The sequence below is a fragment of the Megascapheus bottae genome, chromosome 9 (genome assembly GCF_031878675.1).
Source record: "Megascapheus bottae isolate mThoBot1 chromosome 9, mThoBot2.hap1, whole genome shotgun sequence".
Taxonomy (NCBI): domain Eukaryota; kingdom Metazoa; phylum Chordata; class Mammalia; order Rodentia; family Geomyidae; genus Megascapheus; species Megascapheus bottae.
The window spans coordinates 58,774,699-58,918,877 of record NC_143517.1 but is presented as its reverse complement, the minus strand read 5'-3'; the positions used below and the strand labels follow the sequence as shown (position 1 = coordinate 58,918,877).

Here is a 144,179-nt window from a genome sequence, read left to right as displayed (position 1 = left end):
TCTGGAATGGTGGTGTGCCCTTGTCTGCCCAGCTACACAAGAGGCTTGGGCAGGAGAATCAGCATCTGAGGTTGCCTTGCATAAAAGAACTGCAAGATCCTACCTTAAAAAGAACTAAAGCAAAAAGGCCTACGGGCACAGCTGTCATTCTATTGCATTTGTCTAACAATCACAAGACCCTGAAGCCAAATCCAAGTGTCTTCCCCCTTCTCCTCCCAAAAAGCTTCTGGATTCGATTCCGGTACCAATAGAACCATGTGATGGGTAGCTTAGTATATATAATGTGATATCACCTTATATATCACTTAATTCTAATCTCTGTATGTGCCACTAGAATATAAGTTCCCTGAAGTCAGCAGCATTCCTTGGCCTTCACATTGATTTGACTTACTTAGAATGATGCCTGCTAAGCACTCCACCAATTGCAATTGAGTAGGTAATGGCTGACTGCAGAAGCATATAGCTAGTTGCAAGTGCTACTGTGGGGCCACACAGAAGTAGGACTTCCCTCACAATTTCAGAGGTATGTGGGGAAAAAAGAATCTAAGAAAGATTCAGAACCGATGCCATCCAAAAAGTACAAGAAAATTCAGAACACTGTGCTGTCCTCAAAGCAATATGAAGAAGAATTTTCAAGAGAAAAGATGGCTGATAAGCCTGCCTCAAGAACAATTTGTTGTTCGATCCTAAATGTAGCTCTGGCATCACACAAACTTGAGTGAAGATTCATTCTCGGGGTCAAGTAAACATAGAGTTGCCCCTGAGATCTTTTTAACTTGCATGTCCTTGATGCAACTTTGGCCCTATTGCAACTGTGTTAGGTCCAGCCCTCTGCTGGTATATGCTCCAGTATGGGCCGTACACCATAATAAGGCATTGTCATTGGCCTTCTTATTATCAGGATTTCAAGATCCCCAGTGGTTACAACATACAAAACGATTGAAGCCGAAGAAGGCAGAAAAGACACAAGAAAATCAGATCTGGCATATATCCACAAGTTCTTGTGCTATAAAAAAAAATGAGATGTTGCTTAGCTGAGACAAACTCATAGAAAAGGGGCAGGAAACGCATTCCAACTAAGTGAATACCATCTGTAAAGACCAAAGCCTTGGAAGAACATGAAGGAGAATTCCCCAGAAGGGAAAACAATGATTGACAGGAAATAAAGAAGGTGTACACCCATTGTTCATCCTTTCCATGGGCAGTCCCACATTTCTTCTTCCTGTCTACTCCATGGCTGGGGCTCTTTTCCTCTGGAACTGATGTGTTGAATCAGTTAATTGGGAAGCCCATCAATCTGCTGATTTTGCCTGGTCTTGGCTGCCAAGAAAGCAGGAGGAGACCTCAGCTGAGACTTGCTGCTCAGTCAGATGTATTTTTAGCCCCAGCAGAAAATAACAGCAGTGTGCATTTAATAAAAGAAAAAGAAAAAAAGAAAGAAGAAAGGAAAGAAAAAGAATCAACCCTGGGAATGATCTAGCGCTGATGCTAGAGCAATCAAGGACTTGACTCAGGGATAGAATGTGTTTCCAATTGAATTACTATTGTGGTCATAGTTATAAAAAGAGGTTGGGAGGAGAAAATTGTGAGGCTGGTCAGCTTCTTGGGGAGCATTTAATCTTGCTATGCTCTAATTTTAACATTCAACTCTGCCTTTAGGAGTTATTTCAGGGGACTGGTCAGTACCCACAAGTTAACAGTCAACACTGAGAGGCTGTACTACCCAAAGTCCTCTCTTTTCTTCTTCCACTCCTCCCATCCTCCTCTCTTTCCTCTACTTCTGTCTGCTCCTCTCTCCTCTCCTCTCCTCCACTCCTCTTTCTTTTCCTCTCATCCTCTCCTCTCTTCTCTTCTTTTAGTATCTTTTTCTTCCTTTTCCATTTCTTTCCCTTCTCTTCTTACTTTCCTTCCCTTTCCTTCTTTTTCCTTCCCTTCCCTTTTATTTCATTTTTTTCCCTTTCACTCAGTTTTGGTCTCCACTAGTTCTTCTGTTCACAAGCTGATGAGACACTACAAAATTTCATGAGAGTGAATCTTGCTTCTCACAGCACTGAGGCATGTGAGATACAGCAGAGATGGTCTTGCATGTAGAATGAGCTCCCCCATTCCCTTCAGGTAAAAGCTATACATATTTGAAATTGTCCCCAAAAAAGAAAAAAAAAACCCTGCCACTCCCAATCTGATTACAATTTGCCTTCATGGTACAGTTGTTCTCCTTTGCCCATTCTTTATCCTGTCCCCTAATAAAACAAAATCACCATAATCACTAGCTACCTATGGAGAGCTTCCCTTGTACCAGGCTCAGGCTTAGCAATTAGGAGCATATCATTTCATCCTCAGATTGACACCAAGGAGTAGAAACTGTTAGCTATCTACTACTGGCAAGTAGGCTGGGAAGGGTTGTCACTCTCCAAAGGTCACCCAGCTAATTAGTAGCAAATGCTGGATTCTGACTCACTGTAAAGCCCATCCACCCATTATGTGAGCCTGAGCTATCAATGTGAGCTAGTTCTTTGGAATGCTGTGCATCTTCACAGATAAGGGTATCTCATACACACAGCCCTTGCAATGCCCTCTCAGCCCTTTTCCTCTAATTCAGTCCTGGAATAACTTTGCTTTGGATCACCTCTTGGGTAACACAAATTCCCAGTATTGATGAGGTTGATATTGGTAACTATTACAGATTCAGTACTATATATCCTGCATGGCATAAGTACTTTACATATATGCTCTGACCTTGTTTCTCTCAAGGAATGGAGGAGGGAGTTGGTATTCAAAAGCCCATTTTACAGAAGAAAGACTGATGCATGGGGAGTCACTGACTTCTCCAACCACTGAATTACCTAATGATAGAACTGGAAAAAAAAACCTACCGTTCATTGAGTATTTACTATGAAACAGGCGCTGGACTTAGTAAAGGCATGTCATTATTCTTGATCCTGGGCACAGTTGTGAGGCAGGATTGTTTACCTTATTTTTCAGATCCAAATACTGAGCCTCAGAAAAGGTGTGGAGTCACCTCAGCCAAGCTTACATAGCCAGATTGAGAATGCTATAAAAACTTGCCAGCCATTGCTGTGTGTAGCTTGCTGTCTTCTCAATACATTTTGACTCTCTTCTGGAAAAACCATGCATTCCTCATCTCCATGCGTTTTCATCAGGCAGATGGTGGGTGAAGAAAAATCATCCTGCCTCACCAATCCTGGGAAGGTGTCTCTGCTGAGGAGCAGTCATAGGCGACCATCTTGTCCTGAGAACGTGCATGGCCTTAGGCATCCACGTGGAGCAAATTTTCCATGATAGATAGCTAAATTTCAACTGATTTCCCTCATCTGCTTCATGCCAGTCATGCGCCTGGCAGCTAGAGGCTGAGAGCAAGCCAAAGCAGATCACTTTTTTGATGAAATGATGTAATTCAGAGCCTGAAAGAATGTAGGGATAAATAAAATTCTTATAGCAAGCAACACAGGAAGTGCAACCGTAGCTTCTTGAATTGTTTATGAGAAGAGTGTGTGATGGCCTTGCATCATCTGCAAGGACATCTTTCCTCACAAAGTCAACTTGCATGGTCAGTCACCTTGCCCAGTACCTAGCACACACACACACACACACACACACACACACACACACACACACACACACACACACACAGCACTCACATACACCAAATGTTCAGTGTAAATGTGTCCATTTAGGAACACATAGATCCTTGCTATTCATAGCACACAGCTCCAAAAAGGACTATCATTGAGGAAAATCTAAAAATTCTCAAGAGAGACATTGTTCACTACTGGATGTGGATGCTTGATTCGATTTTCTCATAATGCCCCCAACAATTGCTAAATATAAGTCACCTATCAACAAACCTAAGATGTTTAGTGCATTACTTAAACTAAATACAATAACTTTTAGATTGCTCTAGGAAAATTTTTTTTTCACAAAATAAAGGCAGGGAAACACTCAACAAATCATACAGTGATCTGATTAAGCTCAACTAACATGAAACCAACTAAGTTTTTCTCTGCGTCAACTGAGTTTCTCAGGAGTTAAATATATTTGGTTCCAAAACTTCTTTTGATTGCTCAGCTTATTTATTTTTATTTATTTGTGTATGTATATATGCATTCTGATTGTGTTTGCCTGGTCAAGACCAGGTGTAAGAAATCCATGAATAAGGCATACTTGCAGTCTTTTCACAGCCTCATTTGCAAGGCTAATGATTAAATGTGTTCTTATTTCAAATACATTTGTTTCCAGGTGTTTGTCCATGCATCTTCCTTCCAAAGGGTAAGAGAGCAACCTAAAAAGTTTGACTTTGAAATGAGAGATCTGTCATTCAATCCCTTCCTCCCTTCACCTCCACTAACCACCCTGTAACCACCCTGTTTGTGGCTTTGTGTAAGTCACTTTCTGACCCACAGATTTTTTTTAACTTATAAAGTTGCATCAACAATCTTTGTCTACCATTTAATAGAGCTGCATTAGGGACAAAAGAAATATTCAGTCTGAAATTGCTAGATGCATGTCCATTGTGTCAGTCTTACTAGTTAAAGCAATTTATCATTAGTTTCCTAGAATTTTCCTAATAAATAATAAAAATTAATATATAAAATAAATGCTCACTAAAGCTGAGACTAACTTTGGGGACAAGAGTTATTAATTAATAGACATCATCAAAATGAATACCAGGGGCTGGGAGTTTGGCCTAGTGGTAGAGTGCTTGCCTAGCATGCACAAAGACCCAGGTTCGATTCCTTGGTACCACATACATAGAAAAAAGCCAGAAGTGGTGCTGAAGCTCAAGTGGTAGAGCTCTAGCCTTGAGAAAGTCCAAGGACAGTGCTCATGCCCTGAGCTCAAGCCCAGAATTGGCAACCACAACAACTACAAAAATGAATACCAGGAAGCTGAAACATGTCTTGACTGAAGGGGTAAAGACTAACAGAGGGGTTAGAGAAGTGGAAAAGGATGGAAAGCAAATACAGACACAGTTCTCGATGTATATTCATGAAAGCTGGACTCAGAAACTTGATGCAAAGAGTGAGGCAGGATGGGGGTGGGCAGTGATGGAAGAAGTAACTCTGACCAAAATGCATTGTATACATAAACTGCTATGTTAAATTGAACCTCTTTGTACAACTATTTGAAGAGAAAAATATTTTGTTAAAATAATATTTTTTTACTTTGATAGTGGGATCCTGCTATAGCCTATACAAACAAACAATGACATAAAATGGTGAAATAAGAATAAATAATCACTGTGCCAGTAGCTGACATCCGTGACATGGTCACTGTGTGACAGGCCATGTATTGAAAACATTTAAGTTATGATCTTTTAAGCCTGACAAGAATGTTTATGCTCACAGCAATTAAAATGTAGGAATTGGATCTTAAAGTTTGTCCTTATGAAAGAACCTTATAAAAAGAGAGAGCATAGAGCATGATTCATTTTTATATAAAGTTCTAGAACAGCAAAATTAATCTATGTGATAGAAAACAATATGTGTCACCAGTGGGGGATGAATATGGGGCAGAGGATGACCGGCTTGAGTAATGTGCTGAGTATTTCAGAAAGAGATTGCACTACACAAGTATAAGCCTTGACCAAAATGTGTCAATGGTGGACTCAAGATTTGTTCATTTCTCTGTCTATTCAAAGGAATAAAACAATGTGAACAAAACTTCAGGTTGTAGCCAGGGATAAAAGAACTCTGTGTGAAGGAAAAGATGTGCGGATATTGGCAATGTAGAATTTACATTGGAAAAACTAAGATGGCTGGATGAATAGAGAAATGGGCAGACGGGTGGACAACTTGTGATTGGGCAAGGTAGCAAGCTGGTAACGGCAGAACCTTAGCAGAGACGCGTGTGAATGCTTTCAACTTGTCTATGCTTGAAATCTTTCCTGACAAAATTTAGAAAGGAAGCGACTAAGTGAATGGAAGTAGACCTAACCCAGTCTTCTCCTGGTTTTCTCAAGGAAAGCTCACAAACACAGGGAGCTGCCCTCCTGCCCCTCAAGCATCATTGCAGTTGGACTGGGTCTGACATAGCTGCAAGTGGTGACTTCACACAGCAGGCTGCCCAAGGGGAATGCAACCCAGCATCTGCCCTGAGCAAAACGAAATACTTCTTTGAAGGAGGCCCAGAGGCTCAGCCTTTCTGAGTCATGGAGTGTTGAGATCCCAGCTATCCAGGAGTGAAGGTCAAGATGCCATTGTGGGCCCTAGTGGCCAAGGTACATCATTGATGGACTGCTCCTGGAGCATCAGAATACCTTGTGTGTAGCCTGTAGGATGAGGAGGAGGTGACTAATGCTTCCTGGAGTCAGCCAATGAGAGGCTCAGCCGTGGCAAGAGATGACTGCACACTCCGGGGTCATCCCATTTCTGCTTTTAGTGAGCTGTTATTTGGTTATCTGTATTCAATATATTGTAGCCCGCTGTAGTGAGGCCTTTCTTTTAAATGATGTAATGACTCTTCTCTTTAAAAAAAGAAAAAGAGAGTTGTCAGCCAGTGGAGAAAAGTCCTGGATGTAAATAACATCAGGAGGCCTGGAGATCATTCCAGAAAGACGTTAGCCCTAGGATCTTAAGTGAGTCCCTGAATTGACATGGCCTGTGGATTCTTCCACAGGAATACGATACTCTGTTACCCTGCATTCTAGGCCCAGTCTTTACCAAATCTTTGTCCTCCCACACTACCCTGATGCTCCAAAGCTTGGCAGGTTTTTGGTAAACGCCAGGTGGGCACAAAGGGATGAATGGCCCTGGCCCTTTCCGGAAGCGAACTGACACCTTACTACACAGCAGGCATTTGTCCTTCTGTGGTTGGCATGCTGCCCCCTCATCTTACAGTTCCGATAGACTGAGGCAGTGAATCACTTATAAGAGTCAAGGAAAGAATCTCAGTCCCCCCCCCCCCAGGCCATCTTCCTGGCCTAGCCTCTGATTTCACACCATCACAATGACAATGGGTCAGATCTCCAGGCAGCATTGTATGTCAGTGCTGTCACACTGTGTCCTTTCCTCAGAGTAGTGGCTTCCTCCACACTTGACCGCACAAGCAACACTGCAAATGCAGGTAAAGGAGTTATTCTGCAAAGCTCCGATCACCCTCTATCACCCGCCACTGAGAAGGAACAAAGAAACAAGTAAATCTTCTCTTCATTGTGGGCCAGGCTCTGCTGGAGGCCACATCACACTTCTAGATCACCCAAGCAGATGAGAAGTCCCTCACTGGTGACACAAAAGGGCTGCAAGTCACTCAAAAGTGATAGCTGAGGGCCTTCCTTACCAGCGCCTGATTGATGGAAGGGCTGGGAGAATGCACTCTTTGCGGACTGTGACAAAGGAGCCTGGGTCCATTCATCTTGCCTGACCGCAGTCTTTGTCCTTCCCACTGGGGAAAATGAGCCTCTAATCCAGGGCACAGCTACACCTGCCACATTCTGTTTCCATGGTTGTGGCTGCCTTGAGATTACTCTTTGAAGAACAGATAGAAAACGTTCCAGCTGGAAGGATGGCTCTAATATCTTAATCCTTCAATGTCGCCTCTGACCCACAGGAAAAAGGGTAAATTGTGCTTTGATGCCAGAAAGTGTATTCTGGCAATGAAATCTCATCACTCCTCTAAAAGCCACAAGATTTTCAACCCATATGTGGGTGTACATATATATATATATATGTATATATATATATATGTATGTATGTATGTATCGGAAGAGGTTTTGTACAGATTTCCAGGCAAATGATATCCAGACAGCATGACCATTAAATCACCCAAATTAGACCAGACCTCTCCATCTGTCACAGTACCCTGGAGCCCAGACTTCAGCCAGCCCACCCAAATCCATCTTTCCATCTCAGCTCATGTGATGATGCTGGACTGCAGTCTTGATGGAAGACTGTGACTGAATCAGCTTCCCATAATTGGTACAGCATCCTCTAAGGAGCAGTGATGCTGAGCTCATCACTGAGGTCTATTTACACACTGCATGACTCTGGGAAAGTCATAGAAACTCTTGCCAGCAGAAAGGAGGAGGAGGAGGAGGAGGAGGGTGACAATGGTGATGATGGAATTGATGATCAGCAGCGACAACACCTTTGTACAGAGTACAAAGCGTAGGCCAAGCAACAGAATATCACCGGCAGAAGTGAAGCCCTCAGGAGGCAGCTGGGAGGGAAGTTGGGGTGGAAACAGCAGGAGCGTTCAGTTTGTTCTTTGGGACCTGATTTTGGAAGCACCACTGCATGGGTCAGGACTGGAGGACAGGGAGCAGGAAGGGCTGGGCGTGGGCTGACAGGAGAATGTGTTCAGATGCAATCTAGATGAGGGCGTTGGGGCTCCTGTGAGTTCTTGAGCCAAGGATCCATGGGGAAAGGAGGGCTTTGGAGATGTTCCTGGGAACTTTGGCATCACCTCCGTTACCAGACATGTTTCTTTCTTGCCCAGTGCTTACAAGTCCACAGTAAATTTTCTCAAAGCAGGAACTGCCCAGCAGCCAAATCCCCTGGAGAGTCTGAGAAAATTACATAGTCCCTGGCCCTACCCACATCTAGGAATCCAGAAACTCAGCAGATGACACCCGGGAATTCTCTTGCTTCCAAACGCAGGGGATAATTTTTACCCGGAAATTTGAAAGCCATGCGCCCGAAACAAGATGATTCAAGAAGCATCCTCCTGAGAACAGCTTCTGTTTCAGTCAGTGAACGTGTTCTCCATGGACCATGCATTAATATCGTCAGCCCAAGGCAGCGGTTGCCTTCTGAAGATGCCGTCAGCCAGAGCGTGCACGTTCAGCCTTAGACAGACCAGAGAAGGAATTGCAAGGTATTCCTTGTTTCAGGGGGGACCGTGTTTTTTGTTTTTGTTTTGTCGGAGCACTAGAGGCCACACCCCAACTCAAGTGCATCCTGTTCAGCAAGCTAAAGAGAGCCCAGGAAAATGGTCTGGCTCCCCAATACCAGGAGTGGAGGGGAAGTGAAGGAGGTTTTTAAAAAAAAAAAAAAAAAAGGAAAAGAAAAAAGCACATCTGCGCTATTGTCAGCACAGTCTCAAGGGGGCGTCCCAGGTCTTGATGGATGCAACCCTCAAGGGACAACTGGAGATTATAGGAATTTTAGAGTAGAAGCCTAGGAACACAAAGAAAGGGAAGAGATGAGTTCTGAGTAGGTTTGGAAGACAATGAAACAGGCTCTTTTAGCCTGTGTGGGATTTCAACAATCAGAGATGTGAAATGAAAAGGTACATATGTTGGGGGGGGCAGTAGAAAATGTACTTACAAAGAAATGCTTACAGATAGAAACTGTAAGAAACAGATCCCAGTGGATTATTTCCTATGAGGAAAGACCGAGAATCTAGAAAGAGATATCAGAAGGAATTGTAAGACCCTTAAACATCAGGTTAGAAAATGGGTTATGTTATTTTGTAAATAACATTAAAGCAGAAAATGCCTTGTAACCAGAAGCATTCATCACTCTACTTTGCAGATAGCAGTATGTAGATATGCATAGGTAAAGCCAAGAGTCAGGGTCTTTAGTCTTAAAACTTCCTTATTCTGTCTGACTTCAGCACAGAACTGGAAAAAGGGGTAGCTGCTAAATAAGCACCTTCAAATTGGTTTGCTAGGGAGACAGGTCTGTTTCAAGCTCCCCTAACTATCTACATAGCAGAGATTGTGCAAGGTTTCCTGGTGCAGTGGCAGGAACAAAAAGAGAAGAGATCAGATAGAGAGGTAAGAGAGAAGAGGATGTGCATTTTTTCTTGGCCTTTTATGAGTTCATAGCATTTAATCACATCCCCACATAAGTTCAAGGGCTATTTGATAGATGCTCCAATTCCTATCCTCCTTCTGGCAATGTGGCCTTGAAGCTCTGCCCATTTCAAAGGTGATGTCCAAATTCCCACTTGTGCATCAGGTCTAGCCTTACATCTTGCTTTGGGAAGTAAAATACGGAGGAAGTTGACAGTTCTGCACTGCAGCCCTAATGGGCCTTAAGCAATTCTGCGGTCATTTAGAAGCAAACAGTACCATGAATGCAAGCTCAGGCTAGCCCAGGGAAGCATGGAAAATCCCAACTGAATCCATCCAAAACCTACCTTGCCCTTCCTTGGTCGATAACCTGACACTTCACACACACACACACACACACACACAGACCAGACCAGCCATATCCCACCAGGATTAGTAGAACTGTCCAGCTATCCCATAGACTCGAGGAAAATAATCATTATTTTTTAAACATTAGTGTCATGGGTGTTGGTAGTGAAGTAGTGGTTAATCGATACAATAGGACTAAAAATTCTTCAGCTCTCTTCTGATAAAGAAAGTTAAATTTTACTTCGTTAGTCATCTTAGGCTAGATTGTTAATAGTAAAGGAGGAAGAATAAACCAGGAGACATCCTGGTAGAGCTCATAAGAGTGGACCCTTTCCTTTAGCAAAGTGCCTTCCTATATTCCCCCATTCACAAATGTGGAAACTGGGAAGGCAATGCACATCCCTAGTTTTTATGTTGTCAAGTAGTAAGCTCACATGGCCTGCTAAGAACCAGAGGTTGGTCTTGTCCCAACCTCTGCATCTGGATGGATAGAATCCAGGCTCAGATTTTAAAGGCACCAACTTCAGGACTGGAATAAAATTCTACAGCTCAGATAGGGGAAAAAACAGAAAGGGGAAGTGGAAGAGAAAAGGAAGGGGAGGGGGAAGGAAAAGGAAAGGAGGGGAAGGGAAGGAAAAGAGGAAGAGGAAAGAAAGAGAGAGAGAGAGAGAGAGAGAGAGAGAGAGAGAGAGAGAGAGAGAGAGAGAGAGAGAGAGAGAGAGAGGAGGGGAAAAAGAATGGGAAGGGAATTCTGTTTCTCATATTTTCTGCCATAACTGCAGAAATCTAAGAATCAAGAAAACACGGAATCAGGTGCTAGAATGTTTTTCTCTCCCATCTCAGCTCCTCATCAATTACTCTTTATTGGTGTTCTTTCTGGAAAAAAAAGAAAAAGAAACCTGACTTCAGCATAAGAGAGCCAATGAGCCCAGAAATTCTACTTATTAAGGTCATTTCAGCTCAGAATGTAAGAGACCTCGTCTGAATGACCACCATAACTTCCTGTATCACACCATTTCCCAGATTAGGTGTGCACTAATCTCTGAGTTGGCTATGTGCTGGGGAATGGTGAGCACTGGCTTGCCATCTTTCTGTGAAGATGAGCAATTAATGAATGCCATCAGAACTTACAGTTTGAATAAATGAATGAATGAATGAATGAATGGTGGTCCCTAATGATTCAAATCCATCCCCCTGGCTAAGGGACAAGCCAACATCTATTTTCTTTCCTTCTTCCTTCCTCCCTGCATTCCATGAGCTGGCTGTCATCTAACCAATAACCCTTCCTGAGAAGCAAGATGTGGCCTGCAATTCCAGAGGCATCTGTACGCTGAGCACATAATTAAATCAGGGCAAGTACAGCTGGTGGAGGCAGGAAGACATGCACACACTCTTCAATCTGGGGATGCTCCTGGACCCTGTCATTACATCCCCCGCATGCTAATCTAACCCACTGGCATGCCACAAACTCTGTGACTCAAACTACTCCAGCTGAAAGGCATACAAGTCCTCTCCCAGCCTATGGCTCGCCTCCGTGCTTCTTTCATTGGGAACCATTTTAAACCATCACAAAATCAAAAAAGATTTCAACAAGTCACTGACAAAAGGCAGATCCAGGTAATATCCGAGGTAGAATGCTACCATGGAGAAGGAGGAAAAGAACGGGTTGTGAAAACGTAAGAAGACACATGTACGTACTATGTAATCTTGGACAGATTACTTAACCTCTCTGAGCCCTATCTATCCTTACACAGATAGATGACCTAGCCACTGGGAAGATGAAATGTCATTAGTTAATGTACGATGGCAGTTCCTATGTCTGATGTACCATGTATGCAGGCCTGGGACATAAAGTCTTCCAGACCTCATCTTAAGGCTGGAGATGATGCCTGTTAACCCAGAAAGCATAAAATACAATGGGGTGCTAGAAGTTTTTCCTAGTGGTAGAGTGCTCACCTAGCATGCATGAAGATCCAGGTTCGATTCCTTGATACCACATACATAGAAAAAGCCAGAAGTGGTGCCGTGGCTCTGGTGGTAGAGCTCTAGCCTTGAGAAAGCCCAAGGACAATGCTTAGGCCCTGAGATTAAGCCCCAGGACTGGCTAAAAAAAAAAAAAAAAGATAGGATGGTAGTCCAGACTGGCCAAGAAGTCAGACCCTATGCAAAATAATAACCAGAGCACAAAGGTCTGTCCTGTGGCTTAAGTGGTAGAAAATCTATCTTGCTGAATTACTTAATAGTACCAAGAAATAGATTGGGAAAGGCACTCTGGCAAACAGGTCCAGATCAATACACTGAAGGAGATGAAGACAGAAAATGGGCATTCTGATTCAGCCTGACTGAAAGAAGAACTACACCATTTTAAGGGTCTGTGTTGACATACAGTGTGGCGGCTCATTTGCATTTGTGATTGGGAGATGCCGCAATGTAATTGAGCTCAGTGCAGAATGTCAGGTTGGAGGATGAACGGGGGGATGGAGCCTTAGAAGGGATGGACACAGAAAGGCAGTGGGCCAGGACAGGGCAGTCAGTGGGCAGCCTGCAATCCCAACACCCTTCTTCCAGTTCTGTCCTGTTTTCTTTCAAGAACGACTTGGAGCCACACTCTTGTGGCTCACGCCTGTAATCATAACTATTCAGGAAGCTGAGATCTGAGGATCACGATTCAAAGCCAGCCCAGGGAAGCAAAGTCCATGAACCTAATATCTCCAGCTAACCACACACACACAAAACAAACCTGGATATGGAACTGTAGCTGTAGTCAAGCACCAGCCTTGAGTGGCAGAGCTAAAGGACCAGAAGTGGGCCCTGAATTCATGCCTCGGTACTGGCACACACATGCAAGCACGCGCACACACACACACACCCCACACACACAATTTACTGGGTACTCCTGAGATAGAACCAAAGTCCCTTCTACCTCCTGAGACAGGTGACAAAGTAATTGGGAATCCTCATCCAGTAGAGGATACCATGCCATGCTTCTAATGTATAAGCAAGGGGGGACATGCTACTGAAACTCGTTGAAGATCACGGACAGATCGTATTCAAACCATTAAGTGGGCAGGTAGTACAATGTTCAGATGTAACTGGCTTTCTTAGCCTCAATCTCTGAAATCTGTGCTGGGGGTGGGAGGAGGGAGAAACTGTTATTTTCTTCGTCTTCTTCTTCTTATCTTTTCCCATGTCTGGGTTGTCAGTTAGCAGCAGTGCTTGGCAGCCTGGAATATGTTCTCCATTGTGTTCTTTCTGTGAAGAAAATTACAACGTGAAAAGGAAGGGGTTGGAGAGGAACATTACATTCTAAACAGTCTCGGGAAGATAATTGCAAAGTCTCCTTTGCGCCCTCATTCCCCCTCCCGTCCTGCCTCCTCTGACTGTTCTTCTTCTAGGCCCAGCACAGGGCTTTCTGTACCCTCGTTGCTGCAGAGGGCCCTGGGATTCTGTGGCTGGCACTTCCCTGCTGTGAGCTGCCAGCTTCCTCTTCATGGGTGTCAGGACACCCACACTCTGGACAACAGGAGAAACAAGGAGGGTTTACTGAGGGCTGTTTTGTTCTTTAATCTTGGTTGGTTGGTTTATTCCTTGAGGACCTTTACTGCCCATTCAGGTATGAGGCAACTTAAAAGTTGCTTTGGCTAGACCCTATGAACAAATTTAAGTCTCTCAACTTGGTTATCTGTGCCCTCTGACAGAGGCTATGCTCTCTTTACGGTAGCCTTGGGCGTTGAGAAAGACAGGATTGTCTGCCAAGTGTCTTGTATGGCAGGCAATGCCTTCTTCTTTTCCTCTTAAAGAAAATAGCCAAAAATTAAAATTTAAAAAAAAAAAAAAACAAACTCAGATCACTGGTCAGGCAACTAGTCCTAATGGTAAAATCTCTATGTCTTTGGAACTCATCAAAAACAAAGACTGAGCTAATGGTCAACCAACGAGGCCATACTTCTGACTTAAGACGATTTTAATTCTGTGTGCCTTCTCATCTCCCCCTCACAGCCCCAATTCTTTCTATTTGACCTGAAGCCAGTGTCTGTAACCCTGAAGATAGCTGAAAATATACTAAAAAGCTGACTTCCTATGGCTGCTATATAATAAACTTCCTTTCCCTGCCATGTCTCTTTGGCATGGGGAAGGTAAGTGGTTAAACGTACGTTGGGACTCCTGGACTTTGGGACTTAGGGGTCTAAGAACACAGTTTCAAGTCCAGGTGAGCTCCAGAACTTAGAAGTCACGACCTGCATGCTTCAGGCATTCCTGGGTACACAATACCACTACTTATTGATGCTTAATGTGTGGTAAGCATCTCTAGCTCTGGAATAGATAAACCCTGAAAGGTGTCTTATTCTAATTTCCACATTAAATGTAAGACATTGAAGCTCAGTGAGGAAAGGGAAGAAGATCAAAGAACGATGAAGAAGAGGAGATGAGGAAAGAAAAGAATATTTTCTTCTTTTAGTTTTTTAAATGTAAACATTGTGTTGGGTCAGTATGTTCTCATTTAATGGACTGTAACACTAAGGCTCAGTGATATTAAGTATAAGCCACCTGAAATCTGAAGCCCTGTAGCTTTACCTTTATACAAGTGGTTTTCAAGGAGCGAAAGATCTAGTAACATGCAGGTGTTTAGACTCTATCTCACATCTATTCATACCACAAGTCTCAACTTGTCTTCCTGATTTTGATCCAAATAAAGATTAGGAACTACTCTTCTCCAGTGATCTGTGTACTCCACAGTGAGTGAATAACCAAACCCAGTTGTGAATTCATACCGCTTACCCATTTGTCCCACTAACTAGAGACTCCTCTGAAGGAACATTTATTTTGACCTTGGACAAATCAATTGGAAAAGGGAGGTGCCAACCAGCTTCTAGAAATCTAATCAGCCATGCAACTTATGATACAGTGGCATTTGGTACCTGGCACAAAACAGCAGGTTGCTGCTCGAAACACAAAGGTGTATTTGAGAGAGCATTTCCCAAGTTCTCCTGGCTTCCTTACTGCACTGTATCCTGCTGAGTCTAAGGAAATGAAGGCCACACCAGCTGTCAAGAAACAATCGGCCACATTACCAATGTCCTTGCCCAAGGGCTCAGATTCTTCTAAGGTGAAAGTGACTCACACAGTAACCCAGAACAGTGCAAGGTGGAGGGAGAAATTCAGGCACCTTACATCCTGGTCAATATGTAATAGATCTGGTGACCAGATGACACTGGCAGATGTTTAAAGTGGTACTTTAAATGGCTGTTACTGGGTCATTTCAATAATCGTCACTCAACGGGGGGGAAAAAAAGCACTGCAAAAATAAAACTAAAAACAAATAACCATAGAGAGGAGGCTTTTTCTTTTCTGTTGTTTTAAGCTTTGGGTTCATTGGATGTTTTTTAATGTTTTCTATTTTTTTAGTGGGAAATTTAGGGTCCGATGAAAGCATTTATATAATTCCTTGAGTTTTCAGAATACAAATGGAACCATGCTTGGTTAATGCAGCCTAAATCATCTGGTGGGTGTCTCCTCTCACTCTGTCCATCTGCATTGGAATTTGTTGATAGAAACCATGCTGTGTCCCTAATATCACCTCCTTCTACCCTCTCCATTCCTGTTTCGGCTCCAGGTACCAGTGATTTCTCCCCAGCAGTCAGCCTCACTCACAGTCTGACATTCCACTGGTTTTAAAATTCTCTGACCTTTACTCTGCTCCATTTTCCTTCATCCATCCCATCACTAATGGCCTTTATTGCTTCTTTTCCTAGAACTCACATCTTCTGCGTGGCTCTCAGACAGTTGTGAGCTGCAACCTCTTTGGAGTTGTCTCTAGTGGTACAAATTCTCTGCCCTTCCAGTGTCACATAACTACCCAAGTGGCAGAGAGAAGAGAACACATGTAGCCAGAAGAGTCAGAAGATTGTTCATGGACTAGCAAGAATCCATGGTTACTTATGAAACAAGAGCCTATTGATTAAAAAGAAAGAGAGAGATCTGTCAATCTTTACATATAGGATTACATTATATAATTAAAACATCATTCCACATGCCTTAGGGATAATAGATCAGATGAAGGGCGAGAGTCAAAACAGAATGCCAGTTACAGAGCAGGAGACCAGCCCAGACAAAGCTGGTCTATTAGAAGCAGTAGGGAAGGAAAGGGGAGACCCAACCCCCCCCCCCCACCTGCAAAACGCAGCTCTATGTGAAATGCAATAAGCTGGTTGTTTTGATTTTACACACATGCAGGGACCACCTACTGTGTTCTTGGAAGTTTCACCAAATCCTGAAGATTAAACATGGACTAAACATGCAGCTGGCCTCTTCCCTTATGCAGAGTTCACACTACAGATAAAAGGATGGGTGTTACAGAAGAAGCCCATGTGACCTAAGATGGAGTTAGAGCTGGGAAGAGGTGTTGCACTCAACAGAGAAAGATCAGTTCTCCCTCCTGGGCATCAGTGTTCTGGATAGCAGCAGCAGGAGTAGCATCTGATCCCTGTTGTGGATACCCAGGCTCACACCTCACCGATGCCCTCCAGAAGAAGCTCAGGTCCTGGCAGCCCTACAGGTAAATTCACAAGCTCCTTAGGAAGGGGGTCTTTGTACAGCTGCAGTTTGGAAGTTACTATTAAAACTCAAAAGATACAGAAGCAGCTTCACCTGGCTGAAACTGGTTTAGAAAGGCTTAAGACAGGATGCAACCTTGGTGCCTAATCTTCAAAGGAAACAGTTCCCTCAGGAAGACAAGAAGAGCTGGCAGGAACATTCCAGGAATTCCAGGTGTTTGTTCTCCTGAGCCAACTCACAATGCCTCCAAACCCTCAGATTTTCTCAATAGAGTTAAAACTAAAGCAAAGGAAATGATGCAGGCACAAAGTTATGCATTGCATTCTTGCAAACAATCTTCCCTGATGTCTCATTGAATAAACTCTAGTTTGTGTATATAAGTCAGTATTATCTCTGGTCTCTGAAAGTCAGGATTATGTAATCTAGTGATAGGGAGATGAGCTCCAGGATGACATGCCTAGTTCAAAGAGCAAGGGGTGACATCATGCCACCTTTGGAGGGGTGTGTGTGTGCGGGGGGGGGGGGGGGGGCATGTTCCTGTATGTATTAAGGAAGTCCTTACCAGGATGGGTACCAGTGGAAGAGAGGAGTGTCAATAGAAAGGGTGAAGGAGAGTGAAAATGGTCCAAATATTTTGCGTACATGTACCCAAATGGAAGCGTGAAACTTGTTGAGCTTGGTTTGGGAAGTGGAAGGAGGAGAGGAAGAGCGATGGAGAGGGTGTTCCTGCCCACAGCACATCATACGGATATCTGGATATGTCAAAGTTTAAACTCCCCCTCCCCTTTTTAAATGGTAATTGAAAAATCACCGAAAGGACAGGGTTAAGAATGTTGCAGACCAAAGTGGGAAGAAGATTGTACTGTTTTAATTTAGGATGATGGGTTCCAAGAAATATGAGTAGTTTCCCAATACATGACCACATAGAGTAGAGTTCCTACCTGGGGCTTTCATCCAGGGCCCTAGGGCTTCCCAGAGCACTTTGGGAAGTGGGGGGCTGTGACACTGAGGGGTGTCCATTATCACTAGGCCACTTTCAGGACCTATTTTCTTTTAACCGGATGTGCATTAGGTGTGTGTGTGGGGGGGTGGTGTCAAAAGGCCTGGACCAAAAGTGAGAAAATCTGCTTTTCGTGGTACAACCCTTGAGTTCCTGGTATTTGGGAAATGGTTACCAAATTGTCACAGCAGTGGGAGGGACCAGGCCAGGGTGCAAGGGCTGGAGGTGGGGCCAGCAACCACTGTGGTGGAAAGAAGGCCCCAGTGCAGTTCCATTCAGAAAAAGAACAGTGAGTGGTTTCAGAAGACTGAGAGAGAAGGGAAATGAAAGGGGCCACAGAGAGCGGGGACACACTGACCCCTGCTTCCTTCCAAAAAAGGGAAAAATATGTAGGTGCAGAAGAAGTGGCCTCTTTCTTTAGCAGCTTTGAGCCTCTTCAGTAAACACTGCCTTACTATCCTTTGCTGACCTCCACACTTCCCTGGAGAAAAAGAGTTGGGGCCCCAAGTTCTAAAGTATTGATGATGTGGTATTTGCTGTTCATTAACTCTCTTTCTTGCCACATTTAATCCTTTCCAAAACATCTCCAGGAAAACAGATTAATATGGGTGTAGAAACTGAGGCTCAAGGAAACTGATGAAAAGCTGCAATGACAGAATCAAGATTTGAACTCAGTTTTAGCAATTCCCAAAGTCTCCTTCATGCTGATTTTATGCTAATACTGAACTAAGGAAAAACTGGTCCTCGGGCTTTGAAATCACTCACAGTTGAACTTGCCTCCTGGGCCCAGTGTCAGAGTCTAGATCTGAAAATTGCAACTGAAGGCAGCCGCAAGCAAGGGGGTAGTTACAAGAAGACAAAAGAATTCACCAAGGAAATCCCATTTAAGACAGAGGGAGGATTCCTAGGGTTTATCTGCTTGAATAACCACCACTTGTATTGGCTTCTGTAAGAAATACTGGTTTATCAAGTGCACATACTTGATGGCAATCTCATGCCCATCCATCACAAGAACTTTCTGTTTGCACATTGTCCAATAGGCAGGCCCATGCGATTATCCAGCTCCCAGAATACTGTCAAGATAAAAGCCTATTTGAAAAGGATATGACCTTCTCTGAGGTTTCAAAAAGAAACTTGCAGCTGGCTTTAAACTGAAAGGCACCTTAACTCAAAGAAGATATGATGTCTCTGGGATTTGTTTGGTGAGTCATTCAGTATGTTTGGGGATATAGAGATGACTGAGAAAGAGCTCTAGCCTTTGTGTGACTTATAAAGGGTAGGCGAGACCAATATATATGAGTTTAATGCTAAGAGGCAACCTGTAAATCTGAGGTCTTAGCAAATTCTCCAGAGCTCAGAGGGCAAGCAGGTAAGGCTTTGGGGGGAATGAGGACTTGTGAGGAACCTTTAGAGGGAGTGATCATTTCCATGAGCCTGGAAGAATACAGAGAAGGTACTCCAGGTAGAGAGAAAAGCAGGGCAAAGTTTAGAAGACCCCGAGAGAGGGAGAGAGGGAGAGAGGGAGAGAGAGGGAGAGAGGGACTGAGATCTCCATATAAGGTAAGAAGAGTTGTAGGTCACTGAGTCCTGACTGTACTCATATGCTTTAGGCATCTGTCTCAAAGAGATCACATGACTGGAAGTTTTGGAGAAAAGATTGAAAAGTTTGCTGACAGCTATCATCACATTGCCTCATGACTGAGGCTTACAGACAAGTCCTAAAGAAAAGAATCCAAAAGGAAAGAGGACAAAATAGCAGAGGAAAGCCAATCTTGGAAGCAGATTGCCAATATGTAAGGAAACCCAAGGGATTCCTTCCTTGCTTTTTGCTGATCCCTGTAGCTAGCTGACTCACAGACTCCCCCCTACTAACTGGCCAAACTTTCCACCTCAGTTCTTTCTTCTTCTCTACCAAGACAGGGCCGACACACTAGTCCCTGCGTCCTTCCCCGCCCCAGGTGATTTCTTCACTGGGATCCTCTCCATATGCAATTGCTAGAGACTATTCAGTTTTCAGCATTTCCCACTGGACAGTATGACTTGCTCAGACAGCCCAAAATCAGTGCATAAGGATGGGAGTAAACCGTCACGTACTTGGGTATTAGAGTTCTGGGGTTTGAAAATCTCGGTTTGTCTAGCTATGTGACCTTGGACAAGCCATTTAACCTCTCTGAGCCTTACATTCCTCTTCTGCAAACTGAAAGGGCACAGAGATTAGGTAAGATCATGTATAAAAAGCATCTAGCATGTATTAAGAACTCCATCATTTGGAGTCAAATCTCATGCAACAAATAAAAATTGCAAATAGCTGAAATCACCCTTGGTAATCCTCAAATTGCTCACAAAGAGCAAAGCACACGGTTTGCAGCTCCAATCTACTATAATACTATAAGTAATGTATGTGTATAAATGTAAGATGTATACAGTAGTTAAATTTTGAAACACAAATGTAATTCTAAAATACTGTAATTATATACAAAAGAGTATGTAATCGAATTTGCATAAATAAAATAAACCTATGAAGAAATTCCTCTCTAAATAAGAGCTCAGCCTTTACCACATTACTACTATTCTGGAGGTAGCAGATAAAAAGAAACATTGTAAAAAAAATTTAAAAAAAGAAACATATTTTCTATCCAAGGCTCTCTCCTATTACTGTATGTGTATTTCCTCATTGGATCTTCACAACCAGCCCACAGTGTAGGAACAATTACAGTCCTCTCCTTACAGATAAGGAAACTTTATAAAGCATAGTGGAAATGAGGTCAGCACACAGAAATCTAGCAGAGTCTAACTGTCTATAGAGATGGAGATTTAGTGATAAAGATGAAGGAAGTAAAATGCAGGCTACATAAATATTTTAAGATGGACAATCTGGGACACTGTGTGTGAGGGACTGTGGACTGATACCAATGGTCCGACTTAAACTTAGAATTTCAGAGTTGGAGGCTCCTAAGTACATCTAGCCATGGTAATGAAAAGGGAGCTTTCTGAAAGGTCAGAAGTTCAGAAAGGACAATTTTCTAAATTAGTTTTTAAATTTGTCTTCAAGTAGTTGCACAAAGGAGTTGCCACTTACCAAAGCAATTTTCGAATACAATATATTGCAATCTCACTCCCTTCCAACTATACCTCAAGGAGTAGAAGGGGATAGCTCAAGAAATGCAAAGTATCAGAGAGAGTCCACCCTGATCAGAGTGGCTATTAAAAACAAGCCACATCAAATGCGGTGAAGCTGTGTTGAAAGGGGACCCTCCAACACTGTTGGTGGCGATTAAAAAAAATTACTGTGGAAGATTGTTTTTAAAAAAACATATAGAAGATGAGGGGAGGAGGTGGGGGGGGAAATGGGGACAAAAACATGAGAAGGAATATCAATGTTTGTGAAGTAATGCACCTTCTATCTGGCGAATATAATGTTACCCTTCTATTAATTACAATAAAAATGTAAAAAAGAATAGAAAACATAAGAAAGAAAGGGAAAAAGTATTTAAAATAAATAAGAACTCAGGGCCAGGAGTTTGGCCTAGTGGTAGAATGCTTGCCTAGCATGCACGAAGACCCGGGTTCAATTCCTCGGTACCACATATATAGAAAAAAGCCGGAAGTGGTGCTGAGGCTCAAGTGGTAGAGTTCTAGCCTTGAGAAAGCCCAAGGAAAGTGCTCAGGCCCTGAGCGCAAACCCAGGACTGGCAAAAATAAATAAAAGATAAATAAAAGAACTCAATGGAAAACACATATAGAACTATCACATGACCCTAGTAACCACTGCTAGCTTACCAGGAGTATTCATTAGAGACACTTGCATACCCCCCCCCCGTGTTTAAAGCAGCAATATTTACAATATTTCCTCTTTACATAGTAAACATTTACTATGGAATCATCTAGGTGTCTGTCAATTGACAAAGGAGTACAGAAAATAATACATCTACCAATAGTATATTATTCATCCAAAACTGAGACTAAAGTTATATCATTGCAGGGGGAAAAAGGGATGGCATTGGAGATGAGCATGGTAAGTAAAATAGGCCAGACTGAGAAAAAATGACCTTACGGGATGACAGGACTATAAAACAGGATCTGTTTGGGTGTGGATGTCATCCATGGGGGAGGGGAAGGAAGAGGTATGGGATGAAACATGTCAAAGTATTTTATACCTATTTATGAAAATAAAACAATGAAACCTATTGAATTTGTGCTAAGAATGGGCGAGGGGAATGAGGGAGAAAGGGAGAGAAATGCCTTTGTCTAGCATATATATATATATATATATATATATATATATATATATATATATATATATGGCTTGGAGAAAATAGTAAAAATGTTGTAACTCAGAATACAAATCTCAGTATTCCTGAAGTATAAAAACGTGCATAAAGATGAAAACAAACACATCTGTGTTGATTACAGGGTCTAAAGGTGGTGAATTGTTTAGTGGTTTGGTTGAAAAGCATAAGGAACACAAAGCATGGCCATCTCATGACAGTCCTGTAATGTGACATGGGCCTTGGTGAGCCACTGGAGAGTCTTGGGCCATAAGATGGAGGGGGGGAGAGAGAGAAAGAGAGGAAGAGAGAGAAGGATGGAAGAGAGAGAGAGAGCGCGCATTTGGGGAGATCTAATTTTGTTCCAAGATTGGGCCACTGGAGCAGCTGGACGGCTCCTCTGTGAAAATCAACTAAAACTAATAAAGTAATCCTGCCAGGCTGCCTCTACCCAACAGCCAAATTTCTAAACAAACGTGTCTGCTTTCAGGATGAATCTGGACTTTGTAGCCCTTTTACAACGTCTTCACGTACAACCCGCTCGACCTCTGCTCATCATCCCTGGTGACCTAATGAGAAAGGCATTCCTGTCACTCAGTGGTGGGGCCTCCTTTCAGCTTGAGCTTCCTGTAGGACGCCTTTCCCTGAGCCTTTCCCTCCCTATTCTCAATTCTGTCCGTGATCACTGCTCCCCCAAATCAAACATGCATGTGCACTTGTGACCTGTTGCCAAGGATTCAAACCTTCAATAATATCAGGTAAACTGGTGTTGACCAGTCTTGATCAAATGGAGTCTTCGTTTTAAGAAACTTCAATGTAACCCAAGGATGGGCAGCTCATGTGCCAGTTGGTGGCAGACAATGATGAGGTGGGGTTTGTGTTTCCCCTGCTCTGTTAGGCATCATACATACCAGACACAGGCATGGGTTGAAAGGAGGGTGGGGGTGGTTATAGGGGAAACTAACAGGGCATAGAGGAATTGTCAATAAAAGCTCATTCAGGAAGCTAAGATCTGAGGACAGAGGTTCAAAGCCAATCCCAGGCAGAAAAGTTGGTAAGACTTTTACCTTCCATAAACTACTCAGAAAAAGGCAAAAATAGGGCTGTGGGCTCAAGCATTAGGGTGTTAGCTCTAACACAAAGAGGCTCAGGGTCTGCAATCAGATGCCGAGTTCAAGCCCTAGGACCTAAAAAAAAAAATCTCATATTCTCAGGCCTGGAAGGAAACCAATGAGTAGAAAGGACTAAAATGAAAATAAATAACAAAACAAAGACAGCAAAAAAGAAAAAGAAAGAAAAGAAAAATAGAGAATACCTTACCTTCTAAGAAATCCGAAACCCTTCACAACCTTTGCCACTTTCTTTACAATTTTGAGTTCAGTTAACGGCTTATTTTGATTTACATGAACACATTATTTATTGGAAAGTTGCTCTGGAAATATATCTATTTTATATTTAACTTTATCTTGGAAAATAAAAAAAATTCATTCTTTTTATCCAAGAGAAAACAATAGTAATTTTATCCCTGGACTATTATATTTATTTCTTCATTGTCTGATAGAGATGCAAAACTAATTCCTGTCATGTCAGTCATAATTTTTCTTGCACCCCTCATGCTTCAAGCTCCTCTCCTCATATTCATTCATGGCCTATTCCATATGCTCATAGAAAGGTCAAGAGCATGGTCAAGACTGTAGTTACAACTTAGCCACCTCACAGACCTCTGTCCTGAAACATGGAAGGAAGCTGATTTCCCGATCTGTGAAACAGTCATTAAATCCAGTATGTACATTTCCTGATCCAAAGCACAGGCTCAGTGAACTACAGAGGGTCTGTCTATAGCTTCTGAGTTTCTGAAGTGTCTAGTTCTATGTTATGTTGTATACTTCCTTTGGGGCTTTGTAATTACTTTCCCATGTACAAATACTTGATGTTCACGACTGCCTCTCAGCCAGCTTTCACTGTCCTCAAGATGACATCTTCCAAGCACTTGCAAATTTTCCACTTTCCTTCTCATTGCTGCTCTTGCTCTAAGAACTCCTCAGAATTTAACCCAACCTTTGTACAAATCTCCTAATCACACATTTCTCTTTGTCAACCTTTTCCTCCTCTTCCCTTTGATAGCATTAAAATTGGTGCTCATGCAGGAGGAAGATAAGCAATTAGCATCCTTTCCTCTAATCTCCATAATAATCCTACAAGTTTTCCTGTTGATCTGAATGTAGATGGAAGAAGTTGTATGAGGCTGAGAGGTGGATAACACATCCAGGGGTACTCAGTAAATTAAGTTAGAGCTTAACCCCAGGTCTACCTGAGCTTCAAAACTCTTGCCAGTATTTTCTATCTCAACTTAATTTTATCTCAAGAAATCTACTCCCCAGTGAATGTTACTCATTCACCAATTTGTTCAAATTTTTAAATAAAAGAAGGCTTGAATGGTAAAATTCCAGTCTTCCAAGCATGAGTCCCTGAATTCAAAAGTCAGAACCATCCATGCTGTAGAATAAATTAAAGCCTATCTCAGTCATCTGTTTTAGACAACCACAATTGGCATCACAATCATTAGCACTCTCATACTCTGTACCCAAATAATTTGATGATGCTACATGCTCCCCCTTCCGCTGCTTTTCCACTTACCACTCCCCCACCCCCCCCCCCAAAAAAAAGGAACGAAAAACTCTGAAATGAGACTCTTAAGACCCTATTTGGGGACAGAAATAATATCAAGTACTAGTACTGTAACAATGCTTAAATATAACCCCCTTGAAGAATAAAAAAAAAATGTCAGCCCCGTCAAAAACACTCAGATGAATCACAGGGAAGCAATGTGAGTCCCTTGGCCTGGAATTTAAACTCCCTTACTTCTCACCTGACCTATAAGGCAATTACTTATTTCCCTGATGAACCTAGCATGACAAAACAGTTCTTCACCTGGAAGAACTGTGCTTTGGAACTTCCTGGAAGCCTGTTCTCTGTCAACTTGTTGACACTCCGGCATCTGTGGAGAATGGCCTGCAGGCTGTCCCCTCAGCACCAATCAGGGTCTCAACTCAGCTCCCACATTGATACTCCAGGACAGAGGCATCTGTCTGCCCTGCATTCCACAGATCCAGTTAGTGTTACTTCATCCCACATGATTTAGCCTAGGCAAATCCCTCAGCGTTGATGGTGGTGAGTGCTCTGTCAAGATCTAGGTGGGCCAGAGAGGAGGGGCGTTATGGCCTGTCAGGAATACTTTTCTGAAGGACCTGAGCTTGAAACTAAAACAAAAGGTGACAATCAGGAACCTTTTTGTTATTCTGAGCATCCATAGCTTTTCTCTAGAGCGTTTCTAAACCTCTACTTCTTCTTTAGAGTTATGATTTTTTTAAAATTCTTTTATGGCTCCTGCTAGAACTAGAGCCCTAGAACGGTATGTGTGGCTTTTATATATTCTAGTCTACATTGTATACTAGGTGCTCTGTCTAATGGGTCTGAACCCAGATTTGGAAAAGAAAATAATTCACCTATGACTGTGTGACCTTGATTGAACTAGTTAAATTACTTCTTTAAGACTTCATTTTTTGGGGGAAGTGGCAAGTCCTGGAGCTTGAACTCAGGGCCTGGGCAATATCTTTGAGCTTTCTCAAGGCTAGCACTCTACCCTTGAGTCACAGCACCACTTCCAGTCTTTTCCGTGTATGTGGTACCAAGGAATCAAACCCAGGGCTTCATGCATGCTACGCAAGCACTCTCACTAGGTCACACTCCTGGCACCAAGACTTCATTTTTATATGTGTAAATTAATGGAAAATTAATATCAAATTCTCTCAAACATTATAAGCATAAACAAAAAATAATTATAAAACCAGTATATATAATATTTTACATTATTCCTAATATGCATTCAATCCACAGCGGCCTTTTGCATTGCTTCAAACACTCCACAGGTTATTACTTCCTGAACATCTCTATTAGCATCGTAGACAATTGTACCATGTGAACATTCATAAACTAGAATTGCCTGATTCTATTCCAAATGAATGCATACAAACACAATCACATCAGTTAGGACTATATCACAGATTTTGTTTTCTTTGCAAAGCACAGTTTTTCTCTGCCCCCAAAGGCATAAAGAAAGAGCCATTAGCTCTGAAAAAGCTCATGCCTAAAGATATACCACATTGTCCAGAATTTATCACTCTACAGGTAACCCTGTTAAGTGATACTTTGTCAAGTGTATATGGTCACGTGTATAGCACGGTAGCATTTAAGAAAAAGAAAAGAATTTCATAGCCAAGCCCAGTAATGAATTAAAATGGAACTTCTTTCTAAGTAATATCTGTAGTTAATTTTCAACTTAGATGGCAATGATTTTAAATTAGCCAGGATACAAGAATGATCATCTGAGAAAGAAAGCCCGGTAGAAGATTCTCAAGTTAGTTCTTCATTTAGGCTCAGAGAGAGGGAGCAGCAGATCATGAATTTTTAAAATGTCATTAACTACTTGTGAAACACATTTGAATTGAAATTCTGTGAGGATAATTAATGAAATAGATTAAATTAGCGAGCACACACTAAGTACCCATTCTGTGCTAGGAATTACAGAAAGAATATACCCATGAGTGAGATCTATGGTCTGAATGAGAGACATGTAAGCGTTTGATGATCACTGGAAGACACAACGAGTTACATGCAAGGGGGATTACATTTTTAAATGAGCTTTCAGAAGGAGTCACCTAGTAAGAGGAGTCACATACTTCCTCCTACTGAAACACTGATATTAGAACTAGATGCAAAAGACTGAACTCAGAGGAGAGGCAGGGAAACTCACCCTCAGTGAACACCTACTCCATACCATGGGTTGCAACTAACATGTTTCAAGCAGTCCTCATCCCTCCCCTAGGTAGGCATCAGGATAACTCCTTGTTAGAGAGAAATTAGGGCATTTTCTCAAGTCTGCAATACCAACAAGGAAAAGCCTGGATCCTAACCTGGCCCTGGATTGCATTAGAGCTTGTGATTTCACATCCTTTGTTGTCCTCTGGTCTCCACATAGCATGTCCCAGGGGTAGCATTGGAGGAGTGATAAGGTGAAAGCCACACCACCCAGCAGTTTCTATTACTGGATTCAAACAATAAATAAAAGCCTCAGAGACCAGTTCATTTCTCGAAGCCAATTAAATATGCTCATTGTCAATACTGCTCACAATATTCATTACCCACTATAGATGAACTAATTTACAACTAACTTACAACTAATCTCAACAATTCATGGATGTTATTGGATTGGATTGAATGAATTTCTTTCTTGTAGGTAACCATGTAAAGGTTAACTGTAGCCCAGTTCAAGGCTAATGATAATAAATTATACAAAATACTGAATTAGTCAGAGACCTAATGAGGTGTGTTCCCGAGCTTTGATCAGGGCATCTGCCTACCAGGTACCACGCCAATGTCCATGAAAACAAGGCCAAGCAACACAAAGAATTATGGTTAGCAAGTCAGATGTGGAGGTGTGGCAGTTCTTACACAAAAACACCAACGCCCTTCCCCAATGCCATGGTGATACAATTACAGGGTGGGATATTATGCAGCCATCAATTATCTCACTGGATCTGCTCTTTGTCTCTCCCTGGACTCCTCCATTCTTCAAAGAGGAGACCTTGATCCTCCTCTTTTTCTAATACATTCACTCTGCAAGCTAACCTCATCCAGTGTCATGGAGTTTAATACCATAGTCCTCTTTCCCTCACTCTAACCTTGAACGTCCAACCACTGACTTCATACTTCCACTCAAATGTTGGAAAACGCAACAAAGCTAACATATTCCAAATGGAATTACCTTTAAGTTATTGATCCCAGCCTCTTTCATTTCCTCTACTCATCCTGATCAATTTCTCCTAAAGTCTTCTTCACAGTCTTAGCTAGTGAAAAGACTAGGGATTCAGCCATTATTGAATATAGCGAACTCTTTTTTAAAACATTTTCTTGTCAGGATAATGTATAGAGGGGTTACAGTTACATTTGTCAGGCAATAGGTGCGTTACTTCTCATACATTGATACCCCTTTTCATGTTTTTGCCTCCATTCCTCGCCCCTCGCCCCCTTCCAAACATAAAATACTGCTAACTCTTGATGCCTCCGTCTCATAATCCCCATTGAATCCATCACCAAATTCTATCATCTCCACCCTTAAAATAGAAGCAGAAACTGATCTACTCTCTGGCTACCCATATGTTATCACCTGACCTAAACTGTCATTAGTTGCCTGTGTATATTTCCTCACTGTCTCTAGTGCACTCCATGTATGCCAAACAATGCCCCTAGATTCTGTTTTCAACACAGACACCTAAGAAGTGCCTGTGGTTTCATCTCATCAGAATAAAAGCCTATGTCATCATTAGGGATCAAAATTACCCTACCTGAGCTACAGTGCTTGTGTGTATTCCTGTATACCCACCCACAATGGCCCTGTCTCCTTACATCTGTGCTATATCCATCTTGCCAGCTCTACTTAGGCCACACTAGCCTTCTTATTTTTCCTAAGCATGGCATTTCTCATCCCCCCAGTGTCTGTGGCACATAACAATGTGCCTCAAACTATTTGCCAAAAGAAACCAAAAAAACATTGGCTTGGATGATCTCTAAAAGTGCTTCCACAAAAGTTTTATGACTGTTTTTATATACAAATAGTTTTAAGACTGGCCAGGCATGCCTGTAATCCTAGCTGAAGACTGTGGTTCAAAGCTAGCCTGGGCACAAAAGTCCATGAGATTCTTATCTCCAATTAACCTCCAGAAAACCAGAGGGTACACTGGGATACAAAGTGGTAGAGCGCTAGCCTTGAGTGAAAGTTCCCAGGGATAGTGATTAGGTCTTGAATTCAAGCCCCACTACTGAAAATAATACCAAGTATAAGAGTAGACCAATATGGAGAGCTGTAAACTATGACACTGGCTTTGAAAATCAAAACACAGATGCAACGAGCTATTCTTATAGTGAGAACTAAAAAGTTATGAACGGTCTATGAGGGTGCTATTTCTCTAAGTGTTATGGCCACAAACACTGTAATAATATAAGAAGCCAAATCATTTTATTGAAATATTAAGGGAGAGTAGGAAAACAGGTTTATATGGATGCTGTTTAATAAATGTAAAATAACGGTAAAGGAAGTTGCCGACATGGTAAACAATAATTGTGCTGAACTCCATGGCACTAAGGGAGAGCTATTTCCCTTCTATTCTAAACTTTCTACTCTATATTTTATGGTTTTATAATAAGAATGTGATATGTTTAATCTCTTAGGTGTTTAAGCAGGGAGACTGATCTCTGACTAGAAACAATGCTTTCTATTTCTTCCGTGTGTAAGGTCTTATAGCATGGGCATATTGGAAACAGTGTTCTTTGAATGAAAATAGAATAATCAAAGATTAACAGGATATCCCCCTGCATTGATGGGGATCAGCCATGCAGTCAGCTCAGTTGGAAGCCAGGAGCCCATAGACATAGACATAGACATAGACATACACATACACATATACAGTGACATAGACGTAGACGTAGATGTAGACGTAGACATAGGAACACAATCACTGATCCGAGATTTTGGACTTGCTCAGAAAATCCGGGAGGGGCTCGAAATCTTTCTGTCCTTGATAATGCTAAAATCAGTTCTAAAGAATTAATGTAGCTTTCATCATTCAAGGTTCTCAATTGAATTTCTCAAGCTTCAATTAAGTCTGTTTCTGTAGCGTCTTTGCTGCTTAGGAAGGTAAAAATCCAAACTTCTAGATTTAAAGCACCCTATTCTTGACTTTGGACGAAGTGCTCGGATTTGTGAGTTTCAATTTTCTCAACCATAAAAATGGAGACAGGAGGACCTTGGCTGTCATGGGAGAAAGGAAGAAATAAAGCACAGAGAGACAAATGCATTCCACACTCTACAGCCCACCTGGGGAGGTTGTTACAATTCAGTGTTGTAACAAGTTAGCGTAAGGTAGCTTGGTTCAAAACACTAAATAACTCAGTCCTTTATTCAGCAAGTGTCAGTCAAACACAGGATGTGCCAGGATGTATGAGGCGATGTGGGTATAACAATAAGCAAAGCTTGTTCTCTTCTTCTACAGAAATGCCCAGGCTGAGCCAGGCATGGTGGCTCACGCCTGAAATCCTAGCTACTCAGGAGACTGAGATCTGAGGATCAAGGTTCAAAGCCAGCCCAGGCACAAAAGGACCTGAGACTCTTATCTCCAGTTAACCTCTAGAAAATGGGAAGTGGGGCTTGGCTCCAGGATAGGGCTGTATAGCCCTGAGGTGAAGAGCTCAGGGACAGTGCCCAGGACCAGTTCAAGCCCCATGACCCACACACACATAAAAGAAAGAACTGCCTAGGCTGTTAGAGGATTCCAAGACGTTAATGACAGTCATACAGTAAGCCGGTATACTAGATGAGCCGAAAGCAACATGTTATAGAAGCATAGAGGAGCTCAGAGGAAACAAACCACTCACAACCAAAAAGTGGGGGGATGGGGGGGGGGAAGAGTTCTTAATACAACCATAACTGGAGTGCTTATTTATTAAAAATCCACACAACTTTTGATTTGCATTACCAGTGCTATTGATATCCCTGTTTTAAAGTAAATGACACACTGAGTGGTTGAATAACTTTCCTAGAATTGCATTGCTGGTAATCGTTAGAAGCAGGACACAGAGAAAGGAAGGCTGGCTTCCTGCATTGAGTAGAATGCTGATTAAATGCTGTAGAAATATAAAGGGCCCAGAGCATGGCCTGCCACATAATAAACACTCACTGAATGTTTGCCAGTGTTAGTAATAACAGAAGTGACAGGGGTAGTAAAAGTAATAGCAAAAGTACCGTCAGATGATTAAAAGTAGGGACAGCAGTAATAGTCGTAGTGAGGTGGTAATTCCAGTAGTAGGTGTAGCTACAAGTAGGGCAGTCTACTGCAGCTGGCAGTTTTTAGTAGTCTAGACTCAGAAACAACCTAAAAAGAAAGGTAAAAATGCGTCTGGATTTTTCTATGCCACATGGTTTCTGCTCTCGAGCTGTCTGAAAGAGACCCCTTCCGCTTAAAACAGCTGAGGTTGAGAACCGAGCTCCTTCATGCATGCCTCACATGGAATGGGTGAATTTCCAAGAACAATGTGACTTGGAAAAGGTCAGTTTTTAGGGTTAGCACAGATGTGATCTGATGATCATGGTACTGAATGCACAGAGTGCAGAATAAGCATGGCCCAAGCACCAGTTGAGCTCCTGACAGCTGTCCTTTAAGACAGCCACCATGATGTCCCCATTTCACAGATGAAATCCTAGAGTTTCAGAAAAGGAAAACCATTTGGGACAGGATTCTGCCCATCTAGTGAATTCCAAAGCCAGGGTTGTAGCACAGAGCACCAAGCCCTCTGAGCTGAAGATGGATCCTATTTGGACAAGAGAAACAAACACAGCAGCTGCTGAGGAAGGAGCCGCTAGAGCAGCAGAGGTAGAAGTGGCATGGTGAACTGAATGGAGAGAAACAGGAGGGCCAGGTGTGAGATGCCAGCCTGGCCTTATCCCGGCAGTACTTCCCACCTAAGCAAAGCACACACTGGAGAAAAGACATAGCTTCAAGTTGCAGTTTGATTTTGTCATATAGATCCAGGCATGCGCATTTAAAACCAGAAGTCCATTTTTACTAACTTAATTGTCTTTCAGACTATGCTGAGAGTAATGGAGCTTCTTAAAAATGCTAATTTCAGTGTGGTAGAATATTTGGAGCTGAATTAGTGTACCCATTTAGCCCCTCCATACTTAAAACTTCGTCTAAATTAGTTGTCAGATGAAGTGATTTTTTTTTTCCTTTGGATGCCAGTCCTGGAGCTTATATTTAGGGCCGGCCTGGGACCCGCCCTTACCCCACTCCTTCCTTCCTTTCTTTCTTTCTTTGTTTCTTTGTTTCTTTCTTTCTTTCTTTCTTTGTTTCTTTCTTTGTTTCTTTCTTTTCTCTTTCTCTCTCTCTCTCCCTCTCTCTCTCTCTCTTTCTTTTTTTTCTCTCATTTGTTCTTTCTTTCTTTTGTTTAAGACTAGAGCTCTACTATTGAATCAGAGCTCCCTTCAGGCTTTTTGGTGCTGAACTGGACACAAGAGTCTCATGGGTTTTCTTGCTTAGGCTGGCTTTGAACTGGGATCCTCAGATTTCAGTTTGCTGAGCAAGTAAGATTACAGGTATGGACCACCAACTGAAATAACTAAAAAAGCTCAGAATGTCAGTCATTTATGCGATAAATGAACTATGAATTAGCTCTCTATTATATGGTCGCTATGGCAGACATATTAGTGAACAAGAACATGGTCTTTGTTCCCTTGAAATTCACATCATTGGGCCAGGGGTTTGGCCTAGTGGTAGAATGCTTGCCTAGCATGCATGAAGATCCAAGTTTGAATCCTCGGTACCACATACATAGAAAAAATAAAAGCTGAAAGTGGTGCTGAGGCTCAAGTAGTAGAGCTCTGACCTTGAGAAAGTCCAAGAACAGTGCTCAGGCCCTGAGCTCAAGCCCAGGACTGTCAAAAATAAAAAAGAAAGAAAGAAAGAAAGTCACATCATTGTTGGACAATCATTAAGACAGACAATAAATAAGATCCAAATGCCTAGTATCTAATAGAAACATCTGCTTAGACAAATATGCAATAGAGTAATATGAAAGGAAGATTTTCATATGGAGACTCTGAGAAGTATTTTCATATGCTTGAACTGAAAATTAGAAGTGAGAAGAAACAGTAGAATGTTCTAGGATCAGAGAGAGCCAGGAGGCAAAAAGAGGAAGTGTAAAGATTTCAACAGAGATAGAAACTTGGGATGGCTAGGCAACAGTATGCAAGTGTACACAAATATATTCATTGAAGCATGATAGATTCAGGGGGAGAACTCAAATAGTGTAATTCCTTAGATAGTCTAAATTACAGTTCAACGATAACCATGAGGAAATGAGAAATTGAAAAGGGTAAGATGGGGTCAAGGGAAGGGGACTAGACAAATGAAGAGAAAAAGGTAGAATGCAGTCAAAAGTTCATATCCTTCGTATCAAAATATCTTATCAAAAATGCCATATCAGCTGTTCCTATCAACAATGCACATTCTGCAAAATTAAGAGGTGGGTTGATGGGAAAGGATGAAAATATTAAAAGAGATGACATTTATCATGATGCACTTTATCCCTAAACTACTTCCTTTTATACGTAAAGTCTGGGTGGATATAATTGGTTTTAGAGATGGATATTAGACATCCATGTAGTGCATGCCTAATTAAGTGTTAAGTCATTAAATGCAGAATTCAAAGGAGAGGGCAAGGCTGAGAATGGACATTCTGGTTTTATGTTTTTGTTTTCTGCACACTATGCCTAGCAAATCAATCACATGATGGGATGGATTATCTTGGGGGAAAGAGAAGGGGAACTAGGCTTGAATGGACACTGGGAATGCCTATCTTCTTATTTATAAAATAAGCATGAGCATGAACACCCCCTTACATAAAATCTGCAAATGAACTTCATTTCTTTGTAGATCCTAAGCTACCAGACACCAAATCCTGGGGCTATTACAAACTCTGTCACAGTAGTATCAAGGTCAAGTTTTCGAAATGGGTAGGACTAGTTCACTGATGTGCAAGGCCAGATCCTAAAGCACTGTGGTTTCTACTCCCACTACTTCCCTTCTCATTATGGTCTCTGAGTCACCTCCATCCCCAATGCACAAGCACGTGTAATATACTTGGATCATTTCTCGTGGCCTGCTGAATCCAGAGACCTCGAAAGAAGGGACTTGATAAGACTCTGACAGGGAGCCTGAAACCCGAGGGAGCCATAGCTGCCATGAATCAGCTACCTCACACAAGGCCAAGTGAAGTGGCTGCTAATTCCCCAGTGCCGAAGCACATCATGAGTCCTAGTGCTCAAGGACAGGAGGGTCTACACTCTAGCTACTTTTCTCCTTCTTTCCAGAAAGAGGCAGAAGCTACAATAACAGTCGCCAACACTGGCAAGTACTTTACATGCATTGCAGCATTTAATCCTTCTAGCAAGCTGCACAGGTTTGTCCTATTATAACCCTCCAGTTCAAAAACAGAAAGCCAAGACCCGTGGGAAGTTAGGACCCTGCTTAAAGCTAACCAACTGAAGGTGACAGAGCTTTGAGTGCAGGTCTGCTCTGTGCCCAGAGTAGTCTGCAGAATAGTGTGCTGGTTCTTCTCAATCTATCTAAGTGAAACCAAACCCTCACCACGCCTTCAGTGGGAGGCGCTCTAAGTGAAGAAGCAGTTCAGTCCCATTTCCTTTCCTTAGGAAGTGTGCAGATCCAGTGGGTCCTTTATCTGCTCTGAGCTTTTGTTGTCCCGTCTTCAAGATGGACAGAATCAATTCTGTCGTTTTCATTGTACTAGGGGCACATGATGTGATAACTGATTACAAATTCTCTAGGGATGAATGCACATGTAAGATATGATGCTGGGCATCTTTACTAATAACAGCTTGGCGATGATGACACACCCATGAAAACATCCAAGCACTCTTTTCACTGATGAGTAACAACATGGACCACTCTCACACAATTTTAATGATTATTAAATAAAAAAGTAATGAGGATTGACAAGAAAGATTGGATACAAAGGAACTAAATAACTTTGACTCATTTTAAACACGTGAGGATGAAAATGAATCCTTAAGGTGTACAAATTAAGGGTAAAGTTGCAAAACTTACTAGCAAGAAAAGATTCTATGCCCAAAGTCAGTTATGCTTTCTCAAAATCTTCAAAATTCTGCCACATTGGAATGGGTCCATTCCTACAGTTGCCTAGCTGTCAGCAACAATGCTTTGTAGGTTCTCTTACTTTTTTCTTCAATTTGTATTATTATAATTGTTTCTAATTGTGCACAAAGTTAAATTTCATTATGACATTATTTTCATACTTGCACATTTTCTATTTGGGTTGTATTCACCCCTCCTCATCCTCTCAGGTCTTCCTCTCTCTTCCTGGTACTCTTCCTCCAATAGTAGTCTTCCTCTTTTAATACCTTGTTTCTTTTTAACCTAGAATTTTCATATGAGTAGAAACATATTTGTCTTTGAGTCCAATTTATTTAGCTTGTTCTCAAAAAGGTGTCTAATAATTGCCTGCCATTTCTCCCCACCTCTCTCTCTTTCTCTCCCTCCCTCCCTCCTTATCTCTGGTTTTCCATTGCCTTTGCTCTTTTCTGACCTCTGCCTTTCATTATACTTCTTAAATTCTCTTTCTATCATCTCTCCTCTCTATCTTCTTCTCTCATCTCTATATCACAAACTTTACTTCTTCTGTATTCATGCCTCTCGTTAGTGCTTCATGATTTGTCCTTAAATGAACCTTCTGCTTTGTCTTCTGGGTCTTAGTTCCCATCCAGAAAATTCTTCTCAAATTCTGGTCATTTTAAGTAAGAAATTCCCTCTCATGGCCTATCCCAGCCACTTTCTCTTGAAGGTAGCCAGGATCCAATTTCAACGTCTAATCTGTGATTGACTAGCTCTCAAGGGTACATGGGGAATCACTAATACTACCAGGAGCACCTCTTTTAGGAGATAGTCTCCGAGAAGATATTTGTCAGTTCCAGGAAATATGGGTCCATTTGTGATGCTATAGCAGCATGTCTGTTACAAAAGTTTGCCATATAGGGTTTTGTCTGAACTTGGAGATCCTGGAGTCCTCTATCTTTTCACTTAAATCTCACAATAGGCATATGGATGGATCCTTTTTTATGAAAATTAAAGATAAAACAAAGTACAGGACAATAGGAGAGAAGGAAAGAGAAAAAAAGGAATGAAGAGGAGAGAAGGGGAAAGGAGTGGAAAAGAAAGAAGCCGAGAAAGAGGAAGGTAAAAGAAAAGAAAGAAGAAAGGAAGAATGGATGGAAAGGAAAGAAAAGGAAAGGAAATTCTCCTAAATCATGTGCTTATTGTGATAAGAACATGAAATTCAAACTCATGTCCCTACCCCAGTGATGTGAGGAAAGTGCAGTAAACCTCAAATCTTTCTCCAACTTCCTAAGGATTCATGATCATCCGACTTATTCAGGAACAGAATGTATAAACTGAAGTTGTAGAACTACACAGATCCAAATTCAATTGACATTGAGTAGTTAGACTTTCTCTGCCTCCTTTGTCCAAAAGAAGAAAATATTTTTACTTGTAGGTTAATATGGAACAATGCATACAAAATCCTTAGTGTTCCTGGTAAGTAGTACATCAAATAAAGTTAACAATTGTCACCCATGAGATTTCGAATCCTGAAAGGATAACCCTTAAACCTTTATGAGTGAGCCTCTATGATCCTTATTTATGCGGGGTGATGATACAGCTTACCTAGTACTCTGAACTGAATTTGAGAAGGGTGCCTGCCCTAGCCCGTGGAGAAGGACCTTGAAGAGAATCAGACTCCTGGTTCTGATATCCAGTTCTCTGGAAATCACCTTAATGGTCAATACTGGTCAATTGGCTGATCACTTTAGAAGTCTTATACCCCATGTTTCCCAGCATATTTCACTAAGCTTAATAAAAAAACATTTAAGGCAACCTTGGGCCCAGAGAGAGTCATTGCAAGAGGGTCAAAGATTGTCCACCCTGGGGACAGTTCTTTCATCCTCAAGCCTCAGGGTCTTCAATGGCATCATGAGGATGTCAAAGAGAAAATGACATCACAGGGCCAGTTCCCATGCTGATTAAGAGATGGATTAAGGATCCAGATCCATCCATCACAAAGCCCACGGGTGTAACTGGAGTTGGGCAAGATCCCAGTTGCCATAAACACCCTTTGAAGAGAGCTCAAGAGATAGGAGATAAAGACTGACCTCTGGGTCTCTGCTCTCCACATCCTGATGACTCTGCCTCTAGAATGGACTCAGATAAACCTCAAAATGTCACTGGACAAGTCAAACCTACATGTCCAAACCTAACACAAGCTCCCCAAACTTCTTGTGAAGGCTTCAATCTTGCCTACCCCAGTCCTTCAGACCATGAGGATGTACCTATCAACATTATGGCAGGTGGTGGAGAGCAAAAATACATCATCCTTCTCACCTGGAGGATGATAGCAGATTTGCCTGCCATGACTTACTTTTATGCTGTTCCACACGAGGCGAATTGCCTCCAGAAGGATATGTCTCATCTGCTCTTTGGGCTTTCTGTCAGTCTCCATCTGGGGCTTACACACTAGTTGAATAGACACTTTAAGACATTGATGGTTGCTTTGGGGGTGTTTGCCTGATCAAAGATCGAGGTCAACCTCTGGTGCCTCTGTACAACCTAGCAACAGAAATATTTAGCAACTGACCTCATAATTGATTTGTTTCACTGATGGCTATACACCATTCTCTTGTGGTTTTGTTGCTGTTTGTATTGTTGTTGTCCTTGTTGTTATGAGATTGGCAATGAAGTTCCAGAACGACAGCTCTACCATATTAAACACATGCCTCTAAGATAGACCCAGGAAGCTCTGAGGAACAGAGACAAACTCTAGTCCCTTGATTCCACACTGACGCTATTTCTATTACAAGATATTTGGGGCAGGCTGCTCATTTTCACCCCTCTGGTCAGCAAAGCCAGAAGTCCCTGGCTTGATGTCCCTCTGATGACAACCGGCAGGAGTAATGTGCTAAAAGAAATTTCCTCCTACAAATGTAATTTGGCCAGAAAGTTCACAACATGTAGTTGGCTATCTCATTTGATACTGAGAAATATATTTGGTGGGGGAGGGGAGCATTACACAAACCTGTAGTTTTGTTGGTCAACATTTACTATGATTATCTGAAGGCTGAGTTGATTTATTCATTCAACCAATCAACTTAGAGGCTCCTGTCCTTTATAAATGGCAGAGGCAAGTAGATCAGGCAGTGTGGAACGGATTTCCAGATTTGTTTTAACTTTAATTTCATGAACTTTAATACCTCCAACATTAAAATGGGAGTCATAATTACCACATATACGTTTTGTTGTTTTTTTAACCAGGGTTTAAACTCAAGATCTTGGGCTTGTTCTGTTTGCTTGGTCAGTTGGTACTCTAACACTTGAGCCATGCCTCCATCCCTGCATTATGCTAGTCACTTTGGAGTCTAGTAAACTTCTCTTCCCAGGCTGACCTTGAGCAATGATCCCTTGGGTCTCAGCCTTCTGAATAGCTAGGATCATAGATATGCGCCACTGTCACTTGGCCACTTCATTTTTAAACAAAATAACTTGGGATATAGCTTCACATGGAAACTAGCACACCAGTATTCAATAATTATGTATATTAGCAACACTAATAGTTGCTGGGTTATAATAGGATGAGGAGAATGTACTATGTGTGAGTTGTTTCCTGTCTTGAATCTTGAATCGTTTGTTTTACCTCAGAAGTGGGGCGTGTGTGTGATGGCATATGTGTGTCCTTGAAGTCAACATACCCGGACACAAATGAGTTTCACTATTGAATCTGCTCGTCTTATGATTTTCCTCTTACTCACCAAACAGAGTTTCTGACTTGACCATGGTGTTTCCAGTAATCGTTCAAAAGAAAAGACATTTGAGGACATCATTTGTAGTTCTGTCTCCTTCTGGTCCACTTCCTTGTTGGCGTTGACCCTTCCCTACACGTTGGGTAGTGAGTTTACAGCTCACACAGGAGGGTGACTATTTCAAACTCAGTGATGATATTGTACTGTGGGTCTTGCCCAACTGGGCCTAGAGAAGTAGGGGTGGGGACATTCGGATGAGTTGTATAGTTGAGTTTTGTGGGGTAAATATGTTCATCATGAACAATTTCAAGCTACTAGATATCACTATACACAGAGTAGACTGCACAGATGTAATAGATGAAAATAACCTCACGATGATACGTTATAGGAAAATGACAAGGAGGTGATGCTTCCAATTAAATTAATTACTTTGTGTCACTTAATTTTAATAATACTTGTGTTTAATGAACGGGTTGTAAAAATCCTAAAAATGTAACAAGCAGTACCACAGGTACTGTGACACGCTGGTTAAGGCGATTTTTTTTTTAGTGAGATTAACACTTAAATTAGTATGCTGAATAAACAGAATTACTCTCCATAATGTAAGTGGGTCTTATCTAGTTATAGGCTTCAAAGAAAAGACCAAGGTCTCTTGAAGCACTGGGAAGTGAGGATTCTGACCCTGACATCGCAGCATCATCTGACTCTGACATCACAGCATCACCTGACTCTGACTGCTGTCCAGTTGATGCAACAATTTTTTTTTTGAGCCCTGGCTTGCTGGCCTACATGGCTAATTCTGGAGTTAGGAGCCCCTGTTACTGTGAGCCAATCCCTTAAGATTGTCTCTCAATTCTTTCTCCCCCCTCCCCCTGTGCATGCGTGCGCACGCACACACACACACACACACACACACACACACACACACACACACACACACACGCCAACATACACACACAGGCTATAATGTGTAATGAAACTTAGGGGAATCAGATGAGTTCTCCTCCAGACTGATTTTCCAAGGATAAATCTGTCGAGGCTGCTCTCCTAAGATTTCTTTGTCCAACACTTAACATTTTGTTACACAACTTGTCATTCCATTCACTGGAAAGCCGCCCACATCGCCTCCTCCCACTCCAGCCTCCATCCTTGTATTCCAGCAGTGCTGCGCTAGACTCAGTTTCTCCACCTCTCCTTGCTTTCTCCCATCATAAAGCTCTGTGTCTGCAGTTTCCTCCTCCTCCTCCCACTTCAGATCCCAGCTGACTCATCCCTTCCTCACAGGAATCTTTCCTAACCCCACGCTAAAACCAGGACAGGACACTAAATTATATCCTACCATGATATTCTCTAACTTTCCTTCATGGCCTTGACCACAAGGTATCTTCCTGGGTAATTATTTGATTAGCATCGAAATGCTTGCCTGGTCTGGAAATTCCCTGAGAAAATGAAGACTGCTGACTTTGCTCACCTTATACTTCACAACTAAGAGAACCCTGACACCTGTCGGGTGCCCAGTAGGCATCTGAACAATTAACAAATAATGAGCTAACTGGGCATGCCAGCTCAGCCCTGTAATTCTAGCGTTAGGGTTGATGAGGTAAGAAGATCAGACAGTTTAAGTCCAGTTTGGACTATACATTGAGATCCTGGCTCAAAACAACCACATAAACAAATCATGAATTAGATAACATAGAGTAGGAGAGTATGTATTGTTAGCTTTAGTGAATTATTCAAATATGACTTTTAACCATTCAGCTAAATTTGGTAAATGTCTGCATTGCTCTGCATGTCACCCTAGAGTTAGAGAATACTAAATCAAGAAGCCTCAGTCCGTGCCTGACATGGAGACAAAACATTACAACATACTGTGGCTGCATGGAAAAGAATCAGATGATGATTGAAGGAGCAGCACACAGGGAGAGGGCATTCATTTCATGTCACCCCAAGCTTCATAAAGTCGCATGCCTTTAATACTCCCTGCCTGGGACTTTTGACTCAGCCACTTCTTTAAGATTCGCCTTATGGATCTTTGTCCTCTGGAAACTGGTTCAGCTCTTTTGGCTAAGGTTATTTTGGCAACTTTATGCATACCCACTGTCAATAATCCAAGATTCCAAGCTAAAACGAGAGTTAGTGTCAACATCAGTTTATGCCATTTGTGTGTGTATGTTGTGTTTTTAAATCAGTTAGGTTTAGCATGTAAGGTTTTGTTTCTGTTTTTGTTTTAATTTATACTGTACTAAGGAATCGAAGCCAGGGCCTCATGCATGCTAGGCAAGCACTCTATCATTAAGCCACATTCCCAGACCTAACGTAGTTTTTAATTGAGATTGGAGAACAGAAGTAATGTCTGACATAAGAATGGAAATGATTTTAGATTTTTCTTTATTGGAATCCTCTTCCTCGAGTCATATTTCTGAAGTTCCTCAGCGTGTGAAACTCATAGTTACATTTGCTCATTATTCTAAGTGAAGATCTTTCTAGTATATATTAATACCTCATCTTAGCACAGAGAGAAAGTCTACCTTCTTTAAATGGAGAGCATTTAGTTATTTATTTTAACTTAAATTTTGTTTTAAAGGTCATGTACAGAGGGGTAGCAATTACATAAGTCAGGCAATGAGTACATTTCTTTTTGAACGTGTTACTCTCTCATTCATTTCCCCCTACTTTTTCCAGAAAAAAAATTAAATCAAGAAAGTTTGGGGGAGTTATTGAATCTCACATTGCCAACTCTAAAGTCAGCCATCTAATTCCAAACCTTAAGTCTCTTCCAGCTACTTCTGGTGGTTTCTTGGAACTCACAGACACGGAGTCCTTGACCCACTGAGGTTTGTCAGGCTTCAAAGCCAAATGAGTGCTCCATTTCACTAAGAGAACCCATTTTCCAAAGGCCTGGTCTCTGGGAAAAGTCTTAGATTGCATTCCCCAGGAAACTCCAAATTCACTGTCATTTCTTTCTTCTTATCTAGTTCTCTTGCTTCACTTTCACATCACAGAAAGGTCTCCCTGTGTTCTGCTCGGTACCAGCAGACAGACGATAGATTTCCTAACAAATTCTCTACCAAAAGTCAGTCCTGCTTTCTCAGCCCTGGAGCAGTCATTGCTCCTTCAGACGAGATCTCAGTCTGCTTCACAGTTTTTATCTAGAGCCCCAAATTAGCTTTGTCTATTGCATTATTTATCTGGCTTGGTGCACCACACGCAAGAGAAATTTTCACAGATTGGAAATCCAAAATGGGTGGTATCCATTAGCTACTGGTCGATCCATTTTCTGGTTCCAAAACACAGGTCCCTCCTTCTGTTGTCATCATCACCTTTCTTATGGAACTCTCAGAGTTAGGAAATTACTGATCTGTGCCCACACCAAGACAATGCCCTGAAAAGACCATGAGGGGAGACCATGGGAGATCTCTCTGTGCCAGGCTACTGAGGGAGATATATAATTTCCAATTACATTCAGTTGGTCAGAAGTAATCCCATGATCATATTCAAGTGCAAGGGAACATGGGAATTACAGCCTGCATGCCCAGAACATTGAGGAAACTGTGTGTATGATACCATCCTAAACAAAGAAGTTAGTATTAGCCCAATGATAACAAAATGGCAGCTTCCAAAGTGTGTCTAGGAAACTAGAGGCATGAGGGCCCACTTCTCACAACTGGATGCCAGGCTTATGCAAGGATACCTGGACAGAACAAAGAGAATTGAATTGCCATCACAGGACTCCTCTTCCTAAGAAATTAGAGAAACGATATATTTCAGGAAGAAATCAAGAGTTTCAAATGAGAAGGATTGAAGGAGAACAAGATTATCAAAATTGGCCTGAGTCATTTTGAATGTTTTCTTTCTTCCTTCCATCTTTCTTTTTCTTTTTTTCTTTCTTTCTTTTTTCTTTCTTTTTTCTTTCTTTCTTTCTTTCTTTCTTTCTTTCTTTCTTTCTTTCTCTCTTTCTCTCTTTCATCCTTCCTTCCTTTGCCTCATTTTTTTTTGTCCAAGACCAGAATTTTAACATGCTACTTAATACTTTTGCTCATCTGCTAGTACTCTACCAACTGAGCCACACCTCCAACCCTTACTTTGATTTTTTAATTTACCATAAGTCACATTCCTCATCCAGTCCAGGTCATGTGTGTTTTACTTTAGCCAGTTAATAAACCATAGATATTAATGAGTGATATTGAGGTATTAATTATCCAACTGAATTCCTCTTCCACAAGTACCTCAAACTGAGCTGATTCCTCCTTATAAAAAGAAAAGAGGAAAAGAAGGAAAGAAGAAAGGACAGGAAAAAGGGAGGGAAGGAGGGAGGTTGAAAGAGAAGAAAAAAAGGGAAAGGACAGAGGGAGGAAAAGAAAGGGAGGGGAAAGGAAGGAGGAAGGAAGCAAGGAAGGGAAGAAGCAAAGAAGGAAAGGAGGGAGGGAGGGAAGAAAAAGTGGTCAGGAGGGAGAACAGGAATGAAAGGAGGGACCATTCCCTCTCCCTGTATGTATTGTAGGTCCTGTCCCTCACTATACAACTACCCATGGCTTTTAAAACCAACCTCCCTTGTCTAATTATGATGATAAAAATGCAGCTCTGAGTGAGGAAACCCAAGAGTATTTGAAACCAGGTTACAACTCCCCTCAGTAATTTAGTTCTACGAGGGAATATGCATGTCGACAAATTATCTTCAACTCTTGAAAGAAGAGATCAAAGTCTCACAGGAATTTAAATTTATTTCAAGGGTGTGAGTACAGGGCAAGAGGGACACTTTTTCACTTTTTAAAATGGGTTTCATGACTGGAAACATTTTTAAAAAAAGTATTTTTGTCAGGAAAAAAAAAAAACACCTTAGCTCTACTCAGACCCACACTGACATTCTAGATGTCATAGAATACAAAGGGAGAGATAAATGAATAGAGCTTCTGTATCAGTCTGTTTAGAACAGACACCTACTGCCTGCCCCCTTCAATCTGAGCTATTAGTCAAGACATACAAATGAGGAGATGCAGCCTTCTCTCTCATGGAAGGATAGCCCACTATTGATAAGGGTATGTGGTAATAGGTCAACTCATGCATCAGTAGTTGAAGTTCAACCTTGGAACATAGTTTAGTTGGACATTTATCAGGGTTAACGTGTGCGTATTTGGGGGGATCAATCATTTAATTTCTTACTTCCCTTTTTTGAGGTTCTGATTTTAGAAAAAGAAAATCATCTAGAATAGAAGAATACAATGGTAGAAATGTTTACGGCAACAAATGCCAATAGTAAGGGCCGATTAAACTGATTAAGCATCAAGATTACAATGAAGGTTTTTCAAATTATGAACCTATTTAAAAGCAAAACTTTAGCTACATTTATATGTAAATACTTATCAATTGTGTATTAATAAAGTGACTTTTTTAAAGCTCTAGTGTAAAAAGCCTCGCTTTCACTGCAAATGAGTACATTTCAGCATACTGAGTAGCTAAACTACTGGATTTCTGGTTCTGAAAATGGAGCATTTCAGTGAGTTTCTATGGGAGAATGAATTGAAATTAAACAGAGGTATCAATGCAAATGATGTCATTTTATAATCCCATGGAGACATGATTAATTTTAAGTAGGTTAAAGCATGTTCATGTTAAGTAAGACCATGCAAGAAAAAAAATGATACAGTCTGAAAACCAAAATCAAACAAATAAGCAAAAATTGAAAAGAATTCCATTTTTCCCCATTTTTCTCTTCTTTTCAATTCTTTCTCTTCCTTTGAATTCTTTGAATGATATGTATGTGTGCATATATCCAGAATGCTATATATATATATATACATATATATACATCAAACATTATCTCTGCCTTCTCGTTCTTCAACTGCAACCCAAACACTAAGGATCATTGAAACTATATAAAGCCTAACAGCCATGTCTCTGGAGGACTTGCCTCTGAGACTCAGTGAGCTTCATTCGGACAGGCTATGCAGGAAATGTCAGTGAAGTTTCCTATTTTCTCAGCCTTTTTATAGGACCTTGGATGGTGATGGTGCCATCCAGCCTAGAGAAAGGGGGCAGTACTCTGCTGCTATTGTGTCCTGTGACTCTAGGCAGTGGGGGTGGGGGGAGTCTCAGGTTGAGGAAATTTGAGACCCCAGACAGGTCAGAATATGCTCCAGTCCATGCTGAATGCATCGCTGGCACAAGGACTCCAGCCACCTCAAGACTCACTGAGTCAAGTCTCCTTGGGCCAGTAATCTACTGATTGACCTTACAGATAGAATGCAGTTTTGCTTCTTTTTTAGTGACAGTGGCTCCATGCCTTTTTTAGTCAGTGCCTCTTACATCATTTTGAAGCCATATATTTTTTTAAATCTCTCCTATATTTAATTTCCTTCTCTGCTTCTATACTTAGCAAATATCTGGTCTGCATCCTGCTCAGGAGATGCAAAGCACCTTTTGTTCCAGGGATTCTGTTGGAGGCGCTCTTGGCTTCAGATTGTAAGGTACCTCCAGGGTTCCACTGGTCTATCATCTGACTCCAGACATCAGGCAAAATGCAGGGCTGGCTGAACCACTTAGTTCAGTTCTATAGCTTATGAAGCCACCAGTTGTCAGGTACTAGAATGTGGCATGGGAGACATGCTTTAAGCAAATGATCACAGTTGGTTAACAAAACCTCAACCATCCAGATTACTATAAAACTGTCAGAGGGAGACATACTATACTGAAGGCAGTAGTTCAAACTTTTCCCTTTGGGGAACATTAGGCAATGTCTGAAGGTATTTCTAATAGTTACCACACAAGGAAGTGAACTGGACAGGGAGACAGGCAATACGGTTACAATGTTGCTGCATACCACACAATGCATGGGACAGCTCCCCTAAAGCAAAAGATGAGCTAACCTAAGATGTCAGTCAAATCTAGGTTGAGAAAAAAAAAAAGCTGTGGATGGCTGGGGCCCCTCCCAGCTCAGTGTCTGATTCCGCAGACCTAGGATGGAATGAGCAGACTGCATCTCTCACAAGTCCACAGGCAATGTCCAGTTGCTGTAGCTCTTGCCTAGTCCAGGGACCACACTTGGAGAAGTGTTTCCTAGAGTTTCGGAGAAGCATTCCAAGGACATGATGTTGGAGGACTTAACAAGAGTCAGATAGAGAACAAAGAAGATGCAATTCTGCCGGCAGTTCATTTAATTTAAAAAAAGAAAAAAAGCAAAACCCACAGGTAGGAAGTTAAGACACGACCAGGGGACTAACACTAAGGAGCATGGATTCCAGCAGGGATCTGGGATATTTAAAGACAATGGGAAAAGCCTCGAGGAGACTTAGCAGAGGAATGCAGGAACCTGACCAGACAGATGAAGTGCGGAAGCAGAATAAGATATTTCGTTTAGAGTCCATAAAGAATATTATATCTTGAAACCAACCCAGATGTCCCTCAGTTGATGAATGGATCAACAAGATGCGGTATTTATACACAATGGAATTCTATGCTGCTGTCAGAAAGAACAACATCGCCCCATTTGTAAGGAAATGGAAAGACTTAGAAAAAAATCATATTAAGTGAAGTAAGCCAGACTCAAAAGAACATAGGCTCAATGGTTTCCCTCATTTGTCATAATCAGTAGAAACCTTGGGCTCTCCTAGCAGAGATTTACAATAGAACAAAACCTAGATACATAAGGCCATATAGTATGATGCTAAATGTAAGGACCTCCAGGATAAGGAAACAAAAGCCATATAATGAGTGATTGTTGTCCTTAATGTACTATGTTATCTCTCATCTCTTTTGCTGTCCCTTGGTTATCTCATATTGTTACAGTATTTCACCTTGTTATCTGATATTTTGTATATTTGCGTATTTGGTTATTTGAAATAAGATAGGGAAGGGGGGAAAACAAGATGAGGGGCAGGGGTGGGGAGATAGAAATGGAGACCAAGACATGAGAAAGGGTATCAATGTATGTGAAGTAATGCACCTTCTATCTGGTGAATACAATATAACCCTTCTATTAATCACATAAAAATATATGGAGAAAGAAAAAATAAATTTGAAAGATCTGAAAAAGAGAATATTATATCTATGTAGGAGGATAAAATTGTATTACGAAGGACAAGACAAGAAAGGGATGGGTTAAAAAAGTAGTTTAGGCAGGATGAATTGATCAGAGTACCTGTATACATATCATAAAAATCACTGTGAAGATCCTTAGTGCCTTTAACTTACACGAGGAACAATAAATGCATTGAGAGTAAATAAAATGAAGGATGTGGGCTGGGAGTTTGGCCCAGTGGTAGATTGCTTGCATAGCATGCACAAAACTAGGGTTCAATTCCTCAGTAGCACATACATAGAAAACATGGTGCTGTGGCTCAAGCGGTAGAGCACTAGCCTTGAGAAAACCCAAGGATAGTGCTCAGGCTCTGAGTTGAAGGCCCAGGACTGACGAAAATAAATTAATTAAAACTAAAAAATTAGATCGTACTTAGACTGTCTTAGATTCCAAGTCTCACTATGCCTTATACAAAAAGGGGCAAACAATTTACCTTTAGTGAATCTCTGTCTTCTCACCTATAAAAGGGGGACACTGAAGCCCAGTTTACCAGATTGTCGTGAGAATAAATGAGAGCACATCCCTGAGAGTGTCTGGCCCACAGGATGGCTCAGTGAAGGTTAATTCCCTTCCACTAAGTGGGTATGATGACCTCATTTGCATCTCAAAGAGAACACAGCAAAGCATGATATCAGCAATCCAGTCCCATCCAAAGAGCCCTTGCATCACCACTGTGTGCCAAGCCTGTGCCAGGGCCTGCTGTTGGCATGATCAAGTGCAAATTAGGCAACCACCTGCCCACACAAAAATGCTACAAAGCTAATGCTAGGTTTACAGATACCATCACAGAGCTCAGGCCAAAGGTGCCTCTTTATAGACGGCTTGGAGACTTCAGAGGCCTTTTTACCATTTCCCTTATGGTTTTGTAGCCTGACAATGAGGAGGAGAAACATTGTTTGGGAACCACAATAAATAATAATACTTAGCAATTAAATAACGTTTGCCATCTTCAAAGACATTTACAATCACTCACAAATTAAAACATACCCAGGCCAAGCGTTGGGAAAGTGTTATTATCTTTGTTTCTTCAAGACAGTAAAGAGAATGAGGTAATGGTGTGGCCCAAACCCTGTGGCCAGTTGGCGTCCAAATGGGATGCTTTAATTCAATCCAGTCATTCCAAGTGGGCCTATTCCAGGAGGATGCAGGCATTTCCCTGGACCATGGGTGAATTTCACTTCTTAGGAGCTTCCTGTGAACCCACGTTTATACAGAGGTTCTCAGCCCAGTCTGAATTAGACTTAATTGGAAGGTTTGCTTTCAGCCAAAAGGTTTCCCCCAATTCTCATACTTTGCCACCTCCCAGAAATCTAAGTGAATGTTGGGATCTTCATGTGTGCTTCATAATTATGTAATTAATAATGATAATATCTCCAACTTTTCTCATCTGTAAATTGGCGAGATAATGACCCACCGGGTAGTTGTGAGGACAATGTGTGGAAAATGCCAGGTAAGTGGATAATGGACGTAATGACTTCTTTATCATCGGGTGGTTGACGTCACTGCCATTGTATTTATTTCATTTTATTATTTATGAGTGCCTCATAGTCTCTGTCTTAGGGTGCTAGGGTGTTCATAGCCCTTGTATTAAGTAGGTAACATCTCCTCTGAAGCTTGAGACAGGGAGAAAATGAGCTCACTCCAAACCTACAGCCAATCACTGGCCTCAAAAACAAGAGCCAGTGAGGTGTTTGCATTCTTTCCCTCTCCTTATTCCATCCAGTAATGCCATCCTCCCATAACTCCACACCAACTCGAGATATCTACTATCCTCCTCTCCGTGCCCTGCCACACTGTACTCAGCTGCTGTGGATTATCTTTAATGAACGTCTCCAGAAGCATTTGTTCAAGTAGAAGCAAGGAACCTATAACTACACCTATACAGCAGGCTCATCCTTAGCTGGAAAGGAAATGGACACTGTGATTCGATCTCACCCCAGTCAAAATGACCATCCTTAAGACCAAAAAACAAAAACAAAACAATGCTGATGAGGATGGGGAGAGATGGGGGGACTTGGTGGGTGAAGGAACTCTTGGTGGGGACATAAACTAGTACCAACACTATGGAAATCCCTATGGAGACTCCTCAAAGACCTACAAATAGTACTACTACGTGATCCAACATATATACATATGACATTTATGCTGCACATTTATTCTACATATAAGAGAAATACCTCGCACTCATGCTTATAGCAACACTATATAAAATATCCTAAATAGGAAACCAGCACATAAATGCCCAACAAATGGAATTAAATAATGAAAATTTGGCTGGGTGCCAGTGGCTCATGCGTATAATCCTAGCTACTTAGGAGGCTGAGATCTGAAGATCATGATACAAAGCCAGCCTGGGCACAAAAGTCCATGAGACTCTTATCCAATTAATCACCAGAAAACCAGAAGTGGTGCTGTAACTCAAGGAGTAGAGCACTAGCCTTGAGCTGAAGAGCTCAGAGACAGCACCCAGGCCCAGAGTTCAAGCCCCACAACCAACAAAAAGAAAAAAATGAAACTTTGATACATATATACAATTGGGTATTACTCAGCTATAAAGAAGAATGAGACTGGGGTAAGCGTTAAGGGGAGGGAGCAGAAAAATGAAGACAGAAAACAGGTGAGACAAACAGGTGGATGCAGTCCCAATATTCTTTGTACATACATGAATGCGGAACTAGGAAACTTGAGGAATGAGTCGAGTTGAATAAATGGAGAAACAATGTTCACTGTGTTTCCTGCGCTATGCCTGGAGACTCCTGGTCAGCAGTCCCTATAGAGTGCTATTGCAAGAACAATGTGAAAAGGTTCAGGGCCTGTGAAGAGAAAGAGAGGAACGACACTGTAGTTCTGATTGCTTTGGAGCAGAGAGCTGCAGGGTAGATATGTACCGAGGCCAGGGGCATCATGGAGCCTCCATCCGTGAGTCCACTCTGCTTGGGTATTACAACTAGCCTTACGTAGAAAACTATTCCATATGGAGTAGGAAAGCAAAATCATTTTGATCATATAGCTGTGATTTCTGGAGGGCTCTGAAGTGAGAGGAATGGAGAAATGAAAGGAAAGAAGGAAGGAAGGAAGGAAGAAGGAAGGGAGGAAGGAAGGAAGGAAGGAAGGAAGGAAGGAAGGAAGGAAGGAAGGAAGGAAGGAAAGAAGGAAGGAAGGAAGGAAGGAAGGAAGGAAGGAAGGAAGGAAGGAAGGAAGGAAGGAAGGAAAAGGGGAGGGGAGATGGATGATAGATAGATAGATAGATAGATAGATAGATAGATAGATAGATAGATAGATAGACAGACAGACAGATAAACAGAAAGAAAGGTGACCTTTTTTTTAAAAACAGAAGAAAGGTTATAGGGAATCCTTCTCTCTGCTCCTGGAGATCCTGGAGTCTTCACCAGTAAGCTCTGTGGCCCTCTCCAAAGAAAGGGCAATGTGGTGATTAACTTCCCTGTGGTGAAGGCTTTCATCTTTCAGTGTTTATAAATGCCTTTGAGAATGGAATGTGCCACATACATACGCAGAGCTATTATTAATACAGTGTGCAAACACCTCTCTCCACATGATAGTTAAGGAACAAAACATTAGAGCTGTGATAGAGCGTTAGAGAACTTGGAAAGTAAGCACATATGTGCACACACCCCAAGTAAGGAATGTTCTTCCTTCTCTCTCTATCTTGGAAGAGACACCAATACATCCTGCAGTGCTAGAGGTGGAATAAAAATCAGGGTTACACAAGGGCTTTCAAGAGGAAATCGGGGATAAAGTTAAAGCTCTGGTTTTAAAGAGCTGAGAGACCTGGAAGCTCTGAATCATGGAAAAGGTAAAAACTTAATAGGTACAGAGCCTTGTGTTGAAGCTACACAAACAACAAACAGACATAGCATATAAGGCTTTTACTCTCAGACAGAAAAATAAATTAAGCAGGTGATGAGAGAAAAATGATCTATTGCAGAAAACACAAATACGTCATCTCAGAATGTCGCTGTGATCGCAAAGGCTCTGGTCCTTAAAATACTTCTGTTTGTAAACCTTTAAGAATCCAAAGAATCTATGTTTTTCATGACTTTAAGCGTCTAATGGAAGTCATGAAAAACATACACAGATGAATTTTTTATTAAACATCTCATGACATTCACTGATTTTCTAGAACTATACTTCTGGGTCCTTTTTTGTATCTCTCAATATTGTGATGCAAGCAAATTCTTAATGGAGTTGAGGAATAGAACAGATCTTCTCCAAACCTTGCATCTAGCATTGTGTAGTCCAGTGCTAAGCCTCTGGAAGAAGGCTTGTCTAATAAATAAAAATGGAAATAAGTATTTTAAAATTATGACTCATCCTTTAGCTATATTTCTAAAGCTTATTTATTAATTTATTTGCTGCTTTGATTGTTTTATACTCTCAGATGTGTGATCATAGGCTAAAAGGCCTATGAATATATGAATGACTGAGTCACAAGAATCATCTCAAAGAAAAGGAAAGGTTAAAATATTTGCTCTCCTAGTCCCAAGAAAATACAACACAGGTCTAAAAAAGATATCTGTTCTCAGGCTGGGAGTTTGGCCTAGTGGTAGAGTGTTTGGATAGCATGCACGAAGACTTGGGTTCATTTCCTCCATACCACATACATAGAAAAGCCAGAAGTGGTGCTGTGGCTCAAGTGGTAGAGCTCTAGCCTTGAGGAAAGCCCCAGGACAGTACTCAGGCCCTGAAATCAAGCCCCAAGACTGGCTAAAAAAATAAAATCTATTCTCTAAAATTCCAATTCATTCCAAAAATCCTTTTTCACATGAACTTTTCCTTTTCTGATATTATCCTGTGCTCATTGTACAAAGTAATGGGTTCATGGTGACAGGAGACATTTTTACACACATATGTAGTACACTTTTATCATATTCACCCTTCATTATCATCCTCTCTCAAACCCACCTCCCCACATTCCCATTGTTCCCTTTTTCCTTCTCATGTACACCCTTCCATTTTCATGCGTCTATTTTTTAAATCCAGATATCCCCCTCCATGAAACATCTAGATCCCACATATGAGGGATACACATGGCATTTGTCTGAGTCTGGCTTAGTTAGTTTAACATGGCTTGTTTAGTTGAACATCATTTCTCTTGCAAATAACATAATCTTAGTCTTCTTTATTGCTGACTACCACTGCATTGTGTATACATGCCACGTTTTCTTTATCCACTCAGGGGTTGATTCCATAGCTTGGCCTTTATGAATGGTAGTGCAATGAGCACAGTAGGCAGTTATCCCTACTGTATGTTGAGTTGCATTATTTTAGGTATGCGTTCTGGAGAGAAAACCCATCTTGACTGCTGAAGAACCGCGTTTGAACTGCAAAAATCAAAACCTAAAATGGCAACATTGAGGTTTCCTTTGGGAAGTCCCAGATGAATTGCAAGGCGATGTGTACTTCCAACCCTTGAGTCTGAGCAGCAGTGACTCAGAACGCTTCACCAACTTCCCTCCCTGGTGAAAGGCCAACCCCCTGGATGTCAACACCCCCCCAGAATGAAGGCCTCTGCAAGACGATTTAGTGAAGAAACAGTTCCTGTCTTTCTAGCAAGTTCCTCATTTGTTGAAGTCAAGGAGTCCGAAGACCTGACAGGCCAGAGAGGAGGGAAGAGGAGAAACAAAAGAGTTTCTGAAAGTCAAAGCTTCTGGTTTCTTTTGCTAAAATAGTCCTTCACGAACAGGTACATCATAACATACAGGCATCGTGGAATGCAAATGAGAAGGCAGAGAGAAGAAACCCTAATGGTTCGGGAAAGGCAGGGGACACAGGTGGAAGGTCACGTGGAGGGCATCTTCAGGGCCTCCTTTGCTGGCTCCTCCTCCTGAGGGCTTCCAACTTCCGGCCACCTTGAGGGGCTTTTTGGTAAAGTGCCACAAGAAGATAAAATTAGAAACTTGGCTTCCTCTCCCCACCCAACCCCATCACACACACACACATACACACGCACACACGCACGCGCGCACTCCAACTGAGAAGCACCTTCCTATCCCAGATACATCAGTACATGGCCTTGAATCTGCCTTCCAGACCATTTCCTTCATCCACCTGCCACTCCCAGAAAGCATGCCCCTTGGTCCCTCTATTCTAACCTGTTCCCTGTGCAAGTGCGGGGATGAGCTTGATGAGATTTCAGAGATAAATGAATCTGGCCCACACTGATCAAATGTAGCCCCATGCGTGGTGCCTGCAACTTCCCACCCAGCAGAGATTACTGTGGCCCACCAACCTTGAGCTCAGACCCAAATCCAGCTGCAAACACCAGCACTGGTCAAGGACTGGCATAGTCTGAGCCCTTGAGGGAGGTCAAAACGTATCACACCATGGAAGGGGAGATAGGGGGAGATGGTCATTGGAATCTCACCTCTTCAAGGCCCCTTTCTGTGTTTATCAAAAGGAGAAGATAATGGTAGAGGGTTTGGTGCTGTTGGTTTCTAAGGGTCAAGGTCGGGGTTGTTTGCATGTAGATTGCCTTTGCTTTATGAAGCTGGTAATCTTGTAAATTACCCTGAGATGGAGCTTGGTGAACCCAGGAATCCAGGAGCAACTTCCAATATCCTCCCTCCCACCATACCCCCGCACTTTGCCAGGAGAGACAGGAGGAAATGCTGAGCCCTCCCTAAGGAGAAACATGCACAGGGAAGATGCTGCTGAGTGCTTCCTGGAAAGAACATTGCCTTCCTTTCTCATGGAAGGTTCAGAAGTCCATCTTAAATAATTAGGACAGTTTATATAAGAGTATCCTCTACGCTCTTTCTAATGAAGTTAAAATAGAGTCATGCTAAAGAAAAGATGGAAGGACTAATAATACTGCAGGCTTTAAGGTAGATGGAAAGTCTGTTCCTTCATGTTCAAATGAAGAAAAATCACAGACAGATGGGAAAAGCTTTGGAGAAAAGGCAAGAACACTGGGCTGCAGTCTAAGATCTGGTTATATCTCTGGTGTCAGGAGATCACAGGACAAAGGGGTAGAAATATCCTGTTTCCCACCTTTTACTCGTGCCAACCAACTGCTTCCTTCAAGGCTTGCCCTTCCCTTACCTCCCTCTCTGCTTCTTCCACCCCACTCCCCAATAAGCTTTTGCACCCACTACCTGACGAATGTAACTATAACCCCTCTCTCTATATCACCCTGACAATAAAATACAATAAAAAAAGAATAGTTGAGAGTGTGAACTCTACACCTATAGTCATACTTTCTCAGGAGCCTGAGATCTTGAGGATAACTCGTTGAGGCCAGCCTGAGTGGAAAACCTTAGAAACTCAATCTCTAAAACAACCAGAAAAAAAAATGGGGCTGGATGTGTGGCTCAAGTGATAGAATGCCAGTCATGCAACTGAAAGGCCTGAATTCAAATCCTGGTCCTGGTCCTAGGGGGAAAGGGGAGAACGTTTTCAGTTTTAGAGCCAGGAAAGTAAATGTTGGGTTTATATCCCAATTCCTTCACTCACCAGCTGACAAAGAATCCAGCACACAGTATCATTATGGAAATAAAAGGAGAGTCTATGGACTGCTCAGAACGTGCCTGGCATACAACACACACTCAAGGAGGAATGATTATTGTGATTGTTCTGGAGAAGCTACAAGTGACCATATCAATTCTTCAACATGAAGTGTTATTAAAAACAAGCATTGCTCGTGCCCTAATTAGGTTCTCCCCACCTCCTACATTGTAAGGAGAAAGGAGAACAACATTCCCAAACCTGGTGATGTGTGCCTTGTCTCCTCAGAGTCATTCATGCTGAACTGGTTCTTTCCCAGATGGGCATTTTAAATTTGAGTGAGCCTAATCATGGTAGTTCACAACAGAAAGACCCATTCCAAAAACATGACTCAATCGATGGGTTATTTCTCTTAGAACACATATGATCAAGTTTCTGAAAGAAAGGAATTGGAAGGAAATCCATTATCTTCTTCTGGACATATCAGTTTTTTTCATGATAATACCAGTTATTGTTGAGCTTCCATTTAGGTGGGGGTTGTGTAAATTATAGTCTATGGGCCAAAAGCTAGTATGCCACCTGTGTTTATCAATAAAGTTTTATTGGAACATAGTCAGCCATGTTTCAGCAATATATTGTCCATGAAATCCTTGATGCTGAAATGAAGAAATTATATAGTGATAGCCAAGACTAAATTGTTAGTAAAGTTCACGATGTTTATTCTTCCTCTTTATGAAGAAGATCGTTACCCCAGACTTTTTCAGTCTTTGAGCCTGGGCTTTATAAAGCACTATGCCATGGCTCAGGAAACACTCACCCTCTCTTCCTGGACATGTCTGTTTTCTCTGCCTCCGTGGCTTGGGGTGTGGCCATTGGATTCACTCTGCCTCTGGGCTAGGCTTAGGAGTAACAAAAGGTCAGTTGTAAGCTTTATGAGTTTTCAGTTGATCTCTCTGTTTCCACCATGAAAATGGATATCCAGTGGCTGCTGCTTCTTCAGGCTAGATTCAGAACTGATGTATTTTGGAGTTTCATTATGTGTATAGAACATATGTGCATATATATAGAATCTGTACATGTAGAAGAGATAGAATAGTTGCAGTACAACAGTATATATTTTGTGTCTGACTTACTTTTCTTAACTTATGCATTCCTTGTCCTCCCTGTGTAATATTCTATTTAATGGATATACCACAGTGTTACATCTAGTCACCTGTTACTAAACTTTGGACTTTCCCAGTTTGGGTGAGATAATAGCTGGTTTCTATGCCATCTGCAAGTGCCCAACACCTTTTCAGGATGTTAGACTCACCTTGAAGGTTGCAATTCAAGTTCTGTACAGCTGCCTTTCCAAAGTTCTACAAGTGAGTTTGAGAGCAAGTGCCCCAACCTAAATCAGTTAATGCCTAGTGTCATGTCCCTAAAGCAGGAATTCATTTAGATAATCACTGGAAATGTAACTCAGGAAGCAAGCATCCAGTTCTTGCACAGTCTTGCTCTTATCTGTCTGAAGAAACAACATTGTAACTCTAGAGAAACTTGGGCCAGTCATGTGGCTTATTTAAGCCCAGAAGCAATCCTGTATCAGATGCCACCTGCTTGGCACTTTTTTTTTCCTTCCCAGAATCACTGAGGCTCCACTGTGGTAACCCACAACAGTGGCTAACCAAAGGCTTCCAGACTGGCAGAATTGTGAGCTAGCAACCCAACCCAGGTCCTCTGGCTCATCAGATGCTCCTGGCTTCATTTTTTTAATATGAATTATTCTAGGAACTATGAAACATGGTGCTGAATATCCATGGCAGTGAACCATATTTAGTGAAGTAAATCTAATAAAGTTGGAGAAACATAATTAACTAGATCCCATGGGCCCTCATGCCTTACCTATCTCCTCAGATAATGCAGAAAATGTTGAGTACAGAGTTCTGTGAAGTATAGATAATCAAGAAATGCAAAAATGAACTACAGGGCTGCAATTCTATCAAGGATCTCTGACAGCGACAGAAACCCCCAGAGCACGCATCTACCATTACAGAAATATCCATCACAGAAATACTCACTTCCATGGAATCATCAGTCCTTGTAGATTTGACTTTGCTTCCAGATGTGACAAAACTCACCAGTGAAGCCATGGACTGTGGTCATAGACTGGGTTGCACAAGAATGCTCTCCATTCATAGAGAATTCACATGCTGTCAATGAAAGTAAATGGATGCCATTACAGTAGAACCTCCAGTCAGCAAGCTCAAAATAGATAATTGCACTTCCTCCAATTGGAAAACAACCCCATATGTAACACTAGAGCACATGTGTATACACACACACACACACACACACACACACACACACACACACACTGAAAAAGAAAATGTAGGAAGAGTTTTTGCTGTCTGATCAAAGTTATTAACAGAAATAGGATTCTAGGATCTTTTCAAGATGAAGGGTGTAAAAAAATGAATGAAAAAGCAGAGCTGAGTGGTAAATTTGCCTCAACAGTGGTGGGGTCTTTGCATAGCATTGCATAGCAATGATGGGTTCTCCCCAAACCCATAAATATAGATCGTCAACTACATGATTGTTCCCATTTCACACAGGAGGAGAAATGAGGCTCAGAGGTCTTGCATCCATTCTGTAAGTCATGTCAATTAGAGACTCAGGGTCAGAATCTGTCCCCAAGCCAAAACTTTTTCCACTCCTATAAGCCAAACATCCTCTCTAGCCATGGGGGTTTCATGTACCACCAAATGGAGAATACAACTCAGAACCAGTGAGCTTCTTCTAAAAGAGAAATGAACAGTTCTACATTCTGATAGAAACTGGATATTTCTGAAGTTGTGAGGCAATAATATTGCTAATACTTACCATTATTAGTATAAAAAATGGCCAGGCTGGGAGTGTGGCCTAGTGGTAGAATGCTCATCTAGCATACACAAAGCCCTGGCTTCAGTTTCTTGGTACCACATGCACAGAAAAAGCCAGAAGTGGTGCTGTGGCTCAAGTGGTAGAGCATTAGCCTTGAGAAAGCCCAAGGACAGTGCCCAGGCCCTGAATTCAAGCCCCAGGACTAGCAAAAAAATAATCTGGCCTATATTTTTGTTTTATACTCCTCCTGAAATGTGTTTCACTAGGGAGAGCATGTAATGTAATTTGTAATACATGGACTTAGCTTCAGACAGACATGGAGTCTAGCTGAGTGACTAAGAATAAAGTATTTACTCCCTATGATCCAAGGAGGGTGGGTGGATGCATTTACTAAAATAAGAAAGGAGGAAACAAAACAGTAAGTGAAGAAAATAAAACAGTAAATGAAGAGTGTTTACATAGTAAGCGCATAGTAGGTACTCACGGTTGTAACTCTCTGGGAAAGTAAACTCCCTAAGACATCTTATCTGCTAAATGTGATCAAGTCACCAGAGAAAGACTACTCAAGGCCGTTACTTCTTCCCCAGTATCATATACCTTGTGAAGAAGACTTAATTTCATTATTGCAGAATCCTTTTTGGTCATGTCTCTGCTAGTGGGAGAGTTTAAATCTACCTTTTTATCCCCTAGCAAAAAACACAAGATTCATCCACCTGTTAACAGAGCACGCACTCTTCATGTGAATGCAGCGTCCTAAGTATCTGACATCAGTCCCAGTGCCAGTTTCTCAGGCCTAAGTGCCATTTTCTGCCTACATCATCTCCATCCCAGGAACACAATACCTCAAGTGAACTCTAGACCGTAAGAGCCACTCCCATTTGCAAGGGAGGAAATCAAGGCATGAAGTTACCCAAAGTGGCTTTACGACTAACTGGGAGATAACTCTAGTTTTAATATTCTTTCTGTTTCCCCTCTAGGAGAACCAGGCCTCCTAAGTCTCCAAGTCACCATGCCATCAACACCCAACAGAAAGTGCCAAACTGTGCAAGGACCATAGAAGCTGGACGTTGTCACCATAGACTCAACAGCATAGACTCCGTCTGAGCCTCATTCTCTGACTCTCTTCCTCTGCCCTTGTGAGATGGGGTGTAGCTTGCATGGTTTAGATTTAAGTCAGAATCCAGCTACCAAGCAGCCTGATTCATTTCAGAATTGCACATGTGTATTGCCCTTTTCAGAAAGACATTTGGAAGGGGAAGAGGATGTCTTTCTTTGAGTGTGCTTCTTAAATTAATTTACAAAGTGAAAAATACTTTTTTTCAAATTTACTATTTAGGGCACTGTGTTAGATTCTGAACGTCAAGAAACCAAGTAGCTTCCACCCATTGCTCATGTGGACTGTCCGTCTACTGAAAAGAAGAGACACACACACAAAAGCATGTAAGTGTTGACATGTTCAGTATCTCCTACAGCTGTCATGTACGAGGATGGTAGTTAAGGGGCATCAGGGGACAGACCCCAATTCTGGAGTCAGGGAGGCTTTCCCTGATAAGAAGAAATCTGAAGAAAAGAAAAACAGAAGCTGAGTACAAGATAGGCCTGAATGGAGAGATGAGTGCAAAGCAAACACTTACAAAGCCCCAGGGGCAAGCAGAAACATGACACCTTTGAAGAACTTGAAAGAAAGCCAGTACAGCTAAATCAGAGACCCAGAGTGCAAGGAACAGGAGAAACTGGGGAAAATGGACAGTTTCACATTCAAAGCCAGAATCCACAGCAGAGTCAGTTAGTGACTGCTACTCCCAGAAGCTAATGTTAAGTTAAACTTGTTCCTTTGTATTTTTCTTCTTCTACTACCTTTTTGTGACCATTCTTATTTTCTAAGTCTGAGAACAGAGGTGAAGACAAAGGATGGATAGCTCAGCCTCCTGCTCTTGTGTTCAAGAATGTGGAATAACCCAGAACAAACAGGCATATTTTAGACTTGTTATGTTATTTCTGCAAGGAGGAAAAGAAGAAGGGTTGAAAAGTCATAGCGAATATAGTGTAGAAGTAAATGTGGTCATGCAGGAAAATTTACCAGTTCCTGTCCCTTTGTGCTAAAATCTACCTTCTAGAGAAGATGGGAAAGAGGAAAGATGGATCCATCGGTCCAGGAAACTGTATCAAACAATCCTGATGCATAGTGACTCAAACATGATAGAACTAATGTCATGCTTCTGAGATATCTAAGGAGGTGCTTCTTAATTGAGTGGTCAGCTCCCATCCAATGGAAAATGGCTCTCCTCCCTCATGAGCTTCTACCATATTCTTTAGATAGAATAAACAATGAAATAAGGCAGACTCAGAGAGACAAATGATCCATCTTTCCCCTACATGTGGAAACTAGATTTAGCCTGCAAACTCATAAGTAAATACACTGGGTGGTCAAATGGATCAAGAAAATGTGGTATATATGCACAATGGATTTTACTCTTCTGTTACAGTGATACCGTACCATTTGTAAAGAAATGAAGATTTGGAAAAATCTATGTTAAGTGAAGTCAGGCCCAGAGAGACAAAGAATCCATGTTTTCCTTCGTGTGGAAGCTAAATTTGGTTTATGAGTTTGTAAACTTGTAAGTCAATACATTAGGTGGTATGCAAGTTCATACAAATGTGTTAACTGATATATGGTAGATTCAAGGGAGATCTCAAATAATATAATTTCTTAGATAGGCAAAATCATTGTTCACCAAAATAAAACTCCAGGAAGTGGGTACTCAAAAGGGGTGGGTGAGGTTAAGGGGAAAGGAATAGACAAATGACAAGAAGCGGGAGAGAATGGAATGCAGTCAACAATGCAATATACATTCTACGAAAACTATGAAGAGTGTGGACAGGGGCTAAGAAAAGAGGGATGGGTGAGGATGTTGAAAGGGAGTGTCATGGATCAAGATATATTGTATTCACAAACTGCTTTGTTAAATAGTAACTCCTTTGTACTACATGTATAACTCCTTTGCACTACTTAAAGATAATAAAAAAATCACATTTCAAAAAATGGAAATATTCATTAAGAAAACAAAGCAAAAAAATGATGAGCATGTCCTGGTGCATAGAAAACAGGCCAGAAGATGGAAATGTCATTTCTCTTGCTAGGACCTAATTACAAGATCATACCTAACTTCAGGATAAGCCAGGGAGGAGAACGGCTGTAAGTGACAAGCCAGCAGTCCCGGGCTCCACACGAAGCTAAGCTGGGTCATCATTGAGAAGCCAGCATAAACAGGTGGGCACATCAACAAGGACTGTGCCCAACTTCTCTCTGCAGTGTCTTGTCCTTGCACAGAATGAGGTGATGGATGAAAATAACGTGTGCCAGCTTCTGCTGTCCAATGGCAACGTCCTGAAGAGCAGAGCAGCCTGGCATCTCCCTCCCACCTCTCAGGTAGTTTTCTCTCTTAAAGACTAGATGAAAATCCCTGCACTTCTAGGATGCTCTCACTGCTCTCACCTTCCCTCACCTGAGCCGGGGCCACAGTTTCCTTACCTTGCCTGCAGCCACATGGACTCACATTTCCCAGTCACGGTCCATTTCCCTAGGGTTGCCCAAGGTGCCCGGAGGGCTGGATCTTCAATGTAATTCTCAAATGCAGAGGGCACCGACCTGCTTCAAATCCTCTTTGTCTTATCACAGCCCACAGGAAGAAGTCCAAACCCCTTCATCTGACAGCCCCTGGGGCCTGGCTCTGCCTCCCCTTCATCTTTCTCTAGGCCCCCTTTCATGGCCAATGCTCCAGGAAATTTACTTACAGCTCCCCGCACAGAGAGGCACTAAACTGTATCTTGCCTCCCTGTCATCTTGGCTCCTGACCCTCTAAGGCTATAAGAGCTTTAAAATTCTCTCTCAAGCACTTCCAACTCCTGGAAGATTCCTCTGTTCCTCCCTTTGCTCCACTGTGGTCCCAAAACTACTCCCTGAGCATCTATTTACCAACAAATTATCACTGTGGTTTCTCTCTCTCTCTCTCTCTCTCTCTCTCTCTCTCTCTCTCTCTCTCTCTCTCTCTCTCTCTCTCTCTCTCTCTCTCTCTCTCTCTTTCATCATCTTCCTCTTCCTGCCCAAGACTCCTGACAGGCAGACAATGCTGAAGGCACTGAATGACAAGCTAGGAACCTGGAGGTGTCCTTTGCAGTTCAGGCAGGATTCCTGGGGAGTTTTGATAGGAGTGACATATTATAGCCTACATTTTAAGAAGATAAATTTCTGCAAAGACTATATTTAAAAAAAATTCTGAAAAGGACTAGCTAAATGCTAGAAAACTAGAATGGAAGAGAAAAGACAATAGAGCAAAATGTTCTCTGCACCCAGGGTCCCGGGATTTGAATTTTACCTCTGTGACACATTAGTTGCACATATAGTGTGGCACTCCACTTGCATGAGGCTTGCTTTGTTTGCAAATGAAATGGAAACAATAAATCACTGTAGACCATCTCATTGGACCACAGTAAGGACACTGCAACATACTGAATGCTAATAATGTGCTTTAAAAATCCCAATGACATTAGTAAGATTAATAGTTAAAACTCCAAATAAATCCAGAAAATAAAGACAATCTCCTCAGCATCAGGCTTAGTCTTTCCTAATGTCCAGGTGAGCTCAGGTGGCCCCAATATTCCGGCATGCAATGTGACCCTGAGATTGTCCCTGCTCACCTGGTCGACTGAAAGCTGGTTTCCAGCACTTGCAGAGTTGTCAAGCAGCGGTCATGCGGGATCCTCTCTATGGGGTTGTGCAGCAGCCAGCAGGAGACAAATATTGATTCCACCTAAGGAAAAACTTGGCGACTGCCAGAGCTGGCCAAGGCTGTCTAAGGCCAGAAATAAAAGTGCACTGAAAACTCCAGGAGATTGAAGATGATGAGCCAAAAATTGGATACCCAACAGCTCTCTACCCCATGAATCAGAAAGATTTGAACTGGCCAGCCTCTTTATTTATTTTAAATTCCATTAGCATCAAAGAGATTTCATCATGATGTTCATTTTTAAAATTTTAATTTAGGTCTTGTACAGGGGGGTCACAGTTATATAAGTAAGGCAATGAATACCATTTCTTTTTGTATAATTTTTTTATTTTAATGTATAGAGGGGTTACAGTTATATTTGCCACATAGAAGGTGCATTAATTCTCACACATTGATATCCCTTCTTGTGTTTTTGTCCCCATTTCCCTCCCCCCTCAGTTTTCCCCTCCTATTTCAAATAAACAAGTAAGCATCTATATAATATACCAGTTAACAAAGTGGGATACTGTAACAATATGAGATTAACCAAAGGACAACACAAAATGAAAACCATTTCTTGTCAAATATTGTTACCTCCTATTTAAAGCACACCTGTCATGTACTCTGAATTTACTTCACCCATGGTACTCTTTACCGCTTTCTATCTTCCTCCCTCCTCTTTCTTTAAGTTTTTGATGAGCTCATTGTGTTGTTTTCATATGTACACATGATGTATTTCTATAATATTCCCCCTTGCCACCCTCTTCTTTCTCCTTCCTCTCACCCACTGGTGCCTTCAGCCCCAGACAAATCTATTGACTCTTTTATAATTATGTTGCATTTCCATTTACTTTCAGGTCTCAATTCTATGTGTGAGCAAAAACATGTGATATTTGCCTTTCGGAGTTTGGATTATCTCACTTAATATGTTGATCTCATTTTCAATATTTAAAAAAATCTTATTTTCGATATTGAATCTTCTTTGCAATATTAACAAAGATTACATACTTGATCGTGTTCCAAAGTGCCTGTGTTCCACACATACTGGATTTTATGGTGTTGACTGAAACTTTTTTGTCTCATTATGGTCACTCTCAAGTCGCCAATTCTAGCCCTGGAAATTGCATCTACAGAACTCACACCATCAAGTCAGGCCATCTCCATTTCATAGACAAGAAGCCTGGAGAGCTCTCAGAGGTTGCAACATCCTGCTAGATGTTGGAAGTTTAGTGTTAGAGTATCCACAAGTTCATTCCTGCAAAACTGTCTGGAAGCTAAGTTGAGGCTTTCTCACACAATGTTTGCCTCCTTTCAGAGAACAGCCATTTCTGATGTGTGCTGCTATCAGAAACGCTTGGAATGAGGATCTGACCTAGTCACCAGTGTCCCCCTTTCCTCAAGGACCAGTCAAATCTGAGCCTTAAGGAAAACAATGCCCAGTGACTCTTCCCATCCCTTAAGAAACCCTGAGCTTCATGAAAGGGTGAATGCATTATCCTCTGGAGCACACGTGACCTCTCACACTTAACCACCTGACCTCCCAGGCTTAACCAGCCACCACCACCTCCCAGCCACAGGGAAACCTCCCAGGCCCCCTAGTCTACACCTTATATTTTTCTAGTGTTGACAAGTTAATACATGTCCACACTTCCTTTTATGGGGAAGATAAGACCTTGATGGTAATCAGAGCACCAGGGTAGGAAACGCCACATTCCTCCATGTAAATATTTGACTAAGCTTTCTCCAGGTCATGCATCATTGTGCCTTGCCCCAAGATAGGCTGCAAGTCCACAGATCAGTGATAACGATAGCCTGGTAATGAATTATGAGAGGGCCTGTTTCAAAACCAAGGCCACCTCAGTGCACTCTGGGATGGCCCCTAAACTACATGAAGCCAAGGACAGAGGCTGAACTCAGTTGGATGGAGTTGTCTCCTCTGGGCAAACTCAGAAAAAGGAGACCTAGCTAGGTGTTATTAGAAAGAAATGTCCACCACTGATTTTCATATCTTTGTAAAAAGTGAACAAATCAGGACTGGCTTGGAGGTCAGGAAGAAATCACTTAGAATTGGAAGGCAGTGGGCTGACGATAACAAAAGAAGCGTTATTGATCATAACCACCCTTTAGCGAGTTCTCCCCCTGGGAGGTCTGTTGCACACATCAGCCATGATCTCACATAAATTTCTTTCTGTTTCTTGCAGCGTTTACTTCTGCATACTACCACTGCACTGACAACGCATGGTTCCCACCCCCCACCCCTGCCCATGGCATCCCTCCTTCTGAAGTTAGCTGGTTCCATTTTCTCATTGTACGTTGAGTGTGACATGATATGTAATTAAATGGAAAATGCAGATTCTCAACTGGTGCCGTTCTACCTTTGTTTTGAGAAGAAAAGGCAAGTCACCTCGTTCATGTTAAGATCCTGCCACCTAACAACAACAAATGAAAATCACCCTCAGCAAGGAAGTGTAGCATTTAAAACCTCTTGGTAGAAATGTGAGGTGGCATAGACTCTGTGGGAACGAGTGCTGTATATTTCTTCATATGTCCAAAGGCTAGAGTGCATATGATCCAGTAATATGGACATTCTCAGTATACACACAAAAGAAAGAAGGTGGAGGGGCTGGGAGTTTGGCCTATTGGTAGAGTGCTTGCCTAGCATACATGAAGACTTGGGTTCGATTCCTCGGTACCATATACATATAAAAAGCCAGCAGTGGTTCTATGGCTCTAGCCTTGAGACAGTGTTCAGGCCCTGATCTCAAAGACCAGGACTATCAAAGACACACACACACACACACACACACACACACACACACACACACACAGAGAGAGAGAGAGAGAGAGAGAGAGAGAGAGAGAGAGAGAGAGAGAGAGAGAGAGAGAGAGAGGAAGAGGGAGAGGTAAAGTCTCAAACAGATGCTTGTATGGACTGCAGAGATTTTCTTCTAACATGTACATTTGTATACCAGTGTAATTACTCACGATAGCTAAGATGTTCAAGCAGCCTAACTGCCTGTAAATAAAGACAAAATGTTATATACTCACAGTAGGACCCATTCAGCCTTCAAAAGGAAGGAAATTCCGACATAAGTTTCAACATGGGCAATATTGGAGAAGAGTGTGATAAATGAAAGAAGCTAAAAAAAAGAAAGAAAGAAAGAAGCTAGATGAAAAGTCAAATACTAGGACTCACTTGAATGGTGTCAAAGTAGAGCTCATTTTATGGCAAATGTCACATCAACCAGCTGGCCTTTCCTATCGTCTACCACCCATCTATCCATCTATCCCTGTGTGGAAGTGCTCATTCTCCTATTCTTACTTCATAACAAAGTAACACCAATCTACCCCCAGCTGAGAGGGAGGCAACATCCGTTACTCATCTCCCCACAGTGGTCCAGAAGGTGCACTGTGTCCAAACGACACATGCAAGCTAAAGCCCTATCACCTTTTCATGTCTCCTCATCAGAGTGTTATTGATCACCCTTTCTGGATCACCTCATAAATACCCAAATGCCAGCCTGAAATTAGACTTGGAAGCCACAGCTATCTTGAGTAGGTTCTTCTAATGAAGAATTGCTCTTTGAGGTGGCCAAGCTCTAGTTATGGAGTCTTCTCACAGGCGTCGTGCAAAATGACCTTGACTTAGTCATTGTAAGATCTGTCAGAGGCACCAGACTGCAGATGGTAAGAGTTGTGTTCACAGCCTACCTTCACCACTGCCAGCACGGGGACGTGTGAGAATTATTTGACCTCTGTGTACTCGGCTCCCTTTTCTTTGAGATTCTTTCATACTTGCCCTCCAAACGCTCAGACACCTTTTATTATGGAGCCTACAAAGGCATAGGGGTTGAATGAGTGTTAACGCTTTTCTCTGCCTGTACCGTTTGTCTGCTAAAAGGGTATTTAAACTTTGACATCAGCTGTGTCTTTTTCTCTTATATGAAGACAAATTTCTGAGGTCAAGGAACAAAGATAAATGATGGCTGAGGATTCTTTTAGCCTAGGATTTACAAAAAGCCAAGGTGAAGTAGTGTGGAGCAGAAAACGGTGAATCTAGCCCACAATGAGATCACTGTCAATAAAGCTTGATTTTTAAAGCTTTTTTGTAAGTGATCTTTTATAACTTAAATGAAACTGATTTACCAAGAAAAAATGGTACAAAAAGTATTTGTTCTGTTTTTGCACGCAGTGTTTTATTGGAACATAGCCACATGTATTCTGCGTTTTCTGGTAGAGTAGAATGATTAGGACAAATACTGTATGATCAACAAAATTAAATCAAATGTTTTACTTCCTTCCTTTTCACGGGAAGATATTGAACAAGTCAGGCGTTAGTTTGCCAACAAATAAGTAACGAGATAATTTAAAAAAAAAAACTGCTATTTTATGAGTTTGGGGAAGGAGACGTAATGAGCTTGTAATACCAGCTACACAGGAAACAGAGGTTGAGGAAAACCAGGTTTGAGGCAACTCCAGGCAAAAAAGGTCACAACACCCCATCTCAACAAAGAATAGGAAATAGTACACACCTATCATCCCAGTTACATAAAAAGCATAAAGTCGAGGAATCATCATCCAGGGCACCAGAGAACTAACTTGTTACTCTAGTTAAAAAATCAATCAAAAAGAACTGGAGACATGATTCAAGAGGCAGAGTACCTGTCTAGTAAAGCACAAGTCATTGAGTTCAAAAAAGTAGTACTACCAAGAAAAGGAAAGGAAAAGGAGAGGAGGAGGGAAGGAGGGAAAGAAGGAAGGGAGGGAAGCAGAGAAAGAAGAGGAAGTTCAAAGACTGGTACTACCAAGGAAGAGAGAGAAAGAGAAAGAGAGGAGAGGGAAAGAAGGAAGGAAGGAAGGAAGGAGGGAGGGAGGGAGGGAGGGAGGGAGGGAGGGAGGGAGGGAGGGAGGGAGGGAGGGAGGGAGGGAAGAAGCCATTTTCTTCTTCAGATTTCTGGCATAAGGAGATGTGAATTGGAAATGCAGCTGACAAAAAGGCAGAAGGCAGGGCCGGGAATTTGGCCTAGTGGTAGAGTGCTTGCCTAGCATGCTCGAAGACCTGGGTTTGATTCCTCGGTACCACATACATAGAAAAAAGCCAGAAGTGATGCTGTGGTTCAAGTGGTAGAGCTCTAGCCTTGAGAAAGTCCAAGGACAGTGCTCAGGCCCTGAGCTCAAGCCCAGGACTGGGGGGGGGGGGAGGGCGGAAGTCGGTCCTTATGCCACACAGCCCAGCAGCTGGGGATTACCTTTCACCAGGTTCCTCCTGCCTCCTTTGTGCTGGTGATTGGTATCAAGTTTTACAAAACCAGAATGTGGTTATCAAGTGGCAGGCTGTGGGGAAACGTAACTGGTAGAGAAATATTCTATCCTAAACAAAGAAAAAAAGTGGTTCTCAGAGTCAAAATACATGTGAGCGGTTAACCCCGTGAAACTAAATGAGTCATCAGAGTCCCAGCTTTACTACCGATTTCCTTCGCTTCCGTCCCTGCTCGTCGTGCTCCTGCTACGAGTGTGCAGGCCACTCCAGGGTGTCCGTGTGACATGCACTGCTCTTGGGTGCCTTGGCCTGTCTTTCTTTTTCTCTTTCTCTCTCTTTCTTTTTCTTCTTCTTCTCTCCCTCTCTCAATCTGTTCCTCCTTCTTTCTTTCGTAGTATGATAGTGCGGGCTTTGCAAATTGGCCTATGATAAGCAAGTTCTCAGCCCTGGGGTGTGTGTGTGTGTGTGTGTATGTGTGTGTGTGTGTGTGTGTGTGTGTGTGTGTGTGTGTGTGTGTGTGTGTGTGTGTGTGTACGCGCGCATGCGCTCAAGACCTAAGCACTGTCCCTGAGCTTCTTTGGTTTAAGTCTTTATCACTCTACCACTTGTGCTACGTTTATTGGAGATAAGAGTCTCACAGACATCCTGGCCTAAGCTGACTTCCAGCTGAGATCCTCAGACCTCAGTCTCCATAATCCTCAGCCAGGGTTCTGGACATGAGCTCTGACGCCCGGCCCTCCCAGGATCTTTTGAGATAGGCTCTGCTTCTCTATCCAAGGCTGTCCTCAAACTCTCAGCTGACCTACCTTGGCTTCTTTTCTTCCAGCATTATAGGTGTACACAATATCACTTCCTTTCTTCCTTCCCTTCCTTTCTTGCTGTGCTTTTTATTCTTTCTTTTTAACTCTACTCTCTTTCTTCTTCCTTTTTTTCTTTACTTTTTAGCTTGCCACAGCAGCTGACAAACTGAAAGTTTCTGCTTGCCTCCAAGTCTATGGGACTCTAGTTGCAAGCTGTTGATGTAAATGACAATGGAAGCACAGTTCATAAAGACTATGAGGAGCAAAGTACTTAACTCAGCTTGTTTTCGCAAAATTTGAACAGAAAGACACCAGGCTTTTTGCATATTTCAGAAACTAAAAGCACAACCCTGGTGTAAGGTGGGTAGGGTTATACTCTTGAAGAAATCCTAAAGTGCCCAGATCTAGGAAGCAGTGTTGAAATGGACAAATCAGAAGAGGACCCCATATCTGCTGACTCTGCTGTTACAGCTGCTACTAAGAATAAAGACTTCCAGAGTGAATTAATGCACCTACTATCTGGTGAATGTAACTGTAACCCCTCTACACATTACAATTTTTTTAAAAAAATGGGAAAAAAAGAATAAAGACTTCCATGGTCTTCAAATAAAAGTCTAGAGAGTGTGATCCCCAAATTAGCTTCTCCCCTCCAGGAAAGGTTCCAAGAAGAAGGAAGGTCTAACGTTGAGTTGAAAACATACTAGTAAGACTTCCTTATAGATGCAAAGCCAGGGACTGGATTTTGAAACTCCAAGTCAGCCGTCCGGGGTTTGGCTAGTGATTCATCCAAGAAGTTTCCCTCTCTAGATTACAAGAACCCAAAGTGGGGAAGTGATAACTTCATAGGAAGAGCTTGGCTTATGTAACCAAAGGAAGACAAAACTATAAATAGATTCATTTGTTGTCTTCTGGGGACAGAGAGCTAGGAGTTATGGCTGATAAAACAATGAATAACGACCTTTCTCATGAGACATGTTAATTGGGAAAGCCCTCTCTCTCTCTCTCTCTCTCTGTCTCTCTCTCTCTCTCTCTCCCTTCTCCTCATATTTCTAAGGTAGATAGAACTTTTGCCAACAGCTTGTCCAATGACAAAAAAAAATGGTTGTTGGCTAACACATAGAAAGAGATGAGGTCCTCACATCTCCATCTCCAGTTAGTTTCTTCCCCATGTTGTATCTCCTTCTCTTCTTGCCAGAAGCACCTCTAGAGGTCATCCATCCAGTGCGAATTGGTCAAGGGACAGGACTCTCCAAATGCTGAGAAAACAGAAGTGCAGCCTTGATTGAGCACTCTATTTCCCTTCCCATGTCAGATGTCATTGAGCTCTCCTGTCTTTCCAGATGAGGAGGCAGAAGCCAAGAAGGCTAGGCTGGTCTAACTGAGATCACACACCTACACTTCACCTTCTCCAGGGAAATGGTGAAACACCCACAACTTCCCTAAGACAAGCCAACAGGGTATACGTGGCAGACTACAATACTCCGGGATCCTGTGGGGTCTTTCAGGTCACACAGCTTTGTAAACGCATCTAGAACCCAGAGTCCATGCCTTGGGATTTCTCTTTCTTTCCTCATCTCCCCCCATCCCCTGAGAAGTTGTGATCTGGCAATTCATCACTGTTGCTGAGAACTCCAGATGCTACACTCAGCCTCACACTGGAAGGAAAAGGCTCTGGAACATCACAGGGAAAACAGAAGCAGAAAGAATGAACCAAAGAAGGAAAACGGAGAAATATGGATACAGGAAAACTTCCAAGTTGATTGACATAAAGGTCACTTGTATTTTCAGAAGCCTAACAAATGGAAGAGCAATCGTAGATATAATTAACATCTTTCTGATATTAAAAGACACTAAATGTGCACATCATGAGGGAATACACTAGAAGAAAAGTGTGATCTTTACGAAGACACTGAATGTGCTGTGATGAACACCAACCAGAGAAAATGTTTTCACTTAGACAAAAGGAAAATGACAGTAGGATGGCTGGTGTCACCTGGCCTCTGATTTCTCCACACCAAGATTTTCTTCACAAGAAATTATAAGGCTATCTATACGGCCTCCAATAAAGGAACAAGTAATTCAGGCATATAAAATTAGAAAATACATTTCAAACAAGAAAGAATTGGGAGGGGGTGGCTATATGAGGAGAATACATAGGAAAAACTCAATCTAAGGAAAAGAGAAGATTATTAAAAAGGGAAAGCATATCTCCAGAGGAAAGGAGTTATGATTTTTAAAAACCAGGCAGTTAGGACTAAATCCACTTCAATAAGTGGGGGTTAAAATATGACAACAGAATTTTGATGATGAGCAGAACGTATTATCAATTATTTTAAGCTTAAAATTATGAAAGAAGTAAAAATAAAAAGACAAAAGAAGGGAGACAGTAGAAAGTATTAAACACATGGATCACATCATCTTTCATTTCCTAGGAGGTTAATTATTGCTATGGTTTCTGAAAGATATTAGTTAAAAGAAAAAGTAGCGCAGGTGTGGTAGTGTGTCCCTGTAATCTCAGTTTCTTGAAAGGTGAAGGCAAGAGAATCCCTTTCTGAGGGAATTTGGGGCCAGTCCAGGCAAAGTTAGTGAACCCTGTCTCCAAAAGGAAGTACAAAACAAAGGACTGGGGCCATGACTTTAGCAAGAACTAAACACTTGCCTAGTATGCATGAGACCCTGGGTGGAACCCTCAGTACCAAGAAACAATATGGGCAAAGTGTCTTCATGGATTTTTTTCTTCAAATTTTTGTTTTGCATAACAGGACAGTTGAGGAAATAATATGATTCAAGTTTCACTTCATTTTTTTCTCTCTTTAAGTTCCACTGAAATTAAATATTTTGGTAACTTTGTCCAACTATTCTTTAATAACCTCTCATCCACCCTTCCCTTTTTATAAAAAAAAAAACTAATCGTGGGCCTTGAACTCTGAGCCAGGCACAGTCCCTGAGCTCTTCAGCTCAAGGCTAGCATTCTACCACTTGAGCCACAGCACTACTTCTGATTCTCTGGTGGTTAATAGGAGATAAGACTCTCACAGACGGGGCCGGGAGTTTGGCCTAGTGGTTAAAGTGCTTGCCTAGCACGCATGAAGACCCGGGTTCAATTCCTCGGTACCACATACACAGAAAAAAGTCGGAAGTGGTGCTGAGGCTCAAGTGGTAGAGCTCTAGCCTTGAGAAAGTCCAAGGACAGTGCTCAGGCCCTGAGCTCAAGCCCAGGACTGGCAAAAAAAAAAAAAAAAAAAAAAAGACTCTCACAGACTATCCTGCCTGGTCTGGCTTTGAACTATGATCCACAGATCTCAGCCTCTTGAGTTATAGGCATGAGGCTCTGGCACCTAGCTTATCCTTCCATTCTTAATATACACAGAGATATCTGGAATTTTATCCACCAATAATAAAAGCTATATGTCTTGCTAGTGGAATTTTGGGACACTTTGTTGGCTTTTCTTAACTTTCATATTTTTAATGTTTTATCAGGAATATTTATCACTTAATAAGAAGTAAAGTAATGGGACCAGGAGCATGGCCTAGTGGTAAAGTATCTAGCATGCCTGAAGCCCTGGATTCTATTCCTCAGTACCACATATACAGAAAAAGCCAGCAGTGGAGCTGTGGCTTAAGTGGCAGAGCACTCGCCTTGAGTAAAAAGCATCCAAGGACAGTGCCCAGGCCCAGATTTCAAGACCCAAAGACTGGAGGAAAAAAAAAAAAAAGTAAAGCTTTGTATTTAAAACTAACCCATGCTTTATATGCCACAATAAGATAGCACTTCACACTTATTAGAAATGATTAACATTAAAAAAATTGAAAACAAAGCAAAACCAGAAGGTAACAAGAAATAAAAAGGATATGAAGCAATTGAAGCTTTTATGCAATCTGTGTTGTAATGTAAAATGACAAAGCTCCTGTGGAGGAAAAAAAGAATGACAGTCCTTTGAAATACGAAACATACAGACTCAACTGATAGAAGGCCATGATTCAAACCCTAATACAACCAAAAGGAATTTAAAATCTAAGTGTCACGTGACTCAACATTTCTAGGCATACATTAAAAAAATTTTTTTGAAAGCAGACACTCAGAAAGATGCACATCCATGATCATAACAGCTTTATTTATAACAGCTAAAAGGCTGTAGCAACCCATTGTATATTAACAAATAGAAATCGATAAGCAAAATGCGGTGCAGAAACCCACAAAAGAAACCATACTTCAGGATTCCAATTCTAGGAGATACCTACGTAGGCAAGTTCATAGAGACATAACAGTGGATGGGCGTTTCCAGGGGCTGGGGGAGGAGAAACAGAGCCTTCATACTCAGTGGGTACAGAGTTTTAGTTCTGCACAATGAATGGAAAGAGTCTGGGATGGGAGATGGTGACAGTTGCAAGAGAATATGAGTATACTTAAAAGAAGTAGATTCAAAAATTGTTAAAATGGTGATGTTTATTTTATACACATTTTACCACAATAAAAATTCCATGAAACAAAGGATAAAATAAAAATAGCTTTAGGACATCTTAAGGGTAGCAACAAGTTACTAACTCAAAGGCTCCCTGACACTATAAAATAATTTACTCACTAATAACAGAGACATGAAAGACTCACTCCATGTGCTAACATGGGCTGAACAGTGTATTTACTCTGCCTTCACAATTTAGTGTTATACTCATTTAAAGATGAGGAAACTAAAGTTCCACTACAGGAAGTACCAAGTCTAGCTAGGATGGAGGGAGCTTAATGCCATTTTTAATTCCATTCAACCGTTTGTTCTGCAGCCTTGCTGGGGTCCTCACAGTTCACGTGCTCCACCATGGTGCAATTTCTAGACTTCCTTTTGGTGACTCATCTTAACTAAGAATTTCCTCTTTAGTTTGCTAGAAAGAAAAAATTACAAAGCAATATTCCATACTAATTTAGAGGCTCTAATTCGTAAACTATCCCAAAATGATGCATTGATTTAGAGGGCTTTTCATCTCTTCTTTGAAGATGAAACACTTACTGATGTTGCATAGATGGGGCAGGTTTATTTCATTATAAAATAAAGCATAATGATGCTGGAACCTTGGTCTTTGTAATTTTTTCCACTGTACGTTCATGCGTTGTGACCTTTCTACATGTGGTTCTACCTACAACTTAAAAGATTTCTTAAGAAGACTGCTAAACCAGGATTTGTCTATTTTCTCCACTCGGTAGCCAATTTGGTCTGTGATAAATAACAAAGCATATATGATTAAAGGCTTAAATCAATGCATATAGGATTGTGTGTTATTTACCTATTGCTACGTATCAAAAATCCCAACATTAGTTCTTTAGTGTAATATACCCTTATTCCTTTATGGGCTCTGAGTCTGAAACCAAGAAAGTGTGTAAGCAAGAACTTTTGGCTCATACTCTCTCATAAAAGGCAGAATCAAATTGTGTGCTGGGCCAGTCATTTACAGTTATCACCAGGGTAGTGCGTGTTTGTCATCGCAGCCATTCAGAACATGAAGATGGGAGGAGGATTTCAGTTCCAAATGAAGCAAGCAGAAGTTGGCTAGATCTTATTTCAAAAACCAAACTAGAGCCAGGTGCTGGTGGTTCACACCCCTCACCACAGCTACTCAAGAGGCTGAGACCCGAGGAGCAAGGTTCAAAGCCAGCCAGGGCACAAAAGTTCCTGGGACTCTTTTTTCCAATTAACCACCAGAAAACTGGAAGCAGCGCTGTGGCAGGTTAATCAGGACCCGGTGTGGAGCATGCCAAGCAGCAGACAGCAGAAGGGAGGGTACATGCTTGAAATGACATGGTGAGTACTCTGTAAGCATGCCTACATGTTTCCTCCAGAGGCAGCGAGGCTAAGGTGAGCTCCGCATCTGGAGAGGAGGTGACCCTGACATCATCAGCTGAGTTCACCTGGGGTTGTCTTTCCACGACGACTTCCTCGAACGCAGGTGCCATCTGGGCTGGAAGTCTACTGGAGCTTGTGCTCAGCTCAGAGAATCACAGGATGTTTGCGAAAACAACTTGACTCCTGCGTCACTGAGTGAGTGTCCCAGAGGAGAGGCTGCTCACAAAACAAGTGAAAATGCCCCAAGACTCCTTCCAGAAGGCTTCTTCAAATGGAGACATGTCGGGAAAAGCAGGGTATTGTCTGAAACAAGATAGGAGAAGATTGCAGTGACTACCATAGGAAGATTCTGGCTGAATTCCTCTCAGGAGAGCTGCGACTTTGGACAAATCCCTTAATCTTTTTGACCCAAGTTTCACACCTGTAAATTAAGGACAATAACTTGTGTTTCACAGGACCTCTGTGAGGATGAACTGGGGTTATCTCTAAGAGAGAAACAAGAGCACTACAACTATAGGTGCAACCAACTCAAGAACTAGAATGGAGGGTGGGGGGTGTGGGGGGGGGAGGGAAACGGGTACCAAGACATGTGAAAGGGTATCAATGTATGTGAATTAATGCACCTTCTATCTGGCAAATATCATGTAACCCTTTTACTAATTACAATAAAAAAAAAGAACTAGAATGGAAATGTCAGTGCTTGGCCTCCAGATTCCAAGGCTCCAAGTTTGGGTTCAAATCCCAAGCCTTTTGACTACCAATTATAAAACCTTAAGCAAGTTACCTAACTGCTCTGGGTTGCCAATTATTTATCTATAAAAATGGGGGAAATTATAGTAGCTACCTCAAAGAGATTTTAAAAGGCACAAATGATTAACTTATATAAAATGCTCAAACAATACAGTCATGAGCTAAACCTCCAGTATCTATATTATTAGTAATAATAGTAGTATTCACAACAATAATGTCTGTAGTAAAAAGTTTCCAGGCTCTAATATTCTGGGCTTCAATAATTTCTGGGTTCTAGTATTATTATTTTTATGAGATGCATAGATGCATGGATAGAAGAAAATAATAATGCAACTGAGATTGTTTTTTTGTTAGTTGTGAGGCTTGAACTTGGGGCCTGAGCGCTGTCCTTGGGCTTTTCTTGAGGTTATTACTCTGCCACTTGAGCCACAGCATCACTTCCAGCTTTTCCTATGTATGTGGTACCAAGGAATCGAACCCAGGTCTTCGTGCATGCCAGACAAGCACTCTTCCACTAGGCCAAACTCCAGGCCCGCAACTGAGATCTTATTTAGCATCTCAAAGTGATTTTGTGATTTTTGTGTTCTTCTCAGCCCAAATAACTAGGATGCTGCTTTACTGTCAGTGTCAATGTGAAAAGAACAGAAAGTTGTAGAAGTCATGTGACTTTCTTGTCACACAAGGCAAAAAAATGAACATAATATAGAGAACTGAACCGAACCCATCTTTTCTGATGCTAAATTCAGTGATCTTGCAGACAGACTGAGCTTTTCTGAACTTTTTCTCCATTCTGAGTACTGCATGCTTCAAAAAGAATAATTTCAATGTATCTTTGAGAAGTCTCCTTTAGATTGAGCTCCAATCAAATAGTATGACCTTGGTGAGATTTGCTGTTCTTTTAAAAAGCTTTTGTCTTCACAGGAACTGTCCTTCAACATTCTCCTCCATGAAGAAATTTTCAATTAACCATTAGCTTATGTCGCAAACATTTGTTCTTAGGATGCACTCATTCATTCTTGTAGGTGATTAAGGATGATGAGTATATAAATATACAAGTACATAAATGACTAGTCAAACCATGTACATATGGTAATTTAATTTTTAGATGAGTATCATGTTTATGCACTTCTATCAGGCCGCCTACTTTTGATGAATGTGCAATTTCTTACCAACCATTTTATCACTGCCAATATTTAAGTAAACATCCTAAGTGCAATAGTAGAGAAAACCATCTATGCCATCCAGATAATTTGCAACTGGGAGAAATAGGCAATAGGATCCTTCCTAAGTAAATTGATGTTTCCAGCTTTATGAGTGCTGCATTTTTAGCAAGTTCCCAATGTTTCTGAATGTGTCACTGGGTGAAATAACTGATCTCTGGGGAGATTAAGGTCAATCATTTGATTGAAAATTGCCAAGAGTATTTGAGAACTTAGCACAGAGTGCAGTTGTTTCTTAGTAGGAAATTGGCTTTTGACACATACTCCACCATCACCATCACCTTATCAAGAATGCCCAACTTGTAGGATGTTCAGATCCTTTATAAAAATGCTGCAGAATTTGGGTATAAGAGACATATCCCGGCTGCGAGGGCGCTGGCAGAGAGACCCTCGCAGTCCTGGCAGTCAGGTGTCATACCTGGCCTTCCTTTCAGGCCTGAGGGATTCGCTCATGATGGAGTTATCTATGGAGGAGAAAATCTGTTCCGTGTGAACCCTGGCAGCCCCAGAAACGCGATGGCCGAGGAGCGGGCACCAAGGACTGGACTGAGGAAAATTCTCAGGATAGCATGTCCCTCCAGCATTGTAAAGTCTGCCAAGGCACCACGCTCACATCCCTGCAGAAAGTGTAACAGATGTGTGATGAAGATGGACCATCACTGTCCTTGGATCGACAACTGTTGTGGTTACCAAAATCACGCTTCGTTCACACTGTTTCTCCTTTTGGTACCACTGGGTTGTGTCCATGCTGCTTTCATTTTTGTTATGACTATGTATACACAGCTTTACGATCGGCTCTCCTTTGGGTGGAGCACTGTGAAGACTGATAGGAGTGCAGCACGGAGAGATCCTCTCCCAATTGTTCCCTTTGGATTAGCTGCCTTTGCCTTGGGATTAGCTTTAGGAACAACCATAGCTATTGGGATGTTGTGTTTTAGCCAGAGGAAAATAATTCTCAGAAACAAAACTTCTATTGAGTCATGGATTGAAGAGAAGCTTAAAGATCAAATTCAGTATTACCAGCTAGATGAAACCTTTGTGTTTCCCTATGATATGGGAAGTAGATGGAAGAATTTTAAACAGGTATTTACGTGGTCAGGGGTGCCTGAAGGAGACGGATTAGAGTGGCAGATAAGAGGATGTCACCAGTACAGCTTAACAATAGAACAGTTGAAACAAAAAGCAGACAAGAGAGTCAGAAGTGTTCGCTATAAGGCAATAGAAAATTACAGTGGTGCCTACGGTCCTTTGAACAGAGGAATCAAAACTTTCTTTACAAGCCCTTGCACTGAAGAGCCTCAAATTCAACTGCAGAAAGGGGAGTTCATTTTAACCACAAGAGGGTTATGATATTGGCTATATGGCGACAAAATTCTTGATGATCCCTTTATAGAGGGCATATCAAGAATAAGAGGCTGGTTCCCCAGAAACTGTGTGGAAAAATGTCCCTGTGATACTGAAACAGAGTCAACGCCAGAAGGCGATAAGAAAACCAGATAGTCGTTGCTGGGTTGGAATTAGACTTTTAAATCCACTTCATTACTTGAAAATTACACATAATACTGAAGAATTATGAATGGACCTACTCTAGTTAAGGTGTTCTTTACCTCAAAGGTGCCCTAGTGCCATGGTTTCATATTTTTATTACCTTTTGGAAATGGAAAAGTCATTCCTTATATGCCTCGGAACCTCTGCCCCTCTCTACCACCTTTTTCTCCCTCCCCCCCCCAATAAATATTTTCCTGGCACCAGTGGATCATGCCTATAATCCTAGCTACTCAGGAGTCTGAGATCTTAGGATCATGGTTCAAAGCCAGCCTGAACAGGAAGATCCATGAGACTTATCTCCAATGAACCACCAAAAACCCAGAAATGGAGCTGCAGCTCAAGTGGTAGAACGCTATCCTTGAGGAGGGGGAAAAAGTAAATAAATAAATAAAAGCTCAGGGACAGTTCCCAGGCCCTGAGTTCAAGCTCCAGGACTGGCACCAAAAAGAACAAAGAAACGCATTTCTTTGTCCGGGCAAATGAATTACATTTTCTCTAGGGTTTTGCTTGTTGCACTGCACACCTTGGACCTCGCCTTGCAGACCAAGCCCCCGAGGCCCCCCCTTGGCAGGAGCATCTGCATGTAATAATGTCTGTCAATTATTATTTCCTACATAATACTGTAGAACTTAATGTAAGATTCATGGAAGCTCAAATTTTGTTACCTGTCTTTTAATAATGCAGATTTTTTTCAAATCAAATAAAGATCAATGAATGTTCTATAAAAAAGACATACCCTCTCCCATATGTAGATTATATACCTAATGTAATAGTATAATGCAATAGAGCACAATGTTTACACTATATTATGAGGAAATAATGAGACAAAAGGAAATTTGTACATATTTAGTTCAGATGCATTTTCTTTAACTACTTTCAATGTATGCATGGTTAAATTCATTGATGCAAAATCCTTAGATATAGTCCATACAGACTTTTAGAGTTGTGTAAATAAATGGAAAGGACCTGGTTAAAGCCAAATCATACATTAACTATGTATAAAAGAAGGATATCCAGAAAGGAGGAGTTGAATGAAAAAGGAGAAATAAGAAAGGTCAGCTGGATCTGCTCAGGTATCTACAGGAAGTTTGGTCTCACTGGAGGCCTGGTGGGAGTGACAAGACAGAAGTAGATCAAGAACAATCTGTGTTATGAAGGATCTTAACCCACGGTGAGAGACAAGACTTCATCCTGATGCCATGGAAAGAGTTAGGCAGGGGTGACATGGCTGGGTTTAGTTTTAGGTAAATTATACCTGTGAAAATATGGAAGAACTGGAAACCAGTATTACATTTCTCCAGAAAGAAGGAATTCCCCACATTTTTTTTTTGCTCCTTGGTCATTGTTGCGTGTGTTCTGGTGCTTTTAAAGTACTGTCTTTCTCCCTCTCTAGCAAAGAGGTTGGAGAATGACTCAAAAAAAAAAAAAACCATAAAAGCATTTCTGACCATTAGTAAAGTCAAAGCATGACTCAAAGCTACAGGGCTCCAGGTTTGTGATTAGGGAGGTGAAGCTTCAGATATATATGAAACCAGAATTGAGACTCAAGATGGCTACTTATTCTCAGAAAGAGCTTTTTGCACCCCTCAGAGCTGAGCTATTATACAACTGTGGGTTTCACAAACCTGAGCTCACAAGTACCTTTCTCAAAGCTTCTTCCTCCCCATGCCCAACGCTGCAACTTCACCTCTCTGGGAAAATCTGGGGTCTGAAGTAAAACTGAAAGTTCTAAGGGGAAAAAAAAACCACAAGGGACCTCTGCTGTCATGTCCTACCCAACCTTCTTCTGCCAGAGTGGACTCTCTTCTTTTCCTGCATCTGTCCTTCACAGATGTTGGCTTGGCTCAAGTTCCAGGTGTTGTATTGCAAGTACGGTGGGCTTAGACGTTCAAGTGCTTTGGTTGGATTCTTGGCCTGTAGCTTCTGATCCTGTAACCCATAAATCTTTGTAATCCTCTAAGCTTCAAATTTTCCATTCTCTAGATTGTTGGCTGAGTAGATGATAGCTGAGAGCTTGAAGATTTGGTGACAATGAGTCCAGCCTATCCTGGAGTCTGGAGAATAAAACAATCATTGGAGTAAGACAGGGAGATGGGAGGAACAAAGAGGCAAGAATTGAGTTCCTACTGTTCAGATATACACTAACATAAAGTGAAATAGTCTTGGCTCAACACACTGGTAGGACATTGGTCAGCTCTCCTGAAGTTCTTTACATACATATCGACACACCAGCAACTGAAAACAAACCATACTAGTAGGCATATAAAAAGCAGCCATTATTATTTATTTTGTGGGCCACAGGGCTTGAACTCCTGGTCTAAGCACTGTCCCTGAGCTCTTCTGCTCAAGGCTACTGCCCAACCCTTGAACCAAGCCCCACTTCCCATTTTCTAGTGATTAATTGGAGATAAGAGTCTCAGGTTCTTTAGTGCCTGGGCTGGCTTTGAACCACAATCCTCAGATCTCAGCCTCCTGAGTAGCTAGGATTACAGGCGTGAGCCACTGCACCTGGCCCCGGCAGTCATTATTTTTAAAACAAACTTTATTCTTACAGGGTTATGGTTTGAACTCAGGGCTTCAAGCTTACTCAATTTGCTCAATCACCTGGGACTCTGCCATTTGAATGCCTCCTCCAGTCTAGCTTTTGGCTAAGAGACAAAGTTATTTAACCTTTTCCTGGGGTTGAAATGCCTAAAACATCAGTCTTCAATGTACAAATAGTGAATTAAATTTCAGAACTTTTAAGGCACCTTTCCAGGGTTTTTTTTTTAATGCCATTTTTATCCCAACAGGTTTTAAATTTCAAGAAAAAAAAAAGGTGTGCCCTCACTTTAAAAAAAATACTGACTTTTAAGCAAGTTTTACATTTCCAAAATTTGTTAATTGAAGATGCCAATTAGTTCATCTAAGTCCATTCCATAAGAATGAGAAATAAGCTGACATTTTGCTGAGCCTGTGCTTTCCTAGGAACACCAAACATAGTTTTATCATTAGAGTTTGCATAAGATTATTGTGTGGGTCTGGAATTCAGGGAGCATCGTTTAGGAAAACCTGCTAAGATCAAAGAATAATAATGCCAGTGTCAAGAATCTTAGCTCCTCTAGTGTACTCTTCACGGCTCATTCATTCCGAGACCTTCCTTTTAGCCCAACTGCACTTTGGCTACTCATACAAGCAATTGGTCCTTAGTTTAAGAAACAATCATTGAAGATGTATGTGTTATATAATGATATGCATTAAGTAGAAGCTGTCCTTGGAATTCTGTCTGATCTTTTCCCAGGTCAGTGACACGTGGTGTTTTTCTCTCTCAGTACTGGGCATCAGCAGTGAACCTGTGCTTCCTGATAGGCATGTGACCATGAAAGGAATATTTTCTACTTAGGATGTGCTTACTTGGACACACCTTGTGATAAGCCAAACAAAGTGATATAGAAGCCCTCAGGAATCAAGACCTGAGAAGTACAGATCTAAAAGCCAAAAACAATCCAAAGCAATGAGACCAAATCAGTTAAAATGGGGATGGAACAGTACAGAATGTGATCTCTGCCCAGAAGAGTTAATACAGCGTTGCCCAAAGAGTTTTGACTTTATTTCACAAATAATGAGATTTTTGAGAGTTCTAAAGTAGAGAATTGTCATGGCCACATTATCTTCTCAAAGCCAGTAGTGTGGGTGTAAGACTGCAAAAACACAGCAGAAACAAGAGACCAGTCTGAGACAATCACAGCAATGGAAGCCAGCACACATGAAAGCCCACACAGCATGAATGCAAGCATAAGAAGGACCAGGTATGAGAAATATTTTGCATATTAGCCAGGACTTGAGGAACAGGAAGAAGCATTTACGAATTGTAATAGGTGCCCTATCAGTCAATTTAACACTCACTTCGCTCTGTTTTCAAACAGTTTGTGTCATGATCCATGTGACCTTTTCCTATTTGGCCTCAGCTTAGAGTTCACAAGTAGACTCCTGACCTCAAATAGGTGACAGCTTCCTTTCCGGAAACCTTAAGGTGTGCCCTAAATGAAGACACAGACTGACTGGTCTCTACAACAGGAAATCCTGAATATTTGGAGGCAAGGCTCTAGACTCAAAGGCTAAATCTATGCTTTGGCATAAACAAACAGCAGAAAATGAAATTTAAAGCTAGAGACGATTTGATGTCATCCAGAAGAGGAACCAGGAAAGGAATGATAGGGAGAAGTTGTAGGGAGGGGTGGGGGTGGAAAGAGAGAAAAGGAGGCCTTGGTAGAGTAAAATCATAGTATGAACCCTAAAATGACAAATCAAGAAGCATTATTCCAGAGCAGCAAGACTTACCCCTCCACCCAGAGAAGGTGTTGCATTCACTGCTCTTTTGAGTGGCTTGAGGAGACAGAAGAAGAGAACCTCATAAAGCAGACCTCAGGAACACTGTGTCCCTGCTGTCAGGAGATTAAGCAGTTGTGACCCTGTTTTATGAATGTGACAAATGAAGTGTTGGCTTGATGTTAAAAAAGAAGGTCTTCTACAGGAGCAGTTGAGTAACCACAGGTATTATATTTGCACATTTCTTTAGCAGCAGTAAATTGTAATGCCTATTTTGGCTTCTGGGCATTTTCTAAAGAATGTCTGTGGTAAAGGAGTAAACAAAAGCTTTCACTGAAGAAAAATATAAACGCTGTGTGCAAGCTGAGGACCAAGACAGGGTTGATAAGATATTTTCTCCACGATCTAATGATATAATAGTAAGCATTGGAGTAGAAGCTTGAGCCAGAGACCCCCTAAACACAAGGATTCATATATTAATGAGCCGGTGGGGTAAGGAGAAGCAATTTTCAAGGATAAGATATTTCATAATTATATAATGAGCACTAGTCCAAGGGGGTACTAAATTCAGAAGAGGAATAACACATTTATTCTCAACAGTACTTCATAAATATAGACAATGATTCAAAGCAAAACTTCCAACCTCCTGAAGTATCTATATTTCCGTAATTAATAAGCTGACATTTTCCTGTTTGAGTCCTAGATATTTCTTGTATATTTGGTGCTACTTCAAATAATGAGTCATATAAACTTTCAAGTCCATCAGACTTGACCCAAATTGTAAGTCTGGCCATTTATTCTTGCTGTGTGGCCCATTTGAAACCTATTGAGGATCTCTGTGCCTCTATGACTTAAAATAGAAGCTACGTTCATATTTGCTTCTTTGAATAGAGATGAGAGTTCCACTACTTCTTGGTAATAAAGAAAATATTGGCTATACGTTACTCAAGAAAAATGTATGCTTTATATACCTTGATCTAGCAAAATCACCTCAAAGTTGGAATATATTGATATATTCGATTCAGTCACTTACCATCAATTCTTTAAAATATCATAGGAGATTTAAGAAGAAGTTTTAACTAATGTAAAACAAAAGTTAGTTCTGTGTGTCACACTAAAGTGCCCTTCTATAAAAGCAGATCCTATCTTTTTCTTTACTTCTACTTTCTTTTATTTTCCTTTTCCTCTTAGTGGTCCTAGGGTTTGAATTTAGGACTAGGAGCTTGTTAGGCAAATGCTCTACCAGCTGAACCACACGCTCAGCCCTGCTTTGTGTAAATATGTTATTAGCATGTATTAACAGTACAAGTGGGCTTCATTGCAATGATTCCAGATGTTAAAATCAATAAAACTGTCTCCCTCAATTAATAATATACACAACTTCTTATTTCACATTTTTGTCATCTTTTTTATTTTAGTAAACATTCTTTTAGTGTGTGTGTGTGTGTGTGTGTGTGTGTGTGCACTAATATTGCTGAACTCAGGGCCTTGAACTGTTGCTCTGCTGGCCCTCAACCACTGGAGCCATACTACCACATCCGGCAAAGCTGAAGACAAGGAATGGATCCCCATCACCGAGCTGGGCCACTGAGTTAAGGACACACAGATCAAGGCATTGGGGGAGATTGGTCTTTCCTTCCTGTCCACCTAGGAGTCAAAGATTATGGGAGAAATCATGGATTCCAGCTGCTGATGGCACACATCAGAAGTTTTCACATTTGGCTCTGTCCGGCAGCTGTTGATATCTATGTTGTTCTAGTTCAGTGATTTGGATGATATCTTTACTCTCATAATTTCTTCCTATCATTACTTTCAAGAATGTTTCTGAAAAATCACTTCCATAGGCTTTGAACTACCTTTTGTCCTCTTCACATAAACACCTATATTTTAAATATTTTTAAACTATGCAATCACTGCTTTGGTCTTTACATGGAGTTGAATGTAGTTCTCCATGTCACATTCAGTTTCAAAACATGGATTTTCAACTTCACTTTTCAAGGGAGTATAACAGTCTGAGAACACATTTGTTCTCAATATTTCCTTCTGGGGCCTCACTAAGATATCAGATGAAAGAGGGAAGTCATAGGTATATATGTGTGGATACATACACATATTCACAAGTGTGTACAGAAAGAGAGAAACATATGCTTGTCGTAAGCAATTACATAGAACCGGGGAAAAAAAGCATCCTTTAAATTGGGGGCAGGGTGGTAGAACATGATCCTATCACAAAAATAAATATTCTGTTGAACAAAGACTTCCTTGCCAAATGAAGCTCTTTTAGGATTCAAATACATTCTATCTCTGGCAAAAGCAGTAACTCCTTTTCAAAAGCTTTTTCTGTGCTTCTTGGTACAGTAAATGATGGAAAAAATACCTACAGCTCACAGGAAAGCTCTAAGGACTGCAGAGTGGAATCGTGGCCTTTCCACTTGCTCTGCTGCTAATTAGCTGGGTGTCTTTGTGCCAGCAGTTACTGGGTAACTTCTCTGAACTTCAGCTAATGTCCAAGGTTCTACAAGATGCAAACATTCCACTGTTTTTCCTGTTTGTGTTGTTTCCCTCTGGAGTTGGAATGCAAGAGGTCATGAAAAGTGACAACAGAATCCCTCTTAGTACATGGAGGGAGAGGATGAAAACTTATGTATTCACATTTTCTTCCTTGCCATATAACCAAGATTTATAAGGTACCTGTTGGGAATCTGGCATTATTATGTAGTAGGGACACAATACACCAAGCAGAAATGTTCTCTGTCCTTTGATGTTTAGAGATCTGGTCATTTAAGCAAGAGATGAAAATTAGGTTTAATAGGTATAGTCTCCTCAGGAAAAGCCAGCTTGAAGATGCTGTGCTTTTAAAACTGAAGCAAAGAAAAAACAAAGCTAATTGCACTCATTTCAGCTTCTTTACATGACCTTCTGGAGCCCCTTCACAACACCCTGAGACCAGAGGCTGGATCAGATGATCTCCTCTGGGCTCCAGGGCTTCTAGCACCTACTTCAACTGGCTCCTTAATGCACTGCATAAACAATATACTTTTCTAGCTATGCTGAAAGATTCCTTTCGAATTCAGATGCATTACATATACTGGCTAAAGAAACACATTCTTTTCAAGACCCTCTATGCTTCCCCACAGATTTGTACCAGACAGAAGAATACCAGTAGGTCACAGAAAGGGACTGAGGGCCAGCCTAGCTGATGGTTCTCAAAAGGAAGGGCCTTGTAAATTTCATGTTCTGTAGTTCTCTAAGAGGAAATTCATTGCTCAGTCTCCCTCATGTAGCAATTAGAGGCTTCTCATTACATGTGAGATGTGAGATCATAGCCCCAGTTCTCACTCTTCTAAATAGCGAATGGATAATGGTGTTTGAGAGAGAAAGAGAGGGGGGGGACTGAGAGTGAGAGGTCTAGTTTCTATAATTGCTGTAGCACTGTATATAATATGATTCTCTTCTATTTATATAAAAGGTAGGACAATTCTTCAGTGAAAGCATGAAGCAGAATACACAGGTATGGAGATAGGAACACATTTTGAGTTTTGAAAATAGTTGAGTAACTTGAAGGTAGGGCTCACAGTGGGTAAAAAGATGTAACTAGACTGGTTAAAGAAATTTGTCTTTCATGGAAGGAGACAGGCTGATGCAGAGTCACCTAGGGATATTAAGGTTTGTTTGCCAAAGAGGATCTTAGTGCTCTATGAAGAGACTGAGATGTAGTCTGTGAGATTAGAAAGGCAAAATCGGATACAATTCATTGATACAAAATCTGATACAATTCATTGATACAAAATCTGATACAATTCATTTCTGCCTCAGAGCCTGGGCATGTCCCTAAGCTTTTTCACGCAAGGCTGTTTTGTTATAACTTGAACCACAGCTCTACTGCTAACTTTTCACTGGTTAATTAGAGATGAGAGACTCAAATTTGTCTAGCCAGGCTGGCTTTGAACTGGGATCCTCAGATCTCAGCCTTCTGAGTAGCTAGAGTTGCAGGTGTAAGCCACCAACACGCATCTACACAATGCCTTTTGATTAATCCTGGGGTACAAGAAGAGGAAGCAGAAAAGTTGTAAATCATGTAAACACCTTTTTCTGGAATAGAAAAAGAATATGAGAAACAAATGAGCTCACTGTACTTAGAATTCTTTAAAAAAAGAACAGGAAGAAAGAAAGAAAAAGAGAGAGAGAGAAGAAAGAAAGAGAGAAAAGCAAAAAGCAAAAACAAAACAAGACTACACATAAATGTAAGTGGTATATGCCATTGGGCCAAGAGAGAAGAGATGCTTAAAATTAAGTACCAGTCCCCAGAATTCAGATTTATTCATTTCATTCCCACAGTGATTTACACCTATGTTTATCTGAATTGTTTATTCTAAGAAAGTGAGGCAAAAAGGTATCAAGCATGCTGAGCTGAGGGGGTAAGGCAGACTTTACCAAGCTCTAAACTACCAAATATATTTTAAAATTAAAAGAAATATATGAAGCAAATAGTTTTTCGTATTCTTTTTTGTTTCACTCTTCATGGGTAAACTTTGGATTCATTTCTGTTCTAGATGAGGGACCAAACTCAAAGATCATGACAAATACTGGTGGATGATGGCATCAGCTTCATCTCGTTTCCCTTTCTCTTGTTTTGAGTTCTTGGCTCTTCCATGACTGCCAACTTTGGCAGTTCTAAAAATAATAGAAAAATTGGATAGGGAAGGGGGGAAAACAAGATGAGGGGTGGGGTCGGGGGGAGGGAAATGGGGACCAAGACATGTGAAAGGGTATCAATGTATGGGAATTAATGCACCATCTATCTGGCAAATATCATGTAACCCTTCTATTAATTACAATAAAAATTATATGAAAAAAATAATAGAAAAACTGAGTAGTGACAAGAAGTTCAGGATGAGGGAAAGACTTTTGATTAGGTACTTGGCAAAGATCCACATGCTTAAATTGCTAGCCAGGCACTAAAGTCCGTGAGGCGCCTATCTCCAATTAACCATCGGAAAGCTGGAAGTGGTGCTGTGGCTCAAAGTGGTAGAGCATTAGCCTTGAGCTGAAGAGCTAGGGGACAACACCCAGGCCCAGAGTTCAAACACTACAACAGATGGAGAAGGAAGAGGAGGAGGAGAAGGAGGAAGAGGAGGAGGAGGAGGAGGAGGAGGAGGAGGAGGAGGAGGAGGAGGAGGAGGAGGAGAAGGAACTCTTTGTGAATTCTTTAGACAGCTGACAAATGAATGCTAACCTTTACATATCATTCTCAGGGATGGAAACCATGACTTATGGAACAAATCCAACATATCACTGGGTTTACCATCAAAGAGTGTTTAAGAGAAAACGTGTATGGATACATGCACACACATAAAGAGAGAGATAAATGGTTTAAAAAAAATCAAACATATAATGTAAAATGGACTTCCGGTGTTTATAAGTTTTTCTGTTCATTGATGTATTAACCATAGGTGGCACAGAGATTATAACCTATTTCCCATCCTATCTTTTATGGGGTAAAGGAGTCTTCTGACCCCTGTTCTATCCTCTCACCAACCCTTGCATGCACGTTCCTATTCATTTTCCTGTTTTCAAGGTAAAGAGTCAGGCAAAGAGAGTCACTTGCCCTGATGAACTACCACGTGGCTTTTAAGTAGACGCAGGACCCACACTGCACAAACTCCTGAAGATGCTCTGTTATCAGCTACGCACTACTCTCCCCAACACGCCGACGCGGCTCATCACCAAATCCCATCAAAGTCCCATCCTCTCTGAAGCGTCCTTCTCCACTCTTCTCCCTCTATTATTCTGTTTCAACTTCCAATTTCTGCATCACAGTCCCATTCTTGCTGGCTCTCAGCCACATCCTGTGGCAGCGCTCCTCCCTCAAGAGAAGGCAAAGCCTCCCGAAAGCAAGTGAAGGGCCATTGGCCTAGTGCCTGACTCACGATAGATGCTCAGATGGTGTGAGCTGATTGAACAGATGTGATTTTCCAGGTGACAGGATTCTGCTCCTCTGTTCTAAAGTAAACTTACATATGACAGGGCTTACAATCTTCATTTCTGATGTCTTCTGACAGGAAAGAACACCGTGCTAGCTTCCAGTGGCTCAATGCCATGCATTGAAAATGAACATGAAGGTATTATAAGCCTCATTTATTGACGCAAATGTTTGACCCAACTTCGCAAGACATATTGCTGTTCACCAGCTTTTCAGACATGGCTACTCATTCCCAGTCCATCCTTCCCATTGTTACCTGGGTCATGGCCCAGCAGTGGTCTACAACCTCCTCCAAGCCCAATCCTCTCCTGAGGATCACGGGTCTGACTTGATTGTTCACTCCCTCATATCCACATCCACGAAGCTCTTCAAGTAAATGTTGCTTTCTTACCTCTTTGAAGGCGGAAACCACATCTCCGTTATCTCACTTGTTTTACAGTGGCTACACTAGTAGCTACATACAGTATTTAGAGATGATATATTTGTTGCTAGTATTCCATCATTTAACCATACACCTGTCCTCACCTAGGTCCAAGGTAACTACACAAGGGTTGTAGACACATGAGGAGAAAAAAAACAAACACTGAGAGAAAGAGATAACAATCTGCTTGGTTGGACATGCCTGTAATTCCAGTGCTTTGGAGATTAAATATAGGAGATCTAGAATTTGAGATTATTGGGGCTACTTTGAGAATTTGAGATCAGCATTGCCACACAGTTAAACCATATTTTGAAGGAGACACATAGACAGACAGACAGATAGACGGGGAACATTTCTGTGTGCCTTCCTTCCTTAGATGCATCCAGTTGTTCAGTATTTATTAAACTCCTACAGGACCTCTGCTCAAAACTTTACTATAAAGGATGCCCACTCTCTCCACTCCTCTTTAACATAGTACTAGAATTCCTAGCCAGTGCAATAAGGCAAGAAGCAAGCATAAAGGGGATCCAAGTAGGGAAAGAGGAAATAAAACTATCCCTCTTTGCAGATGACATAATTCTGTATTTAAAGAATCCTATAGACTCTACTCCCAAGCTCCTTGAGCTGATTCAAAACTTTGGAAGAGTAGCAGGCTATAAAATCAACCCTCAAAAATCAACTGCCTTCCTTTACGCCAACAGTGAGAGGAATGAGGCAATAATCAGGAAAGAAACTCCTTTCACAATAGCCTCAAAGAAAATAAAGTACCTAGGAATTAGCTTAACTAAGAATGTAAAGGACCTTTTTGATGAAAACTTTAAAACCCTAAAAAAGGAAATTAAAGCAGAACTAAGGAAATGGAAAAACCTCCCATGCTCCTGGATTGGAAGAATCAACATTGTGAAAATGACAATCTTGCCAAGAGCTATCTACAAATTCAATGCAATACCCATCAATATCCCAATGTCATTCTTTAAAGAAATAGAAGAGGCAATCCAAAATTTCATATGGAATAATAAAAGATCCCGTATAGCAAAAACACTTCTTAGCAGAAAGAACAGCGCTGGAGGAATTTCAACTCCAAACTTTAGACTCTATTACAGAGCTATAATTATCAAAACAGCTTGGTACTGGCACAGGAACAGGCCTGAAGACCAATGGAATAGAACTGAGGACCCAGATATTAAACCACAGACCTATGGCCACCTAATCTTTGACAAGGGAGCCAAAAAAATAGAATGGAAGAAAGACAGCCTCTTCAACAAGTTGTGCTGGCAGAACTGCTTAAGCACCTGCAGAAAACTAAAGTTGGATCCTTCTTTGTCACCTTGCACTAGAATTAACTCCAAATGGATCAAAGACCTGAGGTAAAAGCTGACACACTGAAAACTTTACAGGAAGGAATAGGAGATACACTAGGCCTCCTTGGCACAGGTTGAAACTTTCTTAATAAGGACCAAGAATCACAACAAATCAGAGAAAGGCTGGATAAGTGGGACTGCATTAAACTGCAGAGCTTTTGTATGGCAAAGGACATAGCTAGTAAACTAATCAGAGTGGGAGAAGATCTTCACCAACCAAACAACGGACAAAGGTCTCATACCTAAAATATATCAACAACTCAAAAAATTGAATCACTCCAAAACTAACCTCCAAAGTAACAACCATCCTATTAAAAAATGGGCCAAAGACTTAAAGAGAGTCTTCTCTGAAGAAGAAACAAAAATGGCCTATAGACACATGAAGAAATGCTCAACATCTCTGGTCATAAAAGAAATGCAAATCAAAACAACTCTAAGATTCCACCTCACTCCAGTTAGAATAGCCAGGATCAGGAAAACGAATGACAACAGATGCTGGAGGGGATGTGGCCAGGAGGGATCACTACTACACTGTTGGTGGGAGTGCAAACTCATTCAAGCACTATGGAATGCAGTGTGGCAGTGCCTCAAAAGTCTAAACATAGAACTCCCCTATGACCCAGCAATTCCACTACTTGGCATTTACCCAACCATCCAGAAACAAGGACATACTAAATCCACTAGCATAACAATGTTCATTGCAGCACTATTCACCATAGCAAAGATATGGAACCAACCTAGATGTCCCTCAGTTGATGAGTGGATCAACAAGTTGTGGTATTTGTACACAATGGAATTCTATGCTGCTGTCAGAAAGAATGACATCGCCCCATTTGTTAGGAAATGGAAAGACTTAGAAAAAATCATATTAAGTGAAGTAAGCCAGACTCAAAGGAACTTAGGCTCAATGGTTTCCCTCATTCGTCATAATCAGTAGAAACCTTGGGCTCTACTAGCAGAGATCCGCAATAGAGCAAAATCTGGATATATAAGGCCATATAATGTGAAGCTAATTGAAAGGACCTCCAGGATATTGAAACAAAAGCCATATAATGAATGATTGTTGTCCTTAATGTACTATGTTGTCTCTCATCTCCTTTGCTGTCCCTTGGGTATCTCATATTATTACAGTATCTCACTTTGTTATCTGATATATTGAATTTATTTGTATTTGGATATTTGAAATTTGATAGGGAAGGGGGGAAAACCAAGACGGGTGGGGGGTGTGGGGGGGAGGGAAACGGGTACCAAGACATGTGAAAGGGTATCAATGTATGTGAATTAATGCACCTTCTATCTGGCAAATAGCATGTAACCCTTTTACTAATTACAATAAAAAAAATAGAAAAAAAAAACTTTTCTATACTCAGAAGTTCTTTTTATTATCAGTCTAATTATTTCTACCAGTTTAGTCAGGTAGACTGCAAATAGCCTCACCAGATTGAAGGGGAAATCTGGCTTGAGAGAAGTGGTCTAATTTGCCCAGGGTCATTTAGCTCTTTGCATGTGATCATGGAACCTAATCTATGGTCTTTCTAATACATGTCATCTTCCCAAGTTATAGATCCTGCTACCAAGAGACTCAAAGATTTGGAAGGACTTTGTTGTTTTGTTTTGTTTCATTGGTTTGTTTGTTGCCAGTCCTGGGGCTTGAAATCAGGGGCTGGGCACTGTCCTTGAGCTTTCTCAAAGTTAGCACTCTACCACTTGAGCCACTGCACCACTTCCGGCTTTTTCTGTGTATGTGGTCACTGAGGATTCCAGGGCTTCATGTATGTTAAGCAAGGCCCCACCACTAAGCCAAACTACTGGCCCAGGACTTTGTTTTTAACAGCAAGTTCATATATGCCACAAATACTTTATCCAGCATCAAGAAGAGAGAAAGGCAAAGAAAGGCCAACTGGTTTCCAGTATTTTGGACATAACTTTAAGTGAAGAAATAAAGAAATAAGCGAATAAAGATATAAATAATTTTACTGTGTATTGGGGTTTAAAAAAAAATGATGTGATAGAATAGTGAAGAGAATTCACCAAAGAGATGTAGATCTTCCAGCCATAGATACAAAATAGATACTCATGAAAAGCAATAGATATTCATGAAGAGATTGTGACAGGTCATAAGAAGCCAGGAGGAGAGCTTTCCAGACAGAGACCAGGTAGTGCTAAGGCCCTAACACATGCATGAAGAGGACTGAGACACAAATCAAAGCGAACACACACATGGCTGAATGGATAAGAGCTAGAGGTGAAGCTGGAGATGCAGAAAACTGGCATGCATCTTGGCTGCATGGCTGACGAAAGGAGCCCATCTGTCTGCTTTGTGAATGAATTATAAGCCCCTACAAAAATACATGCAAAATAACTACAAATAACTGATTACTACATGGCTACAAACTGGCACTGTAATACATTTTGTCATTCATCATTTCTTAGATTTTGGAAAAATAAGATCATTGTATATACAGAAATTATGAAACACTCCCAGCAGGAACTGGCTAACACCCCAAAATCAAACACATTGGTGTTTCTCTCAGGAAATATGAGACTATCCACACTAAATATCCTAAATAAAGTGTATAGGCAGCTTCATGTTAGTCCAAAGCAGGGATGACAGACACGTAACAGTCAGGTCTTGGTTGGCATAAATGAGATGCCAAGATTGTGCAGGCCAGAGCTCAGTAGATGTCAAGATTGCAGATCAGTATTACCAACCTGTAAACCCTATTCTTTTCTCCTCCTGAAATTCTTTCGGATATGGGAGTCTCCCTATTTTGTTAAACTACTTTATTCTTCAAATGCCAGGTCAAGTGGCATTTCTGGGAAGCAATTTCTTTTATAAATGTGTACTATTCAATAATTATACCAAGAGATTACAATTCTGTAAGCCAGGTTATGAGCACAGTGCATCTTTATCAGTGCCGCCCCTCCCATCGTCCTCTGTCCTTGCCTCCCTCCCCATCTCTACCCTCAAGCTATGTGCTTCAGTGTTTACATGCTACATATTGAATATGCCTATTTGCTTACACTTTCTCCTTCCAATTGTACTCACCCCCATTGCCCTTCCCCTAAAGTGTGATTCCAGAGGGTCAGATTTTAGATAATCTGGCTCAGTTTTCCAGGATGGAGTTAATCCTCCTCCTGGGTAAGTTACACATATTACCGCAGCCCCTCCTGAAGTCTATGTCTGCCTACCTCTCAGTGCTCACTGCCTCCAAACCCATGAGACCAGCGACCGTCGTTCACTCATCTCGATAGTGTGGAGACCCAACACAGGGCTTGATTGGAAAGATCACTGGAGAAGGGTTTGCCAAATTGAAATGAATTGCACTGACCCAGATCCACCTTCCCTCAGCATGAGTTTTCTTCGGAAGATTTCCACATCTTCCCTCTTAGAGGAGCTAAGTGTCACGATTGACTTAAAAGCTCAATGGCTTCTCTCACTAAATGCTTCTTTCTCACTCAATTTCCAGCCCAGCATGAGCCAGCAGAGCCAAGGATGAGCCAGCACACAAGGATTTCTTTGCATGGACAGAGCAGGTCTAGAAGTGGCAGTCACCACTTCTGCCCATTTGTTACTGGTAGTGACCTAGACATGCAATGATGGCTCGAGATGGTGAGAAAATCCATCAAAGTGAACCATCAAGGGGGGGGGAAAAAGAAAGAAGTATAAGAGGATTTGTAAGCATGTGGCTAGTCTGGACATTTTTCTAACAGTACAACTGGTTTTTCCAGGGAAAAAGCAACTCAGGGATTGTAGCAGGCCTTCAGCGATGCCCTATGCTAGAGACAAGTTCCAAGAATGTTTTATTCTTTAGCAGGCTTTATGACACACTCTCTGAGATTACTTCCTTAGAGGTTTATAATTTTAGTTGTTCTTTTTGTTCAACCCTTTTGGATAAGTGGGCTGATTTTGTTTAGACATGAAGGCAGAGGAGAAAACTGACTCTGCTGACTTTGACCCTCAAAGGAAAGTACACATGAGAAACCCAAGCAAGCTAATCATAACTCATTGAGAAGGTAAAAACAAAGGAAGCTCATGAGGGTAATTCACATGCGAGAGGTGTGTGTGTGTGTGTGTGTGTGTGTGTGTGTGTGTGTGTGTGTGTGTCAAATAAGGAACTCTACTACAAACCTAGGTGGGGTTTTCAACATGATTGGCAGAGCTGAAACTGAGGAGGAAGTGAAAGTCAAGGAAGGAAGGGGACCTTGATTTTGGGACGCAAAACCTACCCTATCACAAATGTGCTGGGGTATTTGTTTTCTTGTCTCAGATTCATTAAGATCTGTGTTTGGTACAATTCTTCTTTTCTAACTTGGTAGGTCACCATGAAAACTGACTGCATGAATCTCACTCAAGCAGTTGACTGGCTGTCCCCGCAGTGACTGAATTCCTGCAGTGGTCATGTGGCATGATCCCAACCAATCATGGAACAAGCACAATTCTAGCCCAGGCCTGTTTCTCTGGGCATGGGGTTGCTTGATCAGTAATTCTAACTCAGGGACTCCCAGTGGCTTACTGCATACTAGAGCTGAGAGATACTCTGAGCCTGAGCCTTTTTCTACCCAGCTGCCTTTCTGTACCTTCTACTTTCACAGGTGTGAGACAGGCATCTGATCTGAAGGCTCGTCCCACCTCCTCCTACTTCCTCCTCCATTTCTTCACAGGTGCTTCCTCCAGTAACTCCCTAACCTCTAGCCCTGCCCCATGTATTTCTCAGAGCATCCAAACATCCTTATTAGTTTATTCAGATTCCCAAGTGATCAAGGAAGAGATTGTTGCTGGTGGATATGATAGAGAGGAAGAATACTACATAGCTTTTACATCCCCCCACCTCCATTCTTGGTAACATCATTCTACCAGAGGGTTTTATTTTGATCCATTCATATATATATGCAATATATTTTATCAGACTCTCCTACCTCTGTCACTGTCCTTCATCTCTCTGTCCCCTTCCCAAACCAATCTCAATAAGTTTCATTGTTCTATTTCCATACAGCTGCACATCAAACATTCTGACCATCTTCAACCTCTCTGTTTCTCCTCCTGCTTCCTACCAGTGCCCTCACACTGGACAGGATCCGTTTTGCATTGTTGACATTGTTTGGTATATGCTAGCTGTTCGGATGCATCCTCTTAAATTTAGCTTGATTTTTTTTTCAGTGTTAGAAATAACTCAGCAGAACAATGTATTCACCTTGTACACCAGTGGCTGTAGTTCTGGTTATAACACAATCATTTCCCTCTACACTACCCAGCTGCATGATGTAGGTGGGTGGGTAGCCCTTGCATGGTCCCTACATTGATCAAAATTTTAATGAAGCCCACAGTGGTAACATGACTGGACAGAAGAGCTGTTCATGAGCAAGCCTGGTAAACCCCAACCAGTCCCAACTCCCTGTCTTCTAGGCTCTCTATCCTGCTCCATTCCGTAAGTCTGTGTTTCACACTGACAGCATCACTTCAAGTAACAGTCTACGCTGAACACATCATCAGTCAATTCAACCCAAAGAAACTCATTTCTGCAGAATAAACAGCTATTAATTGGACAGGAGTTTTCAAACCAACCTTACTTCATCATTTTTAGCCTCATGTGCCTAGTTTTGTGCCGAGATGTCTTGAAACTCCTGGCTGTTGGTGTAAGAACTTACGGTTGGAGTAGCCCACATAAAAACTGCAGTTATCGGGGCTGGGAGTTTGGCCTAGTGGTAGAGTGCTTGTCTAGCATGCACGAAGACCCAGGTTCGATTCCTGGGTACCACATACATAGAAAAAAGCTGGAAGTGGTGCTGAGACTCAAGTGGTAGAGTGCTAGGCTTGAGAAAGTCCAAGGACAGTGCTCAGGCCCTGAGCCCAAGTCCAGGACTGGCCAAAAAAAAAGAAAAACTACAGTTGTCATAAAATATGCTCCTTTCAGTGATAAAGCTGAGAAACACAGCATGGTGCCAAGGAGCCCTCCGTGCACTGTAGAAACCACGTAAATACCACCACGAATCATTGCCCTACTTGGCAAATGAAGAAATTGAGGTGACACATGAATCAACTTGCCCAGTATGTCACACTGAGAAGTGAGCAATCGCATTCAACCTAGATCGGTGGTTCTCTGTCATCCCATCGCCTTTGCGTGTGTCTGATATGAGCACCAAATCCTCATTTTGAGTTCACTTTTCTACAGAAATGTTTTCCAGTGCTTCATTCAAAGTAGATCAACAAAGTGATAACTAGTAAAGGGCGTTAGAGCTTTTGCACTAAAATAGAGGAAGTCTGTAATCACCCCACTTAGTGCTTCACAACAAACGCTTCCTAGGGGGTTGGAACATTCCAGATCATTTGTCTGCACTGCTTTCTGCTGAAGCCTTTGATTTTTTTTTTTTTTTGACAATCTAATAGGGAAGCCAGAGATGCTACAGGAAAATGCCCGGAGAGATGACTAAAGGGATAGAGCTTATCTTAGCTTCTGATCTTGCTAGGAAGTTCTTGGTTAGGTCCTAGCATGCAATAGAAAGCTTGTCTTAATTTCTTCCATGCTATCTGCTCCCTGAACACACCAGCCAGCCCCTATCAAAGGCCGAGGAGGGCAGGATGGTAGGTGATGCTCTTACCCTCATCTTTACAAGGGAAGAAATAGCTCCCCGACTGCCTATGCATCTTAGAACACAGAAGGAGCACAGAAGATCACAGAGGAACACAGAAGGATAGACGAAAAAGAGGTGAGAGGAAGGACATTTGTATCGTTCATAGTTTATTACTTTAATCATCCCTCATGCTATAGTTTAAATGTCCACATCAAAACCCATACTTCCTTCTTTAGAGGAAGGACCACATGGGAACTTTACCAAGTGATTAATCCATAGATGGACTCGGGGATTGCTGAGTTGGTGGATGAGCTGGAGAGTGTGTCTGATACAAAAGCTAAACTTAGCAATGACCTTTCTGCCCCCCTCGGGACTTTGCACAGTCCACAACAGCAAGATGGTGCCCACTGAATTCAGCCCTTTGACTTCAGACATCCACAGATTCAGAATTTGTGAAATAAGCCTCCACAATCTATAACGTATCCAGCTGTTGGTAGTTAGTTATAGCAAACAGCAATTAACTAAAACACTAAAAGAAAATATATATTGATGACTGTGTCCAGCCAGCCACTGGGTGAGAAAGGTGAATCAAACAGACACACTCCTTGAGAAGGGGAACGGGAAGAGGAAGGAGGCTTGTGTGGCAGAACCTGCCTATTACACAGTGGTGGCTACTTGCACCCGCCTTGTTCATGCTTTTCAGCCAATCATGACAACCTACCACTCCTTTTGCTAGTATTTGCTGAGAGCCAGACACATGACACACATCTGTCAAGAAATTTGCAGGGGGGCTTCTTAAAAAGGCTTGCCTTCTGATGGAAAGAAAGGTAGGTGGAAGGAGGCTCTTTTTGCCCTATTCCTTCTGGACGGAGTTGAGGTCTAGCAGTATATATGATGCCCAGAGGTAGGCAACCATTTTTATCCACAAAGAGAACTATAGATGAACCTCAAAGAGTTGATGTGCAAGGCCTGGGTCATTCACAACAGGGAAAGGCAATGTGCATCAGGGACCAGCAAGCCAGTGAAGAGTGCTGAGAAGCTGAGCTCTCGTAAGGATGTGAAATGTCTGGTTTTGTGGAGAATTGCCATGGAGTCAGCTGAAAACCTACAATATCCATTTCTCCTGAGTCTATTTTGTGCCAAGTAATGGGTTCCATGCGTTTCAGGTCATCATTTTGCCTCAGAGAAATAGACAAAAGCTAATGACCGGAAAGATGAGGAATGCCAGTCAGCTCAGATTTCAACTTCTCAGCACCTCAGTTTCCCTACAAAGTGCATAGATACCCCACTCTGGGTGGCTCTCTGACATTCCTGTACATTGATAACTTGTTCTCCTCTTAAGACCTCACTATATTTAAAAAAACAACAACAAAGAAACAAATGTAAACCATTTCTTTACTTTCTTTTCCAAGAAATAATCTGTTTCTACATATCTATACCATATTGCTAACATTCAACTTGGGAGACAAGCAAAACTCGAGATTCCCTAATTTCTACTTTTGTCATTGCAGGATTAGAGAAGGTTTTTGGTTACCAGGAAACACTGGGTTAGGAGGAAAATAGGTGGGCAGGATCTCATCCACTTATACTTGCCACACTAAACATTATCAACAAGCACAAATTTCCCAGTGAGTACATCATCACTTACAAGAAAATATTTCTCCTTTTTAACACAGGAACAGCCAGGCCTGGGAAACTCAAGAATCTTTGCTATCTATTAGTGTGCCGGCACCTTTTAGAGGCTGCTATCTATAGGATGGAGGACAGAGGTCAGCAAACCACATCCCAGGGGCCAAATCCAGCCTGACATTTGCTTATCTGAGTATTTACTGGAACACAATTATGTTCACCTGTTATAAATCATTTATGGCTATATTCAACTACGGTGGTAATGTTGGATTTTGTGATAGGGAATAGCTCTTTTTTTTTTTTTTTTGGTGCTTTGCAGATAAAGATTCCTGACCACTGGCATAGTATAATAATATCAACAATTGTTAGCAGTCATTGAACCACAGTTACTCTCAGCTATTTAACAGTCATTTAAATTTAAGTCTCGGGGAAATAGATACCTAACTCCATTTTTCTGAAAGGAAGGAATGTGATACTTGGAGACATTCAATAACTAGACAAAGGCAATCCACAGGGAGCAAGGATTTAAGCCTAGTCACGCCCATTCATTTAGCAAATAATATGTAAGTGATTGCACACTGTGATAAACAATGCTATGCAATCTTTGCCTCCCTGAAACTTATGGTAAAGTGGGCAAGACTATCTTAAACAGATAATCACACATGCATAACTGTACTATGATCATTAATTACATAAATGGAAATTAAGTACAAAAGTAAAGAGAGAAAGGTATCAGGTACTGGAAGAGAGAAAAGGTAGACAGATTTAAGGGACTAAAACTAGGCTCACAGGTAAATGGATCCTGCAGCATAGCGCACATACTAAGGCTTAGTAGGGAAGTGCTGTTTGTGGCAAGAACAGCAAAGGAGAAAAGAGAATGTGGCAGATGACGAGAGAAAGCAAATGCAAGGCATTTCTTTACCAAAATGATGCCAGTTACAGCCAATGGCTCAGATAAATGAACCACTGGGAACAACCAAGGGGAAAGGAGAGATGATCTGCTATCCATCTCCATCTCTCGTCTGCTTGGGAGGACTGAGGCACAAGGAGGACAAGAGGTAGACAGGAAGATGAGCAAGTTACCAAAGCAGAGAAACTCAGATGAAGCTGAAAAAAATCTAGTAGACCTATATAATCATCCAACAAAAAAGAAATGCAAATCAAAACAACTCTAAGATTCCACCTCACTCCAGTTAGAATGGCCAAGATCAAGAAATCTAATAACAACAGGTGCTGGAAGGGATGTGGACAGGAGGGATCACTACTACACTGTTGGTGGGAGTGCAAACTCATTCAACCGCTATGGAAAGCAGTATAGCAGTTCCTCAAAAGACTAAACATAGAGCTCCCCTATGACCCAGCAATTCCACTACTTGGCATTTACCCAATCATCCAGAAACAAGGACATACTAAATCCACTAGCACAATGATGTTCATTGCAGCACTATTTACCATAGCAAAGATATGGAACCAACCCATCAATTGATGAGTGGATCAACAAGTTGTGGTATTTGTACACAATGGAATTCTATGCTGCTGTCAGAAAGAATGATATTGCTCCAGTAAGGAAATGGAAAACTTAGAAAAAAATCATGTTAAGTGAAGTAAGCCAGACTCAAAGGAAGATAGGCCCAAGAGTCTCCCTCATTTGTCATAATCAGTAGAAACATTAGGGTCTCCTAGCAGAGATTTACAATAGAACAAAATCTAGAGACATAAGGCCAAATAGTATGACACTAAATGTAAGGACCTCCAGGATAAGGAAACAAAAGCCATATAATGAGTGATTGTTGTCCTTAATGTACGATGTTATCTCTCATCTCTTTTGCTATCCCTTGGTTATATCATATTATTACAATATTTCACCTTGTTATCTGATATATTTTATATGTGCTTAATTGGTTATTTTAAATTGGATAGGGAAGGGGGGAAATCAAGATGAGCTGGCGGGGGGGGGGGAGGAAATGGGGACCATGTCATGAGAAAGGGTATCAATGCTTGTGAAGTTATGCACCTTCTGTCTGGTGAATATAATGTAACCCTTCTATTCATCACAATTAAAAAAAAACATTTTTTTAAAAAGTAGGTAGATCAGAGGCTGTAACCAGAAAGCCATTCAGAAGAAGTGACATTGGGCCAGGTACTGGTGGGTCATCCCTGTAATCCAAGCTACTCCAGAGGCTGAGATCTGAGGATCCCAGGATCAAGAAAAACAAAAAGATTATTATCTATAATTACTATCAAACAGCAGAAATGAAGGTGTGGCTCAATTAGTGAAGTGTTGGCCTTGAGCAAAAAAAAAGCTCAGGGACAGCACCTAAACCTTGAGTCAAGCCCCAGGACCAACACTAAATAAATAAATAAATAAATAAATAAATAAATAAATGTGATGTTGCATCCCAAAATGGCCAAATGAATGACTAGGAAGAGAGATGATGAGATAGGGAAGAGATTGGCATATCCGAGCAATAGAAAATAAGACAGTTCAGGGGTCATACTGAAGCTTCTCTGTCTTCTACTAGCTTTTGAACTATGTAAGCTTATGTTTTTTCAGTTGTAAAACAGATGCCACGATTTTTCCTAGTTCTCAGAGATTGTGTTTCTACTTCATTGTAAGGATTCAAGAACATGTTGTATTTGTCTCATAGCCACTTCCAACTTTTTTGAGTACTTCATTAGAAATAAGAGTCTCACAGACTTTCCTGCCTGGCCTGGCTTTTTTTCTTCATATATTTTTATTATAATTAATAGAGGGGTTACAGTTATACTCACCACATAGAAGGTGCATTACATCAAACACATTGATACCCCTTCTCATCTTTTTGTCCCCATTTCCTTTCCCCACCCCTCCCCTCATCATGTTTTTCCCCCTTCCCGTTCCTATTTCAAATAAACATATATGCAATATACCAAATTGCAAGGTAAGATACTGTAACAATATGAAAATAACCAAGGGACAACAAAAGAGATGAGAAATAATAGTACATTACGAACACCAGTCACACGTTATAGAGCTCTTATTTCCATATCCTGGAGGTCCTTTTATTTAGCCTCATCCTATATGGCCGTGTGTATCTAGATTTTGAGCTATTGTAATCCTCTTCTAGGAGAGTCCAAGGTTTGTACTAATTATTACAAATGAGGGGAACCATTGAGCCTATGTTCCTTTGGGTCTGGCTTACTTTACTTAATATGATTTTTTAAAATCCTGAAAAAGGAAATTAAAGGAGAACTGAGGAAATGGAAAAACCTCCCATGCTCCTGGATTGGAAGAATTAACATTGTGAAAATGGCAATCTTGCCAAGGGCTATCTACAAATTCAATGCAATACCCATCAATATCCCAATGTCATTCTTTAAGGAAAGAGAAGAGGCAATCCAAAATTTCATATGGAATAATAAAAGACCCCATACAGCAAAAACACTTCTTAGCAGAAAGAACAGCGCAGGAGGAATTTCAATACCAAACTTCAGACTCTATTACAGAGCTATAGTAACCAAAACAGCTTGGTACTGGCACAAGAACAGGCCTGAGGACCAACGGAATAGAACTAAAGACCCAGAAATCAACCCGCAGACCTATGGCCACCTAATCTTTGATAAGGGAGCCAAAAAATAGAATGGAAGAAAGACAGCCTCTTCAACAAGTGGTGCTGGCAGAACTGGTTAAGCACCTGCAGAAAACTAAAGTTGGATCCTTCTATGTCACCCTGCAACAGGATTAACTCCAAATGGATCAAAGTCCTCATGGCCTCCTGAGTGGCTAGGATTACAGGTGTGAACCACTTACTGGCTTATTATTTATAACTGCTATTACAATGTACCCCACTTTATTGAATTAAAAAAGCTACAGAAGAGCCCTGTGATAGTTTGCATTATAGTTCAGTTCTCTTCAGGACACACATCCCACTTTTTCCATGGCTCTCTATAAAACCACTAAATTTCCATAGCTCTCGTCAGGCTTGGTCAAATGAATTCCTTTGGCCAGTGATGTGTTAGCTACATCCTGTAGACTTTGAAGATAATTAAAGCACTGAGGTTGGGCTCTTCTAGTCTTGCCTTCTGCTGGGAGAACAGCATATTGCAGATCTGTGCGAATGCAGTCATAGATTGAGAAGATGCATGGAAATTACTTCACTAGGGACCACAGCCAAGGCGGGGTGACAGCTGACCTAAAGCTATCATGTGGCATGAATGAGAAATAAAAGTTATTACAATACTCTTAGAGTTCCGTTATATAGCAACACTGAAAGATATACCCAGAGCAGTTTATTTAAGAGACTCAGTAGGTCTGATAGGAGCTCTTACAGGAGTTACTACTCTCTTGAGACAGATATATCTAGAAAGTACAGATCTGGGAGACACAACTGCACAGACGAGAATGTCAGAGACAGAGCTCTGGTGAATGTTCATACATACTCAGACACTGCATGAATATGTTCATTCAAATCTTCCCCCACCAAAACAGGGTAACCTCTTCTTGGCTCTCACACCTGCCCTACATCTACATGTACCAACCAGATGACTTCTGTTCCTTTCTGGGAATCTCTATACAAGAATTTTCATCTTCTGCTAATAGCAGAGATATGGGGGGTGGGGGACACACTCCCAGAGTGTCTAAACCACCCATCCAGGTGGGGCCCAAAATTTGCATCTCTAGCAAGTTGCCAGCATACACCAACACTGCTAACTCTCAGACCTCCTTGAAAGCCAGAGGTAGACACTCTCTCTCTTTATTTAGTTATTTATTTATTTTTGCCTCTCCTGGGGCTTGAATCCAGGGACGGGGCACTCCTTGCTCAAGGCTAGCACTCTGCCACTTGAGCCATAGTGCCATTTCCGGCTTTTTTTTTTTTTCTGTGTATGTGGTACTGAGGAATCAAACCCAGAGCTTCATGCGTACTAGGCAAGCATTCTACCACTAGACCATGCTCCTGGCCCCAAGAACAAGGCCCTGAGAAGGATTATAGGATCAAATTGCCCAAGCCCAAGGATCAATTCCACAAAGAATGTCTATTGACATGCGCTAGTGGTTTTCTGAGTGGATCTTCCTTCCTCAGGGATTGAGGCAAGACACAGAACAACTTGTAAGTAGAACAACATTCCCACTCTCTGGGCTGGGGCTGAGCAAAGTCGAGACTGCTTAGATCCTTGCCATAAGTAAAAGGTTCACACTATGGCATCCAAAGCTCAAAACGTGGATGTAGATGCTGTGTGATCCTGGCTGAGTAACCTGAAGTAAACTCAATGTCATTTCTACAGTGCAGTTTCCTAATCTGTTCAATAGACAGTAACATACACTTCATAGTAAATGAGCCTGTTCCACGAGCTGCAGCCATTCTCACTGTGAGAACCCCAGCAGCTACCTAAATATTTGTGTTCTTTACCGATCCAGGTCCTGAAGTTGCCACTACTGATAACCATTGGCCCAGCCAATGCCTCTTGTCCTCTGACTGTACCGCCTCTGGATTCTGTTGCATAATTACCACTCATTTCTGAGAAAGGCCAGGTCATTCCACTCAACCAATATTCTCCCACTTCAGCACATTCATGCTCCCAAAGAATCTGTTTGCCTGTATTCGGGCCAATAGCTATAGGCCACTCTTGTGGTAGGCTGGACAGAAATACCATCGGCTAGAGTCACAAAGCTCACAGGAGACAAAGTCCTTGTTAATGGTAATGCATTTTTTTTTCCTTTTCTTCCTCCAAGAAGTCAATCAGTCACTAGTCATGCCTTGAAAGAGCTCAGAAAAATCCCACAGGAAAGCACCACAGATTGTTTATCATTTTGTTCCATTTCTCCTGTTTGCTTAGCAATCCTGGTAAATAGCTTTGTGCAAACAGAAACCTATTAATTCTACTGAGTTCTTGCCTAGGACACAGAGAGACTCAATCTTAAGATCCAAGGAGAGGTAGGTGGGAAATGTACTTTGGATTTAAACTTTTTGAATAAAGTTTCTCTAGGAGTTCTTATAAAAGTTATTACTATCCCCATGGTTATAATACTAACAAAAATGAAATAATATCAAATAGCTAGTTATGTATTCATTCCACAATGGTCGACTGAGTACTTAGGCACAATTCTTGGATGTTGAGGACATAACAGAACAGAGTCTCTGATTTCACTCACAGACATTCTAGATGATACATAATGGACTAGAACACATTCATCCAATGAGCTCCGGCTCTCTCTCAGTACTTTTGGGTACATTAGTTAGTCTGTAAGTGCAAGGAGGCCAAAGCTTTGACAAGATACTCATTTACCTACTTTGTAGCTGTGTCAGAAGGAATTATGACATATCTTATTATTTGGAAACAAGTAATGGAAAAATGATCAGTTCTTTTAAATGGGCTGACATTACAGATTATCATGCATTTGTTCATTCACTTATTAAATCAACAATTATTCTGTGGGACTTTCTCCATACTTAGAAATGAGACAACACTCAGTGAGACTCATTCCCTGACTTTCAAAACCTCTTCTCAGTCTTGTAGATGACACACAGTTATTCAGAATACTGAATTCGAAGAAGATAAGAATAACGGATTACAAAGTTCCAAGTCCGAGAGTCACTGATGTTGAGACTCACCTGTACTGGCCCAGATCCAAATACCTTGTACATAGTCTTGTAACTTTCCCAGTGTCCCTACAAAGATGGAAAACACATGAATCCTTAGACATCGTTCACACAGATAGGAAATGCCAGATTCAACAGTCAGAACTGGGTGGGTAGTTTTTACTGACTTCACTTTGCCTTTCCATGTAAATTCCATGATTGGCTTTTACTTAAAGGTCTAATGACAGCTAGGCTTTGCTGTCATATCAGATCATATCGACCTACAAGTCTCTCCAAAAGGCAAAACTGTTCATCCAATGGTGTTCTCTTCCAAGATTAGAGAACTCAGCCAGAGTTTTTCCAGGTTTGGATGCCCCCAGGGTTATTGTCCCTTCCTGTGCATGGTGGCCAGAGAAGACCTGTTATATACAACAAGGACTCTATTTTATTTATTTATTTATTTTTGCCAGTCTTGGGCTTGAGCTCGGGGCCTGAGCACTGTCCTTGGACTTTCTCGAGGCTAGAGCTTTACCATTTGAGCCTCAGCACCTCTTTTAGCTTTTTTCTAAGTATGTGGTACCGAGGAATCGAACCACTAAGCCAAACTCCCGGCCCCAAGGACCCTATTTTAAAGGAACAAAAGTCTTAGTTCCTGTCTCAACTGGCCCTGGTGATATCCAGTAATCTGTTGGACTTGAAATTCTTTTTCTTTTTATTTTTTTGTGCTGGTCCTGGGGCTTAAAGTCAGGGTCTGGGCTCTACCTCTTGATCTTTGCTCAAGGCTAGTGCTTCAGGACTTGAGCCACAGCTCCTCCACTCCTGGCAATTCTTTTTGGTAGTGGTATGGACATCACAGTTTCACATACTTTCCTTTGGACCATGATCCACAGATCTCAGCCTCTTGTGTAAGCCACAGGCTCTTACTTTGAATTTCTTTTTAAAGGTATTTTTAGTCATATCTTGAGGGTTTTATCTATGAATGTGGATGGTAATCTGCCCTGTAGAAGCCATATTTTCATTATTATTATCAACGCTATCACCGTCAATGTCATCAATATCACTATCACTCCTATTGGAAATTCTGCCTTCACATACATTCAGGGGAATTAGTTGAGGGTTATCAGAGTCTAGTCAGTCACAGCCACAAATCCTGAGAGGACAAATACCCAACAGAGTTGAGGTCTGGTAATCTTTAGGTAATCTTTTTTTTTCAATTATTAAGTAGTTGTATAAAGAGGTTTCAATTCCACATATCATTTATGAATACAAGGCAGATTGATCAGTGTTACCCCTTCCATAATTTTCTTCCATCTCTCCCCACTCCACCCATCAAACTTCCTAGTTCCATTTTCTCAGGTGCACATTACATATTGTGATTGTATTTATAATATCCGCCTTCCCTCTCTCGCGGCATGCACTCCCCTCCTCTTGACCTTACCCCCTCTTTGACAGCATACATTCCAGCTTCCCAATATTCATTGTGGTAAACTTCAAGTTTGCTTTTCAAAGCAGTTACATTAGGATCCTTCCTGTTCCTGTGAGGAACAGGTTTGGGCATATATGCATACGATGCTGCATATGTTGACATATGTGTTGATTATTTAGATCTAACGTTTACATCTAAGAGAAAAACATGCATCCTGAATCTCCTCATCACATCAGCACTGCTGCTTCTTGTCAGCCTGGTATGAAATGAGTTCTCTGTACAGGCACTGTTCAAAGACCCACAGAACTTTGTACAACTGCCGCCCTGACCCTCCAGCTCTACCACACCTGGTGTCATTCAATGATCCTTGTGGGGCCCTCTGCCAGCACTATCAGCCATGGTGGTAATAAATACTTAATCAGCATCATTGAAGTTTTACAACATTCTTCCCACAAGGCTGTATTTTCAGGTTCTCATAGTCTCTAACCTTTTTCACATGGTACCTGTGATTCTAGGTAATTGGTTTTGCTTGCCTGATCTATGTGTGTCACTCACTGGTTCACACTCTTCCAATAAATCTTAGCTCCAATAAATCTTTTGCTTTGTTTCACTTCTAACCAACAGCCAGCAAATCCCCAAGTTTTACTGGGAGTTGTTCAAATAAATAAACAAAACATTACTATGGTGTTCATTGGCTGAAATGAAATGCCGAGGAAGAGGACGTGCTGGACATAGGAGTGACTTCGTGGATGTCCACACTACCAGCCTAGAAGTGTTGGATATTGTCTAGGTTTGATTTTGTGGGGAAGGAATGGGATGCTTTTTCTTTAGAACATTCTTCCAGTTGCCTGAGAAAGCAGACAGAACAAGACGCATTACCGACATTTCATGACGCATAAACGATGCAAACAGAAATAAAAGACTTGCCACAGAGTTCAGAAGACAGCTACAACAAGATTGCAAAAAAAAAAAAACCTGATTCTAAGCTCACTACATCTGTCTTAAGTGGCTGCTTTTCCCATCTATCCATCCTGTGGGATACCACTTTGGTCCTAGCACTGTCCCTGAGTTCTTCAGTTCAAGGCTAGCATTCTACCACTTGAGCCACAGCACCAGTTCCTGTTTTCTGGTAGTTAATTAGAGATGAGTCTCATGGACTTTGAACCATGATCCTCAGATCTCAGCCTCTTGAGTTGCCAGGACCACAGGTGTAAACCACCAGCTCCCAGCTTGTGCAACATATTTTCATAGACATTTTGGGGCATCCCAGAGTATGACTATAGAACTGAAGTTGCATAAAATACATGGTAAGAAAAAGATTCCAGTGCAGACAGCTTATGCCTGTAATCCTAGCTATTTAGGAAGCTGAGATATGAGCATCTTGGTTTGAAACCAGCCTGTGCAGAAAAAGACTTTGAGATTTTCATTTGCAAATTAACCATCAAAAAGCAGAAAGTGAGATATGGCTCAAGTGGTAGAGCACTAGCCTTGTAAAATGTTAAGTGACAGTGCCCAGGCCCTGAGTTCAAGGCCAGCACAAAAGGGAAGGGGAAAGGAAAGGGAAATTATGGTTTATCCTCTGTGGATGCTGAATTTGATTTTGGTACCTGCTATATTGTATATACATTTACTTGTTTATTTGAATCAGGGAAGGGAAGGGGAAAAACAAGACAATGAGACAAAGGCCAAAGGATGAACCAGTGTAGCAGCAATATTCACAAGACAATATGTTGGGAAGGGATGGGGGGAGAAGGAGGGGGAGAAAAACATAGGAAGGGGTAACAATGTTCAAGAAATAATGTACTCACTACCTTACAAATATAACTGTAACCTCTCTATACATCACTCTACAAATAATTTTTAAAAAAGAATGTAAGCCTCACCAGTAAAAAAGGAAAGGGAAAGAGAAGGTTGAGAAAGAGGAAGAGGGAAAAGAGGAGGGGGGGAGGAGAAAAGGAGGGGAAAAGAAATAAACAAGGTAAGGAAAAGAAAGGAAAGGAAAGGGGGAAAGATTCCGTAGTCAGGGGCCGGGAGTTTGGCCTAGTGGTAGAGTGCTTGCCTAGCACGCATGAAGACCCAGGTTTGATTCCTCGGTACCACATGCATAGAAAAAAGCTGGAAGTGATGCTGAGGCTCAAGTGGTAGAGCTCTAGCCTTGAGAAAGTCCAAGGACAGGGCTCAGGCCCTGAGCTCAAGCCCAGGACTGGCAAAAAAAAAATAATAATTAAAAAAATAAAAGATTCTGTAGTCAAAGAAGTCTGGAATATGCTGTTTGCTGTACCCACTTTTTGAAATTATTATGTTGAGAAGTGGGGAAAGCTTCTGAAGCTTCTGCAGAACAAAACTCAAGAAATATGTTGCCCCAGTACTAACCACCAGGAAGCAATAGTAAAGGCAGAGACCACGTACTGATTAAACAGACAAGAGATTGGGGATGGATGGACAAAGGGGGATAGCCGCAGAGGCCATAAGGAAAAGGCTGTTCTGAACTCATTTCACATGCACTGTCAACATGATTTACTGGTAGACAAGATTTCAAGTGTACAAAAATACAAAGAGGAAAGGATGACTCTGAGATTTTATGACCAAATAACCAATAAATAGAACTTGCACTTCCCTAGGGGAACTTCCTCTCTGGTAGTAACATTCACACAGCATCAAAACTCTGGCCTACAGAGATCATTCAAGTATTATCTTTGTTATGGAGATTTGTTTTTCACAGTGACTAAGTTTATACTTTTTATTTATTTTGGGCTTTTATTTCTTATCGTTAGCATATACTAAATGCACAAAGTAAGGGATTTGTGATGATCTAGGAATGAGGCTCAAATTGGAACTGTATCTGCTGATCATCCTTTATCTTCTATTCAACATATCTCTTCTGTTCCCTATTTTCATACTAAATTAATTGGCAATATTAATATTGACTGATTTAGGAATGCAGCAGCTAAATTTCTGTTTGTTTATTTGACAGCTATTTATTTTTGCCTTTTTATTGGTGTTCATTAACTACATAAAGAAATTTTACTGTGATATGTTCATACACATCTGTAATGTAGCTGGATGAAACTCATTCCCTCATCAAATACTTCTAGAGTGACTACAAAAATAGCCAGTCATAAAGTTACAGTACAAAGTGGTAACAGAAGACCAGTGTTATCAGAACACATTCTATGGAACACATTCTAGGGGAATGCCATTTTTGTTTCTACTTGGCTGCCCAAGGCAGACATCTGCAATGAGATTTCCTCCCTATGGAGACCATCCACCCACCTGGGTTGCATTGGTACAGATGTAGTATGTGATTGCTGGTGCTGAGGGCCTGCTAGCCTCTTTCTTTCCCCAGAAGAGGTCACTAACTGAATAAGAAAAATGGTGCAATTGCTCTAGTGCCCAGTGCTTCACCACCACTCAGCGTTCAAGTATTCTTAGTGGTGAACAATCAAACTCAAAAATGTTACCCAATGGATCCTCATGGTCTTGCCATAGATTTTGGTTATCGTTGTGAAATATATTCATGGTGCCATCTGTTTATGAGTGTTGTTTTGCAAAGATCCCAGTAGGCAATCAACATATTTCTTCCTTAGAATAAGCCTCTGCTGCCATTTAGCCTAGTTTATATGTTAGATGACTACAGAACAAAAGAGATCATTGGGTTTTTGCAATGATTCCACAGCAAAGTTTAGATGAAAGCACAGGTTTCCTGATAACAAATTTAGTGTTGGAAGAAACAGTTTCAGAGTTTCATTTGTTCATCTACCCTCTGAAGGTGGAAATGCAAAACTAGAACATGGTAATTATTCAGGCTGATAAGTGCTAGCTGGAGAAAATCTCCTGGAGACGACTTAAAAGCAAATACTTTAGCCAGAAGGCAGCTGAACTGTCTTTCCTGCTTTCAAGATTCCATGAAAATAAACAGTGGAAATCATGATGCAAAGACGGTAGCAGCAGGGGGGCTCACTTCATGCCATTCGCAGACCTAGGGGTCAAAGAGAAGGTCAACATGCTGTGGATTCCTTGACAGGCAATTGAGCAAGGTACCTAAAACTTAGAGAAGTTCTTCTTAGTTCTTGGTTGCAACATTTTAGGGCAGGGGGGTGAGGGGGAGGAGAAAGGGAGTGGATCCTGGAGCCTAGAGATGAATTTAAAAGTTTCTCAGAGACTCAGGGCAACAGGACACTTAAACAATAAGAAGCTTGAAGGTAGGGATGGAAGAGGGGAAAACCAAGAGAAGCAATGAAATTTGTCAAGCTGCATTGGAATCCTAACCTGCCTTATAGAATTGAAACCTCTTTACAAAACTTCAGAATAGTAGTAGTAATAGTAGTGGTAGTAAAATGGATAGCTGAACAGGAGGAAGCTCAACCACAGCACAGTAGGAAGAATACAGCTGAATGCAAACACCAACACTGCCTTAGCTGTGAAGGAATTCCAGTGACATACACCTTTGAGGCATACACCTGGCCTTCAGGATCTCAAGCAACATCCAGTCATCAAATTCCAGTTGATAGTAAGGAGTTCTAACTCTCAGAATTACCCACCGCTTCCGTCGTTCCCTGCTAACCGGATCTTAAGATTGGGAACAAGTCTAACCACTCCAGGAATTTGGTTTCTTGGCAGGAGATGAAAATGCTGAGTTCGCCTCCTTCTAAGGAAGAAGCAGAACTTAGAGTGGGTCATTTGGGGTACTCTTCTGTTCTCTGCATCATTCTTCAGGACACAGGATCACCCAAAGTGGAGGCTAAAGCTCCCTAAAAGCTTTATGAACCACAATGGCATGGACAGTCACCTTCAGAAAGCCCAGCTGTTTCCATTAGCTTTCCAGTAAAAGTTGAACCAAAGGCTGGCCACATTCCTTTCTATCTTGACCAAGTCTTGGATAACTGCTTTGTTATGACTCATTGAGGCCCACTGAGTTTCTGACAGGCCAGGAACAATCCAGAGCCATTTCCTCTGAATTGATCACCACAATTTAGAAAAACACTTTATCTGGTTTTATTCTAACAAAAGCTCACAAAGTGGATATCTCTTCATTTGTACCACTTTCTCCAATCTCCTGGTAACATCACCATCCAGCATTGCTCTCTAGGAAAAAAAAACAAAAACCAAAAAAACAAAAAAACTAGTTTCTTTGTGAGACTGGAACCCAGTGAGATTGGGAATGTATGAGCTCTGTTACAGATCAGAGCAGTCTGTCTGTAGAGAAAGTCCAGTATATCACACATCACAAGGGCACCCACCAGCTTTCCTCACACCTCTGCACAGTCAAAGCTCCAGAGAAGTCCTTCTTCTGTGTAGCCAAGTTCACCATACCAGAGTTATCCTTTCCAACATGTGCCAAGAAGTTAAAACCAAATGGCAATGGGGAAACATTGCCAAGATGATGGGGGGGGGGGATGGAACTTGAACTTTGTAATGATTTTCTGAAGGATCAGAAAAAGTAGATGCCAGCCCAGCATGGCTGGCACACACCTGCAATCCTAGCTATTCCAGTGTATTATGTGAGGTTCTCTCAGTGACCAAAGGGTGCAAGGATGCATCTTTTTGATGCAGTTCTTTAGGAAATTGTGAAACCTTGACATTTTTCGGTCTTTCCTGAGGATTTAATAACAATAATCATAACAGCTAACATTAAGTGGACAAGTGCTTTGCATCTGTTAGCTCAGTCTTGCACACAGCAATGGGATGTGGGAAGGATAGTGTAAGATTCAGGAACAGCCAACATTTCTAAGCATCCATGCCAAGCCAAGCAACCCTACTAAGCCCCTACTTCTATTCAACTAATCCTCAAAACATTTTTAATAAGGACTGATCCCAGCTCCGATTTCCCTTTGAGGAAAGTGCTGAGGTACTACAATGGAGATGAGGTGAGTTACTTCTCCAAAGTGACCCAGCTTCTGTAGGGTGTGGATGGCATTCAGATCCTGACATTTCAACTCTAGAAACTCTAGCCACTAAGCTGTCCTCCCAAATAGAAGAAACAGAAAGACATTTGTTTTCATTGGAGTCAAAAGACTAAATCAGAAGACAGAACAACACTGGAGAGCATTGTTGTCAGGAGGGCGGCAGGATTAAAGGAAATGGAAAGCCAAATCTTCCCCCCAGAACCTCTGGGAACTAGCCTGCTAGGAACCTGTGTTCCCACTGTCGAGAGAAGCCATACTCGAGGACCTCAGAGGAAAGCTAGCCTCCCCATCCTGCAGATTTGATTCTTCCATACATATTACAAAGCTGGGCATTGAGCTAGATGCTAAAGGCTACAGTATTAAGGTGCCCTCAGAGATGACAAAGGATGAGAGGGGTGACATCAATCAAGATGTGGTGTGCTCAAAATCAAACACGTGAAATTGAACCCCCTGTGTTCAACCATTTAAGGATAAATAAGCAAGTAAATCATAAAAACGTAAGTGACTTGTAGACCCTGGAAGACCTGAGAACAAGAGTCTGCAGAGACAGAGAGGAAAGCACTCTTGGCTCTGTCTAGGAGTGGAAGGCTAGTCTAAACACCAGGCAAAGCCCATGAGCACCTAGAGCTATATCATGATGATGACAGTGTTATTCCCAGCATGCTTTTAGGTGCCCTGAAAGGCTTCATTCCACTGCAGTGGGAAGTGTTTCACCTTGCTAATGAAACTAGCTAAGTCCTTTGAGGCAAGGATCTTGGAAGGAATCCAAGATTTCCCATGACCACAGAGACATTCCAGGCAATCATAATCAAGTGTTTCTCTCTTCCTGTCTGTGTGACAATGACCAAAGGAGCTGATAATCAAATCAAATAAGCTTAAGCTCTGGACCAAGGCTATCTAAAGACCCAGGACAATAAGTTTCTCTTCCTCTACTTTGTACTTTCGCATCTCCAAAAAGCTTCTCTATCTATCCAGAGATATACACACAAAGACACACACATGCCCCATTCAGACACATACCCGTGCACATACTATGCAGTCTCTCTCTTTTATTCTCTCCACAGAAAGTATTATTTAACATATTCAAGGACGGTGACCCATGGGTCTATTGAACTTAAATTACTGCAGCAGCCATTTTCTTGGCAAGTCACAATTATATTCAAGTCAATACCAATGGCCTGGATTCTGTGTCCCTCAGCAAATTTATTTTGGCTGGGTCCAATTGAACCCAGGGCACACGGATCCTTAATCACACTTGCTTAGAGCATTTAGCTTTCTGGCTGCAGCCACTCTGATGTCTGCTCAGAACTGTGTCGGAAGCTAATGCTGGAAAAGAAACAGTGTGTAATTCAGCTTAATTGGGCTCTCATTAGAACTCCCTCCAATAAAGACAGTATGGTGGGGAAGCTGCAGCTGCCCCCCCTGGGGCCATTTAGGGGTTTTGGGTCCAGGGAGTACTTTACACAGGATAAATACATCTGAAGTTGCCCAACTTCCTAGCATGATCTAATTAGTAAACACCTTCAAAGGGATCAAACTGACTTCTGAGACCAAGTCCACCGCGCACAGCAAAGGTGGGCAAATAAATATTTAAAGGGCATGTCTGTGTAGGTGGAGGGAGGAAGAGGGAAAAGATTAGGAACAGATACACACTACCTTTGGGGACTCTGTTGTGTAACTGTCCCTGACCTAACCCCATCCACTGGTTGAACGTGCCTGTCTCCAGTGCTTCTGTGGGACTTAGCTCAACAGACATTCAGCTATCCTGCCTCCAGGAAAAACTATCCTTGAAGAGCTGATATTAATTGTGATGCATTGCACGTACAATCTGAATGACACTCCTTTGTACAACTACTTAAAGATTACACACACACACACACACACACACACACACACACACACACACACACACACACATATATATATACTATCCCAAGTAACCAACTGGTTAAATTCAATCATGTATGAGATCTATATAAGGATCTATCTAGAATGGAATGTGCAATGACTTTGAAATTGGGTTTTGACTCCAGCAATAATATCATCTCAATAACTGAGTTCCCAGTGGTGTTATTTCAGATAATACTCAGTTTTCAACTACATCTCAGCAGAAGACTAGCCTTGTCTGTGGCATGTCTAGACTCTCCATACCTTTTCAGAATTGAGTGAGTTGTTATCACATAGCTCCTCAGAGGATTGGGAAAAGGTAGAAAGTCAATTGCCTTCTGCATCTCAGGCATAATGCTGAACTCTCTTATCTACTAATCATCTCATTTAATCTTCACAGAGAACGTGCAAAGCAGGCATTCAACAGAGCAAGCTGAGGCTCAGGTACTTCCAGTGGGTCACACACAATCTAGTTCATTTTGTTTTGGTTTGACTCGTCTGTTGATAAGGAAGGAAGGAGAAGCCAAGGAAAAGGAAGGGAAGGAAGTAAATAGGAAAAATGAATAGAGATGAGGCACAAAGGAAGGGAGGGAGAGAAGGAAAAGAAATGGTTAGAAAGCATCAAGCATCATACAGAAAACCAGGACTGAAGGAGGAAGACAGGGTGGTACTCTTGACACTCAAGGAGACTTTTTAAAACTAAAATCTGAAAGATAAGAAACAGAGGCCATTGGGCTGGGGGTTTGGCCTAGTGGTTAAAGTGCTTGCCTAGCATGCATGAAGACCCGGGTTCGATTCCTTGGTACCACATACATAGAAAAAAGCCGGAAGTGGTGCTGAGGCTCAAGTGGTAGAGCTCTAGCCTTGAGAAAATCCAAGGACAGTGCTCAGGCCCTGAGCTCAAGCCCAGGACTGGCAAAAAAAAAAAAAAAAAAAAAAAAAAAAAAGAAACAGAGGCCATTGAAGATCAAGAAGACAAAAGAGACTCAAGGAGACTTCAAAGTCCCTGAGGCGTCATAATGAGCTTTAAGGATTCAAATACTGCTGCAGTCTTTGTTCTTTAGATAGCAGGTCAATGAACAAAAGAGAGCTGTACCAGACGGTGTCAACGCAGTAGGTAGTGACAGGAGACATTGTAAATCACAGTGAGGCTCACTCATCTAATATTTGTTTAATGACTAAATGCACAAGAATCGAAGTACTATGAGAAAGTACCAAAATCATGGCAGGAGTGTCTGAAAGAAAGAGAGTGGGGGGAGGAGGGGAAAAGGAGGGAGGGAGGAAGGAAGGAAGGAAGGAAGGGAGGGAGGGAGGGAGGGAGGGAGGGAGGGAGGGAGGGAGGGAAAGGGGAAAAAGGAAGAAATGAAGTAAGCCCATATCCTCCCATCTAAGAAGTAGAAAAGTGTTTTCTATCAGGCTCTGTGGAGGATAGAGGTAGAGAGAAAACAGATTGAATAGGCCATACTCTTGGATTTCATCCAGTTCATAGCTTTTATAAGACAAGACCATTGTCGGAGCAGCAGGTTTTGAAGAAATACCATCCGAACACATGGCAAATATCTAATTCAGTGTGGAAAAAAAGTAACAGAAAAAAATGTAAAGTCATAGTTCAATTATCACTAAGATAAAGAATTTAGAGGCTGGGCTCCATGGCTCAGGCCTACTCAGGAAGCTGAGATCTGAGGATCAAGGTTCAAAGCCAGCCCAGGCACAAAAGGACCTGAGGCTCTTATCTCCAATAACCTCTAGAAAATGAAAAGTGGGGCTCGGCTTAAGGGTAGAGTGGTAGCCTTGAGCTGAAGTGCTCAGGGACAACACCCAGGCCCAGGGGTAGGGCAGTAGCCTTGAGCTAAAGAGCTCAGGGACAGCATCTAAGACCCACAAAAAAAAAAAAAGAAAGATTTAGGTTCCTCTGGGCTGGCAAACACAGACAAAACTGAAGATAACCGTAGACTTGTACTGGATCTTCAGGACTGAGGAGAACTCTGGAGTAACAGGAGGGTACTAGACTGAATGTCAGACGTACACAGGTTTGATTCAAAGGATACCTTGGCCAGACATTTGCATTTCCGTAACTCCTCTAATCCTGGCTCTTTTTTTGCCCACTCATGCTTCACTCCAGCGCCCATCTCCCTGCCTGCTGAAACACAGCTGAAATGATCTGCGAACTTTCCCCCACATTCCTTACAGCCATCATCACTCTGATTGAGGCTGATGCTTTCTCATGGATAGGAATTTGCCAGTTTTGTGGCCAAAAGATCTCTTCCTCCACTCCAAAGAAGTTTGCTTCTTTGGTATAGCTACTCCTTGATGGTAATTTTAGTCTCAGAAATGTTCTCATTCCAGGTAGGAATCATTGTAAGCTGTCAGAATATTTGAAAACTAAGCATTGATTTCCCAGTCACAAAGCCATGGCCTGGAGGGAAAGCTGTAGTGAGTATTGTGGGTGGCAGGATGACTCTACACATTTCTCCTTTTGCCTGGGAGCAGTGGCTCAAATGATACATGCCAATAGTGTGGTGTTGGAGGTACAGGGCCATAATTAGAGATGTGACTGTCCCTGAAAATGTCATAAATGTCTTCCTGCAACTTCTATCTACATTTCAATGACCAGCTCAATTTACAGGTAGAAGTCATGGGAAAGGACAGGACATGCTAGCCACCCTAAAGTCTTTTTCAAGAGTGAACGCAATAGTGTTAGCTCAAACCATCACTGGTCTTTGGATCTACGACAGATGTTACAAATGAGTCACCCATTTCTCTGACTCGTGGCTAACCTCAGAAGGTAGAGCTCCCGCTCTTCTAAACATCCTTTGCTTTTTCAGTTAAGCTTCCTTAAATCATTTAATATTTTGTCTTTATGTGTTTTAGATCTCCTTTCACAGAAGCGGGATAATAGAACAAACAGATGGGGAAAGTATCTGGCTTTTCATTTCCTTCTGCAATCCCAGCTGGTATGCATGGGTTATGTGTCATGTCCTCCTCATTGTCCTCCTGGTTGAAAGGGGGAAGAGCCAAGTGGAGTCCTGGAATGGAAAGATAAGAGCATTCATCACAGCATTCATCATTGCTGTGAGCAATGCTGAGTTGTGTGACCTAAATATCATTAAGGTGGTATACCACCATGAGAGCCCGTCATCCCTTTTACCCCCTCACAAGACTGGGGCTGAGACTAGACGGTTGTTAAAGCTAGGGAATTTGAGACCAGTGCAGCTTAGCTTTCCATCCAGCAGCTTCTCTTAGCCTTCCTTCCCACTCTGACCTAAACATGGGCTTGTTGATGAACATTTCTAGGCGATGATAATGAATAATCCTGGCTAATGTTTCTGGAACTCAGATGTGGTCATGGTATTGTCTCCCAGAGTGGATTTGCCAGTACAAGGCTATGAGTGTATAGGTTAGGATTGCATACCTAACAAAATCTTCTAAGGAGTTAGATTTCAGTTCTGAAGGTCAGGTAGGTGATGGTGGCCCAGGAAGGGCATGATTGATTTCTCTGGAGCTGACTCCTGAACCTGGAACCAGTAGCAGATCAGCTGCATTTGATGAGTCTAAGATGACCTCAGCTGGGACAGATGGGGTTTCTCACCGTGGTCTCTATCTTCTTCCTACAGATGAAGAAGCAGAACTTACTTATACATCTGAGTCAAGGCTCCAACAGCCCAACATGGAAGCTGCCTATTTGAGTCTCAAATGATAAGGTATCATTTCTGCTGTATCCCTCACGGACAAAGGAAGACATGGAACCTTTCCAAAGTGAAGAATTAGGAAACACTCTTTCTCATGTGGGAAAGAGGTAAAGTTCTCTCTGATCCTTCTTTTCACTGCCCTCCACTGTTCTACGCACGTGTCCTATAAAAGAACAGCTTGTTACTTAGCTTACTTTGGATTTTGGCTTGTGCCACACTATTGACTCAGAGACAAGTGCATTAATAAACTTAGACTTCGTGTCATGAAATATTGTCAAGCAAATTCCTATGGCATTTATCTTTATGCGGCTGAACTGAACCAAAGTGTCAGCCTTCATATTCAATTCCTTCTCTGTTACTTCATACAGCTTTCCTCCTTTTATCTTTATTCCTATAGGAATCCTATTTGTCTATTCTAAAAGAAGTTGCCAGGGAGAGATGGGGTAAATGATGAAAGGACTGACACGATCAAGATGCATTATACTCATAAACTGATACATTGACTTGAAAACCCTTTGTACAACTCCTTAAAGATAATAAAAACATAAAAATAAAAGAAGTTGCCAGACACCAATGGCTCACACCTATAATCCTAGCTACACAGGAAGCCAAGATCTGAGTACTGTGGTTCAAAGCCAGTCCAGGCACAAAAGTCCATGAGGCTTTGATCTCCAATGAACCACCAGGAAACCAGAAGTGGTGCTGTGGCTCAAACAGTAGAGTGCTAGCCCTGCCTGAAGAGCTCACAGACAGCACCCAGACCCAGAGTTCAAGCCCCCCTCCAATAAAATAAATAAATAAAGGAAGTGGCCAAATTCTGACAAATATCATGTATTATGTATTTCCCATCAGAGTCTGGCCTATGTGAGAAGAGTCAATCACATGGATCCTATCAGTTTAAGGACACAGATAAGCATACTTTGTATTCTTCCTGCATACTCCATGGCAGTCACTGCCAAGCTACAAGCGTAGCTGCTCCTTGATTACCATGAAAAGTCATGCAAGAAAGAAGCAACAACAAATATAGCACCATTCCAGTGTGCTAAGCCAGTGGCTCCTCAGATCTGCTTCCAGACACGTTTTCCTCAACCCCAGTGAAGTCTCCTTTTCTTAATGATAAACTACTATAAGAAAATCCAGCATACACAGCTAATGAGATTGTACAGCTAGAAAAGGAGACATTCCTAGAGTTCATATTAATTTACTTTTATTTATTTTTGCCAGATCTGGGGCTTGACTCAGGGTCTGAGCACTATCCTTGGGCTTTTTCTCAAGGCTAGAATTCTACCACTTGAGCCACAGTACCACTTTTGGCTTTTTTTTTCTATGTATGTGGTACCAAGGAATCGAACCCGGGTCTTCGTTCATGCAAGGTAAGCACTCTTACCACTAGGTCAAACTGCTAACCCAATTCACTTTTCTTTCTATCTGAACACACACACACACACACACACACACACACACACACACACACACACACACACAGGTATGTGTGCACACATGTAAGCCCTCCTTGGATGTCATGGAATTATAGTAACCACTAGAGGAAGTCAAGATTTTCCAAATTGTGATAAGCATGACCCACAGTTTTTAAAAAAATGCTCTACATTTGGATACCCAAAACACATTCAGATATTAGAGAGAGAGAGACAGATAAATATTGATAGCTATGAATTGAACATACCCTATATATATACATATATATATGAATGGCGAAATGGTTTATGCATGACTGACACTAATGTCCTTATGCCCCAACTTTTACACCAATTGTTATTGTCTATACATTGTATTTTTGCAATGTTGCTCCTGGAATTCTGAATTAATTTTCCAAACCACTAAACAAGCCATACTCCACAATTAAAAGCCATTAGACAGGATAACCTCCTCCTTTAAAGCCTCCTATTGTCTGGTGTTTCCTTGGTTCATTCTCAGGGTTGTCTAATAGGTTAGGACTGGGGTTCTAGATGATCTAGGACAATGGCCCCTTGGGACTCAAGAGACCACAGAGCACACTGATCAGATCAGATCAAGCCTGCTGGGAGTTTGCTCTAGAGTCACACTACCTACATTTAAAACCTAGTTATGCCGATTATAACCTTGGTTACAAGGGTTTATTAGTTAATTTGTCTACATGTCAATAATTACCTCCTCTGCAATTGAGGTCTACTAATTGGCACCCACCCTCCAGAGTCATTTCCAGCATTAAATAAAATCATTTGCAATGAACACAGGTATAGAGCCAGAAGCCATATTCAAAGCTCCCTTGTGTAGATAGGGAGCAGATAGGGATTTCTCCCCACAGGAGTTGTGTACATTACATAGTAAATGCTGATTTTTTTTTTTTTGCCAGTCCTGGGCTTGAGCTCAGGGCCTGAGCACTGTCCTTGGACTTTCTCAAGGCTAGAGCTCTACCACTTGAGCCTCAGCACCACTTCTGGCTTTTATCTATGTATGTGGTACCGAGGAATCGAACCCGGGTCTTCATGCATGCTAGGCAAGCACTTTAACCACTAGGCCAAACTCCCGGCCCCAATGCTGATTTTTTTTAATGCTGGATATAAAGAGGAAGGGCAGAGAGGCAGGGAGAAAAACACCCTAACAATATCTAGCCAGGGAGTGGGGAGGGAATCAGAGTGTTTGATAAGCAAGAATTCATATTTTTAAATGATTGATGAACAACATTAAGTTGTATAAGAAACAGTCAACTGAAACCAAAGCACATTAGTTATCTTAGATGTGATGCATTGCTCTAAAAACATAGAGCCTTACTTAGAAGTTCCAGCAAGAAGTCATGAAATTCATTTGTGTGTATGTGTTGCATTTGTTTGACTAAGTGCAAACAATTATCTTCTGTGTGCCACAAGATATGGTGAGGGTTTGGAATAATTAAAGCAAGTCCCTTTCATCAAGGATCCTCAAGCAATCAGATTGAGGATCATTCTCTGTCTCAATCTCTCTCCAATCCCCTGTTTTTATTGAACACTTGCTTTGTAGCAGACATTGTTCCAAGAGCTTTACATATCTCATTTTAACAAAGCTGAATCCTCATAGCCAAAGGCTCGATAGTCCCCTTTCAGAGTGGCACATCCTAAGGCCATTAGCTGTTTAGTAAGAATGTGACTCAAGTCTCTCTGTTGACACTTGAAATCCTCTCCGACTTCCCAGTTCCACTCCCACAGGCGGATAGAGGTTGGGACTAAACTGCCTGATCCTAATGAGATGTTCTAATATGCTATTTCGATGTGCTTACATCAGAACAGCAGAGGGAGGGAGACTTGGTTGGACCCGAGTTGGAATTCTTGTTCTAGCTTATGATGCTTCTGTGGAGAAAGACAGAGACAGAGGATGAGAGAAGAAGAAAGTATGAGATGATCAGCTAGAACATCTAATTCAATCCCTCTGCTTGGCAGCTGAGAAAGTCATATGGGCTGGAGGTGAAAACACACAAGATTCCCTGTCTGTGATCCCTTGGAGATGGAAACTGAGACTAGCAGCTCCCCAGCTCTGGACCCCCTGCACTCCACCCCTCAGCCATCCTCTTTATAAAGTGCCCAAGGTTTCATCTGGAAAATCCCAAAGGAAACGGATGTCCTAAACTAGACAGATTCTTGTGGTATGATTTTCCTCTTTACACTCATTCAAGGAGTTCCAGAGAAGGGGAAAGTCTCAGAAATTAACTCCTGAGTCTCCACCTCCAAGAATCCAGTGGAAGCTAAGAGAAATCAGATTGCAGGGCAGGGCCAGCTTCCCTTCGGGGTCTGGATTTTTTTCCCTGGTGGATACCATGAGTTGTCCGGTTGGTGGGAGACCAGAGTGAGTGGGAAAGGGCAATGGCCCTATTTTTCCACCTTATCTGCAGAACCCACTTTGCCCTTGCTTTCCCCCTAGAGTGATCGGCTTCCTTAAGAACAGGATATTATTACAGCCGGGCAGATGGAGGGAGTGAGACTACATTTTTTTCGAGAAATGGACTGAGCTTTTCCTGGGCAGTAAGTGTCATCCAGCAGAGTTCTGAGAGCTGCCAATTATGGGTCTGAGGCAATGTTTGGGAAAGAGAGCTGCAGTACACACATGACTCAACAAAATATTACGGTTTGCATTCCGATCCCTCGGGAAGTCATATTTATCAGCACCAGCAAGAGCCCTGCGGTCAGCAAGAGTGCTGAACTGACTTTGTCATTGGACAATTACAAAGGAATTTTAAAAGCAGTCCGGGGTGTGGGGAGAGGTGAGGATTTTTGAATCACTTTCTCTCGGGGACTTTTCCTTTTGAGTTGCATTCCGATCAGACAGACTTCAACCTGGCAGAGCAGGGCCCTTGCTCAACGCAGAAACATTCTGCCTGGAATGTGGAGCTCCTGAACTCTGGCACCCCCTGCAGCTTCCTGCTTGGACCAATGAGCTGTGTCCACCACAAACAGCTGCCTTGGAGGGAGCAGAGCCCAGAGCCAGGTGGGCAGGGAGGTGGCACATTTCACATCCAGGAAACAGAGACGCAAAGTGACCTAGCACTCCTCCTCCAAGGCTTTTCTATAGGCTTCTCCTACATACTGATGAGCTGAGCAGAGATGGAAAATGAGCCTTTGGGAGTACGCCAATACATTTTTTTTTGCCGTTAGAAGCAAGCAAGAATGTGAATTAATGTCCTCCTTTTGGGGGATTGTGCTTGGCAGCCTGAGAGGGAGAGGAAGGAAAGGAAAACGGCATAATCCTTCATTCCCAAAGAACTCTGGGCACGGATAGGAATGGACATCAAATTCTTCATCTTGTTCTCATTTGGGAGCCTCTCCCCTCTCGGCTCAGAGAAGTCCGTGTACCAATCTTTGTCACACTAGTGTAAATGAGAACACAATTCGACAGAAGCAAAAGCTCATGTAGACGTGGAAGGCCTCCCAGAGTGTGAGGGTTCCAGGCCCAACCTTGTCACCATTCCCAGTATTTTGAGTCACATCTCCTGTCTCCCCACCTCCAAAGATGACATAAAAGAAGTCTCTCAAAGCAATTCCCATAGCTCAGGCCACCCATGAGCCATGAAGATCTCTTTCAACAGGAAGACAACTAATTGCCCATCTGTGTCTGTGGGTTCATCTACCAAAAAGACACCAGTGGAAGGCTACTCAGTGAGGGTTGTAGGGTGAAATTAAAAGTGTGTATTCAGAAAACTGACAGGTAAACTTGAGACCAAGCACTAAGTTCAATGAAAGCAAAGAGATCATGCCCAGAATTGAGCTGGGAGGGAGGGTCAGGGCAGTGGGCGCAGAGGGGCAGGTTCTCAGTGACCTTGGTCTCCTGGCAGTTTTCATCACAGTTTGGGTGACAGACTTTGTATTTAGAATGTAGTGCCAGTGGATGATACGAGATACGAGGCTTCCCCGGCTTTCCAGATTCCACACGAACATCACCGCTGTCTCAGGGAAACGACAGTCTCAAGAGGTGAAAGTTTTAGCAAGTATTTATTTTAGTAGAATAGCATAAAAGTAGGCAGGGAAGAAAAGGAGAAGGAGAAGGCATGCCTAGCTGTCGAATCTAACAACCCCTAAGCATCAAAAGCTCTAGGGTTCACTGTCCATACTATTTGTTAAAAAAAAAAAAAACACCGAGATAAGATTTGGGCCATTCCAAAACACTGAGACAAAGGATGTATTTTAGGACTTCCTTTTCCCAGACATGCCACTCATTTTTCTGTGTCTTTACCCACGGTCTCAAGGAGACACGGAGTGTCTTACTGGCTCAAAGGAGAATGAAGATGAGCCCCTTTATGTTTCCAGTTCTTCTCCCCGACTATACTTTCAGCCTCCTCAGCAGTGTGAAGGTCGTTTTCCTGGCCTAGCCCAGTCCATGGCCTACCTTTGGACAAGACTCTTCTTGGTCAAAATGGCTGAAGCAAATGATAACATCCAAAACTACTGTAATGGTTTCTGAAAGGGATTCATAAGTCATCTATCACAACATAGAGGTAAATCTATGACAGAACGTCTAGATTTCTATTTGGAGATGATGTATCTGTCAGATACTCCCTTCTATCACAAGAAATCACCCAGATTAATTTTCCAGCCTCAGAGTAGAGATGCGCATTGTATACATCAAAGGCCATAGAGACCCTCAGCTTCCGTTCTCACACTGATTAGCAAGCCTTGAGGAAAATCATCCAAAGAAATATGTATATTCCTAGCAACCCACACAGCAGTGCAAAGCGCAGAGTTATTGTCAAGTAAGTGATGGTCCACTTTGAGTTGAGCTAAAGAACTTTCTCTCTCCTCTCTCTAATGAAATTTTGGGGATTTCTTTTTTTATATAGGACAGCTTCATCACATCACTCAGCTATGGCTTTCTCTGGATCCCACAATCACGTACCCTTCCAACTTGATTTCCTACATTGGTGAACACTGTTCCTCCTCTATGAAATGAGAAAGAGCACACATCCATTTGCCTGACAAAGTCCTCTTCCTGTTTTAAAACCCTTCTTGAATGTCTCCAAAAACCCTGCAGCAACCTCCAGCTCAGAGGATAGCAAATGGCTCCGGCTGGTGCACCCAGCACAATGTCTGCCTCACCGTGTTGATAGAGGTTACTAGGAAAGCAGGTCTACACAGCTCACGGAAGGCAGCATGAGCTGATAAGAGCAAACCTGCCTGACAACAAAATAGGGGAGAGGGAGCTTCAAAAGAATGAGGAAGTCTTAGCGTTGTTTTGATTTGCATTTCTTTTATGACCAGAGATGTTGAGCATTTCTTCATGTGTCTATAGGCCATTTTGGTTTCTTCTTCAGAGAAGACTCTCTTTAAGTCTTTGGCCCATCTTTTAATGGGATGGTTGTTACTTTGGAGATTAGTTTTGGAGTGATTCAATTTTTTGAGTTGTTGATATATTTTAGATATGAGGCCTTTGTCTGGTTGGTGAAGATCTTCTCCCACTCTGTAGGCTTCCTGATTAGTTTACTAGCTATGTCCTTTGCCATACAAAAGCTCTGCAGTTTAATGCAGTCCCACTTATCCAGCCTTTCTCTGATTTGTTGTGATTCTTGGTCCTTATTAAGAAAGTTTCAACCTGTGCCAAGGAGGCCTAGTGTATCTCCTATTCCTTCCTGTAGAGTTTTCAGTGTGTCAGCTTTTACCTCCGGGTCTTTGATCCATTTGGAGTTAATTCTAGTGCAGGGTGACAAAGAAGGATCCAACTTTAGTTTTCTGCAGGTGCTTAACCAGTTCTGCCAGCACAACTTGTTGAAGAGGCTGTCTTTCTTCCATTCTATTTTTTTGGCTGCCTTGTCAAAGATTAGGTGGCCATAGGTCTGTGGTTTAATATCTGGGTCCTCAGTTCTATTCCATTGGTCTTAAGGCCTGTTCCTGTGCCAGTACCAAGCTGTTTTGAGAATTATAGCTCTGTAATAGAGTCTAAAGTTTGGTATTGAAATTCCTCCTGTGCTGTTCTTTCTGCTAAGAATTGTTTTTGCTATATGGGGTCTTTTATTATTCCATATGGAATTTTGGATTGCCTCTTCTATTTCTTTAAAGAATGACATTGGGATGTTGATGGGTATTGCATTGAATTTGTAGATAGCCCTTGGCAAGATTGTCATTTTCACAATGTTAATTCTTCCAATCTAGGAGCATGGGAGGTTTTTCCATTTCCTTAGTTCTGCTTTAATTTTCTTTTTCAGGGTTTTAAAGTTTTCATCAAAAAGGTCCTTTACATTCTTAGTTAAGCTAATTCCTAAGTACTTTATTTTCTTTGAGGCTATTGCGAAAGGAGTTTCTTTCCTGATTATTGCCTCGTTCCTCTCACTGTTGGCGTAGAGGAAGGCAGATGATTTTTGAAGGTTAATTTTCCACCTCACTCCAGTTAGAATGGCCAGGATCAAGAAATCTAATAACAACAGATGCTGGAGGGGATGTGGACAGGAGGGATCACTACTACACTGTTGGTGGGAATGCAAACTCATTCAACCACTGTGGAAAGCAGTATGGCAGTGCCTCAAAAGGCTAAACATAGAGCTCCCCTATGACCCAGCAATTCCACTACTTGGCATTTACCCAACCATCCAGAAACTAGGGCATTCTAAATCCACTAGCACAACAATGTTCATTGCAGGATTATTCACCATAGCAAAGATATGGAACCAACCTAGATGTCCCTCAGTTGATGAGTGGATCAACAAGTTGTGGTATTTGTACACAATGGAATTCTATGCTACTGTCAGAAAGAATGGCATCGCCCCATTTGTTAGGAAATGGAAAGACTTAGAAAAAATCATATTAAGTGAAGTAAGCCAGACTCAAAGGAACTTAGGCTCAATGGTTTCCCTCATTTGTCATAATCAGTAGAAACCTTGGGCTTTACTAGCAGAGATTTGCAATAGAGCAAAATCTGGATACATAAGGCCATATAATGTGAAGCTAATTGAAAGGACCTCCAGGATATTGAAACAAAAGCCATATAACGAATGATTGTTGTCCTTTATGTACTATGTTATCTCTCATCTCTTTTGCTGTCCCTTGGTTATATCATATTGTTACAGTATCTCACTTTATTACCTGATATATTGGATATATATGTATTTGGCTATTTGAAATTGGATAGGGAAGGGGGGAAAACCAAGACGGGGGGGTGAGGGGGAGAGAAATGGGGACCAAGACATGTGAAAGGGTACCAATGTATGTGAATTAATGCACCTTCTATCTGGCAAATATCATGTAACCCTTTTATTAATTACAATAAAAAATATTAAAAAAAGAAAAATGAGGAAGTAAGGATGAAACAGTAAGTCTTTGGTGTCACAGCCTTACAGGAAACAGAAACGAGACCCACCATTCACAATGCCATCTTCAAGAGCTCCAGTGCTCACTATTTGAAAGCTCGGTCATGAGGAATGGCGACCAGGACGTTGGAAATGATGGGCTGAAGGGCTGTGGAGTAACTCGGCTGTGTGCTCTCCTTCCCGTCGTAGGGTTCTTCTATGAAACTTTCCTATCATCTTTTCTTAAGTTTGCATGTTGCCTAAATGCTTCTCTTGCCAGATGCTCAAACTAAAGGAATTGAACTGTCCTAAATGTTCTGGATAACATAATTGGTGCTTAGCCAGAAGGTTCAAGGATTAAGTCATGTCTTTTTCTGACCTGGATTCATCAAAAGGTATAGTTACATCTCGATTACATGCAGAGGAATTAGGGATCAGTAGAAATGTTGACGACTGAAGCCACTAGATTTCTACTAAGTGCTCTGAAGTTCCTACTAAGACTCTTCTACGTTTTGTAGAAATCCCATCTCACCATCAATGTCCTGGGAAAGGGAATGGGTGTACACACCACATTCTTCATTACAGCCTGCCTTTTACATTGGGCAACACCTCAGAGCCATCTTTTCAAGTCAAGAAATGCAAATTCTTACAGTCATTCTCGACACTTCTCTAATGCTTGTTCATATGAATCTGTTGAAACTTATTCAGCCAAATATATAGATAGATAGATAGATAGATAGATAGATAGATAGATAGATAGATATAGATATAGATATAGTATATAGTACTTTGAGGATAAGAAAAATGGAATCTGGGGAAACTGGGAAGATGTTCAGAGCCACAGAGTGGCTGAAAACTGGGGATTAGAATGCAGGTCTGTCAGTCACTCAGCACTGATTCTCCCATCTTACTCCACACTCTGCATGAGGATGCCTGTTCTTTGCTCCCTCCTGGGAGCTCTAGTGAAAGACATTCCCTGTGGACAGTCCCACCTTCTCTACACACTCACTCTCTTAGTCTCAGAATCAGTCACTCTTTCCAGATGAGAAAAAAAGAAACATGCAAAGCTCATGTATCTTCTGCCCACTGGGGTTTGGGTGGGGGGAGGGGCTGAAAGAGAAATGACTGTCAATTTCTTAATGCCAAATTGTAAGTCTTATTCTGGAACTTCCTCATAGCCAGTGACATGATTTGAATGCACAGATTTTCAAGTCCACCTGTGTGCTCAATAATTAGTTCATTCAAGTCAAAGAAAATAATAAGCACAGATATAGCCCAAGCAGAGGACACAGGAGACAGGGTTGGCAAGAAAATACTGAGGTTTCCACTCAAATGGGTCCAGAATGAGTCAGCACTGAGATGTGATCTCAAGAGAATAGACTTGGTATCAGCCACTGTGAAAGATCCAGAAGGGCAGGAAAAGAACATGGCACTGCTCCCTTTGATAAAGCAACGTCTCTCAGACTCATTGTCCTCTCCATTTGTCAAAGGCGAGGCATGAGAAACGATATGCACAGAAAATGCTTAGCACTGTACTGGGCACACATAGCACCCCATGGCAAAGTCAGCTTAATCACTCTCACAAGAACACTAAAGATCTGGAACTATTATTACTCTTATTTTACAAATTATGAAACTCAGGTGGTAAAGTTCTCCCATGGCAGAAAATAGACCAGGTCCCCTCACTCTGAAGTCCATTTTCATAACCACTAAGTTATACTTCCTCCCCCAATAGAAAAGTTAGAATAAGAAAACTCCCCAGAATCTCAAGAGTCACAAATAAACACATCTACCTGTCTGGATACTTTCAGATTTTCTCGCACGTAGTATTACGTCCTGATTTATCCCCAGCTTTCTCCATTTGCCAGTCCACCCTAAGCCTCTCCTCGTGTCAGGATTCAGTCTACTCATCCAGTCCTTTACTACTGAACGTGTAAGTGCTTATGTTTGTCATGATGGTCATCAATCAACACTTTAGTGCATGCCCTTGTTGCTGCGTTTGGTCTTAGCTGTTAAGAGTTAGATGTGGGTCCATTTGTACATGAGGAGAATTTACTCCTTGGTCCATGAAAAGGATGCAGAGAACTTGATATCATCTCTCAGGAAAAGTGGAAGAAGACAACTAGTGACAAGCCAGCTGTCCCCCCCCCCCCCCGGTGTCCAGGAAGGTACCAGATCATGATGATGATACAGTCTCCAAAGCATTCTTTTTCCCAGAAAAGAGACTGCAGAGCAGCTGATTTCAGGTGAATGTTGAAATTCACAAAACTGAACTGTCCAAGAACAGCTTCGTCTGCCTCAAGAAAGGATCACTTCCCCCAGGATGCAGTAAGGATGCAATAATAGCAATTATGTCAGGCATAGGTAGGCATACACCTATCATTCTAGCATTCAGAAGGGTCTCGAGTTCAAGGCTAGGCTGAGCTACATAATCAGATCCTGTCTTGAAAGGATGAGAAGAAAAAGGAGGAAGAGGAGTATCACACAGGCTGAAGTCCCCTCTCTGCAAGGATTCTAAAGCAAGCAAGCACTTGAGTCTTCCTTCTTAAAATCACTTGGATTTTTTTTTAAAATCTAAGATCTGTCTGTCTCTGTGACTTGCTGTGAAAACTGAGAACCTACTAAACGCCAAGCACTTCAAAACAGCACCTGGTTTAGTTTACAGGCCACTTTAACAAAGAATGGAGCAAAGAAAGGAAATTGACTTACTTCAATTGAGGCTGCAGGTGAGTCTTGGGAATTTAGACCTACAGCTTTCTGATCAAAAAGCTGATAGCCTTGTACAGTGATTAAGTGTATGGACTTAGAGCCAGACAGACCCTGGCTCAATAATAATCATGCTGGCTGGGTGACTTTGGTAAGTGATTCAAAGTCTCTGAGCCACAACGTCTCATGGGTCACAGTGGGATGATTTAGCTCTCAGTCTAAGCATGGCTGGGAAGACTCAAGGAGTTGACGCATTGAGATGTGCGGGACAAGCATAGATGAAGTGCTGCAAAAACCTTAAACTAGATGCACTAGGCCCAGATGAGCAAAATGACTGCAAAGCTGTAAAGATGTCAAGGTCAGCAGGAACTCTGGCATATCCACCAGGCTCAATCGTAACGACTCAACCTCTTGCTGAAGCAAATGGTAATGTGAAGAGGTTGGCATTTAAAGCGTTCATTTGAGTGAAAATTTGGGAAAAGCGGGGCCTCGAGGTGCGGAAAGATGAGGATGCTCCCCTAAAAGAGAAAACTCATGGGACACATAAAGTACCCACCCTGAAAGCACCATTTGTTGAATACATCATACCAACAGCACCTTTGTGGCACTTACAAGGATGGGACCTGTTGTCTGGGTTCTATGGGGCTCACCATACCGATCTCTACTTGGATTTTTTTCAACGTGAAACCAAGAATTATTTAAGTGTCAGACTCTTTCGATCTTTCTTTGGTTCCCTGTGTCTCAATCAGAGAGAACAAGGAGACTTCCTCGGTCAGTAAAGAGGAAAGGTGGTTAATTTCCCATCCCAAGCATCATCTCCACCAAGCCTCCACCTCCAGACAGCTCAGGGGTGGACCCAGAGGGAGAGCTGGAAAAGAGAGGAAAACCAGTTTTTAATAATCATAGACTACTGCGGTATAATCACAGCTTCTGGTTTACAGAGCATATCCACAGACATTATCTCATTTGATTCTCACAGTGAACTGGGTAGAAGGAGGGGGAATGCAGCAATTAGCCTTAGCCACACCCTTTCAAATATGAACATTTATGGCTCTGAGAAGTTACTCAATTTGCTCACAATTATAAAAATGGGTGAGTCCTTAAAGCGGAATGTGAATTTTATGACTTTTATATTTAGTGCCTCAATGCTATCCATTAGAACAATTTGGGGAGGGAAGGAGTTGGTGAAAGTGGTTCTTTATGCTGACTAAGAAAGTTAGTGATTATGTACCCATTAACTCCTAAGAACTGGAAGGTGAGGCCAGCAGAGGACCCCTGGGCAGATGAACCACCAAACAGAACAGAATCAACTAATTTAGGCTGTGCAATGGACAGGCTGGGGCGGGCTGGAGTTACTAAAGCCAGGAGAGTACTAGCACTTGTCTTTACCTGAGAGGATTGCATTTTGCAGAGGAATGGGGACAAGTAGAGAGAGTGAGCAGTCTATACAAGAGCCTGGGGCCTGCTGAGTAGGAGAATCCCTCCCTTAGGAGGCTCTGAAATCCTACCCAAACGTCAGAGAGCAAAAATCAAGTCCCATGAGCAGCCCAGCCCACTTGAGCAGCAACATTTAGGTACGGGGACCTTGCTCAGGTGTATGATACCAGGCAGAAAAAGAAACACAAGGATTCTGCCTCTGGATAACACAGTGAGATCAGAAAGGCAGAAAGCAACATATGGGGCTCTCCCAGCCTCAGGCCTAGAGCTGCCTGGAAGGCTGTGAGAACCACAGAAAGGAATGCTGCAGGAATGATCTCAAGTAGCCAACCAGGAAAGAGGGAGGAAATAGTTCCCAGGATCCACTGGGGACCCACATTAGATGGGCTTGCTGTCTCCATGCTGAAGAGGAAAGAATGGGACATCTGAACCTCAAACCTGTGACAGCCTGGGTATGGATATACACCCATTCCATCCCAAATCCTACACAAAGCCCTCAGGCTTTACCCAGTTCAATCCCCCCAACAACCCCACATGATGCTGACAAGACAGACTTCTCAAGGTCACATAGCAAACAAACTGCAAACTTGAGATTTGCTGGGAGATGTGGTGGCTCAGAGCCCTGCTTCTTTCTGCTTCCCACAAAGCCCTGTGAGTATGTGAGCTCAAAATAGCCCAGCAGGGAAAGAAGAGGAAGGAATGGTGGAGAGGGGTGGATAGTGTGTCTTAAGCCCCCATCCTGACTCACTGCCCTTAATAAGCATTGAATGACAGCTGAACTGTCTGCCTTGGAGACGGGGTTTTCTAGAACAGCACTGCAAAGGGGAATCCAGACTGCCAGTGACTGAGGCATGAGCCATCATGACAATGTCCTGGTCAAAGAGGAAGACTTGATAAACAGCAAACCCAGGTGTAAGAAGAGTTATGCCCAGGCCATCTGACCATTCTAGGGCCCAACAAATCTATATCTGGGCTCCCTGCTTCCATCTACAGCAAAGTTTCCAGCAGTTCCAGGAAATACAAACTACTATTGCCAAGCTTGATTCTTGCTTGTAAAGAAGCCCTGTGGTCCCTGCTCTTTGCTCCTTGCTCTTTTCTATGCCTTTCTAATCTCGATTTCAGAACTGAACCCAATCCCTTCTCTTTCCACCAGCTCTCTTTTGTCTGGGGTCATCAATACATTTAGAGAAACTTGGTAGGATGGTGCATGCCTGGACACTGTACAACAGACTGAGATGAAGGATGAAAGATTACCCCTTCCTGTTGAGAAGGAGTGAAATACATGACAGGAATGTGGAGAGAGTACCACAGGGCTTCGACGATGCTTTGGCATGACAGAAATGCTGCACTTTTCTGGCATTGGAGGAGTCAGAGAAGCTTCCAGAAGGGGTAGCAAGCTGGATGTGATTTGAATGAGGAATGTACAATAGACTAAGAGTCACAAAACCTGTGTTCTTGTTCAAACTTCCTCTGTCAGTGCTCAGGTAGTACAACTCAACTCTCCTCTTTGAATCTAGCCTGTAAGATGTGGATTTGGAGAACCAAACTTTAAGATTGTAGAAGACTCAGCAGGAGGGAAGGTGGGAAAGCGCCTTGAAGATGCTAACATACTGAGCAGTGGAAGGAAATGCGTATTTGCAGATCATTCTGAACTGGGCAATGCTTCTCTGCTTCCATGAACCCTAAACCAGGGCCAGTCTGATATGTGAGCACCACTTCTCAAATGAAGATGGGTCTTTCACACACACACACACACACACACACACAGAAGCGTGTGTGCGAGCCATAGGCTATGCATTCCCAGCAAAGCAACGAACTCCTCTATCTAAATCCCATTCTGCTCCTTACTTCCAGAAGGAGGTGATAATCTGGAGACGATGTGATCCACAGCCACACCTTCCAGATTCCTTGCTCCTCTCTGAGTTCTTACATTAATACATTCAGGCCCCAGGTTGGTGGGGAAAGGAAGTTATTTAATTAAACCCTTCCTGAATCAGTAACTCTGAATAGGTAATTTAATCTCATTGTCCCTCCATTTTCTCTAGTATGAGATAGCAAAGATAATGCACGTACATTATATGATTGTTTGGACACTAAGACAATAAAGTGCGTGACGTGCAAATGTCCAGTGGTCTTTACCTTATAAGCTCACTATGTTTCCCCATACATAGTGCTTGATGAATACTCAGTATTTGTTAGTGGCTGCTATTCCTAACTCATTAATCATTAATGATGAGAACCTGAACAATTCTCATTGTTCCTCTAGTTATAGAATAGGTATTATAATGGTATCAGCTCTTAGAGTTATTGTTAGGATTGAGCAAAGTCTACAAAACATAGAGTACAGTGCCTACCATACACAAGCTTTTAAATATTAGCTATCATCATCATGTCTTTTATTATCACTTCTACGTGTCCTACTCTTTTGTTACTATAATTCCAAGAAGATTTTATAAGCTCTATGGTTACTTAAAGACATGGCTACCAATTCTTCAACCCTGTTCTCACTGAGACACACCACCTAGGTTCAGCCTCTTTAAGAATGGACAAAGCCTCAGTCAGTCAAGTCCAATAAATGACACCTAGTAACTTTTGAAACCATACAATAAAGGTCATAATGTTCTGTTTTGCTGAAGCACTCAGTGCTGAGCAGCTGTGTAAGACATCTGACCTTGAACCTACCACCATGCTTGAAAGGCTAAAGGCTACATGTAGACATTCTGTTAGATCATATAAAGTGAGTGCAGCCTTCACCACATCCCAGAAAGAAGTGGATGTCTTCCAGACATCATGGGGTAGAGACAAAGCTTCTTAGTTGGAATTGGTCCAAACCCATGACCGCACAATCTCTGAGCACAGCCGACCTGTTGCCCTGCCTGGGCAGGACTGATGTGTTTTCCTGCAATAGCTAGCTGGGATTCACTTGTGGAATGAGCCTACAGGCCCTAGTTTATGTCTCCATGTTCTAAACTCCACAGGGACATTCTTGGTTTCTCTTCTGTGTTCTGTAGAAGTTACCCTCAGTGCTCTCAATGTCCCCGCAGGGATCATGCCAAATCCCCAAACTTCCATCTGATACCGTGAATTCTCATGACAGATCATTCTCTCCATTTTAACAAAACAGACACCAAAGATGAACCGTCAGGATGTATCCTATGTCATCCAGCTGTTTTGTGGCTCTTACTCCAATGTCCTTTTTTTCTGCTACAATCTGAGATAATTATAGTAATAAAGAATGTCTAATAGCTATAGTCTGGGTCCAGAATGAAAGAACTCATCACAGGACCAGAAAGAACACCTTCCTTACTGAGAATCACCAAGTTTCTTTTCTTCATAGTCCTAGGAAAGTGTCACCCACTCTGCAGAGACAACCTCTTAAATGGCTTAATCAAGAATGACAGCCGAGCATTTGCTTCAGAATTAAATGCTACGATTACACTTACAGAGTAGACGGTGAGTGTGTGGGTGTGGGGGGGACGCGTGTGCATGTGCACACACATGTGTGTACCTGTGTCTGTGTCTGTGTGTGTGTATATAAAGCATTTAGGCTAATATGGTCAGGATCTAGAAATTCTAAGCCTCAATCCTGTCCAGCTCTCCTTGTCCCTGTCATTCTCTTTCACCCCTCAGAGCCCAAACATAATAAAAATTTCCAATTACATGCTAGGAAAACTGCTCTGTGTCTCAGTCTCTCTCTGTCTCTGTGTCTGTCTCTCTGTTTTTCTGTCTCTGTCTCTCTTTGTGTGTGTCTCTCCTTGTGTGTCTCTCTCTGTCTCTTTCTCTGTCTCTCTCTGTGTGTGTGTGTGTGTGTGTGTGTGTGTGTGTGTGTGAGGTTTTTTGCTCAAGGCTAGTGCTCTACTATTTGAGCTACACTCCACTTTTGGCTTTTTTTGGTGGAAAATTAGAGACGCATCTCATAGACTCTCCTGCCCGGGCTGGTATTGAACTATGATTCTCAGATTTCAGCCTCCTGAGTAGCTAGCATTACAAGCATGAAACACCTGCACCTAGCTACTATCTCTTTTTTTTAAGATTTTTTTTTCATGTATGCTAGTACTAAAGCTTCAACTCAGGGCCTAGGCACTGTCCCTTCGTTTTTTTTCTCTTAAGATTGGTGCTCTACTATTTCGATCACAGTTCTGCTCCCAGATGCTTAAATTGGCCCCTCTGCAGAAGGATTCTATTGTGGTATTCCAAAGTGATGTAGACATGGCCTTGATTTGTAGCACTGTACATTTCCAAGATGAAACTGTCTGTTCATCAAGACCATTTCACACCACCAGTATGAAGAGCTGGAAAGAGAAGCATCCTCAGGTCTTAGGAACCAGTGGGAGTTATCTCCAGTGGACTGATGGGCTTCTTTCTTCCCTTCACTGATGATGAACCACACAGTCAATTGCCACACCAGTTTTATCTCTTTTCTGGTTTGATTTCCATAAAAATTCCTATAGACCTGAGAATTGATTCTCACATACTAAAGGAGACATATTCTACCAGGATGCCAGGCCTATAAAATTACATAAGCCAAATTATTACTGTTGGTTCCTTTATTAGTTTCTGTGTAAGAAGTTTGGTGACTCAAAGAATAATTCCTTTACATTAACACGACTCAATAGTCTGCTTTCAACTTTTAGTATCTGCAGCTTGAACTAAGATCCTGACATAAAGGAAAGTAGAATGTTAAATGCTTAGAAAATACTTAACATTCATCCAATATACAATGAACATGTCCTACATGCTGGAGGTACTTATAGTAACACAACAGTGATCAAATTTAGGTATAGCCTATAATAACTTTAATGCAAGTGGTACTGATAGGCACTAAACACATTAACACATGAATGAGCAAGGTAAAGTCATATAACACCAATAACATGAAGCTTCCTATGAAGACAAGAATGTCAAACACAAGGGTGAGAGCAAGAGTGAACTCTATTTTTTATAGCAATGACACTGGTCATAGGAATAATAAAAGACAGAGAGAACAGATGAGGAGATTAAAAAAGAGAAAAAGACAAGACCCACTGTAGTGTTTGGTGATGCAACATAAAAGCCTAGTAAATATAGTAACTATGGTTAGTAGAATGGCTAAGACCATTCTACACCTCCTGGAATCTCAGCTGTCTAGTAGTCTCTGTAGGAAGACATGCCACTAGTATCCCTTCCTTTCAGTATTGAAAACAGATCCAGCTTCCCTGTTCTTCAGCACAGTGAGCCAGCCATTCCACTCACGAACACCATTTCTAGGCTCTACTGTCTTCTGGGATATCTTGGATCTTGTTAGCATATGTATTTGATAAGCTCTGTGACGTTCTTCCAATTGATCCTTACAACAACTCCATTAGATAGGAATGACGGTACCTAGTTTACTAATAGTAATTATTGTCATGAAGTGAATATTGATTATGTACTCACTGTACTAAATATTTCACAAGTGTGGAAGTATGAATTCATTTCATCTTTGCTATAATGTACATGAGTAGACATGCACATGCCCATGTTAGTTCTATTTTACAAGTGGCACCATATCATTCTTTCTAAAAATGGATGAGTGAAATTCCATTGTGTATAGATAGCACATCTTTTTGATCCACTGATGGGCATCTCGGCTGATTCTGCACCTTGGCTACTTAGAGAATAGTGCTGCAATAACCATGGTTGTACCAGTGGCTTCACTATAGCTAGGTTTGTAATCTTTTGGGTAAATGCCCTGGTTTGGAATTGCTACATAGGATAGCTCTATGTTTAATTTTTGGAGGCATGTCACACTTCTTTCCAGTGTGAACAAATTTACATTCCCACTAACAGTGTATTAAGATTCCTTTTTAGTCAGATCCTTGCCAGTACTCAAGATCCTTTTTGGCGTTTTTTGTTTGTTTGTTTGTTTGGTTGGTTGGTTGGTTGGCTTTTTTGTTTCTTGCCAGTCCTGGGCTTGAGCTCAGGGCCTGAGCACTGTCCGTGGGCTTTCTCAAGGCTAGAGCTCTACCATTTGAGCCACAGCACCACTGCTGGCTTTTTTTTCTATGTATGTGGCACCAAGGAATCGAATCACGGTCTTTATGCATGCTAGGCAAGCACTCTACCACTAGGCCAAACTCCCAACCTCAAGGTACTTTTTAATCACTAAGTTCATCAAACAAAGCTTGATGAGTCTTGCTTATATGTCTTCGTGATGGTAAACGGGGGTAAAGAAATGGAGGGACGCAGGCGAATGCATCAGCGGTACTCACTAGACACTACACTGAAAATTAACGATCCGAATTGTGGGCGGAGATGGGAGGGAAAAACTGGAAGACAGCCAGAGAAGGGTGATACTGTCAAAAAAAGAAATGTACGCATTACCTGACTTACGCAACTGTGACCCCACTATACATCACCTTTATAATAACAATAAAAAATGTTTAAAAAGGAAGTTTGAAATTTTCCCTCCACCACTCATTAGTGGCATGATTCTCAGCATATTTTCTGGACTGTAAAGTGCAGTTAATATTGCCCATTTAACAAGTTTTATTCAATAAAGAATAAGTTGAACTAGCGCACTTAAATCATCTAACACAAGGTCTAACATGTTAGAGGAATTTTAGACATGGGAGTTCCCTTCCCAAGAAATTTGGGATGAGCAAGCACAGCAGGGGAGAAGAGAAACAACGAGGGTCTCCGATGACCCTGGCTTTCATGAGAGGTACACAGTGGGTGAGCCGCATCACTTTCAGAGCCCCCATCTCCAGTTCTAATAATAATAATAATAATGGTCTCATCATTGCTGAACATTCAGCATTGTGCTCCCAGGACACAAGGATAAATAATACCAGGCTCTCATCCTTTAAAGATTCAGAATCCACAGCTCTCCAGCTCGTATCAGTCCTCAATGGAGGCCCCGATTTCTGTGCAATCACATACATATATGTGAAAGTCCATATGGAATGCCAGTGACCATGCTCCTGGGACTGTCCATCACAGTTCCAGAAGGGTTGTTAAGCCAGAACATCTCATCTCCTCAAAGACGAATCAGTGAGCATTAGGACCAAGCATGCGTGTGTATTGCTAATTCAGGAGATTCTATCGTAAGTGGTCCCCAGAGAACATACAGGAAGGGGTATGATCAAAAAAGTTGTCCTGCTGAGCCCAGGACAGACATTTCAAGTTAACCACTACTTTAAAAAAAAAATCTCTGAGGACCAATTTGCTTCCTTTTCTTTTACCTCACTCTCCTAAAAGGTACCAGAAACACACTGTCATTCACTGAGACAGTCCCATTGTTTCCGTTTCAGTGTCAAGTCATTTCTTCTTTGAAACCAGGGTTGGAGTTTTCCCTCCTGATGGAATGTGGGCTTTCAGGAACAATTTGCTTGCTTTCAAGCAGCGAGTGATGATGACGTGACAAGCCTGTCCCGGGGCCTTCTCTGAACTAACAGCCTACAGCCCTGGGAATAAACTGTCCTGTCATCCCAGCAGGCTACTGGCACCAGTGACTCCATACCTGAGGTCAAGAGTGCTAATGGTAAGCAGCTTGCATGGCAGAGGATGTCTATAATAACCTTCTCTAAGAATGGACAGTTGCAGCCAAACGCAAGCTCTGCTTGGCAAAGAATAAGGATTGAAAGTCATCGTCGAAATTGCCATAGTCAAAATTAACATAGTCAGCATTCTCAAGGCATCAGCCATTGATACATACTTTCCCAGGCCCTTTGTCTATTACCTGAGCTCTGCCATGTACTGAACTATTGACCTAAAGCCTCCTCCCTCACTTTGTCCTTCTTCCCTTTTTCTCTGTGACTACACAGCTGGACCTAGAAATAGTCTGTGATTTCCCATTTCTTTCCACCATGGTTGTGATTTGAAGCCATTCCTGCCTTGACTTGTTACACCGCAACAGCTGACTACCCCAAGAACAAAAGCTGTCTGTCACACTAAAGGCTGGGCCCTGATTACTTTTAAATAAAGTTTTATTAGTAGGCAGCCACACCTACTCGTTTTGTATAATGTCTCTAGCTGTTCATGCTACCACCTCAGTGTTGAGTGGTAACAAGAACATGAAGATGAAATCTCAAAAACTAATATATTCACTATCTGACCCTACATCACATTCATTTGGAAATGATTTTAGCTTTGTCACTGCACACAGATATGTGGGAGCGAGGCCCATACCAATAATTCAGATTATTCAGGTTTAGCAGAATACTTAAGAATTTCTTACAAATTTTCAGTTCAATAGTAATGCTGCTTTCTGAAATATACAACTGAAAGCTAATGAACTGCACCAGAGGTGAGAGTAGATCTTACCTCTAGCTGCACATTAGAATCTTTAGGAAATCTCTTTAAAAAAATAAAAGATGAGCGGCGGGGGGGGGGAAGGGGGGGAGGGAAATGGGGACCATGTCATGAGAAAGGGTATCAATGTATGTGAAGTAATGCACCTTCTATCTGGTGAATATAATGTAACCCTTCTATTAATTATAATAAAAAAAGAAATACAGTCTTCATAGTAAAAAAATAAATAAAAATAAAATAAAATCTCAGTCAGGCGTGATGGCTCACGCCTATAATCCTAGCTACTCAGGAGGCTGAGACATGAAGATCAAGGTTCAAAGCCAGCCCGGGCACAAAAGGACCTGAGCTGAGCCTCTTATCTCCAATTAACCTCTAGAAAATGAGAAGTAGGGTGTTGCTCAAGGGTAAGGTGGTAGCCTTGAGCTGAAGACCTCAGGGACAACACCCAGGCTCAGGGGTAAGGTGGTAGCTTTGAGCAGTAGAGCTCATGGACAGCGGCCAGGCCAAGTTCAAGCCCAATGACCCACAAAACAACAAAATAAAAAACAAAAATAAATAAATCTCTTCTCCTTAGTCCCCTCAAGGACTCAACTGGTCGAATGTGATATCCTGGGGCATTCATAATTAGTACATGGTCCCAGGTCATTCTAATGTAGAGCTGGATTTGGAAACGTGCTTAAGAGTGACTCTTTATCCCCTGAAGTATTTGTTGAGCACGTCTATGAAGAGGCAGCTGTTCTCACACAGCTCTGAGGATGCAGTCTGGAGCATGAGGAAACACATATTCCAGGCAAGAGACACAAAAGCAAATAGCAAGAGGGAAGCTAAGTGCACACAGGAAGGAAGCAAGCCTCGGGAGCAGGACTTCCCAGGGCGAAGCTGTCAGTCAAAGCAAGGAGAAGAGGGCAGCGGGCCACTACCTGGTGATACAGCACCTGAAGCAATTTTGAATAAGAGAATTTAATATGCACTTCACCAATCAAGAATGTAGACCCAAGGTGTTAAGCATCTTGACTAGAGCCATCTTCTAGTATGTGGCAGGGCCAGGAGCCAGATCGAGTGCCCGGAACTCAGCTCACTGCCACTGTGGAAAGAGAAACATCTATCCCTTTTCATAACAGATCGGTGGGGGATACTGGTCCAGACTACAGTCCCATCTCATATGCAAATTGAGTGATACTTGCAAAGGAATGCTCCATAGAAGAGTGGTTACTGAAATCACGTAAGATATGAACAAGCCTTGGTTTGATTCACAAGGCCCATCAGGGTCTTCATGTATGCTGGAACCACCAGGAAAATATTCCAGGCACATCACAGCACTCATCATCTAAATTTCTTTTTGTTTTCCAACTGTTTTGAACATCACAGAGAGACAAAGAGAGACAAGCAGACATCTTCATTCACCTCCTGGTAGAAGAACACTCCATCCCCTAATGTCCTATTCTTGCTTGAAAATCAACCCCAAACCCAATCAAGCACCTAAGTACCATTTACAGACAGCATAGGAAACCACAGGGAAGCAATCTGAAAATTCAGAAAAAGAAAATAATTCAGAGCAAAAAAAAAAAAAAAAAAAAAAAAAAAAAAAAAAAAAAACCTACGCCATTTCTCTAATAAATACATTGTGAGGATAAAGGACTGCTGGGGGCTAAATTGTGTCTCCCTTTCTATCCCTCAGTGCAACACTGTGTTTAAGGAGGCGACTTGGTGACTGGCCTTGCCCCCTTCTACCCTTACCCCTGCTTCATACCCAGACTGTAGCTGGATGATCCAGGATTGCTTTGTAGAGTCACCCAGCAATGATCAGAAGCAGACCGCCCAGTGGAGCCCACAGCAAGAGTCTTCACTGACACACCCAGGCACCCACCAGTGACCCCTCTACCAGTCTCACCAGAAGGTTTGTTTGCATCGACCCTTCTGTACTTTGGCTTTCCCGTTTACAAATCTGGGTCAAGAAAAGACAGGAATTCCAACAAAGCACAATTCACAGAAGCCTCCCCATGGCTATTGTTCTCAATTTTCCTTACGAGGAGACAGTGTGGAACATCGTCCAGTTACTGACGGCACTCTGAAGTCACCCCTGCCCAGGTGATGCCTAGCTGTCATCTACAGTAGCCATCATCACTGCCCTTTGTAATTCACATTTCTCTGTGAGCCTCCATTGTGTGTGTGTGTGTGTGTGTGTGTGTGTGTGTGTGTGTGTGTGTTTGAAAGAAGAGGATGACTTAAACATAGAATTAGAACCAATATGCAAAGAAAACAGCACATGGAAGGCTTCCTTCCATTTGATAATATTGTTTACATTCAGAACTAGAGCTTCAGTATGTCCCACATCAGGCAGGACATTCTTGGTCCCACTCACTGAGACACAGATGGTTGTTCAACTTTTTTTATTGTTATTATAAAGGAGATGAGTACATTTCCTTTTGGACAATATCACCCCTTCCCTCACTCTCTCCCAGTATGTCCCACCTGTCCCTACCCACAAGGCCTAGAGGCCTGAGGAATTTATTATTTCCTGGTATTTTAGAAAGAAAAAATACGTCTCCCCGAGTTTGGCTTACCTCACTTAACACTCTTTGTTCTAGGCCCATCCATTTCCCTGCAAATGACAATATTATTCGTTGGAAGAGTTGGGTAAAAATCCACTGGGTATAGGAACCACAGTTTCTGGATCCACTCATTTATCTGGTTGGTCTACCTTCTCCCCCTCCTCTGAGGCTCTCCCCAGGGAGACTGAGCCTCCCTAGCCTACACTCGGGAGTTGTGAGGCTGGAAGCTTAATCACGTCTCTGTCACCTCTGCCCAGACCATCCAGAGCAAGCTGCCCATCTTCCACATAACTCAGTCTCCTCATCTGCAAAGAAGAATGCTAGTGACACCTGTGGAGTGCTAGTGATTTCACTATGGAAACCTTTGCTCAGGAAGCAGAGACAGGAGGGTAACAGTGCACAGCAAAGTTAACCCAAGACATGATCTCAGAAGCAAACGAAACAATGAAAGAAATGGGGGTCTGGATCAAGAGGTAGAATGCTTGCCTAGCAAGCTTAAGGACCCAAATTCAATCCCTAGTCAAAGAAAAGATAAAGACCAGATAGAAGAAAAGAAAGTGGGAACAAAAGGAAAAAAGAAAGAAAGAAAAGGAAGCCCTTTTCCAACACTGTCACCCATTGCCACTCCATCTGTGCGACATGACACATCAGAGCTCCAGCCTTCTTTGCAGCTGGCAGTGAACTATGATTCACTGAGGCCCAAGAGATACAAAGCAGAAGTCTGTTCATGGTGTGGTCAGAGCTTGGAGACCAAATAACCCATGGGAAGTCCATAGGGAGAAGCCAACCATGCGTAGACACTCAGACAATGAACATACAAGTGACAGCAGAGACAAATGAGCATTTAGTAAGAGGGATGGGGTGAGAATGGGCAGTCAGGTGGTACATGAAGGCGCTACGATGATACTAGAGTCTGGACAGCTATGGAAGGAGGAGCGAAGAGGAAGACTTCCACCACAGAGAAAGAAAAGCATGTTCAAGGATTGGTATGATCAAAACTGTGACACCTCACCCCACAGTGGTCCAGAACCATATCAGATGCTTCCTATTTCTCAGGGAAGACAATTAAAGAATGTCTCCAAGAGGCCTGCCAGTCATCATAAAATTGTGACGTATTTATGAATTAGTCCCCACCTCATTTATATGGAAAGCATTCCAGTCACTGTACGTGTAAGCAGAGTCTTGACCTGCTACTCAGACAAGGAGAAGTTTTACAGCAATCTTCAGGACCCAGAACTGCAAACAACCAAGTTTGCTAGGCTTTCCAGCTGAGGTTACAGAACCACGCAGTGTTGCTTTTGGGGAACACGTCTGTAGCTCCCTCCTTCATCCCATCCCCAAGTGTCTTGCTCGTGTCATGGCCTGGAAGTCACAAAAAGTTTCAGTGCCCACATCAGCCATTGTCACACAAGTGACCTTCACCTTCTTGAATGGATGTGTGTCTCTCCCACCCACTTATAAAGAGGACAAACTAATTCTGGCTAGGGGTGGAAGACAGAAGGAAGAAGTCCAGAAAGAAAATGAGGGAAGGCAGCAGAATGTTAGGAGGGAGAAACTTTCCCCCTAAGAGAGTGACTCTCAGATGTCCCACAGAAGTAAGGTATGTGCAGGGGCTGCCACAGCAGAAGGATGATATAACCCCAGCGTGACACTGTCTCAAATACATAAAAGGTTATTATATATTATGCTGGGCACTCAGTGGCCTTTCAAAAACATGTTCTAAATGCTTTCAGTGTCCAGTTTCTTGTGGTTGTGCTTGGAAAACAGCCACAGGAGTGTTCTTTCCAAACTGCAAATCGAACTGTATCCATTTCCTGCTCAGACACTTTGGTAGCTCTACCCCAGTAATGAAATCAAAGCCTGCCTTGATGGATACTGACTCTGTTTACATCTTTCTCAGCCCAGACTTATGTACACATTCTCCTGACTCACGGACAGTCATTCCTGCTTGCCTCTGTATCTACTTTCATTCATTCACTGATTCATCTACTCATTAAAGAGTGTTTTCCAAGCACCTATTCTATAACCCTGTCTCAATTACTTAGGCATCCTGATAAACAAAAGTGACTTCTTGTTTTCAGATGTCACATCAACAAATGCAGGTGTTTCTGCCCCGGGTATCAAATCAAAGTGCTCGCGTGGCTTTTAAAAGCACCAAGGCTTCATCCCAATATACCAGGAACAGAAGAGATGGGAGGGGAAGAAAACATCAAGCAAAAAGAGTCAAAAGATTGTGTGTTGCTGAATTGATATGTGTCTGACTCCCTTCTTAGGAGCCAATGAGTGAATGAAAAACAGCTGGGCTTTGAAGTCTAAGCACTAGTGTTCAAAACTCAGGGACCCATGTCTTCTGGCTTATTGAGGCATTCTACCTTTCCAACTGTTGCTTGTCAAAATTATAAATCATTCCACCTTTTACTCTCAAAAGTGTCTTAATTTGGATGAGAAATGATATAGTCACCTTACTTTACATTTGGGTTTGTCTCTTTCTATGCCTATGAACCTAGAGAAATTATTGACACTTCCTAGTCTGAGTTTCATGATCTGTATATCACATAGTGAGCAATATCTGCTTTAGAATGTAGGAGAATTAAATGAGATTATATCTGCCTACTGCTTAGCCTAGTAGGTGTTTACTTCCCCAAAGCACTCTTATTTCTGCCTTATAGACAGTAGTCCTTATCTGTTCTGAATTGTTCACTGTCAAATGCAACAGGACCTTCACAGTGACCCATCCAATGGAAAACAGAGCATTAATAAGGATGGAGACGAGCTGAGCCAACAAGATACTGCTTGGGTGATTACTAAGATGACAAGCTTGGCTTAAACATGTATATTACAGTACTGAAACTTCCACTGGACCATCTAGAAAGCAGAGCTCTCTCTCACCCTCACTGCTGGTTTAAATTGTGCATAGAATTGGGTCACAGGCCTACAATGGACACAGCTGGATATGGAGCCTCGGGCTAATAGGGTGTCTAGGGCCTAGGAGAGGAGGCACACTGACACATTATCTGTCTCCCTGACCGCGAGAGTCCATCTGCTCCCCCCACAGCAGTGACTCATCCAAGAGCCAGAAGGACCTGTCTCAGCCTGTCTGAACAGTGATTCTGCCAGTGACTCACTGATGCCCACCAGAAAGCCCCCTTCTTAGGTCCTCTTTCTGAGTTCTTCAGTTGGCACTTGCGGCCTAAGGAGATGTAGAGGGAAGAGGAAACGGGGTGGAAGATCTGCCAACTGGATTGACATGCAAGCAGAGACAAGCATACAGAGAGAAGAGAAGGAGGAAGTACTGGGTTTAGACAGATCCCAGAATGAGACCTTGAAGACAGTCAGAGGAAAGAAGTTATAAGTGGTTAGATGTGCACTGGGCGATATGCAAGCAATGTAGGGGTCCTCGAGGGACAGAGATGATCACAAAGGAGAGAAAGCAAGACCAAGCTATACAGAAATCTGAAACCTCTTCGGATGAGGTTGCATGGCAAGAAGGTTATCATGAATGCATTGCTTACAACTCTAAGGTGTATCCACCTGAAAATAAAGTAGATCATCACAAAGAAAGTATCTGTAGTGAACCAAGGGAAAGCTAAATGCTTGGCAAGGTAGTACATGCCTGTAATGCAAGCTACTTGGAGGCAGACAGAGGAGAATCCCATTCAAGGCAAGTCCAAGCAAACTTGTGAGAATCCTATCTGTAAAACAAACTAAAGGCCAAAAAGAAGGAGGTGTCATTCCAAA

General features: G+C 41.9%; 1 long non-coding RNA gene and 1 pseudogene across 3 annotated transcripts; one reads left to right on the top strand and one right to left on the bottom strand.

Annotated features, from left to right (window-relative positions):
• The first annotated feature begins 75,966 nt into the window (after nucleotides 1-75,966).
• On the top strand, nucleotides 75,967-76,950 carry LOC150059242 (palmitoyltransferase ZDHHC6-like; annotated as a pseudogene).
• A 1,834-nt stretch (nucleotides 76,951-78,784) lies between these two features.
• Nucleotides 78,785-127,742, bottom strand: LOC150059241 (uncharacterized). 3 transcript variants are annotated; one of them, XR_016536619.1, is made up of 4 exons: nucleotides 127,648-127,742; nucleotides 119,992-120,061; nucleotides 116,462-116,657; nucleotides 78,785-79,052 (listed from the first exon to the last, which is right to left on the bottom strand). It is a non-coding gene; the product is annotated as an uncharacterized LOC150059241 (long non-coding RNA). The 3 variants fall into 3 exon arrangements; XR_016536621.1 differs by lacking the exon at nucleotides 78,785-79,052 and adding an exon at nucleotides 103,864-103,920; XR_016536620.1 differs by lacking the exon at nucleotides 78,785-79,052 and adding an exon at nucleotides 115,981-116,075.
• Between the last annotated feature and the right edge of the window lie 16,437 nt (nucleotides 127,743-144,179).